Genomic DNA, 102,304 nt, shown 5'->3' on the forward strand with positions numbered 1-102,304 from the left:
GGACATCTAAATCAGTTTTTCTTGTATTTCATAGGAAAGGGACGATTTTTTTATCTTTAGAAATCCCAGAATTCTTTAGAGAAGGCATCAACCAATCAGCATCCAGATTTTTGGCACTGACTTCCTGAAATAATTTGCTTTGACTTTAAATTCAACCAAAAAAAAAAAAAAAAAAAAAAAAAAAAAAAACTAAAGGAATCAATAAATGTGTAGTTAATTCAGTCTGAATCTTTATTTTCTCCTGGGTTTGATGTTGATTTTCAAATGCTTCTTAAAAAATGTATTTTTTCAATAAAATCACCTTCAAAATCAAACGGATGTTTCCTTACCACACCTTTTACAGACCCCCCTCATGATCAGTATTTACAATGAATTATGGGAGTTTTGACCAGAAAGGATTGGGATTATTTGCTTAAAGAAAGTAGTTTGGTTTAGTTGTGAGTATCCATCATCAGATACTCCTCTGTCCATACTTGTAGTCCAAAATGTTTTGTAAATTCAGAATCAGAATCAGCTTTATTGGCTCATGCATCAAGGAATGTGACTCCACTTTGCTTTGCTCTCAATGTACAGGAATTAAACATTAATTACCACAAATAAATGAGTCAGTGAGTACTTTTAAAATCAGATTTAAATATGTGCATGCTCTTGTCAGGTGTTTTTCTAGTAGATACAAGTCAGTGCTCATTGGCACTACAGTTGGAAGATGTGCGAAGGATGCAAGAATGCTGACTAGACATGTTAATGGATTAAAAACATGCAAGGGTGTCGGCAAGATCCATGAATGGTCCTGCATAAAAAAGCCATGTTATCCATAAATATGTTTAAAAATATAAATCCTGTACAGATGAGCTGAAATGAAGCTGGAAAAAATGGTCTAAGACAGACTTTGTGCTCTCATGCTTTAAAAACAGTCAAACCAGAATGGGTCAGATTTTACCCACCAAGTCTTCAAATGTGTTGTCTAAACCAGTGGTTCTCAACCTTGGGGTCAGGACCCCCTTTGGAGTCGTGAGACACTGAGATGGGGTCGCCAGATGCCTTAAAAAATAAAAATAATTTTTAGAAAACTCTGTTGCCACTTTACACCAATTTTACCAAATGTTAACCCTTTTTCATCACTTTTTAACATCAATTTTTGCTGCCACTTAAAACCCATTTTTGTCCATTTTAAACTCTTTTCATTATTTTTTCTGCCTGTTTTTGCCACTTCTAAACCAATTTTTGCCACTTTCTGCCTATCATTGTCTCTGTTGACCCATTATTGCCACTATTAGCCCATTTTTTCAGGCCTTTTTGCCCATTTTAACCACAGTCAACCCATTTTTGCCTGTTTATGACAACTTTTCATCCCATTCCAACTAATTTCCACCAAGTTTCTGCACTTTAAAGCCATTTCAGCCACTTTTTAATTCCCCTTCACCATTTTTTTGTGCCCATTTTTGCCACTTTAACCTGTTTTTGTTTATTTTGCCACTTTTTTCCTAGTTTTTGCCACTTTTAACCCATTTATGTTCTTTAAAATAACAATTTTGCCACCTTTTCACTATTTTTGTTATGTTTTTAACATTTTTTTTTCATCTAAAAAAGGCTAAATGAACAAATAAAGATTTTTGTTTCTTTGATTTTCGGGTCAAATATAAAATATGGTTTTCACAGCTTAACTTCACGATGGATCATGGTTTTGTTGACCCCCATTGGCCCCCAGTTTGGCTGGGTCTCAGAAACCTCCCCCCTTTATCCCTCCTTATGGGCGACCTTGTCTGCACACGACTATTTTTGAATGTTCCTGGTTGTTCAACCATCTTCAGGTACAGTGGGGTCCCCAGTCTCTGGCACCTTTATTTTGGGGGTCGTGGGCTGAAAAGGTTGAGAACCCCTGCTTTAGAGATTGCTCTGCGTGTATTTTTTTCTTTTTTTTTTGTTATAAGTAGTTACTGTGCTCCAAAGAGGAAACCGCAGGCAGAAAGCACTATTACGCAGATTAGATTAGATGTAGTTACCCACTTTCGCCACAAGATGGAATATGCTATTGAGGGAGCCCTTTTGCCGTGACTTGTTTAGTATCAGCACACTGTTGCCCTGAGCTGTAGTAGGAGGCTGTGCAGAAGCTTGATCACAACAATGTGCTCTTCTGTTATATTTTCAGCTCATGAACCCTTCATTAAATTGCTAAAAGTCACACCGAGAGTCCTTCTTTAAATGTGCAACAAATATATATCCAATTAAGAGTCATCTTCCCTGCACTGAAAAAGCAGCAGGAAATTGATGTAATTCTGTGTATATCTCATTGAATAAACTATTTAATGTTGCACTTGAGATTAAAAACATAAATGTTAGCATGATAAATCACCTGGAAAGCAACATTTTCTACCTTCCATTGAATTATTAGAATATCCAACAATTAGCAAAGCTGATGCTATTTTTTTTTTTAATAAATCTAGTAATTTGCTGAGCATCGTCATTATAAACAAAGTTCTTTCCTTCTAAACATGAGCGTTACCCAATTGTAAATGGAGGAGAAATTGTACCATAAGAAGTGCAGAACATTTGTAAAAGGAATGAAAAACAGCTCTGAAAGGACTAAATATCACTTTATACTGAGATAAAACAGCTCTATACTGAGTAAACTAATGTTTGTATTACTCTGTAGTGAGTATAGTTGCTGTAGAGTTGTTTTTATTTTGTTCATTATGGAGCACATAATCATCATTTAGAGTTAAATAAAAGCACGTTTTAGAGTAAAAACAACTCTGAAAACATTACTCTGCAAGCAGAGTGAATTTGACTCCAAATAGACTGGGACCAAATGTGATATTTTTAGAGTAAAATTTTATTCAGTTTGAGTAGAATTTACTCAGGTAAATTCACTGTGGACTCACTTAAAGATGGGCTGTAAATTTTGAGCAATAGCCTAATAAAAGAGGCTAGGGCTTAACAGGTTAGAGCAGGGGTGTCAGACTCAATCACAGCAGGGGCCGGATTCTGGATTCAGGTCTAACCTGAGGACCTAACACCTTTTTAACCATAAACTGTCAACCTTGTTTCACCAGGAATAAAATATGAAAAAAAAAAACCTTAGCACTGATGATAAATGATTTTAAAATGAAAAAAAGTTAAGATAAGTTTAAATGCTCACAATCTGAGAAAAGTAAATTTATTAGTTTTAAAAGGTCAAAACATGAAATTAAAGTTGAAAAATAATGTTTTTTATATCAAATATATTAGAAAGACGTTAAAATCATGAGTTTAAAAGGTAAGAAATATGAAATAAAATTTGTAATCATGAAATTAAAAGTCAAAATCTGATTCAAAATGTGAAATTGTGAGTGTTACCACCTTCTTATAATCTAGGGGTAACTAAAGGGAGTAACATAGGTAGTTTTAAAGATGAAACAGGTGAAACTTGCTAGAAAAGCAAGAATTTCAAAGATTTATTTACAATGAAAGTAGGTCATAACAAACTTAAGCCTTAATTGACCAAGTGGTGAACAAAGGAAAAAGTTTGCTAACAAAGAATTGACTAATGAAAACCTCAAATGGAAGTATTGACTTCAGGGAACTCAAAGGCCAAATTAACAAACAAAAGCCCCAATCTATCTAGACAAGAACCAACCTAGACTATCTGTACCAGAATTAAAATACAATCCTAAACTCCCTAAGTGACCACAAAACAGGAGAAAACCAGAACCTAACAAAAATGGCAGAGATTGCCCTACCCTTCCTCTGTCTGAACCAAAATTGTTTGACTTAATCCAATACCAACAGAAGCAAGCTTACAACACTCAGGCAAACACACACATCATGGCTCAGGAGTGGAGGGAGAGAGACGGAGGCTCTGTCTTGGGTGTCTTTTGTAAACTCTCAGATGAGCCAGATCAGCCACAGCTGCTGCAGACTCCTGAGGTGTGGCAGACCTGCAACACAATCAGGGTGAGAGAGGGCCCAAACAAAAACAGAGGATTCACCTAGAAACATCTGACTCTGCCTTATCAGAGGCCGTGACAGTGAGTCTTAAAGTTTGGAGTCCAAAATATGAGGTAAAATATAAAATAATTAGTTCAAAAGGGCAAAATATCACTTCAAAAATAAAATATGAATCTTAAAGCTCAAAATATTATATGAGAAGTCAAAATTTTGAGTTGAAATCCTCAAAGTATGAAATAAAAAGTCAAAATCATAACTTTGAGTCCTAATTGTGAGATGCTACATTGAAAATGTGAAATTAAAACACAAATTAATTTCTTTTCCCACATTCATGACTTAACAAGGATATCTTAAACCATCTTAAATCATCAGGATACATTTATATTTTTATACTTGAGGAAATCTGCAGACCTCAGGCTGATGGGCCAGTTAGAACAGAAATATCAGATCATCCTGCGGGCCGGATTTAACTGCTCCACGGGCTGGATTTGGCCCTCGGGCCTTGAGTTTGACACCTGTGGTTTAAAGGAACTTTTTGAGGCCTGGGGGTTTAATTTGACTGTGAATTGTGTCCAGTAGATGGCGGACCTGCACTTTTCAATAACAAGCTGAATAGGCTGCTTCTATAGCTGAGGACTGGCTGTGCTCATCTTGTGAGTTATTACATCACCAAGAGGGACTCATATGGGTTTTTTAAATGAAGTTTGACTCTCTAAATAGTGTTGAAACCCTACTGAGACTACAGACTGATGATGCACTGAACAACAGTCTCTTTAGGTACAAGCACTTCTTGAACTGATTATAGCACTTACTATGGAGGAACTTACATCTTAGAAACTTGACAGGCTGAAAAAAAGCACAAACAGGACAAAGCAATAACCAAATGAAAGCACGTCTTCCCCCTAAACATTTAAACAAATTTCCAACCACATTCAAGAAAGGTTCAAAGCAAATTCCACCCCAAATTTCAGTCAATAAACTCCACCAAAATTCTGCTGGACATTTTTCAAAAAGGAAAAAAACAAATATCCTGAAAAATTAACTCAAATTTCCAATGCAATCAAAGGAAATGCCGAGGATATCCCCCCTCCCAAATTTAATCATATTCCCCCCAAAATTCAAATAATTTCCAGCAAATTCCCATGAAATACCTAAAAAGAAGCCCCCCCCCCCCAAAAAAAGAACAAACATATATACATATATATATTACCAAAATCTTCAAAACATGGAAGCTCCTGGCAATTATCTGAAAAATTCTAATAGCTGAATTGAATTATTTGTTGTAATGTCCTCTTATGTATCTGCAGGGTCCGAGGAGGATCTCTAGAGTCTTCATTTGAACACACTGGTCCATATAAGGATATGAACTACTTTTATAAAAAGTCACTTATGTGTAATATTTTTCAACGTCACTTGTTGTCATGGAAAAAAAAAAAACAAGAACAAAATCATATATAAATGTATTAATCCATTATTAATCCATGTATGACTTACTGATTGGTATGGATTTATCTTCTTTTGGGGTTTCCATAGAAACCAACTTACTTTAAACATTCTATAATGAATAAGCTTTTGCATGACATAAATACTGAAAAGCATTTGTGTCTCTGTAAGTGTGTATTACATTTATACATGTCTTTGAAAGTTTCAGCTAGTTGGCCTTGGCAGGAAAGTCTTCATAAATCCAGACTGATTAGATCATTCTAACATTAGAATTAGATTAATTGTGAGAAAAAAAATCAGCATAGCCCTTTAATGTTGCTCCTAATTCCTTCACCTGCCAACAACAGCAGTGGCTGGTGTCGGAGGTAAAAAATGAGGAAATGTCAGTGACACCTTGTAGAGTGGGGGAAGAGAGGAGGAGGAGGGAGAAGGAGGGGGGAGGAGACTGTCCCCCTCCCTCTCCTGCTCCCTCTGTCTCCTGCACACTCACACACTAACATTCAGTGTGCCAGCCATCAGCAGCGTCTGACGGCTCCTTCAGATGACTGGCTCCCTGTAACATGACACAATCCAGTCAGATTACACGGAGAAACAGTATGACTTCCGGCTACAGCCTTCAGAATAAAGGTAGTCCTCTGAAAAAATACACTAAAACACACACATCACCTGTAGATGGCACCGCTGCTACCAAGTGCTACACGAAAGCTTTAAACACAATCCCACTGGTTTTATAAAGTTTCACCCATAAGGGGTGTGTGTGTGTGTGTGTGTGTGTGTGTGTGTGTGAGAGAGAGAGAATTGCCTTTATAGCCTTTATTTCAAATAATGCTATGAGTAGACTTGGTGTCCAACTTACAGTGTTATTTTAGCTTGCCATAAAGTTACAGTTAGCAGGTGTTACAGCTTACAGTTATTATTATCGTGTAATATTACATTGCTTTGCTGAAATGGATGATTGATCATTGGTAGTGTGGCCATCTCTCCCAAGATGAAAGTGTCTGTGAGTAGTGAAAGAGCGTATCAATTTTTAACATGGTTACTCTCTCCCATGTAGGCTTTATTTTCTCCATTTCCAGGAGAAACTGAAGATCCTTCGGCTTGCTCAGATGAAAAAGGAACTCATCTTCCAGGGGGCTGAGCCACATTTATCCTGACTACAGCGCTGGGCTGGTTCAGAAGCGTCGCCAGTTCGACCACATCAAGAAGAAATTTCGTGAACTAGATATTAAATATTCTCTGCTGTATCCTGCAACACTGAGAGTTATAACGGATGGCAAACCAACTCTGCTCCACTGTCCTGATGATGCTGAGGCTTTTCTACGTGACAACTCTTCCTCTCCATAAATCCTCGGGTGATATCCTCTTTAAATGTTTCCTTTGTTCCTTATTTTCCCTCACGTAGCACCAAATCACACGTTCTGAAAATTTTCACAAGATATAATGTACATTTTTGCTTTGTTTTCATTGCTCTGATGCCGGTTGGTCTCGGTCCATGCTGTGTGTTACCATAGAGACTAACGTGTTTGCCATAAACTGTCACGTAAAGTGTCGTGTTGCAATGAACTGTCGTAAAACCCTGCTGCGGATTTAAAATGTGACTAAAGAGATATCTGTTTCTCTTGTATTTCTTTTGATGTAACGACAGTTCTAGACTAAGTTGTAAACTGTAATCTGAAAATACTGATTAGTAATCGTTATGTTAATGATGGCCTATAACTAATTGAATTTAATCTCCTCAGTTAAAACACATTCTGGTGTCAGACTTTTCCTTTCCTCTGGGGAATGTCAGATTTATTTTTCTCTCTCTATTCTCTGGGTTTTATGGTGGTATTCCCACTATTTCTTAATTTGGCAGACTGAGTAACTTTTTATGTTTACTTGTATAGGTGTGTGTGGGTGCAAAGCTCTCTTCCTTTAGCACGATCCACCCACCCCCAAAAACACAGCCCTCTCTATCACTTACCCCAGAAATACCCTGTTATATACCCACATATACAGGTCTGTTTCCTTATTAATGTCTCCTGACTTATGAACTCTGTGAAAGGCTTATATATTATCCATCTAAATATCAGGAGCCTACCATCTAAAATTGACCTGTTAAAGGCATGGGTCTCTTATAACAAGCCCAGTGTAATCACTCTGTCTGAGACATGGCTGCATGATAATATTTCTAATAATGAAATCAAACTTGATAATTATGTATTGCACAGAGCTGATAGAGGTACTCGAGGTGGTGGAGTAGCTACATATGTCTCATCCAATTTTTCCTCTGAACTTGTCACACCCACAGAGCACCCTTTGAACTTTGAATGTATCTATGTTAAATTAACTTTTCACAAAAATAAGCATCTAACCATTGGAAATATTTATAGACCTCCAAATTCTCCTTCAGAATCCACTGAATGTATATTGTCTACCATTAACTCTCTTGATCGCCCAGGAGAAATGATTATACTTGGTGACTTTAACAAAAACTGGCTTGATAGTGCAGCTGGCAAAGACAAAAACCTGTTCAGTAGCACAAATCTTACACAAATTATTACAGAACCAACTGGAGTGCATTTAACATCAGAGACTCTATTGGACTGGATTTTGGTCACACATCCTGACAGAATTGCAAAATCAGGGGTTTTACCTGACAGCCTAAGTGATCACTCAATCATTTTTTGTGTCTGGAAAATTAAAGTTCCATGTCTCCTCCCCAAGTTTATAAAAGTGAGGAGGCTCAAAAATTTCAATGTTGAAAACTTTATTGATGATGTCACTGCTATAAACTGGGATAGATTTCAGCTAATACCCACTGTTAATGATGACTACTTCTATACTGAGCTTAATGAAGTTATTAATAGACACGCTCCCTGGACAACAATGAGAGTTAAGGGTAGACATTTACCGTGGATAAATGCCGAACTCATTCGCGTATTCAAAGAAAGGGACGAGGCATGGGAAAAATACCGATCCACTAAGGATATTGCTGACCTGAACATATATAAACATTTGAGAAATATTTGCACAACTCAAACAAGAAACACAAAATCCAGGTATTAAAAAGATTTGTTAGCTGATGGTTTTAACAACCCCCAAAAATTCTGGAATATCATTAATACCATAATCAATAAATCTTCTAAAAGCTCAACTACACATATACGGGTAAATAAAGAAACTCTAAAGGATCCTAATTTGATAGTTGATGCCTTCAGTCAGCATTTCTCTGAGACTGTTAGCCCAACCCCTTTTCTCTCTCTCCATCACAATCCCACACTGAGCAACCCTGTCTGTGACACCTCCTTTTTCTTTACCCCCATCAGTCCAATTGATGTCCAGCAGGTCATAGATGGACTTAGCTCAAGCAGTGGTGTCAGCCCTGACGGCCTGGAGATTAAATTTCTGAAAAGTGCATCTCATGTTTGTGTTATCCATTGTCAGATTTGTTTAATCTTTCCTTAAGTACAGGTGAAGTGCCTCTAGGCTGGAAATGTGCCAGGGTCACACCCTTGCATAAGAGTGGCGATGCTTATGACATGAATAACTACAGGCCTATCTCAATAATTAACTGTGTAGCCAAAATATTTGAGAAATTAGTTTTTAATCAGCTTTCTCAGTATATCACTGATTTCAATATACTATCACCACATCAATCTGGTTTCAGGCCTAATTTCTCTACAACCACAGCTCTTTCAAAACTTACAGATGATATCATATCTGCCTCAGACAATAACAAACTCACCAGTGCTATATTCATAGACCTGACCAAGGCTTTTGACATGATCGATCACTATCTTCTATTGGACAAACTTCATAACATTGGACTATCTCGCAGTGCTCTCCTCTGGTTTAACTCCTATCTCCATCACAGACATCAGTGTGTCAGTCTTTCGGGCACTCAGTCTGACTTTTTATTGGTTGAAAAGGGCGTGCCACAAGGCTCCTCTCTTGGTCCATTACTCTTCTGTATTTTTATTAATGATTTGCCACAAATTTGTTCCAATTCTCAAATTCAACTATACGCCGACGACACAGTCACCTACACTTCCAGGACTGACATTTTTCAACTTCAGGCATCCCTACAAACCGACTTTGCTAATGTACAAAATTGATTCTACTCTAACAAACTACTGCTAAACAAGAGAAAGTCTTACAATATGATTTTTGGCACTAGATTCAAGATCTCAAACTCAGATCTATGGCCTATTGCTTATCTGGATGGTACACCACTGGAGGAGATAAACAAATATAAATATCTCGGAGTATGGCTTGACTCTCAGCTATCCTTTAAGTTTCACATTGAATTCGTCATCAAGAAAATAAACTGTATTTTAGGTCAACTTTATCACTCCATCAACTGTTTCACTCTCCAAACCAGGAAAAGGATCGTCTCTCAGCTTATTTTACCAGTAATGGACTACGCAAATGTAATTTATCAAAAAACGTCAGAAACTAATCTTCATTCTATCAATGCCATCTACAATAGCCTGTGCAGGTTTATCCTAAGATGTCCCTACAGAACCCATCATCGCTTAATGTACGACTCACTAAACTGGCCATCACCCAAATCTAGAAGGCATTTTCACTGGTGACTGTTTATTTTTAAATGTATTTACTTTAATTATCCTTCTTATCTTAAACAATATCTGACCCCATACAGATCACAGTATAGTCTCCGTCACACATACAACCCCTTTTTCTCTGTTCCTAGAATACATACAGAACTTGGACATTATGCCTTTCAATATAAAGCCCCCTCTGACTGGAATAATCTACCCGTTTCACTTAGATCAATTTCTTCTCTTCATATCTTTAAGAAATCTCTCTTTACTCATTTATAAACACACTGCTCCTGCTATTAGTTTTGCTGTGACTGGGAAATTATAGTTGGTGTTGTGCTAAAAATTACTTCAAAGGCATTTGCTAAAATTTTTGTGTGCTCTACTTAAAATGGGTCTGTGGCTCTCAACTTGTTGGATACAAATACTATACATATACCTGTGTCCTCTGGGGGGAGGGGGGGAGTGGTTAGGTTGGGAGAGCTTTTTGTATTATTTTGTGTATGTCTGTGTCATATTGTTTTTTCTTTTCAACATCTGTATTGTATTTGTTGTATAATGTTCTATAATGTCTGTGTTTTGATGTTTCTTCTAATGTTTTGTAATGTCTGTACTGTATGGGGTGTCTTGCAATGTTCTTGTCTTGTATGTATCCTTGTTTGGGACCCCCTTGAAAACGAGATGATCTATCTCAAGGGGCTATCCCATCAATAAATAAATTTACTATTTATTTTAATTTTTGAACCAAAATAATGTGCACATACATCCTCTGGTATGTCGTGGGCCTTCGCATATTGTATAAATAATCATGGTGGGCCGCCATGGCCAAAAATGCCAGGGCCATTTTTTGGTCCCAGTCCAGCCCTGGCCATCACCCCCTCTGCCCCCCTCTGATTCCACCAGTGCCTGAAAGCTTTTTAATCCAACATTTTGAGTTTCATATACAACAGAAGTCTGTGTTTAAACAAGCAGGCCAACATTTGTTTGTTTTTTATTAGAAAGAGAACTTAGTAGGAATTGAGCTTCTAAATGGTGAAAAAATTCAGCTCTGGGATGCTGTGGCATCACAAAAGCATCAATCAGTAAATGCCACTATCATCTGGAGTGCCAATCAGTGCATTAGTGTCTAAAAGAATTCATTTTTCCAGTCAAATCCATTTCAAACAGGGAGTAGAGATGCTCCCTTAACTCTAATCTGCATCAGGTTGGCTGTCACCAAGAACAGTGTCTGAGTGTCTGTCTCTTCGCTACAGTTTGAGTTAAAGGCCAGCAGAAAGGCTTCACTGCCCTCTAGTGGCTGAAAAATAGAACAGCCATGCAGCTCTATTTTCACTCAGTCTCACTCTGAAAACTGTGCATGAGGATGTCTGCTGTATGGAGCAGGTTAGAAAAGAAAGGAAGAGTGTGCAGAAGTAAGGAGAAACTAGTATTGGTAGCTCTGAGCTTTACCTCACTAGCTTGAATGTGATGCATTTCACAGATACGCCAGGTGCTGAGAGGCTGGAGGGCTGCTCACAGAGCTCGTCATCAGGGACGCTCTGAGATGTTCAGGTTGGAGCCTTCTGTGAAAAACATTTCTGGTGTCAGCAGTGGATCTCATGGCTCAAATCAAAGAAAAATAAGTGAGTAGGCTTTCTGTGATGATAAGATGAAGAGAGTTTGACTTACGAGGTCAGGTTGGAGCTTTTTGCTCTGAGGTTCAGGCTCAGAGCTTCAAGGTCTCTTTGTGCTTTTGGAGGGAGCAGAGTTTACAGCCTCTTTGGTTACTGTGGCCAGAGAAGACTCAGGACAGGTGCGCTGTTCTTCAGTCTTGAGCTTCTTGGCTGAAGTTTCAGCTTGTGGTGGAAGAGGCCGCTTTGTGCCCTGTGGTACCACCGAGGCTGATACAGATGGGCGGCTTGTTGCAGAAAATCAACTCTGCACAAAACAAGGAAAATGTTTTTGGTTGCAGTTTTACCAAGAGTCTTGTTGGTGCAATTCCACATCTGATGATAAAATCTTGTCTTTGAAAGAAAATGTGTGTAGAGATAGAATAGACTTGATGTCATTCTTGTAGTCAGCTCAGTGAAAAGATGCTCACCACTTTAATGACTGTAGGAGGGTCAATGACATAGAAGGCTTCATTTATTTGGAGTTTGACACCTGACCTTTGACACTAATGTCAAATTAAACAGGAAATACTTTGACACATGTTGTTACTTTTAGTAATGTTTTAAAGAGGACACATATTTTCAAAATAAAATCAAGAATTTCATGCTAAAATATTTTTGTGTTTTTCCATTAGTTGAACCACCTGACATTGAAAATGTACCCACACAAATATGACTGAAATAAATAATTGATCTTTACTTTAAAAGTCTCTGTAAACCATTTCACTCTGCCATGAGTGTCAGCTGGAGTTAAAAGGAGGATAAATTGTGTTAAAATCTGTTTTTATCACTTGATTTCAAAATAAAAGTCCCCTGATTACGGTTGTGCCACCCTGACATTTAAAAACTTGCAAATTCTGGCACAAAAGTTTTTCTGTGAGCTTACTAACTTTAAATTGATCAATTTTATTAACCCTTTGGGCGCCAGAGTTTTTTCAAGAAAATATTGAATTTTGATATCAAGATTTCAGAAGGCTGTAGCTTGAAAGCAGTTAGAGATAACGGCATACTGTAAATGAGAAAAATCTTCAGTATGACCCAAAGATTGTGATGGGAGTAAATTCACTCATCTAATTTGCATATTCTGACATCACCAGGTGGCCTCTACTGCCATTGGCTGTGCGTTTTCTCCCATGGCTTCTACACTATGCTTCTACCACGTCTACCGTCGATATTTGCAGTGTCTTGATGGTGTTGTGACAAGACGAGACGAGATTTTACACTTTTTTTTAAGATCATGGAAAAAAATATATGAGAACAACATTTGTCCCTTATAGCCTACTACATTATGCACTCATTGCCACAATAATAATAATAGTAATAATAATAATAATAATAATAATAATAATACAAGAATTTAGATTGTTTTGAAAGTGATTTTAAAACTATTTACAACAGACCAAAAAATAAAGAGCTGCATCAGTAAAATCAAGCTATTTGTCATCCTCTTTAAGGAGACCCATGTTTAAAACACTCAAAAGAAATATTTCTGTCAATAACACGTTCATTTTGTTTTTACAGTAATTTAGAGAAATAGCTTTAACCCTTGTGCCCTCCTCAAATTTACTACCCTCTGGACACCTTCGAGGCAAAAATGTACGTACAGAAAAATTGCAATTAAATCAGCATACATCAATATTTTTTTCTTTTTTGCATAAATCTCTTTAACAACTTCAGACCTGCTCAAAACTACCAAACATTCAATAATTTTCAAGATTTTAACCCTTTAAATGCGAGTTTGATTATTTGAATATTTCATTTTTTACTACAAAAATAAAAACAAAACAAAATAGAAAAAGTCAGTTATTTTCATATAATAAATAGTAGAAAGATGGGGCTTTGGTGCTGATAAGAGTCTTGGATGGGTCAAAGATCAGCAACAAAATTGATTTCATTGCATTAATATTTTTTACGTAATGTCAGAAATACCCTCTTTACACCCTCGAGGCAAAAATCCCCCCATTGACTTCCATTAAAACCAGGTTTTTTAATCTCACTGTCATTGCAGTATAAATCATGCATTCTCTAATGTCAGCATTTCAATGTGAAGAAATATAGTGAAATGTGACATTTTTAGCATATTCCACCAGATTCAACCATTTACTCATTGTAGGACCATGCACCAAATTCTTGTGTTTTTGCCAGTTATATTATGGAGAGTTTTTGTGTAAGTTTAAAAGGGTTAAAATTCTGAGAATAATTGAATATTTGGTAGTTTTCAGCAAGTCTGAAGTTGCTAAAGATATTGATGAAAAAAAGTAGATACAAATATTGATGTATGCTGATTTAATAGCAGTTTTTTGTACGTGTACATTTTTGCCTCGAAGGTGTCCAGAGGGTGCCTGAATGTTAAAGCTGGCACTACAAAATAAATACAAGTGCAATCAAATTAGTTTTGTTGCTAATCTTTGACCCATCCAAGACTCTCATCAGCACCAAAGCCCCTTCTTTCTACTATTAATTTTATGGAAAATAATTGACTTTTCTGTTTTTTGTAGTTAAAAAATAAAGTATTTCAAATAATCAAACCGGCATTTAAAGGGTTAAAATCTTGAAAATTATTGAATATTTGGTAGTTTGAGCAAGTCTGAAGTTATTAAAGAGATTTATGAAAAAAAAAGGAGAATTTTTTTTTTTTTTAATAATTTTTTCATTTGTTTTTAAGGACAGATAAAAAAACAATAAGCTCGTACACCACTTAAACAACATAAATCGACAAACTACAAGAAACATACAATAATAGACAAGAGACAGTGGAGGGGTACAGTTCATTAAAGAAAATTCAATCATATAACTTATTTTCAAACTATTTTCTAATAAAGTTCCAGGGTCCTTCACCTCCACAGTCAAACTCAGAGAGAGCTGAGGCTGCCCGTTCCATTGACAATAAATCCATGAATTCTTTGACCAACTGTCAATGTTAAAGCAATGTAATTTACCTTTTTTCCAATTCATCATAATAATTCGCTTCACTGACAAAAAGGCTAGTGTGATCATTCGTTGTGTAAGCATTGACTGTATGTCTCTTACTCTAGTGCCAAGAAGGCAGACTAATGGACAGTGTGGTATTTTTACTTTCAAAATTAAAATCAATCTTGAGATAACCTCATTCCAGAAACTCTTCACGGAGGGACAGCGCCACAAGAGGTGGATCAGTGTTCCTGCCTCGCCACAGCCATGCCAGCGCAAATGTGAAAGGGAATTATCGATTTCCTTTAATCTGGTTGGTGTGATATAAGACCTATGTAAAATTTAAATTTGAATAATTTTATATCTTACACATTTAGATAAGGCTGATGTGTTTTTAAGAATAGTCTCCTACTGTACAGAGGTCAGAGATATGCCCAAGTCTCTCTCCCATTGATGTTTGATGGAGGATAAGCTGTCCAGGGAGGCAGTGGAAAACAAACTACATAGATTAGAAATTAAAGAAAACTGGATTAAAGAATTGCCTATTTTAAAATTGTTTTTGGGTGAAACCATAAAGATGATAACAACACAGACTTGCTATGTTCAGAAAGGATATTTTTCTTGATCCATTTCCAGTTGGAAAAAAGTAGAAACAAATATTGTATTGATGTATGGTGATTTAAAAGCAGTTTTTTTTGTGTGTGTACATTTTTGCCTCAAAGGTGTTCAGGGGTACAAAATTCATTGAGAGAGTATGAATGACATTTAAGAGTAAAACATGTTGGATTTCAAAAATGTAACTAGAAAGAAAAAGTTCCTGTTAAAAAATCATGCCTCAAGCTGTAAAATTGACAAAATGATCACAAATAAAAAAAAAAAAAGGTTGAGAAAAATGGCCCAAAATGCCAGAGGAGGGTAAAAGGGTTAATTAGCTTTAACAATGTTGGACATGAAGCACAGTTGAGTGTGTGTGATAATGTGTGTGTGTGTTGGTGAGCGAGGGTGTGTCTCTGCTCTGTCTGCTGTCAGATAACAAACATGGCGTGTTTATCTGGAGCTAGAACTTCAGTTTTTGGAGCTAACAGTGACTCTACGGCGCTCAGACTGAGTTAGTTTTACTAAGTTTACCGCTGAAGGAAACAACGGCCCGTTGCTCTACTCATGTTAAACTTCTGATTGATGAACTGAGTTGGCAATGTTTCAGACAAATGTACTTGTATTTGTGCAGTTTAGACAAAACATTGCCAACATGTTTGTGCAAGTTAGACAGTTGGCAACTCTTGTCTTAATCTCACAACATTGAGTCCAGATTGCTCAAATACAGCGTCAGCGTATCTGTGATGGAAGGTTCTGGTCATTTCTGTGTTCTTTGACCGCTGACAATGATTCTTCCAAACAACAACGTTTCATGTTTGTCCAAATATGTTTGGTTTAAAATGAAACAGACAAAGAAAACTCCTGCTGACTGTCCAACCTGAAAACAAAGGGAGATTTATCTGGAACGTTCCACTACTAGACCTTCATCAGGACTGTTTGTCTGATGAAGGTGATGATTTGATCATGTGACATTGTGATAGGACAGCTGGAGAGAGAGAGAGAGAGAGAGAGAGAGAGAGAGAGAGAGAGAGAGAGAGAGATGCTCCAAACAGATCCAGACCCATGACTGGATCCTGGTCCTGAGTCCATTGAGGACTGTAGCCTCTGTAGTCTATGCTCATGGATGGATCTACCGAGGAGGGAATAAAAAAGACCCTTACCTCCCCAGCTGACAGCTTTGAATTCAAAGAAAAGTTGGGACACAGGGAATCTCTAATGTTTGACTACTGACTGCAGTATCAGATGAGTGCAGCCCTCCCCTCCCCCACTCTGAAGTTACTTTCGTTTTACATGCAGAAACATCTCAACGTGAGTCAGCAGTCATCAGGTCTTATCAGAAAAGTTCAGGACTAATGGAAACCAGACTCATCCAGATCAACAACAACAACACTTCTTCATGTGTGTGAGACGGTAGCTCGGTCTGACGGAGCTCTGGGGGACAGAGGAAGACCAGGTATGGATTTAGAGTCTGACTTTAGATTTCCTAAAGGGAGGTTAGTCCAAGCTGAGACAGAGGAGTTCTTTATTTATTTTAGTGATCAGAGAGAGAGCTAGGCTCCATTCACACTGACTCAGACACTAAAACTAACATTCTTTTATCAGACCATCAATACCAGGAAAAACTGCGTCATCTGAGTCCTAGCTCACATACCACGGGATAAAAACAGCATTTCCTCAGACACAAGGCCGTCCATAAGGGGGATAAAGGAGAGAGCTTTCTGCTGCCCTAAATAATCGGGGGCCATGGAGGCCAGCAGAATAATCTATGTACACAGCAGGAATCACATTTTCAATCAGTGATTGTATCGCTGTCTGCTTATCCGAGGTCGGGCCGTGGGGGCAGCAGCCTTAGCAGGCAAGCCCAGACTTCCCTCTCTCTGGCCACTTCATCCAGTTCTTCCCGGGGGATCCCAAGACCCCTCCACGGCCCCTCCCTGAGCAGCCACCTTATTGTGGTGGAGGGGTTTGTGTGTCCCGAAGTTCCTAGGAGCTAAGTTGTTGGGGGCTTTATGAGGCTGGTAGGGTCTTCCGAGGCAAACAGGTCCTAGGTGAGGGACCAGACAAAGTGCGGGTCAAAACTCATATGGCAGAACAACGTGATGGACACCAATCTGCCTCCCTGGACGTGGGTCACCGGGGCCCCCTCCTGAAGCTAGGCCTGGGAGTGGGGCTTGATGGCGAGCGCCTGGTGGCCGGACCAGGCACCCATGGGACCCAGCCGAGCACAGCCCAGAAGAGGCAACATGGGCCCCCCCCCTCCCATGTGCCCACCACCCATGGGAGGAGCCATAGAGGTTGGGTGCTTTGTGAGCTGCATGGCAGCCGAAGGCAGAGACCTTGGTGGTTCAATCCTCAGCCTCAGAAAGAAATAAATGATGAGAGAGAAAATGTTAAATCTGTGTACATGGATAAATACCTCAGTCAGTCCAGGCTTATTTATTCATATTCATTTATTTTCCTCCTAATATTAATATAGTCCATTAAATCACCAGAACTTTTACCACTGACATTTTAATACTTTATTTCAAGGAAATTGTCCTATTATTATACTGTAAAAATCAGTGAATAGCTATGTAGGCTAAAATATGACATGAGGGCTTTTATTTTGAAATGTTCACCTTTCCTTTTGGGTCACATGATTTTCGTTTTCTCAAGTATTTCATAAAGGCAAGAAAACAAAATAATAGATTTGAAAAAAAGATTTTTTTTTGTTATTTTTTCCCTGTTTAAGCCATTTACATGACTGAAACAAGAAAACAGCATGTTTTTACATTTTTTTACATTTTCTGTCAAACACGAAAAATCAGAATAACTGGAGTTTGAGGCCAATTTCTGAGTCTGGTTTCAAACAGGAAATAGAACTGGTGGAAAATACACTGACTGGATGAGTGCATTGAACTTAATGATTAAGAAAGTAATGTTAGACTTCATGGCTAGGACATAATGTGCACAAATGTCAGGATGCATGAAGCAGAAGAAACTGAGGCAGCTTGAGTAAAAATAGGTAAAAAGTGGCAAAAACAGGTGAAAAGAGGAAAAATGGGGTAAGATGGAAAAAAGCAATGTAAAAAAGGGTGTAAAGTGGCAAAACATTGCATAAATGGCCAAACAATTGGCAGAATGGACAAAAAGTTGCAAAAAGATGTTTTAGAAATGGGTAAGAAATTGCAAATTTTTGCACAAAGTGACAAAAATAGATGAAAAATGGCAAAACTGGTTTAAAAATGGCAAAATGATGTGGCAGTAATGGATGAAAAAAGTGTTGATATAATTCCAACATCAGAACCCAAAAAAAGCTTGACACACTTTTCAGCTCCAACATGATTAAACTGTTAGCCGGGATGCTAGCACCAATGCTACTGATCCAACACACATGAACTGATATCATCAATAAATCACAACTGGGGAGGAAACATTCTCTGGGTTTATCAGGGTCCATTCTCTGGGTTTATCAGGGTCCATTCTCTGGGTTTATCAGGGTCCATTCTCTGGGTTTATCAGGGTCCATTCTCTGGGTTTATCAGGGTCCATTCTCTGGGTTTATCAGGGTCTATTCTCTGGGTTTATCAGGGTCCATTCTCTGGGTTTATCAGGGGCTCAGTCTGAAAATAGACTCCTACTAATCCTGCATTGGATTGGATAGTGGCTATTCTAGGGAGGGGCTTAGCAAAGGGTCACTTATGATCCACTGCTGATCAAACAGGGTATTCTCCCTCAATCATCATCATCATCATCATCATCATCACTGTTTCATAGCAGCTTCACTATTGATCAACCTCTAACATCATCTTATTATCACTATATAAACATATTATCTATATGTAAACATATCTTGTTGTTTTTCAGTATCAGGATGGAGGAGCAGAGTCCAGACTCTCCTGAACCCAGCTGTGTGTCCATGAAGAGTGACCGGTCTAAAGGTGGCTTTATTAACTTCAAACAATCTGCAGATGGAAGGTAAGAAATGATGAAATAAACTGACAGTTATGTTGACATGTTATCAGTGAACTTAGAGGGTCTTATGAAAACCAGTGGATCCCAAATAATTCTTTTGTTCCTTGAAAAATGAATGATTTTAACTTGGTCTTATATAAGACAGTTTAATGATCCAGTGAGGGCTAGTTTCTATAAACAGGAACAGATCTTTGTCTGGACAGGTGTTCCACCTGAAGGTAAGCAGTTTTTGACCCAGAGTTGTTGAAATGTTTGAATGACAATTACAGTTTAATGACATAATGTAGTGGAGCAGCAATGAATGAGCAGTGTTAAAACGTACATTTAGTCTCAGACTCTTTGATCAGACACGGTAAAGTTTATCAGTACGTCAGTTATTTATTTAGTCCTCACATTCTGTCCTTCAGTAGAAGTCCAGATACTTGTGTGAAAAAGACTGGTAAAAGTAAAATCATATCAAATCAAGCTTTATTTATACAGCACATTTCATACACAGGGCAACACAGTGTGCTTCACAGTCAAAAACAAGTGATTGTATTGTCTTTGTATTTCAAATGAAGAACATGATATACAGATTCTAAGCAGAAATTGAAGCTCAACATGTCCACTGAAATCATCTACACAGATTTATATCACACAAAAATCACACAAACACACACACTGAAAACAGGCAATGAAATCTTTTCTTAATCAAAGTATCTTTATTAGTTTCACAAACTTAAGCGACATACAATCTGTCATACAATTGGATAGGTTTTTTGTACAGAACATAACCATGAACTCTCATCTCACTTTCCCTATTACACCATATCACCAGCCTAATGTCAAACTAAATAAGAAAAATTCATTCATTCATTAAAAAAAAAAAAAAAAAAAAAAATTGCAAATGAGCCAAAACCATCAACAACAACAATAATAATAATTATTTTAATTTTAAATATATATTTAAAAAAAAAAAAAAAAGGGGGGGGGGGGGGGGGCCTGTACATTTATACATTTTAAACACCTTGACCACCTGGTTAAGGACTGGCTGCCAGATCCTATGAAAGTTATCAGCACATCCTCTTGTAGTGTACCTCATTTTCTCTAAGGTCAGATGGTACATGAGGTCTCTGATCCAAGTGTTGAAGGTTGGAGGAAATCTATCTTTCCATTTCAGTAGTATGATTCTCCTTGCCAGGAGTGTAGAAAATGCTATTATTTTTTTATTATATGAATTGATTTTGAGGGCTTGCGGTACTGTTCCGAATATTGCTATTATAGCAAGAGGTTCTATGGAAAATCCCACAACATCAGAAAAAAAATTGAAAATATTTAGCCAAAAATCTTTCAATTTTGAACAGAGCCAAAACATGTGTGACAAGGTGGCTGGTGTTGTTCCACAGCGATCACAGTTAGGGTTAAAAACTGATGTAAATTTTGCCAGCCTCACTTTAGACCAGTGCAGTCTGTGAACAACCTTAAATTGTATAATTTTATGTTTCAGACAAATTGAAGATGATTGTATTCTTTCTATTACCGACTGCCACACGTCTTCAGGGAAATGTGCATTTAATTCTTCCTCCCATTGTCTCTTCAATTGGACCAGGGGTTCTTTATTATAAGAAATGAGAAGAGTATAGATTTTGCCAATAAACCCTTAAGTTCCAAAACAGATTCCAGAAGAGAGGTGGGTGGCAGAGATGGAAAATGACTTGAATGTGAAGATAAGAAACTACGGATTTGAAGATACTTAAAAAAATGGGAGTTAGGAATTTTATATTTTAACCTAAGCTGCTCAAATGAGGCAAAATTTTGGTCAAGATACAAGTCCTTTAACCTGGCCAAACCATTACTGGTCCTGGTACTAAAAGATCCATCTACAATGGAGGGCTTAAACATATTGTTCCTTGCTATAGGGGCATTTATCGATAAATCATGAAGGGAAGAGGTTCGTCTGAATTGTGCCCATATCTTCAAGGTGTGTTTTACCACTGGATTCATTGTGTATGTGATAATGGGTTCAGGTAGTGGAAATACAGAACAAAGCAAAGCGTGTAATGAGGCAGGTCCGCAAGACGAGGTCTCCAATTGTAACCATTTAGGCCCCTTATCATTTGCTGATTCAACCCAGAATAACATAAGTATGTTGGCGGCCCAATAATAATATTGAAAATTAGGCAGGGATAATCCTCCATGTTTTTGATGTCTCTGCAAGATACTTTTTTTAATTCGAGGGTTTTTCTTATTCCAAATGAATGAAGATATTAATTTATCTAAAACCACAAAAAAGGATTTTGTCAAGAATAGAGGTATACACTGAAATAGGTATAAAAATCTAGGTAGTACACTCATTTTAATGGTGTTGATTCTACCTCCTAATGACAATGGTAATAAGTTCCAGCGCTCGAAATCTTGTTTCACGGATTCAATGAGAGAGGGGAAATTCGCTTTATAGAGGTGTTTAAAATTATGTGATCCATACACCCAGGTATTTAAACTTATTCTTACTCAATTTAAAGGGCAATGAAGTATATGCGATTTGTCTAGCTACAGTGTTAATGGGCATTAGTTCACTTTTTTGTACATTAATTTTATAACCTGATATCTTGCCAAATGTATCCAACATATTGAGTGTTTGTGGCAGACTGTTTAACGGATCTGACAAATACAAAAGCATGTCGTCCGCATATAATGAAACTTTATGTTCCAAATTTTTCCTCTCTATACCTTTAATTGAAAAATCCTGACGCAAGGCAATTGCCAGTGGCTCAATTGCCAGGGCAAACAGGAGGGGGGATAAGGGACAGCCCTGTCTGGTCCCGCGACCTAAAGTAAAAAAGGCAGATAAGTTATGGTTTGTACGAACTGCTGCTAGAGGAAAAGAATAGAGAGTTTGGATCCATGATGTAAACTTTGTACCAAATCCAAATCTTTTCATTGTATAGAAGAGGTAGTCCCATTCCACCTGATCAAATGCTTTTCCAGCATCATGTCACAACAGGATTTCAGGAGTGTCGGGTGAAGTGGGATCATAAAGAATGTTCAGTAATCTGCGAATATTAAAGAAAGAGTGTTGATTCTTGATAAATCCTGACTGATCGTCAGATACTATATTAGGTAAGACTGTTTCTAGACGGCGGGCTAGCATTTTAGCAAGCAACTTCATGTCAACATTCAATAAAGATATAGGTCGATATGAACTGCATTCAAGGGGGTTTTTATCCTTCTTAGGAATTAAAGATATGACTGCTTGTCTCATTGTTTCGGGTAATGAACCAGAAACAAATGACTCCTCATAAACTGAAAGCAAGATGGGAGCGAGCTCAGTTGAGAATCTTTTAAAGAATTCACTCGGAAAGCCATCCGGCCCAGGGGACTTCCCGCATTGCATGGATCTTGTTGCATTGAAGAATTCCTCCTTAGAAAGTGGAGTTTCTAATTCTTTGGCAGCATTCTCATCAACCATAGTAATATTAAGGTTTCTAAAAAAAGAGTCAAACAATGATTCATCTTTCATAGATTCTGAGGTGTACAGCTTTGAATAAAATGCATGAAAACACTGATTGATCTCTACTGGGTCAGTAGTTTTAGCTCCCTTCTCCTTGTTTATTTCTATTATGGCTTGGCCTGCATTCCTTTGTCGCAACTGATGTGCTGGGATCTTTCCTGTCTTTTCCCCATGCTCAAATGTCTTATGTCTTGATTTATTTATAAGATTTTCCGCCTCTTTAGTGGACACAAGATTAAATTCAGTTTGAAGAATTAATCGCTTTTTGAATAGGTCAGGCAATGGAGAGTGGGCTAGTGTTCTATCCATTTTTAAGATATCTTGGGTTAGTTGTTGGCGGTGTTCATTATGGGCTTTTTTAATTTGGGCATTGTATGATATGATCTGTCCCCTAAGGTAAGCTTTCATTGATACCCAAATGGCTGCAGAGGACATTCCTGGTGTTTGGTTACGTGCTAAATATTCAGTCATTTCATTTGAAATAAATTTGACAAACTTTGTATCAGAGAGGAGTAGTGTATTGAAACGCCAGGGGCGATAATTAGAATATTTAGTTGGTATGCATAAAGTAGTCAATAATGGAGCATGGTCTGAAATTACTATTGCTTGATAATCACATTCTGTAACTATTGGAAGTAGTCTACTGTCTAGAAAAAAATAATCTATGCGAGAATATGTTTTGTGGACAGATGAGTAAAAGGAATAGCTCCTGCTTTTAGGATTTCTAAAACGCCAGGTTTCAACCATTCCATAAGTGTCAAGAAACATCTGAATTGTTCTTGCTGCCCTAGACGGAGCCACTGTTTTAGATGAGCTGCGGTCCAAAGAGGGTGACAACACACAATTTATATCTCCTCCTAGTTTGAGATAGTGTGTATCTATATTGGGTATATGTGCAAAAAAGTTTGTAAAAAATGTGCTGTCATCCCAGTTTGGGCCATACACATTTGCCAAAATAACAGGGGTGTAGTTCAGTCTACCAACAACTATAATATAGCGACCAGAGGAGTCTGCTTCAACATTTGTCATGGTAAATGGGACATTTTTGGAGATTAAAATTGCAGTTCCTCTAGACTTTGAATGAAAGTTCGAGTGATAAAATTGACCCGCCCACGCCCCTCTCAATTTAAAGTGTTCAAACGTACTTAACTGAGTTTCTTGAAGAAAAGCGATTCCTGCATTAAGATAGTTCAAATGTGAAAGTACTTTTCTACGCTTCACAATATGATTAAGAGACTTCACATTCCAACTTACAAAAGTGATCTGACAACCATATAATCTGTTACTATTTACATCTAAATATGGTTTAGCCATTATCCATCAAAAAGGTCATGACATGAGGAATACAGTGCATCACAGTGGAATTTATCAGTTTTACACATGTATAGAATAACCCCTTTGCCGATAAAGTGAAGTTTACGATTAAAGAAAAACAAAAGAAAACAAAATAAAGATCTGGTGTAACGATTTCCCAACCCCAGTCACCAAACAGAACACAGTGACAACTAAACCCCTTGCAAGAGAATCCACACATTAAGTGCTTGTGAGAGGACACACTAGTCTCCTAGCTTGCTCTGCTTTAATCAGAATGTAAAAGATCATAAGTGCAACTAAAATCCAAAAAATAAAAAAAATAATGAAATAAATATTCTGGCATCTATAGATTAATTGGCCAGCACTCCTATATTTCTTATACCTCTTACTTTTTGTTATAAAACGGACACATTTAAACTGAAGGCACGGCAAATAAGGTATTAGCTGTGGTATCACCTTTAAAACAAATCTAACTGTGCTCTTCTCCCCAGGAAAGCATGTAACTCAACTTAAATTATTTAAGATAACACATAGTGTGTTCATGTTACTATAATCTTGTTTACTCACCAAATGTAGGTCACGGAGAGAAAGGGAGATATAGAAACAGGTAAATAAAAGTCCAAAAATATGAACTGAACGTATATGAGGTGAGTCATGTGTCCATTTATGTCGAACCAAGGTAAGTGCTGTCTTCAGATGATGTTTGCTTTCACATAAGCCATGGCCTCCGCTGCATCCTGAAACTGTCTCTCAGTCCCATTGTGTGTAATTCAGAGCCGGGCAGGGTGAAGGATCCCGAAGCGGACGCCATCCCGTCCTCTAAGCAACTTTCTGACCTCGTTGAACGCTGATCTTGCGCGTGCAACACTTGGAGGATAGTCAGGGAATATGAGGATGGCAGATCCGTTGTATCGCAGTGCTCCAGCCTCTCTGGCCTGGCGTAGAATCTCCACGCAGTCTTGATGATAATGTAGTTTTGCAATTATGGCACGGGGCTTTCCATCCACTCTTTTTGGTTGTAGGGCCCGATGAGATCTGTCAACCAGCACATCTTTATCCATTTTCAGGGTCTCTTTGATTAGCTTGGCGACGGAGTTTGGGGAGCTGGAGCCAGGTTCTTCTGCCACATTAAGAATACGAATGTTTGACCTCCTCATTCTCCCCTCCATGTCCAAACACTTTTCTTCCAGGCTGCTCACGTCTTTTTGAAGTTTAAGAACAGTGTTCTGTAGAGATGTTACATCGTCGGAGCATGCCGAGAGACCCTGTTCCATATCGGACACGGCTGTTTTCATTTTATCCATGTCCGAACGTAGCACTGCGGTGTTGCTGGCAGTTTTCGATTTAACTGCCAGCAATTCTGATTTTATCTCTCAAAACTCCTCTGCACAGTACATTCTTCAGCTCTGTCTGGAATAACTCAGCAATTTCTGTTTTGAACGAGGACAATATCTCCGCTCTCATGTCCATCATATCATCATGTATCTCAGACACGTTGCTAGTGCTAGGTGAAGGGTCTGTCGTGTTAGCAGTGTTCCTGCCGGTGTATCTGTATTTTCGAAGGTTACTCGCCATTTTGAAGACAATTTGTCGCTTTCAAGGCTTAGTAATGTTGACCGTGATCTCTCTTCAACTTATAAGTGATGTCAGACGCCAGAAATAAGAAATTAAATAAACTTTGTTGCAGAGCTTGCTTCACACACGACCTACTCCATTGCTTGCTCGCTAGCGCCCCGGCAATGAAATCTGACCGTAAACTGATTCATAAGGTAAAGTTTTCAATCTGCTTTTAAAAGTATTTAATGTTGGAGCCCCTCTCAGGGCGTTCCATTTACAAGGGGCATAAAAACCGAAAGCAGCCTCCCTGCTTTGGAATTTATGATTTATAATAATTAATTAATTAATTAATTAATTATAATAAAAACTATAATTTGTTTCAGTCAAGAGGCCGCTACCTGTAGACCTGAGAGTTCTAACTGGTTGATAACTTATCAGCGTGTCTCTGATGTACTGAGGAGCAAGGCCATTCAGCGCTTTGTAAACAAGTATCAGAGTCTCAAAATCAATCCTACTTTGTACTGGAAGCCAGTGGAGGGATTTGAGGACAGGAGTGATGTGCTCAGACTTTTTCGTTCTGGTCAGGACTCTAGCAGCAGCATTCTGAATAAGCTGTAGTCGCTGAACAGAGGATTTTGAGAAGCCAGTAAATAAACTATTACAGTAGTCCAGTCTACTTGAAATGATTGCATGAACTATTTTTCTGCATCTGATGCTGACAGAAGGTCTCTAATCTTTTATATGTTCTTAAGATGATAAAATGCAGATTTTGTGGTTTGACTGATGTGGCTTTTGAAATTTAAATCACTGTCTAGTATTACTCCAAGGCTTTGTGTTTCATTCTTAGAGTTTAGAGAGACTGAACTGAGATGAGCAGCAACTTTTTGTCTTTGAGTTTTTGGACCAAAAGTGAGAAATTCTGTTTTGTCTCTGTTGAGCTGAAGAAAATTTTCTGCCATCCAAATGTGTAAGTCTTTTAGACACTGAGTAAGGGAGTTTATGGGACTAAGGTCGTCTGAGGATAGAGATATGTAAAGCTGTGAATCATCTGCATAGTTATGGTAGTTTATATTGTATTTCTGAATGACCAGTGGAAGCGGGAGCATGTAAAGATTAAATAACAGTGGTCCAAGAATGGAACCTTGGGGCACTCCACACTTAACACTCACTTTATTTGAATGGAAGTCTCCAACAGAGGCAAAGAACTGCCTGTTTTGGTGGTATGTTTTAAACCAGTTTAGGGCTGATCCAGACAGCCCCTCCCATTCTTTTAATCTGTTTAATAAAATGCTGTGGTCCACTGTTTCAAATGCTGCGGAGAGATCAGGAAGAACAATAACAGATAATCTGTTAGGATCTGTGCTTAAGGTCGTTTTCACACCTGATAGTCTGGGGGACTCGGTCCATTTTGGAACAGAAATTGCAGCACTGTTGCACTTTCCTTTGGTTTGGTTCGAATTCACACTGCTCTTGGCTCAAACGGACCAAACCGTCTGAACACCTACAACCTCTGTAGGAGGTTGGAGTAGGAGCACTGTCGTCACAAACAAAAGGCAACCAAAAGGACAGAAGGCATAGAAGAAGACAAACAGGAAATCCATCTCCTTCTGCCAGACTTTTCTTCCACATAAACAATGAAAAACACTGAATTAACACTGTCTTGGGATTTCTGCTCTTGCATTGGGCATCATGAGCAGGCAGCAAGGTGGTGAGCTGTCCAGCATGTCGTTGTTTACATGAGACGAATAAATCAGCAGAGTACGACGTGTTGCTATGGCTACACAGACGCCAACTGAGGTACCAACATGTATGTGAGTGTATTAAATCACATATAAATCCATATATCATTACGCTTTATGCCACTTCCTGCCTCTCGTTCACAAGTTGGTCCGTTTTGCTTTCACACCTCAAACGAACCGCACCAGGGTTCATTTGGAAGCGGACCGAGACCCCCTGTTTTCAAGCGGACCAGAGTCTGCTTGTTTGGTCCGCACCAGAGTTCGTTTGAGCTTTCACACCACTCTGAACCGGACTACCCAGGAATACGGACCAGAGTTTGTTTAAAGCACTGTTAGTTTTGTAGACTAAAACTTTGACTAAAAATGTCAGACAGCCTTTTTCCCATGACAAAAACTAGAGACTAACAAAAATAGATCTGTGCTGACTAAACTGAAATGACTAAAACTAGACTAAAATGTAATGTTGTTTTCGTCGGACATTCAAAATCCATGATACTTTTCCATTGTGGATAAATCTCTCAGAAAAACAACATAGCTGTATCTCTTCTACCTCTCAGCTGTAGAAAGCAGGGACCCAGGTTTGGCAGGGTGCAGAGAACACACCACCATAATTCAGTACCAGATTTAGACAAGAAAATAAACGCTTGGTCTAAAAGTAAAGACTAAAGTGTGAGGACTGTATGGACCAAAATTAGACTAAAATGTTTTGAGTTTCCGTCGACTAAAACTAGACTAAAACTAAAAAGGATAGAAATGACTAAAATGTGACCAAAACTAAAATGCATTTTATATAAAGACTAAAACTAAGACTACAATTAAAAACAGCTGCCAAATTGAACACTGGTTTAAAGTGGACCAAACAGCTCTGGTGTGAATGCGCCCTGAATGGATATCATTGAGAACTTAGAGTAGGACTGTCTCTGTGCTATGGAGGGATCTGAAACCTGACTATAAATGTCTAAAATATTGATAGTCGTCAAGTAACCAGTAAGCTGAGAGTAAATTGATTTTTCAAGTATTCTGCTGAGAAATGGTAAGTTGGAGATGGGTCTATAATTTGCAGTAACTGTTGCATGGAGATGACTTTTCTTTAGAGGAGGTGTGACCGTGGCAGTTTTGAGAGATAAGGGGAAAATGCCAGACTGAAGAGAGCAGTTGATATTTTGTTACCGGAGGAGCTAAACAGTTAAAAAAAAAAAAAAAAAAAAAAAAAAAAAAAACATTTTTAAAAAGTTTGGTGGGGATGGGATCTAAGCATTGGTGGAGGGTCTGACTGCTGAACAATGTTTTCTAACATTTGGAGATTCAGTGGGTCAAAGTGGGACATGGTGGCATAAATGATGTTGTTTCTGGGTAACTGGGGGTGAAGTGTATTTAATGTTCTTCAGGTACTGATATTTTTTCTAATGGTGATGATGTTGTTGTGAAAGAAAGAGGCAAACTGTTCACAGGTATCAGTGGAAATCATCTGTGCTGGGATTTGGCTGTGTGAGTTGATAAGTCTGTCAACAGTAGAAAAGAGTGCTTTATTATTGTTGATGTTTTCATTAATGATTTTAGAGAAATAAGACTGTCTAGCTAATTTGATTTCTGTATAAAGTGTATCCTAGTAAATGTTGTAGTGAATCTAAAGTTTGTTTTTCTCCACTCTAATAACCACTGTATTCCTCCATGGAGTTTGTTGGTTTTGAAGGATTTTGGTTTTAACAGATGCAATACAGGCGTCAATAATATTTTGTAATTTGTAGTCAAAATCCATCACAGGATCATCAGTTGATGAATCCAGGAGCACAGTAACCTTGCAAAGCAGATGGATACGCCCGTTTCCTTGTTTTTCACGAGTGAATCCATCTTGTTAAGTTCCCGTCTGAACCGTTGGACAGTGACAGGACCAATCAGCGATGAGGGGCAGTACTTTCAGGCACGGCAGAGTCGTTAAGTAAAAAAACAGCAGCAAGAGCTGGTGCAGGTATGGAGGAAGAGATTAGTGTGGATGCTGCTAAAGCACCAGATTTATCAGAACTTGATGACATGTCTTCATGAAAAGAAGAACAAAGATCAGCAGTGAGTTGTTTTCTTTTCAAAAATGACAAAAGTCGAGTACTAACATGTCTATAGTCGCCATGTTTCGCATTATTCCTCACTAGCTATGCACACGGAGCTCGCTAGCAGCTATGTCACATGTTTTGTTGCTCTGTTTGGCCCGTGGAGATGTGACAGACAGAACGTTCATCCAATCACACTCCAAGTTTTTTTTTTTCAAATCCTCTGCCTTTTCTCAAACGTTTCCTATTGAAGCTTTCCCAGATGGATGTGTGAAACAAATTCATCTGGCATGTCAGGTTAGGAGCACAGATGACTCATTTAAAATTTTCTCACATTTTTCAATTGTGTTGTCATCAATAAACCATTTTTGATTATTTCAACCGTATTTTGCCGTACAGGAGAGGCAGATACATCAAAGAAAATACAACAATGATCAGAAAAGGCAACATCTCTAACACAGGGTGTAGAAATAGTCAGGCCTTTAGATATAACTAGGTCCAGAGTGTGTCCCTTATTATGACTGGGCCCAGATACATGCTGTGAGAGGCCAAAAGCATCAGGCAAGCTCAGAACATTTTTGGCATCCTGGTCATTTTGATTGTCAACATGTGTAATGAAATCACCTGAAATAATAAAATAATCCTAGTCGTAGTGTTGGGGAGTGATGATTGAAGTCCATACTGGTACTAAATGGTCTAAATTCCTGAGTATTAGAGGGAAATGATGGGGTTTGTGAATTTGTAAAACAGTGTTGCAGTTAGAGTTATGGAACAGACTCACCAAACATCAGGTGCACTTTGCCTTACTGGAGATTAAAACCAGATCCATGTTCATGGCAAGCAGCCGTGATCCACAGAAATTTAGGTGTATTCCATCATGGTGGAAGAGGTAGGGAAGATTCAAGAAAGTTGTAAAATTATCCACAAATGAAATGCTGTGAGCGAGCAGCAGTATCCTATCAGCCATGTGTGGAGCTGGTGGACACGGCTGAACTTCACGTCCCTGAAGCTGAGACACGGCAGAGGACCAGAGATGAGTCTGCGGTCAGACTGGAGCGCACTGTCAATCAGATTAATAAAGTCAGCTTTAAGCTTCTCTGACTGTTTACTCCTGATGTCATTAATTCCCACATGAATGACGAAAGTCGGGTTCAGATTGATTTTGTTCCAGGAGCTGTGGAATTTCAGAGTCTAAATCCTGGACATGGGCGCCAGGAAAGCAGAAGGTTTTAGCCCCAGCAAGAGTCCCATAACCACATAATGGAAAAGCCAGGAACGAGCATGGATGGAGATCCTGGCTGTGTAGCCGGTGGTGGCGTGTCTCCTGGGCATGAGAGAGCCGCACGTAGCCCCTTGAAGGCTCGCTGGTGACAGTTCAAGCCTGCCGATCAGCAGCAGTATTCTGCTGTTGGTGAGCTGGTGTCTCAGGTGAGCTCTGCGGCGCAGGGATGGCTTCTTTCCTGGCAGCTGGCTGCCCCATTTCCTCTGAAAGGGCTCCTCTGGAGCTTCTTCTCATGACGGCCTCCTTCGTGATGGCGAGTCGGTTGCGCTGATGTTTTGGGCTTTGCTCCCAGGTGGAGCCATGGATCCTCCGGCAGGGCTGAGGCAGTCCCAGCCTCCGGAACACCAGCAATCGTGGAACCGAACCACGAAACAGTGAAGTCACCAACCACTTCTGGAGCAACTGGAACGGAGCAGCGAGAAAGGCAGGCTGTGTTACGTACCCATGACTGGAAGTACTCAGGACTGCTAGGTGCTTGGCCTGAATCGTGGCCACAGTGGAAAATTCCACAATGAGGTTAATTTTTTCCATAACCTCAGCTCTCAAAGATGCAATGCTCTTCTTCAGCTTTATGATGGTAAGAGCACACTCAGATGTATTATTTGCCATTTGGTCCCAGAAAGTATGGCTTACCAAAATAAATGGGTCCTGGTCTTTAGTAGTCCATAAAAGTGTCAGAGGTAAGTTAAATCTCCTTACTGAGGTGTAAAGCCCATAAAAACACCAAGAGATTAGGATTAAACAGTAAAAGCAGAGTTGTAGAGACAGATGCCAGCCAGCATCTGATTCAACTCCTTTATTCTAGTAAAAGTAAAAAGTTCATGCTCTGAAATGGGCTTAAAGGTGCAGTCTGTAAAATTAGGATCATTAGCAACAACAGATTCTAGATTGTAATGCTCACTTCTCTGGTGGTAACCATGGAAACCATTGGTGCAAAAAAGAAAGATGCTTTTCTTTAATATGCTCCCTTCTGTGGTACTGTAGACACATGCAAAATCTAAACTAAAAGTAGAAGAAAATAACTAGAAATTAAACCAAAAATCAAAAAAGGAGGCTAAAATAGGCAAATTGTTGCAAAAGGATGCAGCAGAAATGGCATGAAAGGCAAATATGTCCAAAAGTGGCCAATTTGAACAAAAGGGGACACAAATGGGTAAAATGAGTAAACAGATGTTCTAGAAATGGGCAAAAAAAGAGGACATATGGGAAAAAAGGGGCAAAACTGGTAAAAATGGCAAAATGTTGTCGTAATCATGGATCATATAAAGTGGTGATATAATCCAACATCAGAACCCAATAATAGCTTAACACACTTTCAGCCCCAACATTAGGAAACTGTTAGCCGGGATGCTAGCGCCAATACTACTGACCCAACACACATGAACTGATATCATCAATAAATCTCAACTGGGGAGGGTCCATTCTCTGGGTTTATCAGGGTCCATTCTCTGGGTTTATCAGGGCCCATTCTCTGGGTTTATCAGGGTCCATTCTCTGGGTTTATCAGGGTCCATTCCCTGGGTTTATCAGGGCCCATTTTCTGGGTTTATCAGGGTCCATTCTCTGGGTTTATCAGGGTCCATTCTCTGGGTTTATCAGGGCCCATTCTCTGGGTTTATCAGGGTCCATTCTCTGGGTTTATCAGGGTCCATTCTCTGGGTTTATCAGGGCCCATTTTCTGGGTTTATCAGGGTCCATTCTCTGGGTTTATCAGGGCCCATTCTCTGGGTTTATCAGGGTCCATTCTCTGGGTTTATCAGGGTCCATTCTCTGGGTTTATTAGGGGGGTCAATTCTCTGGGTTTATCAGGGTCCATTCTCTGGGTTTATCAGGGCCCATTCTCAGGGTTTATCAGGGCCCATTCTCTGGGTTTATCAGGGCCCATTCTCTGGGTTTATCAGGGCCCATTCTCTGGGTTTATCAGGGTCCATTCTCTGGGTTTATTAGGGGGGTCAATTCTCTGGGTTTATCAGGGTCCATTCTCTGGGTTTATCAGAGTCCATTCTCAGGGTTTATCAGGGCCCATTCTCTGGGTTTATCAGGGCCCATTCTCTGGGTTTATCAGGGTCCATTCTCTGGGTTTATCAGGGTCCATTCTCTGGGTTTATCAGGGTCCATTCTCTGGGTTTATTAGGGGGGTCAATTCTCTGGGTTTATCAGGGTCCATTCTCTGGGTTTATCAGGGTCCATTCTCTGGGTTTATTAGGGGGGTCAATTCTCTGGGTTTATCAGGGTCCATTCTCTGGGTTTATCAGAGTCCATTCTCAGGGTTTATCAGGGCCCATTCTCTGGGTTTATCAGGGCCCATTCTCTGGGTTTATCAGGGTCCATTCTCTGGGTTTATCAGGGTCCATTCTCTGGGTTTATCAGGGGTCCAGCCAGTTCTGTGGGAGGTCCAGCTCGTACACACATATGACCATGTTGGTACCGCCTGTGTCTACGACGGTGGGAGTTCTATCCACGATTAAAATGATCATAACTCAGAATGTATAAAAATGTAGAGTCTGTTCTCAGAAAACATACTTACTTAGCCTGTCCTCAACAAGCAGTCACAATGTTAGAGAGACAAAAAACTTTGACACAACTAAAAATGTATCAAAAATTCTTTAAAATGAAATAAAAAGCACTAGTAACACCACAACAAAAGTACTCAAAGTGGAATTTGAAAGTTTTTTTTCCATGAAATTCTGCCTATCAAAGTCATGTCCTCAACTCTAATATTTAGCACTAACTCTTTTATTAAATAAATCTAATATTTTCAGTACATCTGACTTATAAAATTAATTCCATATTTATCATCTCAAACCAAAAAATGTCAGGTGCAGCGACCGTCTGAAAAAATAAACAGATTACTGACACTGTCAGAAAACTTTTGTCCTGGAATTAGCAAGTTCTTAAATGTCAGCGTGGATCAACTGCAATCATGGGGCTATTTTAGACTGAAGTGATACAACAGATTATACTATAATTTATCATTGACTCCAGCTGACACTCATGGCAGAGGGAAATGGTTTGTAGATCCTTTTCAAGTAAAGATAAAATTATTTTTCAGTCACAGGTGGGCAGGTACACTTTCACTGTCAGGTGGTACAACCAAGGTAAAACAGCAACATTTTATTTTACCATAAAAATTCTTCATGTTACTTTAAAAAAAATGTGTTTAATAAAAATATAACGTGTCTGAGTGCTTAGCTATTTAAATAAAAATTAGTTGCATATGTCAGATGGTACAACCTCAATTAATGAAGTGTTATATGTCACTGACCCATAAACATATCATCACTATATAAACATATTATCTATAGTTAAACATATCTTGTTGTTTTTCAGTATCAGGATGGAGGAGCAGAGTCCAGACTCTCCTGAACCCAGCTGTGTGTCCATGAAGAGTGACCGGTCTAATGGTCACTCTAGTTCCTTCAAACGATCTGCAGATGGAAGGTAAGAAATGATGAAATAAACTGACAGTTACGTTGACATGTTATCAGGGATAAGGTAAGCAGTTTTTGACCCAGAGTTGTTGAAATGTTTGAATGACAATTACAGGTTAATGACGTAATGTAGTGGAGCAGCAATGAATGAGCAGTGTTAAAACGTACATTTAGTCTCAGACTCTTTCATCAGACACGGTAAAGTTTATCAGTACGTCAGTTATTTATTTAGTCCTCACATTCTGTCCTTCAGTAGAAGTCCAGATACTTGTGTGAAAAAGACTGGTAAAAGTACACGTACTGATTCAACTCCTTTATTCTAGTAAAAGTAAAAAGTGCATGCTCTGAAATGTGCTTAAAGGTGCAGTCTGTAAAGTTAGGGTCATTAACAACAGATCCTAGATTTTAATGCTCACTTGAGCGGTGCTCACTTGATGGTAACCATGGAAACCAGTGGTGCTAAAAAGATGTTAACCCTCTAGGCGCCAGAGTTTTTTCAAGAAAATATATAATTGTGACATCAAGATTTCATAAGGCTGTAGCTGTGGTTAGATATAAAGGCATACTGTAATGAGAAAAATCTTCAGTATGACCCAAAATTTGTGGTGGGTGTAAATTCACTCATCTAATTTGCATATTCTGACATCACCAAGCGGCCTTCACTGCCATTGCTTCTACCACACCGGTGCTTCTACCTCAACGGTATTTTTTTTATTCCCACTGCCTCCGTCAATATTCGTGTTTTGACCACCCCTGTAACCCTTACCATGTCTCCACCCTGGCCACACTGAGGAAAAGCATTGGCTTCAGTATGTGCTGCTTGTAGACTCTCAGGACGCACAGACGCGGAGCGGCTGCTCACAGACGCACGGCAGTTTTCGTCTCACCGGACAACTAAACGTTGTGTATTGACCACCCCTGAAACCCCACCATGTCCCCTCATCGGCATTCGCCGATTACTTCCACCCCGACCCCGGTGAGGAAGCATCAGCTTCAGTATGGGCTTCTTGTGGACTCTTATGACACACAGAGTTCGTGTGGCTCCGACGTCTCGGTCTCACTGGATGACTGAACGTCATCGTCACGGGGTGACTATTCCACTATTCCTCCCGAAATTGTGAGTATTCTCGCTAAAATTCACTTTCTTTTTCTCTTTTATGCACCGACTACAACAATTACTACCACTTCCTCGTCTCCTTGACCGGGGGTGTGTCTTTAGACCGCTTTAGACTCTCTCTCTCTTCTTCTTTGAAAGCAAAGACAGCCACATATGCTGCTGGGATTAAAGTTACTCATGTCCGCCATCTCCTGGTGTAAAGTAGTAACAACATTAGGCACCATATTTGCAGCTATAGCCCGTTTTATCCAGCAATATTGCCTGTCGCAATTTTGCGACTTTGGCGCTTAAAGGGTTAATCTGTTATTTGCTCCCTTCTGTGGTACTGTAGACACAAGCAAAATCTAAGTTTATAAAAACTAAAATAATTGTATATATTCAGCTGATAAAACATTAGATGGGGCTAAATATAAATATTATGTTCCTGTTTTATCACGTTTGTTCTGCTAAATGCTACTTGGTGAAATATTACACACTGTACCTGTAAGTAGAAAATCAAAAATGAATTTTACCATCAATGATACACAAAACAGCTTTAGATAATTCTGTAAAAAAGTTCCAGGCACACAGAATAGGATGGTTTCCATTTTTGTCAACAACCTGCACAGTTCTGGTACAGAGAGACAAAAATCACTGGACACAGTTTAGTTTAGCTGTCAGAAAAATGTAATCACAACTGAACTGAGCAGAGGTCCTGCATGAGGACCTGGATCATTTTAACAGCTTTGGGACTGTCAGAACTGGACTTAACATGTGTCTTTGAACAGAAACTGTATGGTTTTAAACACTTTAAATAAAAAAAAGCATCATTATGAGGGTCACATGACTGACATAAACAGTTTTTAAGATTTTTTTTTTTAATTTTGGACATGAAATTAAACATCTGTTTTAAAAAAGGCTAAAAAGCTTTTGATGTTAATAACAGTTTTTAAGGACAAAATCTGGAATCATCCAAAATCTAAATCAGGAGGTCAGACCAGGAAACATCTGGAAACTAGAATAGATCGAATTGGGATCTGTGTGTCTGTGGTTTAAGTCCTACAAGAGCAAAAAATAATTTTTAGAGAAACATTTTTATAGATTTAATCTCTTAATGTTGCTCTCAAAGTTCACTAGATTGATGTTATCAACTTTAAAATGTACAACTTTTTCTCCCTGGGGAGCACGCCCCCAGAACCTTCTAGAAAGGTCAGAGTGTCCATAATCAGAATGGTACCACCTCTGCCTCAGTCTGAACCAGGAAAAACCCTGTATGTTAATTCCATAAGGTATTTTAGTGCCTTTCATTTGGAAGGGGGTTGCATTGAGGGGGCAGGAACCAAAATGAAACATAAAAATCTGTGTTCTGGTTCATCCTGTTAGGTTCCAGACCTTTTGAGAGTGGAGCCAGGTTGGTCCCAGATTTTGGTTCTCATCACTACAGATCAGGATGATGGATCCCTTTTTCTCAAGTCAGACACACTCGGGTTTGAGGACTCAGAATCCTATCTCTACTTTTTGCAGATGATGTGGTTTTGTTGGTGTCCTCAGCCAGGGTCCTCTGTTAGACCGGTTCAAAGCCAAGTGTGAAATGGACAGGATGAGGGTCAGCCCCTCCAAGTTCTTCCAGGGGGTAGTTGTAGTTCTGTAAAGTAGCCTGAGGTTGACAACTAGAGGAGGGTCTCCATCTTTGAGTAGAGGGGCCACCACAGCAGACTGCCAAGACTTTGGAGACCTCCTTTGAGCCAATGGGGTTTAAGTCAGAGGTGTTACCGTGCGTTTACACCAGGCGCGAACGATTGCTTAATTCGCACGAATTACTCGCGCGAATAGAGGGAGTTTACTCGCTTGATATTTTTCTATTCGCGTGAATGACACGCGCGAATAAACTCGCCCTGTTCACGCGAACTCTCTGCCGAAAGACGCAAGGAGGGAGGGGCTTTCTTCTCCACATCAGTCAGTTGTCAATGGCGGAGCTGGACCACACGCAAGAGACAGCTGCTTTCTCTGCTGTGGAAACTCCATAACTGACGGACACTCGTCGTGGCTGGGTGCATCGGATCCCTGGGAGACCCACACAGCTCAGAGAAGTCCACCACCACCTTCTCCAGAAGCTTCGTCTGGATGACGGCAGCCTCTGATGCTATTGTCGGCCAGCCCGGTTAGCCCCTGATAGCTTGAATCGGTGCCGGGATATCACTCCAGGATACCAACTACAGACAATATCCCAACTGCAGATTCCTGTCCACCTGTCTCCAGTGAGTAATTATGCATGTTTTGTGGATTAGTTCATGTTTTAGTGTGAAATATTTTACAAAGTGTGACACATGAGATGGGAGTCATAGCTGCAGAGTAGTCTGTCTGTATGTCTGTGGTCATTACAGAACTCCACTGAAAGGTCACTGATTATGTCTGTTGTATGAGGACATACTGAAGTTACAGAACTTGTCTTTGATCCATATCTCATCACAGCTCGCCACACTATGTATACATACATATGTATATATATGTATACAGACACGTGTGTGCTGTTCTATGTATTTTTAAAGCACATAAACGCCCTAATGCAGTGATTTATAAATTAAAATCACATGTCAAGGGGTCGACAAGCTACCTTCATACACCTTTCTTTGTTCCATTCACTTTGTAAAGTTCATCTGTATGACATAAAACTCTGAAAACCTCTTGAGCTGCTTTCTGCTATTGTCTAGTCATTCAGGTGGAAATGACCATATGTAGTTTCATTAACCACATTAAAGTAAGCAGAGGCAGGAAATGATCTCACCCAGATGAATGGAAAAATAAAAGTGACTTGTTGATTTCACACACCACCATTACCAATTTACAGCAGAAGACATGAGGACATGCATGTGCAGTCATGTACACATGTAATATTATAATGATGTTACTTCATGATGACCTTCAGCTACAGTTTTTCTCTGCTACTCAGTTACATTAAATGTTTTTTTTTTTTATGTTATAGATATCCTGCCACTGATGACTCCTTCAGGACCATTGCTAGCAGCTTCTGGCTCAGTGTGCCCTCCATCTGCAAGATCATCCTGGATATAATCACTGCAATCTGAAAACCTCATGGCATCCTTCTCAGCAGGAGCAGTACCATGGCAATTCACCACGTAGTGCAAAAAGCATCACAACAGCTCTTTAAAGAGACAGCCACGGCAACAAACTTCCTGTACTGTTATATTTCATATAAACACCATAATAAAATTGTTTCAGTGCTTTGATACCTGTCCTATTATTATTATGAAATTATGAATGTTAATAGAATTATTCAGTAACTAGATAGCAGATACTAGTAGACTAAATAGTAACTAGTAACTAGATTTATTTCTTGTTTGAAAGATACATTTCCCTAGGCACCACACATAGGAAGTTATAATAATTGGCAGCCTATTCTTAACAGAGTAATGTGCACAGATCCAGAAATAGCTCATCTATAAAGGTCTTGATACCAATAACACACTTTATCTACTGGGAAAAAGGAGGTAGATCCTGGGCTTTAGAATGAGTAATTATTAACCTAATGACAGGTAGCTCTTTACTTCAGAGGAAAATATTTTAATCTAGGTTTAACAAGACAGCAACATGTATCAGGACAGCTGAATCTGTGAATGATTTTATGACTGAAATGTAGTATTTGTTCTTTTAATTACCTTGGCAAGAGGCTAAATATATACAATACAGCAATTTAAGATGGCTTCCAATTAAGACGTTTTTGACTGAAAGTTATCCCGGATTTACCAGCCAACCAAACATGAGCAATATTTAGACCTAAAATGATCATACAGTGCTGACACTGGCATGAGTGTTAATGTTAATCAAATATCTACTCCATGATAATAAGAGAAACATGAGATTGTTATCTTAAAAAGTCCAACTATGACTGTTATTAAAAGACAATTTAATTTATAAAAAGGACAAACATTTAACATTTAAACAAACTTAAATCAATTTCCAACAGAAACACAAAGGAGCTTGCTTGGAGGAGTTAAATGGAAGAGAGAGGGATCAGAAGGAGAGGAGACAGGAGATTAAAGTCTGGCTTATTCCCTGCATCTTTACCTCAGTTTGTAAAAACCAGAACTATTCTGTTGGTTCCAATTGTTATAGATTAAGCAGAACAGGGCTGTATTTATACATTAGTCTATGAATTTGAAGACAAATTTGTTCATCTGAAGCAGCAATCTCTGCAGGGAAGTAAGCAGACTTTTCATCCTCTCCACCTCCTGCTGCAGGTGGACAGGTCCTCAGGGCCTCCAGCAACATCCTCTCCACCTCCGTCAGCTGCTGTCTGGAGTCACTCGGGGTTCTCCTCCTTGGGGTCTGTGTAATGGAAACAACATATTTAGTGATACTATTGTAATTTATCAATAGAATACTACAAAGGAAATACACAGAAAAGGATCAGGTTGTGACATGAGAGGCAGCACTAGCTCTACCAAAGATAAACATACATGCATGAATTACATTATAAAATATCTGGTCTAAAGAAAGCTGTTATAGATTACTTCCCTCCTCCTTTAAAGTGCTCAGAATGATCAGTTTAATAACAAATCTATCATTTGTTGATTGATCTCCTCTTCTGCAAATACGTGTCCCTCTGTTTCTTCCATTTCCTTCATCATAACCCACCTGAATAAAACACACAACTGTCCAGAAGTGAGGGGAAAATTAGCATGCCTGACGATGTTATGCTAACTCTGGCTGTGCTAACTTCGTAATAGATGGCAGAAAACGAGTGATAGACGGATGTTTGTACAACTTACCAGACAATCCGACGTCCTCACTGACTTTCCTCCAAGCGATCTCCTTTTATTCCTGTGCCGGTGGAACAGGCACGTTGTGTGGTAGAGCTCTGGGCACACACAGAAACAGACAACCCCCGTCTCTGCTCCATTTTCGGGTTGAATGAGCTGCTTCCTCCGGGCCGGCCCTCCTTCGGAAACATCCGGTGAGGTCACCGGAGGATCCCCATGCTGATTGGCCATCGCGGCACAAAAATTTGCAAGAGTTCAATTTCTTGAACTCGAGTGTAGACGCGATGAAGCGAACTGACGGCGTGAGGTCGCCTCATTCGCGCAAAACACTTGCGCGTATTATGTGTCACGCGCCACATATTTGCGCGATTCCCGCTGCCCGAGGCGAACAGGCGTCAACTGGCGTCTGTACATTGACTTTACATGGGATTCATTCGCACGAATAAATTTACTCGCGCTTGGTGTGAACGTACGGTCAGGGGGTCAGTTATTGAGGATCTGATCTCTTTCAATAAGCCTACGTCCATACCAGAGTAAATGTGTGATTATCATTTAAAGCTCCTACATTTACCCTGTGCCATTTTGTTGAGCTCTCAAACTCTGTCATTAAATGTCCTTAAAGCTGATATTTTTTCTCCAGAGGTCAGCTGGAAACATCAGAGTTCTTCAATGATCAGTCCAAGCGGCATAAAACAGAGCTGGACTCCATATTTATGGTGTGTACATCATCATTTCCAGTGGAGCACATCTATCTAGATATCATGGTAAAGTGTTTTTCAGTCTGTCTGATCAAACACAGGCTGTCCTCTAAACATTCAGATTGTCTTTGTGTTCCAGCTGCTGGAGGAGAACATTATCACCTTTGTGAAGAAGGAACTGAAGAGATTTCAGAAGGCTCTGAGTCAGGAGAACCCAGAACGTCACAGTGAGGATGAGGAGGTGTTGGTTGGTGAAGATGAAGAGCAGAGGAGCAGCAGAGAGGCTTTTGTGAAGATCACAGAGAACTTCCTGAGGAGAATGAAGCAGTACGAGCTGGCTGACTGTCTGAGGAACAGTAAGTTTTTCAAAGTAAAAAGGAAACGTAGATTTAAGATGATGGAGAGATGAAGAGGAGGTTTACATTTCCACACTCTGCTTTAATATTCTGCACATACCCACTGAACATCTGATGAGATTTTTGGATGAAACTGATGGAGGAAGAAGAACTGCACAGCCTCTCTTTTAGATGACAGCTTTTTGCAGGATCAGCTCATTCACATCATTTGTTGCTTGTTCTTTCAGGAACTCCTGCTTCAGTTTGCCAACATAAACTCAAGTCTAACCTGAAGGAGAAGTTCCAGTGTGTGTTTGAGGCGATGGCTAAAGCAGGAAACCCAACCCTTCTGAATCAGATCTACACAGAGCTCTACATCACCGAGGGAGGGACTGGAGAGGTCAACCATGAACACGAGGTCAGACAGATGGAAACAACATCCAGGAAAGCACACAGAGCAGAAACAAGCATCAGACAAGAAGACATCTTTAAAGCTCCACCTGGAAGAGATGAACCAATCAGAAGAGTGATGACGAAGGGCGTGGCTGGCATTGGGAAAACAGTCTTAACCCAGAAGTTCAGTCTGGACTGGGCTGAAGGCAAAGCCAACCAGGACATCCAGTTCACATTTCCATTCACTTTCAGAGAGCTGAATGTGCTGAAAGAGAAAAAGTTCAGCTTGGTGGAGCTCCTTCATCACTTTTTTACTGAAACCAAAGAAGCGGGACTCTGCAGGTTTGAAGACTTCCAGGTGGTGTTCATCTTTGACGGACTGGACGAGTGTCGACTTCCTCTGGACTTCAACAAAACTAAAATCCTAACTGATGTCACAAAGTCCACCTCAGTGGATGTGCTGCTGACAAACCTCATCAGGGGGAACCTGCTTCCATCTGCTCGCCTCTGGATAACCACACGACCCGCAGCAGCCAATCAGATCCCTCCTGGGTGTGTTGACATGGTGACAGAGATCAGAGGGTTCACTGACCCTCAGAAGGAGGAGTACTTCAGGAAGAGATTCAGAGATGAGGAGCAGGCCAGCAGGATCATCTCCCACGTCAAGACATCCCGAAGCCTCCACATCATGTGCCACATCCCGGTCTTCTGCTGGATCACTGCTACAGTTCTGGAGGATCTGCTGAAGACCAGAGAGGGAGGAGAGCTGCCCAAGACCCTGACTGAGATGTTCATCTACTTCCTGGTGGTTCAGTCCAAAGTGAAGAGCATCAAGTATGATGGAGGAGCTGAGACTGATCCACATTGGAGTCCAGACAGCAGGAAGATGATGGAGTCTCTGGGAAAACTGGCTTTTGAGCAGCTGCAGAAAGGGAACCTGATCTTCTATGAACCAGACCTGACAGAGTGTGGCATCGATATGAGAGCAGCCTCGGTGTACTCAGGAGTGTTCACACAGGTCTTCAGAGAGGAGAGAGGACTGTACCAGGACACGGTGTTCTGCTTCATCCATCTGAGTGTTCAGGAGTTTCTGGCTGCTCTTCATGTCCATCAGACCTTCATCAACTCTGGAGTCAATCTGATGGAAGAAGAACAAACAGCATCCAGATCTACAATGACACAGCTCTACCAGAGTGCTGTGGACCAGGCCTTACTGAGCCCAAATGGACACCTGGACTTGTTCCTCCGCTTCCTCCTGGGTCTGTCACTGACCACCAATCAGAATCTCCTACGAGGTCTGCTGACACAAACAGGAAGTGACTCAGAGACCAGACAGGAAACAGTCCAGTACATCCAGACAAAGATCAATGAGGATCTGTCTGCAGAGAAGAGCATCAATCTGTTCCACTGTCTGAATGAACTGAATGATCGTTCTCTAGTGGAGCAGATCCAACAGTACCTGAGATCAGGACGTCTCTCCACAGATGAACTGTCTCCTGCTCAGTGGTCAGCTCTGGTCTTCATCTTACTGTCATCAGAAAAAGATCTGGACGTGTTTGACCTGAAGAAATACTCTGCTTCAGAGGAGGCTCTTCTGAGGCTGCTGCCAGTGGTCAAAGCCTCCAACAAAGCTCTGTAGGTGAACTCACAACTGCACTGATAAAAGTAGTCTGTATTTAGAAACATCAACTTATTTCTACCTCTGTTTCTGTTCTAGACTGAGTGTCTGTAACCTCTCAGAGAGAAGCTGTGGAGCTCTGTCCTCAGTCCTCAGCTCCTCCAGTCTCAGAGATCTGGACCTGAGTAACAACGACCTGCAGGATTCAGGAGTGATGCTGCTGTCTTCTGGACTGGAGAGTCCACACCTCAGACTGGACTCTCTCAGGTTAGTGCAACAACAATGACAACTGAGTCAAAGTCTCCCAACTAGAAAGGTGTAGGATGGGGCGTTGAAGACTTTACGTGCCAGGCCTGTATGTTGGTAAAGTAAAGCCAGATGTTAAACTGAGCCTTTTTTATGAGTCTCTGTTTTTCTCTGTGTCTGTAGTCTGTCTGGCTGTTTGGTCACAGAGGAAGGCTGTTCTTCTCTGGCCTCAGCTCTGAGCTCCTCCTGTCTGACAAAGCTAGACCTGAGCTACAATCATCCAGGAGAAGGAGGAGAGAAACTACTGTCTGCTCTACAGAAGGATCCACACTGCAGACTGGAGACACTGAGGTACAGACAGAAAGACACAGAGAGACGGACTGTTACTAGCTACTAAAGTTGGCTCTCAGCACTTCAGCTATACAAGGGCTTTATGCCTTTATTTTGATAGGATAGTGGATGGATACAGTAGGAAACTGGAGAGAGAGAGAGAGGAATATTGATTATTGATTTTTGAGTACAGGCCTATTGTATAAGAGAGGGATATGAATTTGGAGGAAAATCACTGACTGAAAATGAAGTGGCCCTCTTCTTCTTTGGTGATTTTTATGATGGTGATCAAACAGCTCTCAGATGTGCTACTGCCACCATCTGGTGATAGTCCTGCATAACAAGCAGAAAAACTAAAGGAAAATGAAGTCAGATGAAGAATGAAAGTGTTTGAATCTATCCTGACCCATCCCTGATGTCTAAACTGGCTCTGTTTCTTCCTCCAGGCTGGACCATGGTGGACGGCACAGACTGAAACCAGGTCTAAAGAAGTGTGAGTGTCTGGGTTTTTGATTAGTGAGAACACAATGATGAATTTGACTCCTGAATCAGGTAAGGATCTGAAACAACAATGATTGAGACTGTGTCTGAATCCATCTCAGTCTTTGGGTCTGAGAGTATGAATGTCCACGTTCACAATCACTGACATTCATCAAACAGAAACAGTTTTAGAGTTCTGAGTAGAGGAAACACTATGGCTCAGTCCCTCAGAGGCTGGATTAGACTTTTGCTGTGTCATTTTGATATACAGGGTCTTAACAGTTCCATCATACTGTTTTACAATCAACGGTGTCCAAGTCAGTGATAGAGCCCACAGGCTACCAGAGGAATATTTGAATAGATTTAATAACCTCCATCATGGACCATGTTTGCAGAATAGAGAAGGTCTGTGTGTCTGTCTGTGTGAGTGTGCTGGCACGCAGGGTCATCCTCATTATTCCAGCTGGCCAAAATGGCGGACAGCCTTCAAAGTTTTCCGTCATCATATAACATAAAACAGAAACAGGAAGTAGAATTTCAGGGCTGATAAACAGGATTCAGGGCTGAATATGAAATGTTAGTTTGACTCTGTCAGTAACCTTGTTTAGGAATGATCAGATGATAACCGTCAGCTGTGTTGTGTCTCGTTCTCTCCATCAGACGCCTGTGAGCTGGAAGTGGACACAAACACAGTGAACAGAAGACTCAAACTGTCTGACAACAACAAGACGGTGACATTAGTGGATGTGGATCAGCCATATCCTGATCATCCAGACAGATTTAACTGGGATCAGCTGCTGTGTCGAACTGGTCTGACTGGTCGCTGTTACTGGGAGGTTGAGTGGAGAGGAGGGGTTTGTGTATCAGTGAGTTATAGAGGAATCAGACGGAGAGGATACTGGACAGAATGTGTGTTTGGATGGAATGATCAGTCCTGGAGTCTTATCTGCTCTTATGGTGGTTACCGTGTCTTTCACAATAACATAGTAACAGACATCTCCTCCTCCTCCACTTCATCCTCTGGTAGAGTAGGGGTGTATCTGGACCATCCTGCTGGCTCTCTGTCCTTCTATGATGTCTTCTCTGACAGACTGATCCACCTCCACACCTTCAACACCACATTCACTGAACCGCTCTATCCTGGGTTTGGGTTTTGGTTAGATCCAGGTTCAGTGTCTCTGTGTTCTCTGTAGCTCAAACTCTGCTGTCTGAATCCAAAGCTTAGTCAGACTACACACTAGATGATTTATCAGCTCTGATTAACCTGATTGATTTGATTCAAAGCTTGTCAGTAATTCTTTTCACTAGTTGAACTTGCATTGGTGTATATGTCACTGTTGAACTGCTCAGCAGTCATTTTGATATGATCAAGTCCATTTTAGTCTTGTTTTAGCTTCCATACTTCTTGTTTGGTCTAACCAAGCCCACAGACACAAACAGCTGATCAGATACTCTGAGGTGGAAGAGCACGTAGCCTGTAGCCGAAGCTCACATTGTAAAATAGTGCCACACACAGCGGCTTTCTCTGTCAACAATAACACGCTTCAAAAATGTTTCATACAGCGTACAATTGAGCCAACATTGTTGTAGGAGTTTTTATTGTCATGCTTTCATTTGACATTGTTGACTTTTCTTTCATTTTGTGGGCGCCCTCCACAGGTGGTGAGGGCGCTGGCCTATTAGAATGAGCAGCTGACGCACAGCCAGGAAGATGGGTCACAGTGCAAACTGTCATTGAGCGCAGGCTTAGATAGCTGTGAATGATTTGTATTCAGAAACCCTATCAAATGAACTTTTGTTTTTCATTCATCTTTTTATTTTGGTCATAAACAAAAGCAACTTTGAAGCAGCTCTATCAGGATTGATTTTTGGAAGTCTGCTTGTGTGATGATGAAGCTGTGATGATGTTCCCGTTCTACCTGTGGTTAAAACATGAATACTGGAAAAGGTTAAAGGACAAACCTGATTTTAAAGTTTTACAATACAATTCATCAATGAGGAGCTGTGGACAGAATGCATTTTTAGTTTCTCCCACTTATTTTGGATCAGTAGAACCTTATAAGTTATAACATCAGCCTTGTCTTTGGACAGGAATTTCTTGGAAATGTTCCCATCCAAACTCCACATGCATTCCATATTTCAAAGAAGTAACATACATTTTCTATTAAAAAAAAAAAAAAAAAAAAAAAGTAAATATATTTTAAAGATTTTCTTTCCATAAAAAATACCCAAAATTTTCTTCAAGTAGTCCCAAAATGTTTCAGTGAAACTTGATCAAAATTCAATTTATTATAAATTCTGTGTAAATTTCTAAAAATGTTCAAGCAAATTCCAAAAAGATGTACAAATACGTCCCCCAAAATTCCATGAAAGTGACAGAAACATCCAGACAAAATCCCAGAAACTTGCATAAAAATTCTTTAAAATTCAAAGAACCCTCCCCCCATTAACCAAAAATTTAAAAATAAAAATGTCACAAAGTTCCACGAAATGGCCTCAAAATTTCTAAACAAATGTTCATAAATACGTAGAGAAAAAATATAAAGCAAATTTCCACAACCTTCCAAAAAAGACTCAAAAATATGCCAACATATTCCCAAAACCTTGGTGAACATTTTCAAACAAATTCCCAAAAATATGCAAACAGGAAATTTTGCCATCATCCTGCAAATGATTTCAACTTCAATATGCATTTGATTGATTATCCGACAAGTTCTAAGCTTAGAAATGATGGCTATGTTGTAGAAAAGCCAAAATGAAATGTCCTCATATGTGCATGCAGGGCCTTAGGAGGTTCAAACAACAACATGGCTAGAATAGCCCAGAATTCCTTTGGGCACTTCTGCACCATGAGTGAAGTTGCTGACTGAGTCCGAGAATATCCGCCTGTGGATGGATAGTCCACTGAATCCTGATGAAAGAGGACTTTCTGGTTCAGAGATCACCCTCTGGTTAGTGTCACTTGTAATCTCTTCAGTTGACACACCTTGAGTGGCAGAAATGTTGAAGATTCAAGTCTGTGCTAGAAATAAGAGAAACTGGAGTGGCTGAGCTACATGTAGATTCACTAAACTACTTCAACATGTTGTTTTGAGTTGGCTTTCAATTGAATTTTCAATTGTAGAAAAGTTTCCACAGTGTAGTTGAACTTGAAAAAGTCAAGCCAACATAAATGTCCAAGTAAAAGTGAGTCTAAGTCATTTTCAGCTGCTCAGTCAGCTCATTTCAACTAGTTTGGTTTTACAGTGTAGGTGATGAAGAGGCAGGAGGGTGAAGATGTTGCTTTTCCTGCAGGTCAGCTGCTCCATCAGAAGCGTCCTCTGTGAGAGACAAAAGGACAAATATGGATGTTAGACTCACAGCTTCATCAAATCACATGTCAATGTCAAAATAATAGAAGGGAGCAGACGCCAAATGGACATTTCCAATGAATAAATACAGTTTACACACATTTGAAAAACAATCATGTGTAGAAAAGACTTGGGAGTCGTTTTGAAGTTTGATGCCTGAAAGCAGCAGCAGACTCAGGATGTTTGAGGGCCAAGGACAAGAATCATAAATAGGACACCTGCAGGACTTTGTGGGGCACCGCTGCAGAAGTGTTGTCCAGTTTTGCCCACTTGGAGGCACCAAAGGGGGCAGTTTGTCAAACTTTCCTACTAGAAAGGCTCCAAAGAAGACACTTTGTCAAATTAGTCCACGTAGAGCAGGGGTGTCAGACTCAATCACAGCAGGGGCCAGATTCTGGATTCAGGTCTAACCTGAGGGCCTAACAGGGTCACCTTTAAACCAGAAACTGTCAACCTCATTTCACCAGGAATAAAATATGAAAAAACTGATGATAAATGATTTCGACTTTTAAAAAGTTAAAAAGATAATTCCAGCAGTGTCTGAAAGCTATAAAAACCTTTTTAATTCAACATTTTGAGTTTCATATACAACAGAAGTCTGTGTTCTTCTGGTGTCAGCAGTGGATCTCATGGCTCAAATCAAAGAAAAATAAGTGAGTAGGCTTTCTGTGATGATAAGATGAAGAGAGTTTGACTTACGAGGTCAGGTTGGAGCTTTTTGCTCTGAGGTTCAGGCTCAGAGCTTCAAGGTCTCTTTGTGCTTTTGGAGGGAGCAGAGTTTACAGCCTCTTTGGTTACTGTGGCCAGAGAAGACTCAGGACAGGTGCGCTGTTCTTCAGTCTGGAGCTTCTTGGCTGAAGTTTCAGCTTGTGGTGGAAGAGGCCGCTTTGTGCCCTGTGGTACCACCGAGGCTGATACAGATGGGCGGCTTGTTGCAGAAAATCAACTCTGCACAAAACAAGGAAAATGTTTTTGTTGCAGTTTTACCAAGAGTCTTGTTGGTGCAATTCCACATCTGATGACAAAATCTTGTCTTTGAAAGAAAATGTGTGTAGAGATAGAATAGACTTGATGTCATTCTTGTAGTCAGCTCAGTGAAAAGATGCTCACCACTTTAATGACTGTAGGAGGGTCAATGACATAGAAGGCTTCATTTATTTGGAGTTTGACACCTGACCTTTGACACTAATGTCAAATTAAACAGGAAATACTTTGACACATGTTGTTACTTTTAGTAATGTTTTAAAGAGGACATGTATATTTTCAAAATAAAATCAAGAATTTCATGCTAAAATATTTGTGTGTTTTTCCATTGGTTGAACCACCTGACATTGAAAATGTACCCACACAAATATGACTGAAATAAATAATTTATCTTTACTTTCAAAGTCTCTGTAAACCATTTCACTCTGCCATGAGTGTCAGCTGGAGTTAAAATGAGGATAAACTGTGTTAAAATCTGTTTTTATTACTTGATTTCAAAATAAAAGTCCCCTGATTACGGTTGTGCCACCCTGACATTTAAAAATGTGCAAATTCTGAGACAAACGGTTTTCTGTGAGCGTACTAACTTTAAATTGATCAATTTTATTAACCCTTTGGGCCCCAGAGTTTTTTCAAGAAAATATTGAATTTTGATATCAAGATTTCGGAAGGCTGTAGCTTGAAAGCGGTTAGAGATAACGACATACTGTAAATGAGAAAAGTCTTCAGTATGACCCAAAGATTGTGATGGGAGTAAATTCACTCATCTAATTTTCATATTCTGACATCATCAGGCGGCCTTTACTGCCATTGGCTGTGCGTTTTCTCCCATGGCTTCTACACTATGCTTCTACCACGTCTCTTCCTCCGCGGTGTTTTTGATTCCCAATCTCCGTCGATATTTGCAGTGTCTTGACGGTGTTGTGACGAGACGAGACGAGATTTTACACTTTTTTTAGATCATGGAAAAAAATATATGAGTGCAAGATTTGTCCCTTATAGCCTACTACATTATGCACTCATTGCCACAACAACAATAATAATAATGATGAATAATAATAATAATTATTATTATTATAATACAAGAATTTAGATTGTTTTCAAAGTAATTTTAAAACTATTTACAACAGACCAAAAAATAAAGAACTGCATCTGTAAAATCAAGCTATTTGTCATCCTCTTTAAGGACATCCATGTTTAAAACATTCAAAAGAAATATTTCTGTCAATAACTCGTTTGTTTTGTTTTAACAGTAATTTAGAGAAATAGCTTTAACCCTTGTGCCCTCCTCAAATTTACTACCCACTGGACACCTTCGAGGCAAAAATGTACGTACAGAAAAATTGCCATTAAATCAGCACACATCAATATTTGTATCTACTTTTTTTTTTCCATAAATCTCTTTAACAACTTCAGACTTGCTCAAAACTACCAAACATTCAAATATTTTCAAGATTTTAACCCTTTAAATGCCAGTTTGATTATTTGAAATATTTAATTTTTACTACAAAAAACAGAAAAAGTCAATTATTTTCCATAAAATGAATAGTAGAAAGATGGAGATTTGATGCTGTTCATTACATTGCAGTTCATCACAGAAAATTCAATCATATAACTTATTTTCAAAATATTTTCTAATGAAGTTCCAGGGTCCTTCACCTCCACAGTCAAACTCAGAGAGAGCTCAGGCTGCCCGTTCCATTGACAATAAATCCATGAATTTTTTTCACCAATCGTCAATGTTAAAGTTATTTAAATTATGTTTATTCCAATCATCATGATAATTCCTGATAGCAAAAAGTCATTGAATCAACATTGCAGTACTGTCAGGCTGAAGATTGCAATCAACATTGATGTCAGACATTGAAAAACACATTGAAAGCTATGATCAACATGGAAATAACGTTAAATTTTCAATTAATTCTGACAATGAATCAACCTCAATTCGACTATGATATGAGCAACATTGAAAGAAGGTAGAATTGCATCAACATTGATTCAACTATATATATATATATATATATATATATACATACAATGCATTATTCAGAGTGACACCATGAGTGAGGGGGCCAATGTTGCAGCCCACACTGTATGTGACTGTATCTGTGGTTGAGAATAAGTAATAGCTATTCATGCTCCCCATGCTGGTGCTTGTCAAAGTTATTGAAGTTGATTGGGAGCCATGCCTCATCACTGCTCACCACAAACTGAAAGTAGAAAAACACCCAGAAAACACAGACCTCCACCATTAGCCCTTCCTCCCAATAGCCAGGAGTCATTTAGAAACACTTCCGAAACCAGACAGTGATCTGAATCAACTGACTGTGCCTTTCATGGTGAGTCACAGCATCACCTTTGCCCCATGTGTATTCTAGGATGGAAGCATTGCCTGCTGGTACCAACAGATGCACTGACAGTCTCACCCATGGTTGTTTTTAAATTTTGAAATAGCCCCTCCCCTTAAAGAAGTAAACATACAAAGAGATCTCGCTGGTCTTCAATGGATTTCAAAAATGTAACTAGAAAGAAAAGTTCCTGTTAAAAAATCATGCCACGAGCTGTAAAATTGAGAAAAATGGCCAAAAATGCTAGAGGAGGGCAAAAGGGTTAATTAGCTTTAACAGTGTTGGACACGACGCACAGATGAGTGTGTGTGATAATGTGTGTGTGTTGGTGAGCGAGGGTGTGTCTCTGCTCTGTCTGCTGTCAGATAACAAACATGGCGTGTTTATCTGGAGCTAGAACTTCAGTTTTTGGAGCTAACAGTGACTCTACGGCGCTCAGACTGAGTTAGTTTTAATAAGTTTACCGCTGAAGGAAACAACGGCCCGTTGCTCTACTCATGTTAAACTTCTGATTGATGAACTGTGTTGGCAATGTTTCAGACAAATGTACTTGTATTTGTGCAATTTAGACAAAACATTGCCAACATGTTTGTGCAAGTTAGACAGTTGGCAACTGTTGTCTTAATCTCACAACATTTAGTTGAGTCCAGATTGCTCAAATACAGCGTCAGCGTATCTGTGATGGAAGGTTCTGGTCATTTCTGTGTTCTTTGACCGCTGACAATGATTCTTCCAAACAACAGCGTTTCATGTTTGTCCAAATATGTTTGGTTTAAAATGAAACAGACAAAGAAAATTCCTGCTGACTGTCCAACCTGAAAACAAAGGGAGATTTATCTGGAACGTTCCACTACTAGACCTTCATCAGGACTGTTTGTCTGATGAAGGTGATGATTTGATCATGTGACATTGTGATAGGACAGCTGGAGAGAGAGAGAGAGAGAGAGAGAGAGATGCTCCAAACAGATCCAGACCCATGACTGGATCCTGGTCCTGAGTCCATTGAGGACTGTAGCCTCTGTAGTCTATGCTCATGGATGGATCTACCGAGGAGGGAATAAAAAAGACCCTTACCTCCCCAGCTGACAGCTTTGAATTCAAAGAAAAGTTGGGACACAGGGAATCTCTAATGTTTGACTACCGACTGCAGTATCAGATGAGTGCAGCCCTCCCCTCCCCCACTCTGAAGTTACTTTCGTTTTCATGCAGAAACATCTCAACGTGAGTCAGCAGTCATCAGGTCTTATCAGAAAAGTTCAGGACTAATGGAAACCAGACTAATCCGGATCAACAACGACAACACTTCTCCATCTGTGTGGGATGGTAGCTCGGTCTGACGGAGCTCTGGGGGACAGAGGAAGACCAGGTATGGATTTAAAGTCTGACTTTAGTTTTCCTAAAGGGAGGTTAGTCCAAGCTGAGACAGAGGAGTTATTTATTTATTTTAGTGATCCAGAGAGAGAGCTAGGCTCCATTCACACTGACTCAGACACTAAAACTAACATTCTTTTATCAGACCATCAATACCAGGAAAAACTGCGTCATCTGAGTCCTAGCTCACATACCACGGGATAAAAACAGCATTTCCTCAGACACAAGGCCGCCCTTAAGGGGGATAAAGGAGAGAGCTTTCTGCTGCCCTGACTAATAGGGGGCCATGGAGGCCAGCAGAATAATCTATGTACACAGCAGGAATCACATTTTCAATCAGTGATTGTATTGTTGGGTGGAAAGGTTTAATTATTATTGTGTTTACTATATAAATAAATAGATAAATAAATAAATAAATAAATAAATTCCATCCATCCATCTATCTTCTTCTGCTTATCCGAGGTCGGGTCGTGGGGGGCAGCAGCCTTAGCAGGGAAGCCCAGACTTCCCTCTCCCTGGCCACTTCGTCCAGTTCTTCCCGGGGGATCCCAAGGCCCCTCCATGGCCCCTCCCTGAGCTGCCACCTTATTGGGGAGGAGGGGTTTGTGTGTCCCGAAGTTCCTGGGAGCTAAGTTGTTGGGGGCTTTATGAGGCTGGTAGGGTCTTCTGAGGCAAACAGGTCCTAGGTGAGGGACCAGACAAAGTGCGGGTCAAAACTCATATGGCAGAACAACGTGATGGACACCAATCTGCCTCGCTGGACATGGGTCACCAGGGCCCCCTCCTGAAGCTAGGCCTGGGAGTGGGGCTTGATGGCGAGCGCCTGGTGGCCAGACCAGGCACCCATGGGACCCGGCTGGGCACAGCCCAGAACAGACAACATGGGCCCCCCCTCCCATGTGCCCACCACCCGTGGGAGGAGCCATAGAGGTCGGGTGCTTTGTGAGCTGCATGGCAGCCGAAGGCAGAGACCTTGGTGGTTCAATCCTCAGCCTCAGAAATAAATAAATGATGAGAGAGAAAATGTTAAATCTGTGTACATGGATAAATACCTCAATCAGTCCAGGCTTATTTATTCATATTCATTTATTTTCCTCCTAATATTAATATAGTCCATTAAATCACCAGTACTTTTACCACTGACATTTTTAATACTTTGTTCCAAGTAAATTTCCTATTATTATACTGTAAAAATCAGTGAATAGCTATGTAGGCTAAAATATGACATGAGGGCTTTTATTTTGAAATGTTCACCTTTCCTTTTGGGTCACAGGATTTTCTTTTTCTCGAGTATTTCATAAAGGCAAGAAAATAATAGATTTAAAAAAAAAGACTTTTTTGTTATTTTTTCCCTGTTTAAGCCATTTACATGACTGAAACAAGAAAACAGCACGTTTTTACATTTTTTTACATTTTCTGTCAAACATGAAAAATCAGAATAACTGGAGTTTGAGGCCAATTTCTGAGTCTGGTTTCAAACAGGAAATAGAACTGCCAGAAAATACACTGACTGGATGAGTGCATTGAACTTAATGATTAAGAAAGTAATGTTAGACTTCATGGCTAGGACATAATGTGCACAAATGTCAGGATGAAGTAGAAGAAACTGAGGCAGCTTGAGTAAAAATAGGTAAAAAGTGGCAAAAACAGGTGAAAAGAGGAAAAATGGGGTAAGGTGGAAAAAAGCAATGTAAAAAAGGGTGTAAAGTGGCAAAACATTGCATAAATGGCCAAACAATTGGCAGAATGGACAAAAAGTTGCAAAAAATGTTTTAGAAATGGGTAAGAAATTGCAATTATTTGCACAAAGTGGCAAAAATGGTTGAAAAAATGGCAAATATGGTTTAAAAGTGGCAAAATGATGTGGAAAATATGGATGAAAAAAAGTGGTGATATAATTCAACATCAGAACCCAATAATAGCTTAACACACTTTTCAGCTCCTACATGATTAAACTGTTAGCTGAGATGCTAGCACCAATGCTACTGATCCAACACACATGAACTGATATCATCAATAAATCACAACTGGGGAGGAAACTTTCTCTGGGTTTATCAGGGTCCATTCTCTGGGTTTATCAGGGTCCATTCTCTGGGTTTATCAGGGTCCATTCTCTGGGTTTATCAGGGTCCATTCTCTGGGTTTATCAGGGTCCATTCTCTGGGTTTATCAGGGTCCATTCTCTGGGTTTATCAGGGTCCATCCTCTGGGTTTATCAGGGGCTCAGTCTGAAAATAGACTCCTACTAATCCTGCATTGGATTGGATAGTGACTATTCTAGGGAGGGGCCTAGCAAAGGGTCACTTATGATCTACTGCTGATCAAACAGGGTATTCTCCCTCAATCATCATCTTCTTCATCATCATCATCATCACTGTTTCATAGCAGCTTCACTATTGAATAACAGCTAACATCAACTTATTATCACTATAAAAAACACACAACCAAGGTAAAACAGCTACATTTTATTTTACCATAAAAATTCTTTATGTTACTTTAAAAAAATGTGTTTAATAAAAATATAACATGTGTCTGAGCACTTAGCTATTTAAATAAAAATTAGTTGCATATGTCAGATGGTACAACCTCAATTAATGAAGTGATATGTCACTGACCCATAAACATATCATCACTATATAAACATATTATCTATATGTAAACATATCTTGTTGTTTTTCAGTATCAGGATGGAGGAGCAGAGCTCAGACTCTCCTGAACCCAGCTGTGTGTCCATGAAGAGTGACCGGTCTAAAGGTGGCCTTATTGACTTCAAACAATCTCCAGATGGAAGGTAAGAAATGATGAAATAAACTGACAGTTATGTTGACATGTTATCAGTGAACTTAGAGGGTCTTATGAAAACCAGTGGATCCCAAATAATTCTTTTGTTCCTTGAAAAATGAATGATTTTAACTTGGTCTTATATAAGACAGTTTTATGAGCCAATGAGGGCTAGTTTCTATAAACAGGAACAGATCTTTGTCTGGACAGGTGTTCCACCTGAAGGTAAGCAGTTTTTGACCCAGAGTTGTTGAAATGTTTGAATGACAATTACAGTTTAATGACATAATGTAGTGGAGCAGCAATGAATGAGCAGTGTTAAAACGTACATTTAGTCTCAGACTCTTTCATCAGACACGGTAAAGTTTATCAGTACGTCAGTTATTTATTTAGTCCTCACATTCTGTCCTTCAGTAGAAGTCCAGATACTTGTGTGAAAAAGACTGGTAAAAGTAAAATCAAATCAAATCAAGCTTTATTTAAACAGCACATTTCATACACAGGGCAACACAGTGTGCTTCACAGTCAAAAACAAGTGATTGTATTGTCTTTGTATTTGAAATGAAGAACATGATATACAGATTCTAAGCAGAAATAAAAGCTCAACATGTCCACTGAAATCATCCACACAGATTTATATCACACAACAATCACACAAACACACACACTGAAAACAGGCAATGAAATCTAACCATAAACTGATTCATAAGGTAAAGTTTTCAATCTGCTTTTAAAAGTATTTAATGTTGGAGCCCCTCTCAGGGCGTTCCATTTACAAGGGGCATAAAAACTGAAAGCAGCCTCCCTGCTTTGGAATTTATAATTTATAATAATTAATTATAATAAACACTACAATTTTTTCGGTCAAGAGGCTGCTACCTGTAGACCTGAGCGTTCTAACTGGTTAATAACTTATCAGCATGTCTCTGATGTACTGAGGAGCAAGGCCATTCAGCACTTTGTAAACAAGTATCAGAGTCTCAAAATCAATCCTACTTTATACTGGAAGCCAGTGGAGGGATTTGAGGACAGGAGTGATGTGCTCAAACTTTTTCGTTCTGGTCAGGACTCTAGCAGCAGCATTCAGAATAAGCTGTAATCGCTGAACAGAGGATTTTGAGAAGCCAGTAAATAAACTATTACAGTAGTCCAGTCTACTTGAAATGATTGCATGAACTATTTTTTCTGCATTGGATGCTGACAGAAGGTCTCTAATCTTTTATATGTTCTTAAGATGATAAAATGCAGATTTTGTGATTTGATTGATGTGGCTTTTGAAATTTAAATCACTGTCTAGTATTACTCCAAGGCTTTGTGTTTCATTCTGAGAGTTTAGAGAGACTGAACTGAGATGAGCAGCAACTTTTTGTCTTTGAGTTTTTGGACCAAAAGTGAGGAATTCTGTTTTGTCTCTGTTGAGCTGAAGAAAATTTTCATACATCCAAATATTTAAGTCTTTTAGACACTGAGAAAGGGAGTTTATGGGACTAAGGTCGTCTGAGGATAGTGAAATGTAAAGCTGTGAATCATCTGCATAGTTATGGTAGTTTATATTGTATTTCTGAATGACCAGTGGAAGCGGGAGCATGTAAAGATTAAATAACAGTGGTCCAAGAATGGAACCTTGGGGCACTCCACACTTAACACTCACTTTATTTGAATGGAAGTCTCCAACAGAGACAAAGAACTGCCTGTTTTGGTGGTATGTTTTAAACCAGTTTAGGGCTGATCCAGACAGCCCCTCCCATTCTTTTAATCTGTTTAATAAAATGCTGTGGTCCACTGTTTCAAATGCTGCGGAGAGATCAGGAAGAACAATAACAGATAATCTGTTAGGATCTGTGTTTAAGGTCATTTTCACACCTGATAGTCTGGGGGACTCGGTCCATTTTGGAACAGAAATTGCAACATTGTTGCACTTTCCTTTGGTTTGGTTTGAATTCACACTGCTCTTGGCTCAAACGGACCAAACTGTCTGAACACCTACAACCTCTGCCCATTAGGAGCACTGTCGTCACAAACAAAAGGCGACCAGAAGGTGTAGAAGAAGACAAACAGGAAATCCATCTCCTTCTGCCGGACTTTTCTTCCACATAAACAATGAAAAACACTGAATTAACACTGTCTTGGGATTTCTGCTCTTGCATTGAGCATCATGAGCAGGCAGCAAGGTGGTGAGCTGTCCAGCATGTTGTTGTTTACATGAGACGAATAAATCCGCAGAGTACGACGTGTTGCTATGGCTACACAGACGCCAACTGAGGTACCAACATGTATGTGAGTGTATTAAATCACATATAAATCCATAGATCATTACGCTTTATGCCACTTCCTGCCTTTGGTTCACAAGTTGGTCCGCTTTGCTTTCACACCTCAAACAAACTGCACCAGGGTTTGTTTGGAAGCGGACCGAGACCCCCTGTTTTCAAGTGGACCAGAGTCTGCTTGTTTGGTCTGCACCAGAGTTCGTTTGAGCTTTCACACCTCTCTGAACCGGACTACCCAGGAAAACAGACCAGAGTTTTTTTAAAGCGCTGTTAGTTTTGTAGACTAAAACTTTGACTAAAAATGTCAGACAGCCTTTTTTTCCATGACAAAAACTAGAGACTAACAAAAATAGATCTGTGCTGACTAAACTGAAATGACTAAAACTAGACTAAAATGTAATGTTGTTTTCGTCGGACATTCAAAATCCATGATACTTTTCCATTGTGGATAAATCTGTCAAAAAAACAACGTAGCTGTATCTCTTCTACCTCTCAGCTGTAGAAAGCAGGGACCCAGGTTTGGCAGGGTGCAGAGAACACACCAACATAATTCAGTACCAGATTTAGACAAGAAAATAAATGCTTGGTCTAAAAGTAAAGACTAAAGTGTGAGGACTGTATGGACCAAAATTAGACTAAAATGTTTTGAGTTTCCATCGATGAAAACTAGACTAAAACTAAAAAGGATAGAAATGACTAAAATGTGACCAAAACTCAAATGCATTGTATGTAGAGACTAAAACTAAGACTACAATTAAAAACAGCTGCCAAATTGAACACTGGTTTAAAGTGGACCAAACAGCTCTGGTGTGAATGCACCCTGAATGGATATCATTGAGAACTTAGAGTCGGACTGTCTCTGTGCTATGGAGGGATCTGAAACCTGACTATAAATGTCTAAAATATTAATAGTGGTTAAGTAACCAGTAAGCTGAGAGTAAACTGATTTTTCAAGTATTTTGCTGAGAAATGGTAAGTTGGAGATGGGTCTAGAATTTGCAGTAACTGTTGCATGGAGATGACTTTTCTTTAGAGGAGGTGTGACCGTGGCAGTTTTGAGAGATAAGGGGAAAATGCCAGACTGAAGAGAGCAGTTGATATTTTGTTACACCAGAGGAGCTAAACAGTTAAAAAAAAAAAAAAAAAAAAACATTATTAAACAGTTTGGTGGGGATGGGATCTAAGCATTGGTGGAGGGTCTGACTGCTGAACAATGTTTTCTAACATTTGGAGATTCAGTGGGTCAAAGTGGGACATGGTGGCATTAATGATGTTGTTTCTGGGTAACTGGGGGTGAAGTGTATTTAATGTTCTTCAGGTACTGATATTTTTTCTAATGGTGATGATGTTGTTGTGAAAGAAAGAGGCAAACTGTTCACAGGTATCAGTGGAAATCATCTGTGCTGGGATTTGGCTGTGTGAGTTGATAAGTCTGTCAACAGTAGAAAAGAGTGCTTTATTATTGTTGATGTTTTCATTAATGATTTTAGAGAAATAAGACTGTCTAGCTAATTTGATTTCTGTATAAAGTGTATCCTAGTAAATGTTGTAGTGAATCTAAAGTTTGTTTTTCTCCACTTATGTTCGGATAGCTGACACTGTCTCTTAAGCTGTCTAACGACCACTGTATTCCTCCATGGAGTTTGTTGGTTTTGAAGGATTTTTTTTAACAGGTGCAATGCTGTCAATAATATTTTGTAATTTGTAGTTAAAATCCATCACAGGATCATCAGTTGATGAATCCAGGAGCACAGGTCACTCATTTAAAATGTTTTCAAATTTTTCAATTGTGTTGTCATCAATAAACCATTTTTGATTATTTCAACCGTATTTTGCCGTACAGGAGAGACAGATACATCAAAGAAAATACAACAATGATCAGAAAAGGCAACATCTCTAACACAGGGTGTAGAAATAGTCAGACCTTTAGATATAAAATAATAAAATAATAACCTTGCAAAGCAGACGGACACGCCTGTTTACTTGTTTTTCACCAGCGAATCCATCTTATTAAGCTCCCGTCTGAACTGTTTGGGCCCGGTTAGACAGCAACAGGACCAATCAGCGACGAGGGGCAGTACACTCGGCAGTGTCGTTTTGCAAACAAACAGCAACAAGAGCTGGTGCAGTTATGGAGGAAGAGATTAGCGTGGATGCTGCTAAAGCACCAGTTTTATCAGAACTTAATGACATGTCTTCATGAAAAGAAGAACAAAGATCAGCAGTGAGTTGTTTTCTTTTCAAAAATGACAAAAGTCGAGTACTGACATGTCTATAGTCGCCATGTTTCTTGTTAATCCTTGGTAGCAGTGCAAGCCGCTAGATAGCTGCTACATCAAGTGTTTTGTTGCTCTGTTTGGCCCGTGGAGATGTGACTGATAGAACGTTCATCCAATCACACTCCGAGTGTTCTTCAAATCCTCTGCCTTTTCTCAAACATTTCCTGTTGAAGCTTTCCCAGATGGATGTGTGAAACTCATCCATCTGGCGTGTCAGGTTAGTAAAATAATCCTAGTCTGTGGAAACACTCGACAGCAGATCAGAGAATTCATCCATAAAACCATGTTTAGATTTTGGTTGCCGATAGACAGTGACAATTACAATTTTGTTTACACAGTGTACTAAAACAGAAAGATATTCAAAAGAAATAAAGTTCCCAGGGCGAACTTCTTTGCAGCTGTATATGCTGGAGAATACAGCAGCTAACCCACCTCCTCTCTTACCAGCGTGAGTGCTGTGTATAAAATTAAAGTTCAGGGGTACGGTTTAAGTCAGCAAAGCCATGTCTATGTTGTGGGTCTGTATAAGGTCATTAACCAGAAATGACTTATTGGTCAGTGGTCTGACGTTTAGCAGCATCAATTTTAATGTTTGCTGTGAGGGGGGTTGTTGGGGAGTGATGATTGAAGTCCATACTGGTACTAAATGGTCTAAATTCCTGAGTGTCAGAGGGAAATGATGGGGTTTGTGAATTTGTGAAACAGTGTTGCAGTTAGAGTTATGGAACAGACTCACCAAACATCAGGTGCGCTTTGCCTTACTGGAGATTAAAACCAGATCCATGTTCATGGCAAGCAGCCGTGATCCACAGAAATTTAGGTGTATTCCATCATGGTGGAAGAGGTAGGGAAGATTCAAGAAAGTTGTAAAATTATCCACAAATGGAATGCTGTGAGCGAGCAGCAGTATCCTATCAGCCATGTGTGGAGCTGGTGGACACGGCTGAACTTCACGTCCCTGAAGCTGGGACACGGCAGCGGACCAGAGATGAGTCTGCGGTCAGACTGGAGCACACTGTCAATCAGATTAATAAAGTCAGTTTTAAACTTCTCTGACTGTTTACTCCTGATGTCATTAATTCCCACATGAATGACAAAAGTCAGAGCAGATGGATTTTGTTCCAGGAGCTGTGGAATGTCAGAGTCTAAATCCTGAACTCGGGACCAGGATGGCAGAAGGTTTTAGCCCCAGAAAGAGTCCCATCACCACATAATGGAAGAGCCAGCAACTAGCATGGATGGAGATCCTGGCTGTGTAGCCGGTGGTGGATGGCGTGTCTCCTGGGAACGAGAGTGCCGCGTGTAGCCCCTCCGAGGCTCGCTGGTGACAGTTCAAGCCTGCCGATCAGCAGCAGTATTCTGCTGTTGGTGAGCTGGTGTCTCAGGTGAGCTCTGCGGCGCAGGGATGGCTTCTTTCCCGGCAGCTGGCTGCCCCATTTCCTCTGAAAGGGCTCCTCTGGAGCTTCTTCTCATGACGGCCTCCTTCGTGATGGCGAGTCGGTTGTGCTGATGTTTTGGGCTTTGCTCCCAGGTGGAGCCATGGATCCTCCGGCAGGGCTGAGGCAGTCCCAGCCTCCGGAACATCAGCAATCGTGGAACCGAACCACGAAACAGTGAAGTCGCCAACCACTTCTGGAGCAACTGGAACAGAGCAGCGAGAAAGGCAGGCTGTGTTACGTACCCATGACTGGAAGTACTCAGGACTGCTAGGTGCTTGGCCTGAATCATGGCCACAGTGGAAAATTCCACAATGAGGTTAATTTTTTCCATAACCTCAGCTCTCAAAGATGCAATGCTCTTCTTCAGATTTATGATGGTAAGAGCACACTCAGATGTATTATTTGCCATTTGGCCCCAGAAAGTATGGCTTACCAAAATAAATGGGTCCTGGTCTTTAGTAGTCCATAAAAGTGTCAGAGGTAAGTTAAATCTCCTTACTGAGGTGTAAAGCCCATAAAAACACCAAGAGATGAGGATTAAACAGTAAAAGCAGTAAAAGCAGAGTTGTAGAGACAGATGCCAGCCAGCATCTGATTCAACTCCTTTATTCTAGTAAAAGTAAAAAGTGCATGCTCTGAAATGGGCTTAAAGGTGCAGTCTGTAAAATTAGGATCATTAGCAACAACAGAGTCTATATTGTACTGTTCACTTCTCTGGTGGTATCCATGGAAACCATTGGTGCAAAAAAAAAAAGATGCTTTTCTGTTATTTGCTCCCTTCTGTGGTACTGTAGACACATGCAAAATCTAAACTAAAAGTAGAAGAAAATAACTAGAAATTAAACCAAAAATCAAAAAATGAGGCTAAAATAGGCAAATTGTTTCAAAAGGATGCAGCAGAAATGGCATGAAAGGCAAATATGTCCAAAAGTGGCCAATTTGAACAAAAGGGGACACAAATGGGTAAAATGAGTAAACAGATGTTCTAGAAATGGGCAAAAAAAGAGGACATATGGGAAAAAAGGGGCAAAACTGGTTTAAAAATGGCAAAATGTTGTCGTAGTCATGGATTATATAAAGTGTTGATATAATCCAACATCAGAACCCAATAATAGCTTAACACATTTTCAGCCCCAACATTAGGAAACTGTTAGCCGGGATGCTAGCACCAATGCTACTGATCCAACACACATGAACTGATATCATCAATAAATCTCAACTGGGGAGGAAACATTCTCTGGGTTTATCAGGGTCCATTCTCTGGGTTTATCAGGGTCCATTTTCTGGGTTTATCAGGGTCCATTTTCTGGGTTTATCAGGGTCTATTCTCTGGGTTTATCAGGGTCCATTCTCTGGGTTTATCAGGGTCCATTTTCTGGGTTTATCAGGGTCTATTCTCTGGGTTTATCAGGGTCCATTCTCTGGGTTTATCAGGGGCCCATTCTCTGGGTTTATCAGGGTCCATTCTCTGGGTTTATCACGGTCCATTCTCTGGGTTTATCAGGGGCCCATTCTCTGGGTTTATCAGGGTCCATTCTCTGGGTTTATCAGGGTCCATTCTCTGGGTTTATCAGGGTCCATTCTCTGGGTTTATCAGGGTCCATTCTCTGGGTTTATCAGGGATCATCCCTGGGTTTATCAGGGTCCATTCTCTGGGTTTATCAGGGTCCATTCTCTGGGTTTATCAGGGTCCATTCCCTGGGTTTATCAGGGTCCATTCTCTGGGTTTATCAGGGTCCATTCCCTGGGTTTATCAGGGTCCATTCTCTGGGTTTATCAGGGTCCATTCTCTGGGTTAATCAGGGGTCCAGCCAGTTCTGTTGGAGGTCCTGCTCGTAGACACATATGACCACGTTGGTACCGCCTGTGTCACGTGGGCGTCATATGTAAGAGGAGCAGTCACATCTTACGATAAACTGAAGTCCACAACGGTGGGAGTTCTTTTCATGATTAAATGATCATAACTGAAAAATAAAAATGTTGAGTCTGTTCTCAGAAAACATGCTTATTTAGTCTGTCCTCAACAAGCAGTCACATTAGTTGCGTTTCCATGGACACTTCTAATCAGGTGAAACCCTCAACCTGATTAGAAATGCTGCATGTAAACACCTAAATCAACCCGATCAAGCCCCATGTGATTAAAAATCTAATCGGTTGCAGAGGGGTGGTCTACACCTTTTCACAACCCGATCAGAGGGAAAATTCTTCCATGTAAACACCTTCACCTGATTGATCTGACACATTCTTTCTGCGCATGCTCTTCATCTTGACGTAACTGTGTGGTGATGTATTGTCGGGAGCCGTTCTCACCAGCAGAAACGGGGCACTAGACTCAAATGCCGGAAGTGGAGAAGCCAAGACTCAGGGGATGTCGGCCTCAATGGGGGACGGAGAAATAACGGAGCAGCGGGACTATATACCACTGGAAACCACTAGCAACCATAAATCTCATGACCTGTGTGTCACAGGATTAATGGTTGCTATTGGTGACTGTTGACGTGGTGGCCGCTATTCCGATTAAAAATAGGAACATATAAACATCTGATTGGATAGATCACACACAATGTAAACGCTTGACCCAAAACATTTCATCGGGTGGACTTTTAACTTTTTTGTACATAAAGTTCTGCCTATCAAAGTCATGTCCTCAACTCTAATATTTAGCACTAGCTCTTTTATAAAATAACTCTAATATTTTCAGTACATCTGACTTATAAAATTAATTCCATATTTATCATCTCAAACCAAAAAATGTCAGGTGGAGCGTCAGTCTGAATAAATAAACAGATTACTGACACTGTTAAAAATGACATTTTAATTTGTTAAAATTCAAGTTAGAATACTTTGGCATCATTTTGTGTTTGAAATCTTTGAAATAAATACATTTGATTGAAATGTTTCTTTTTAAATCTAGTAAGGTCATCAAAAAGCTTTTGTCCTGGAAACTGCAAGTTCTTAAATGTCAGCGTGGATCAACCGTAATCATGGGACTAGTTTAGACTGAAGTGATAAAACAGATTATTCTATAATTTATCATTGATTTAACTCCAGCTGACACTCATGGCAGAGAGAAATGGTTTGTAGATCCTTTTCAAGTAAAGATAAAAATATTTTTTTAGTCACAGGTGGGCAGGTACACTTTCACTGTCAGGTGGTACAACCAAGGTAAAACAGCAACATTTTATTTTACCATAAAAATTCTTCATGTTACTTTATAAACATTTGTATAATAAAAATATAACATGTGTCTGAGTACTTAGCTATTTAAATAAAAATTAGTTGCAAATGTCAGATGGTGCAACCTCAATGAATGAAGAGTTATATGTCACTGACCCATAAACATATCATCACTATATAAACATATTATCTATATGTAAACATATCTTGTTGTTTTTCAGTATCAGGATGGAGGAGCAGAGTCCAGACTCTCCTGAACCCAGCTGTGTGTCCATGAAGAGTGACCAGTCTGCTCGTCGCTTTATTTTATTTAAACAATCTGCAGATGGAAGGTGAGAAATGATGAAATAAACTGACAGTTACGTTGACATGTTATCAGTGTGGTGAGTCCCAGGGGCCCACAGGCAGTGAACTTAGAGGGTCTTATGAAAACCAGTGGATCCCAAATAATTCTTTTGTTCCTTGAAAAATGAATGATTTTAACTTGGTCTTATATAAGACAGTGTTATGAGCCAATGAGGGCTAGTTTCTATAAACAGGAACAGATCTTTGTCTGGACAGGTGTTCCACCTGAAGGTAAGCAGTTTTTGACCCAGAGTTGTTGAAATGTTTGAATGACAATTACAGTTTAATGACATAATGTAGTGGAGCAGCAATGAATGAGCAGTGTTAAAACGTACATTTAGTCTCAGACTCTTTCATCAGACACGGTAAAGTTTATCAGTACGTCAGTTATTTATTTAGTCCTCACATTCTGTCCTTCAGTAGAAGTCCAGATACTTGTGTGAAAAAGACTGGTAAAAGTACACGTACTGATTCAACTCCTTTATTCTAGTAAAAGTAAAAAGTGCATGCTCTGAAATGTGCTTAAAGGTGCAGTCTGTAAAATTAGGATCATCAGCAACAACAGACTCTAGATTGCAATGCTCATTTCTCTGATGGTAACCATGGAAACCAGTGGTGCTAAAAAGATGTTTATCTGTAATTTGCTCCCTTCTGTGGTACTGTAGACACATGCAGAATCTAAGTTTATAAAAACTAAAATAATTGTATATATTCAGCTGATAAAACATTAGATGGGGCTAAATATAAATATTATGTTCCTGTTTTATCAGGTTTCCTTTGTGAAATGCTACTTGGTGAAATATTACACACTGTAGCTGTAAGTAGAAAATTAAAAAATAATTTTACCATCAATGACACACAATACATCTATAGATAATTCTGTTAAAAGTTCCAGCACACAATAGGACGGTTTTCCTCTTTTGTCAACAACCTGCACAGTTCTGGTACAGAGAGACAAAAATCCCTGGACACAGTTTAGTTTAGCTGCCAGAAAAATGTAATCACAACTGAACTGAGCAGAGGTCCTGCATGAGGACCTGGATCATTTTAACAGCTTTGAGACTGTCAGAACTGGACTTAACGTGTCTTTGAACAGAAACTGTATGGTTTTAAACACTTTAAATAAAAAACCAGCAACATTATGACGGTCACATGACCTACATGAACAGTTTTTTAAGATTTTTTAAAATTTTGGGCGTAAAATTCAACATTCGTTTAAAAAAAGTGTAAAAAGCTCAAATGCAGAAAAAGGGAGCAATGACTTGCCTGTTAACTTATCAGTAAACATCCATAGTCTAGATGGCAGTCAGAACTTAGAACCCGAGGCACTCTGATGTAGTAAAAATACTTTATTTCAGCAGGGATATCAACACGTTTCGACTCTTAATGAGTCTTCATCAGGAGAAAAATAGTCATTGACAAAATAGTAGTCAATGACTATTTTTGTTATTCATTCAGTGTGCTAACTTAATGATCTTGTTGTCATGTCTCTTTGAACCCATAGTTAATATATCTTGATTTTCTTGTGTCCTTTACGCACAAACACAGTCCTGTCAAAGTTATATTCATCATGAGCTATTAATAGTATTCCATGCTTCATGAAATTTGTCATTTATTTGTGTTTTTATTCTGTGGTGACCCCAGTCACATGACTATGTCATATGATGCCTCGGATTCTAAGTTCTGACTGCTATGTACACTATGGATGTTTACTGATAAGTTAACAGGCAAGTCATTGCTCCCTTTTTCTGCATGTGAGACTTTTTTTGTCCATTTCCTGAAGAGCACCTGATCCTGACTACACCGTGTTGGATACTTTGACCCCATGTAGCACTCACCCACCCCTCTTTTTTCTAAGTGTAAAAAGCTTTTTCATGATAATAACAGTTTTTAAGGACAAAAACTGGAATCATCCAAAATCTAAATCAGGAGGTTAGACCAGGAAACATCTGGAAACTAGAATGGGCAGATCAAATTGGAATCTGTGTGTCAAAAATAATTTATAGAGAAACATTTTTATAGATTTAGCCTCTTAATGTTGCTCTCAAAGTGCACTAGATTGATGTTATCAACTTTAAAATGTACAACTTTTTCTCCCTGGGGAGCACGCCCCCAGAACCTTCTAGAAAGGTCAGAGTGTCCATGATCAGAATGGTACCACCTCTGCCTCAGTCTGAACCAGGAAAAACCCTGTATGTTAATTCCATAAGGTATTTTAGTGCCTTTCATTTGGAAGGGGGTTGCATTGAGGTGGCAGGAACCAAAATGAAGCACCAGAATCTGTGTTCTGGTTCATCCTGTTAGGTTCCAGACCTTTTGAAAGTGGTGCCAGGTTGGTACCAGATTTTGGTTCTCATCCCTACAGATCAGGATGATGGATCCCTTTTTCTTAAGTCAGACACATTCTGGTTTGGGGGACTCAGAATCTACTTTTTGCAGATGATGTGGTTTTGTTGGTGTCCTCAGCCAGGGTCCTCTGTTAGACCGGTTCAAAGCCAAGTGTGACATGTTCAGGATGAGGGTCAGCACCTCCAAGTTCTTCCAGGGGGTAGTTGTAGTTCTGTAAAGTAGCCTGAGGTTGACAACTAGAGGAGGGTCTCCATCTTTGAGTAGAGGGGCCACCACAGCAGACTGCCAAGACTTTGGAGACCTCCTTTGAGCCAATGGGGTTTAAGTCAGAGGTGTTAGGGGGTCAGTTATTGAGGATCTGATCTCTTTCAATAAGCCTACGTCCATACCAGAGTAAATGTGTGATTATCATTTAAAGCTCCTACATTTACCCTGTGCCATTTTGTTGAGCTCTCAAACTCTGTCATTAAATGTCCTTAAAGCTGATATTTTTTCTCCAGAGGTCAGCTGGAAACATCAGAGTTCTTCAATGATCAGTCCAAGCAGCATCAAACAGAGCTGGACTCCATATTTATGGTATGTACATCATCATTTCCAGTGGAGCACGTCTATCTAGATATCATGGTAAAGTGTTTTTCAGTCTGTCTGATCAAACACAGGCTGTCCTCTAAACATTCAGATTGTCTTTGTGTTCCAGCTGCTGGAGGAGAACATTATCACCTTTGTGAAGAAGGAACTGAAGAGATTTCAGAAGGCTCTGAGTCAGGAGAACCCAGAACGTCACAGTGAGGATGAGGAGGTGTTGGTTGGTGAAGATGAAGAGCAGAGGAGCAGCAGAGAGGCTTTTGTGAAGATCACAGAGAACTTCCTGAGGAGAATGAAGCAGTACGAGCTGGCTGACTGTCTGAGGAACAGTAAGTTTTTCACAGTAAAAAGGAAACGTAGATTTAAGATGATGGAGAGATGAAGAGGAGGTTTACATTTCCACACTCTGCTTTAATATTCTGCACATACCCACTGAACATCTGATGAGATTTTTGGATGAAACTGATGGAGGAAGAAGAACTGCACAGCCTCTCTTTTAGATTACAGCTTTTTGCAGGATCAGCTCATTCATATTTGTTGCTTGTTCTTTCAGGAACTCCTGCTTCAGTTTGCCAACATAAACTCAAGTCTAACCTGAAGGAGAAGTTCCAGTGTGTGTTTGAGGGGATCACTAAAGCAGGAAACCCAACCCTTCTGAATCAGATCTACACAGAGCTCTACATCACCGAGGGAGGGACTGGAGAGGTCAACCATGAACACGAGGTCAGACAGATGGAAACAACATCCAGGAAAGCACACAGAGCAGAAACAAGCATCAGACAAGAAGACATCTTTAAAGCTCCACCTGGAAGAGATGAACCAATCAGAAGAGTGATGACGAAGGGCGTGGCTGGCATTGGGAAAACAGTCTTAACTCAGAAGTTCACTCTGGACTGGGCTGAAGGCAAAGCCAACCAGGACATCCAGTTCACATTTCCATTCACTTTCAGAGAGCTGAATGTGCTGAAAGAGAAAAAGTTCAGCTTGGTGGAGCTCCTTCATCACTTTTTTACTGAAACCAAAGAAGCAGGACTCTGCAGGTTTGAAGACTTCCAGGTGGTGTTCATCTTTGACGGACTGGACGAGTGTCAACTTCCTCTGGACTTCAACAAAACTAAAATCCTAACTGATGTCACAAAGTCCACCTCAGTGGATGTGCTGCTGACAAACCTCATCAGGGGGAACCTGCTTCCATCTGCTCGCCTCTGGATAACCACACGACCTGCAGCAGCCAATCAGATCCCTCCTGGGTGTGTTGACATGGTGACAGAGGTCAGAGGGTTCAGTGACCCTCAGAAGGAGGAGTACTTCAGGAAGAGATTCAGAGATGAGGAGCAGGCCAGCAGGATCATCTCCCACATCAAGACATCCCGAAGCCTCCACATCATGTGCCACATCCCGGTCTTCTGCTGGATCACTGCTACAGTTCTGGAGGATCTGCTGAAGACCAGAGAGGGAGGAGAGCTGCCCAAGACCCTGACTGAGATGTTCATCTACTTCCTGGTGGTTCAGTCCAAAGTAAAGAGCATCAAGTATGATGGAGGAGCTGAGACAGATCCACATTGGAGTCCAGACAGCAGGAAGATGATGGAGTCTCTGGGAAAACTGGCTTTTGAGCAGCTGCAGAAAGGGAACCTGATCTTCTATGAACCAGACCTGACAGAGTGTGGCATGGATATGAGAGCAGCCTCGGTGTACTCAGGAGTGTTCACACAGGTCTTCAGAGAGGAGAGAGGACTGTACCAGGACACGGTGTTCTGCTTCATCCATCTGAGTGTTCAGGAGTTTCTGGCTGCTCTTCATGTCCATCAGACCTTCATCAACTCTGGAGTCAATCTGATGGAAGAAGAACAAACAGCATCCAGATCTACAATGACACAGCTCTACCAGAGTGCTGTGGACCAGGCCTTACTGAGCCCAAATGGACACCTGAACTTGTTCCTCCGCTTCCTCCTGGGTCTGTCACTGACCACCAATCAGAATCTCCTACAAGGTCTGCTGACACAAACAGGAAGTGACTCAGAGACAGAATGGGAAACAGTCGAGTACATCCAGACAAAGATCAATGAGGATCTGTCTGCAGAGAAGAGCATCAATCTGTTCCACTGTCTGAATGAACTGAATGATCGTTCTCTAGTGAACCTAATCCAATGGCACCTGAGATCAGGAGGTCTCTCCAGAGGTTATCTGTCTCCTGCTGAGTGGTCAGCTCTGGTCTTCATCTTACTGTCATCAGAAAAAGATCTGGACGTGTTTGACCTGAAGAAATACCGTGCTTCAGAGGAGGCTCTTCTGAGGCTGCTGCCAGTGGTCAAAGCCTCCAACAAAGCTCTGTAGGTGAACTCACAACTGCACTGATAAAAGTAGTCTGTATTTAGAAACATCAACTTATTTCTACCTCTGTTTCTGTTCTAGACTGAGTGGCTGTAACCTCTCAGAGAGAAGCTGTGGAGCTCTGTCCTCAGTCCTCAGCTCCTCCAGTCTCAGAGATCTGGACCTGAGTAACAATGACCTGCAGGATTCAGGAATTGAGCAACTTTGTTGTGGACTTATGGATCCAGGGTCTAAGTTGGAGTCTCTCAGGTGAGCATGTCACAACTTCTGTCTAATTTGTTGAGTCTTTTGTGAGTTCTTGTTTGACTAACCTAAAGTCTTTTACAGGCTGAGTGGCTGTAACCTCTCAGAGAGAAGCTGTGGAGCTCTGTCCTCAGTCCTCAGCTCCTCCAGTCTCAGAGATCTGGACCTGAGTACCAACGACCTGCAGGATTCAGGAGTGACGCTGCTGTCTTCTGGACTGGAGAGTCCACACTGCAGACTGGACTCTCTCAGGTTAGTGCAACAACAATGACAACTGAGTCAAAGTCTCCCAACTAAGATAAGATAAGATCAACTTTATTGTCCCCGAGGGGAAATTTGTCATGGACATAAGTGCAGTGCTGCTCACAATCAGTACATTCAACACAAGAAAAGAAAACAAAAACAGACAGGCAGTAACAGACAGACAGTGGTCCACATTGACCCAGAATGAGAGAGAGTCACAGGTAGAATATTGTTTTGCACCTGCCCTGTAATATTGCACTGGCTTCACTGCAGTAAACAGTGTTCTAAATATATTGCACATTTCCCTGGTGCAAGATGGCAAAATGCCTGAAGAGAGCACAATTAAAAAAACAATGTCACTGTGGCATACCATGACACAATAAATAAATGTTACAATGAAATACCAATACGGCAGTAAAAAGCAGTGTCACAATAAAAATGAATGCTAGAGAAGACAACACTCATACTAGATCATTATGTTATTGCAGATTGTTTGTTGAGCAGAGAGGCTGAAGTAGTTTTACATCTGCTAGCTCTGGATAAAGAACGTGAGAAGAGTCCTTCAAAATTATTTGTGCCTGATTGATGACAATTTTATTCAAAGATAGTTTGGAGGGACGGGTAATTTTTCATACCAATCACTTTCATGGCACATTCAAACATTTTTTCAATCTTAGATTTACATTGAACAGACAGAGAGCCAAACCAGGCTGCCATCCCGTATCTGATCAGACTTCCATGACAGCATTATAGAAGGTCAACATCACACCAAACAATCTGAGTCTGTGAAGAAAATGCAGTCTTTGGGCCAGTTTGGCACACAAGAAATCAACATGAACACTCCACTTTAAAGAGTTATCCATCTGAATGCCTAAATACTTACACGAGTCCACCTGCTCAATTAGACTGTCACTGATTAAAACAGGGTCATGTGATCTAACAGCCCTGGAGTCAAATATCATCTCTTTAGTTTTGTTTGTGTTTAGAATGAGATGATGTTTCTCACACCAAGCCTGAAATTAGACAGCCTCATTGAGATAAACAGAAGGGCAATCATCAACACACAAAAGACTTAAGATAACTGTGTCATCAGAAAACTTTATGACAAAGTTATTTTGATGACTGCTTCTGCAGTCGTTAGTATAAAGTGTAAATAAGAGAGGAGAGCTCACAGCTCCTTGGGGTACCCCTGTACTACATTTTTAACAGTAGAGAGTGTACCGTTCACAATAACTTGTTGTGACCTTTTGGTCTAGAGGGAATAAAACCGTTTAATAACTACAGGGTTAACCTGTAGGTTGAGGAGCTTCTTAACAAGCAGATGAGGTCTTACAGTGTCAAAAGCTGAACTAAAGTCTGCAAATAAAACTCTGGCATAAGCCTTTGAGTTATCAAGATGTTTACTGATAAGATGAGACACGCTGAGAACCGCATCCTCAGTGCTATGACCCTTCCTATATGCAAACTGTAGAGGGTCAAGAAGAGGAGATATAACAGGTTTAATTATATCAACAATGACTCTCAAAACACTTCACAGCAATACAAGTTAATGCAACAGGTCTAAAATCCTTATTCTCTGTAGGACATGAACCTTTAGGAATGGGAATGATGGTAGACTTCTTCCCATGTGCAGGAGCAGTGTGGCTGTCAGGGGACAGTTCATTTGCGCTATCCAAGTCATTCTTAGTGACCTGGGGCCTCATTTATAAAACATTGCATAGGATCCATTCTAAAAGTGTACGTATAATCTGATTTATAAAACTGTGCGTGCGCACACTTCCAAGCACTTTTCCCTTTATAAATCACAGTCCACCTGGAAGATTACGCAGGTGGATTCATCTCACATCCTGCCCTCTACACACCCACATTTTACCATGAATGGTCAATGCAAAGTACCTCATGAATGTTTATGCATATAAATAAGCTGCTGATCAACAGCATTTTACGATCAGTCATGGCAGAGAAGACAAGGAAAAGGAATTTCACAGAGACCGAAATAGAGGTGCTTGTGGGTGAGGTGGAGGTCAGAAAAATGATTTTATTTGGTGGTGACAGTAGTGGCATCACTAATAAAAGAAAAACAAGTGAGTGGCAGCCCGTCGTCACCGCTGTAAATAGTGTGAGTGCCACAGAGCGATCTGCAGTCTGTTCCCTACGCTGCTGTGCATCAGGATGAATGAGTCATGTGTTGATCCAGGCCACCGTGCCACTAAGTTTGTCAAAACCATGTTTGAGGTACTAATAATTTGTACATTGTATGCATTTTTTTTCGGTTCATATAGACAAATTCATTTTCACCCAGAGCCCTTATAGCAACGTGAGTGCAGTCAATTATGCCGATTAGATTTGGGAAACAGGACATTGCTGCAAATTGCCTTTAATGTTGGCCTGTTCACCCACAGTGTAAGAAAACCTGATATATCGACTGGTCATGTTTATAATGCCATCCAAAACAGCTGGCATTTGTGTGCGGAGGGATGGCTGCAATATCCCAGACCTAAGAACAGAATTTAACTGTATTATATCAGACCCAAAAGGGGCTTTAGACAGAAAATGTCAAATTATATATTGTTAATCATATCAAACACATACCTGTCGGCTAATTCCCGCTGGAAGGAGCCGGTTGACAGAAACCCCAGAGTGTTCAGCACCTGTATACACCGGGATGGCACTGTTCCGGCGGGTGTTTCTGTCTAACACTGGGCCCAGTTCAGCCAAGAGATCCAAGAGCACTGCTCTAGGGAATCTAAAAACGCTTATTAGCCAGTCATCATCATGGGACAGGAAATCTTCGTGGTCCCTAAAGTCTCTCTATCCTGATCCTACCATTTGTGTGATCTTCCAGCAGTGCCAGCGCATCCATTGTGCGGCATTACGCACGAGTGTCACCACGCTATTTATATGCTTACTCAGCAATTAGACTGATTGTTACACACCTTGTCACAATTAATACTAATCAATCAGTGCTATCACCGCTGTGTATCATTTGAAGATGAAAGTATGATATATGAACATTGTGCATACAGTAGTAGGCCTAATGGCTCACTAAAGGACCACATCTATGACACTGCAGACTTGGGTGTTTATGATTACACGGGTCTATAAGTCTGATATGTGATGACATTAAATGTTTGAGATGAAACTGGCTTCAATTCACCACCTCACCATCTGTGCCGCATGTTTCCCCGTCTCCAAAATGTTCGTGCACAAGGATCAAAGTTGACATATCGGTGCGCACCTTCTCCCGCCAAGTTTATTTTTATAAATCACAACCTTTGCTTGGAAAGTGGCGTGCGCCACTTTAAAGCCCTGTTTTGTGTGTAAGCAAGCTTTATAAATGAGGCCCCAGCTGTTTATTCCCAGGGTTCATATTGATTATCTTTCTCATGGAGTCCCAAAGATTTTTATTGTCCATAGAGCTGCAGCTTTGTTCAATGGCAGCCCGATGCTTCTCTCTGGACTTGTATAGCCTCAATTTTTTTTTTTTTTTTTTTTTTTTGAGCAGCAGCCGCCCCCACCCGGTCATTGTTGTTGAAAGCATGTTTTTTCTTGTTAATGCGAGCTTTAACCTCCTTGGTAATATAAGGCTTATTGTTAGGGAAGTGGATTACCTCTTTTGTGGGGACAATGCTGTTGACATAAATTTAATGTACTCTGTAACAGTGTCAGTAGCCTCATTCAGCTCCAGGTTATGGAAAATGCTCCAGTCAGTGAAAAATATCCTCTTAGGACCTCCAAACTGTTCTCAGTCCACTGCAACAAAGACTTGCGCTGGGGCTTGCTAGATTTGTAACTAGAACTAGAAAGGTGTAGGAAGTCCAGAAACCTGTGGGACTCAATGAAAAAGATGAGGACCATGTCCCCTGCTAAGAGCAGTATTAATGTGTTCAATGAGGGAGAAAGGGCAAATGAGTGAAATGATTTTTACTGCAGGTTTGAAACTAGAGACTTCTCACAGGAACAAAAAGAAGCTTTGGACATTTTAGCTGCACTGAACTCTAGTGACTGTTGACCAGCATGTTGTGGAGAGACTTTTTTCACTCATCTGTCCTGATAAGGCACCAGGACCAGACAACATCTCTGGCCGTTTATGTAAATCCTGCAGTAAAGAATCTGCAGAGGCCTGGTGCCCCATCTAGCAGAAATCTCTGGACACACATTCTGTTCCTTCTGTGTAGAAGCGCTCTGTTATTATTCCTGTTCCTAAAAACCAAGCTGTAAAGAGAATCATGACTTTGGCCCAGCAGCTCTTACTTCAGTTGTAATGAAGTGTTTTGAGTAAATTGTGATGAATCTGGTGAAAGAGGAGGTCAGCTGGTTTTTAGATCCTTTTCAGTTTGCATACAGGAACAACGGAGGAACAGATAATGCCATCATAGCTGTGACACATTTCATTCATCAGTATTTAGAAGTTCCTGCCTCTTATACACCTCTTTTATTTGCTGATTTTAGGGTGGGGTTATTTATTGATACTCAGTGTCTTATGTTGAAGTGTTTTTCATTCTGGCTGCAGTGTGGGTGAAGAGCCAAAGACAAATGTCTCACTCTGTGGAACACTAAAGTTGATCTGATCTTAGGATGGGGTGTTGAAGACTCAAAGTACCATGAGCAGGCCTGGATTCTGGGACTGTAAGGCCTCAGTTCCAGCCTTTTTTATGAGTCTCTGTTTGTCTCTGTGTCTGTAGTCTGTCTGGCTGTTTGGTCACAGAGGAAGGCTGTTCTTCTCTGGCCTCAGCTCTGAGCTCCTCCTGTCTGACAAAGCTAGACCTGAGCTACAATCATCCAGGAGAAGGAGGAGAGAAACTACTGTCTGCTCTACAGAAGGATCCACACTGCAGACTGGAGACACTGAGGTACAGACAGAAAGACACAGAGAGACGGACTGTTACTAGGTACTAAAGTTGGCTCTCAGCACTTCAGCTATACAAGGGCTTTATGTCTTTATTTAGATAGGATCGTGGATGGATAAAGGAGGAACTGCCACCATCTGGTGATAGTCCTGCATAACAAGCAGACAAACTAAAGGAAAATGAAGTCAAATGAAGAATGAAAGTGTTTGAATCTATCCTGACCCATCCCTGATGTCTAAACTGGCTCTGTTTCTTCCTCCAGGCTGGACCATGGTGGACGGCACAGACTGAAACCTGGTCTAAAAAAGTGTGAGTGTCTGAGTTTTTGATCTGTGAGAACACAATGATGAATTTGACTCCTGAATCAGGTAAGGATCTGAAGCAACAATGATTGAGGCTGTGTCTGAATCCATCTCAGTCTTTGGGTCTGAGAGTATGAACGTCCACGTTCACAATCACTGACATTCTGTTCATCAAACAGAAACAGTTTTAGAGTTCTGAGGAGAGGAAACACTACGGCTCAGTCCCTCAGAGGCTGGATTAGACTTTTGCTGTGTGTCATTTTGACGGACAGGGTCTTAACAATTCCATCATACTGTTTTACAATCAATGGTGTCCAAGTCAGTGATAGAGCCCACAGGCTACCAGAGGAATATTTGAATAGATTTAATAACCTCCATCATGGACCATGTGTGCAGAATAGAAAAGGTGTGTGTGTGTGTCTGTCTGTGTGAGTGTGCTGGCACGCAGGGTCATCCTCATTATTCCAGTCAGCCAAAATGGCGGACAGCCTTCAAAGTTTTCTGTCATCCTATAAAAAATTCTGTCAGTGACGGAGAATTTTCAGCGTGACCTTTCACGTGACCTCTGCAGTCCCGATGTCCCATGTTCAATATTTAGGATCATAAATCCTGTTGTGTGTGGTGAACACCGAGGACAGCTGAGCAGACACGAACCGAAGGAGGAAGTAAAACGACAGTGCAGCCATGGCAACAATAGTAAACAGGAAGTATAAAGTTAGATGGACGTCAGAAATGGAGGAGCAACTTGTTGATTTGTGTCAACAACAGTGTTAATTTCATTGACTAAAACTCTGACTAAAAATGTTCGACAGCCTTTTTTCCATGAGAAAAACTAGACTAAGACTAACAAAAATAGATCTGTGATGACTAAAACTGACAAAAAAGTTTAGTTTTCATCAAGATGTCTAAAACTAGACTAAAATGTAATGAAATCCACTGAGGATAAATCTGTCAAAAACAATGCAGCTGTAGTTATTCTGTTTCTCAGCTGTAGAAAGCAGGGACCCAGGTTTGGCCGGGTGCATAGAATACACTACCTGGGTTTGGTACCAGATTTAGGCCAGAGAATAAATGCTTGGACTAAAAGTAAAGACTAAAATGTGAGGACTTTTTATGGACTAAAACTAGACTAAAACTAAAAAGGATAGAAATGACTAAAATGTGACTAAATGTGACTCAAACTAAAATGCATTTCATGTAAAGACTCAAACTAAGACTAAATTAAAAATAGCTGCCTAAATTGGACACAGGAGGTGAAATGAAACATGTGAATCTAAAGTCAAAGCCATAGAAATGTCTGAACTTTGAACTGTTTGGTGTCTGTCTGTGATTGTGGAGCTGCAGCTCACTGTGGTCTGTTCACATTCAAACAGAAACAGGAAGTAGAATTTCAGGGCTGATAAACAGGATTCAGGGCTGAATCTGAAATGTTAGTTTGACTCTGTCGGTAACCTTGTTTAGGAATGATCAGATGATAACCATCAGCTGTGTTGTGTCTCCTTCTCTCCATCAGACGCCTGTGAGCTGAAAGTGGACACAAACACAGTGGACAGAAGACTCAAACTGTCTGACAACAACAGGACGGTGACAGAAGTGGAGGAGGATCAGCGATATCCTGATCATCCAGACAGATTTGACTGTCGTCAGCTGCTGTGTCAGACTGGTCTGACTGGTCGCTGTTACTGGGAGACCGAGTGGAGAGAACTGGTTGATGTATCAGTGAGTTACAGAGGAATCAGATGGAAAGGAACCTTTGAAGAATGTGGGTTTGGACGGAATAATCAGTCCTGGAGTCTGAGCTGCTCTAAGCATGGTTACTGTGTCTTTCACAATGGCAGAGGAACAGGCATCTCCTCCTCCTCCTCTTCATCCTCTGGTAGAGTAGGGGTGTATCTGGACCATCCTGCTGGCTCTCTGTCCTTCTACAGAGTCTCCTCTGACAGACTGATCCACCTCCACACCTTCAACACCACATTCACTGAACCGCTCTATCCTGGGTTTGGGTTTGGTTTAGGTTCAGGTTCCTCAGTGTCTCTGTGTTCTCTGTAGCTCAAACTCTGCTGTCTGAATCCAAAGCTTAGTCAGACTACACACTAGATGATTTATCAGCTCTGATTAACCTGATTGATTTGATTCAAAGCTTGTCAGTAATTCTTTTCACTGGTTGAACTTGCATTGGTGTATATGTCACTGTTGAACTGCTCAGCAGTCATTTTGATATGATCAAGTCCATTTTAGTCTTGTTTTAGCTTCCATACTTCTTGTTTGGTCTAACCAAGCCCACAGACACAAACAGCTGATCAGATACTCTGAGGTGGAAGAGCACGTAGCCTGTAGCCAAAGCTCACATTGTAAAATAGTGCCACACACAGCGGCTTTCTCTGTGAACAAAAACACGCTTCAAAAATGTTTCATCCAGCGTACAATTGAGCCAACATTGTTGTAGGAGCCACATTTGAGTTTTTATTGTCATGCTTTCATTTGACACTGTTCATTTTTTTCTTTCATTTTGTGGGCGCCCTCCACAGGTGGTCTGTGGAGGACGCTGGCCTATTAGAATGAGCAGCTGACGCACAGCCAGGAAGATGGGTCACAGTGCAAACTGTTATTGAGTGCAGGCTTAGATAGCTGTGAATGATTTGTATTCAGAAACCCTATCAAATGAACTTTTGTTTTTCATTCATCTTTTTATTTTAGTCATAAATAAAAGCAACTTTGAAGCAGCTCTCTCAGGATTGATTTTTGGAAGTCTGCGTGTGTGATGATGAAGCTGTGATGATGTTCCCGTTCTACCTGTGGTAAAAACAATGAATACTGGAAAAGGTTCAAGGACAAACCTGATTTTAAAGTTTTACAATACAATTCATCAATGAGAAGCTGTGGACAGAATGCATTTTTAGTTTCTCCCTCTTATTTTGGATCAGTAGAACCTTAGAAGTTAAAACATCAGCCTTGTCTTTGGACAGGAATTTCTTGGAAATGTTCCCCTCCAAACTCCACATATATTCCATAATATTTCAAAGAAATAACATACATTTTCTGTAAAGAAAAAAAATATCAAATATATTTTAAAGAATTTTTCCATAAAAAATACCAACAGATTTCTTCAAGTAGTCCCAAAATGTTTCAGTGAAACTTGATCATAATTCAATTTATTATAAATTCTGTGTAAATTTCAAGCAAATTCCAAAAAAATGTACAAATACGTCCCCCAAAATTCCATGAAAGTGACAGAAACATCCAAACAAAATCCCAGAAACTTGCATAAAAATTCTTTAAAATTCAAGGGACCCCCCCCCCCCAGCCAAAAATTTAAAAGTAAAAATGTCACAAATTTCCATGAAATGGCCTCAAAATTTCCAAACAAATGTTCATAAATACCCAGAGAAAAAATATAAAGCAAATTTCCACAAACTTCCAAAAAAGACTCAAAAATATGCCAACATATCCCCAAAACCTTGGTGAAAATTTTCAAACAAATTCCCAAAAATATCCAAACAGGAAATTCTGCCATCATCCTGCAAATGATTTCAACTTCAATATGCATTTGATTTATGATCTGACAAATTCTAAGCTTAGAAATGATTGCTATGTTGTAGAAAAGCCAAAATGAAATGTCCTCATATGTGCATGCAGGGCCTTAGGAGGTTACAACAACAACAACATGGCTAGAATAGCTCAGAATTCCTTTGGGCACTTCTGCACCAGGAGTGAAATTGCTGACTGAGTCAGAGAATTCCCGCCTGTGGATGGATGGTCTACTGAATCCTGATAGAAAAGGACTCCCTGGTTCAGGGGTCACCCTCTGGTTAGTGTCACTTGTATTCTCTTTCGTTGGCACACCTTGAGTGGCAGAAATGTTGAAGATTCAAGTCTGTGCTAGAAATAAGGGAAGCTGTAGTGGCTGAGCTACATGTAGCTTCACTGAACTACTTCAACATGTTGTTGTGAGTTGGCTTTCAATTGAATTTTCAAGTGTTGAAAAGTTTCCACAGTGTAGTTGAACTTGAAAAAGTCAAGCTAACATAAATGTCCAAGTAAAAGTGAGTCTAAGTCATTTTCAGCTGCTCAGTCAGCTCATTTCAACTAGTTTGGTTTTACTTAGCTGAATCAGTGTCTATAACATCCATTCTATGTTCATATGAAGCCTGTCTCTATGAGAATATCTCTACTGTAACTGTAGATCCTCCACATGGCTCAGTGTGACACACAGGCCGTCACATTGATCTCACTGATTAAATAGTCATTATAAAATCACTATTAAAATGATTCTCCTGGAGGGATTTCATCAGTAGATCTTCTCTGAATCCTTTAGTGAGCACTAATCCCTCCCTGCTAGAGTCAGTGATGATTGATGTAAATGTAAACCCACAGCTCTCTGCTTCTCTACACTAACAATGACTCCAGTGATCTGTGTAAAGCTCGCTGTGCTGCATCATTGTTGAAGCTTCTGGTGACCTGAGCTCAGCCATGCTGGACCAGAAACAGTTCAACTTCACTGGTTTTGAGTCCAAATATGAACCTGCATGTAGCTCTGAATATGGACACTAGAGGGCAGTGTTTACCAGAAAAGAGGTTTAGAAATGAAGACGGTCATCTGTTAGAGCTCAAACAGGAGGATGTGATTATTCCTCTGCCTTCTTCTATGAGAGAACAATATGAAGACATGGCCTCAGATCACATTCACTAGTATATTCAGCTGACTTTATTAGATCATTATCAGGATTTACAGAGCAATAAGGATGACTGTGTTTAGTTCAAGGAGGAGGAAATGACCTTCTGTACTTTCAATCAGGTGTAGAGCCCAGTCAGAGCCTGAACATTTCTCTCTTTAGTTTGAGGATGTTCTGAAATCCTCATTATTTCACAGACTAGTCCCTCTTTAGTATGTGTTCTTATTAACATCCATGATTACTGTTTTCACCTGGTCAGGTGGGTAAAAATGAAATTCTGTAATTATATCAAGAACGTCATCACTGATGCATTTAGTGGACAGCATGTTTAAAACGCTGTCAAAGACACTTATTTAACTCCATCTGGTTATTAATACAACCATGAGGACAGAAACAGGCACCACAACTCTGATATTTAAGGAAATATAACTGAGAACAGTTTATTATTACATTTAACAGGATGGTTGTTTAAAAAATGAAGCAGTGTTTGCTAAATTAAAGATTGTTATTGATGGTTAGCCACAGGGAGAAATGTGTTTAACAGTTTCTACTGCATCAGCCATAATCATTTCTACAGCAGAGCCTCCAGAGAAAAGGCTGGTTGGACTTAGTTAGATTTTTTTGTATTTCTACTTATTTTATAATCAGTTTAACTTGAATGTTTGTTTTTTTTCATTTAGGCAAAGATTTAACACAAACTACAGAAAATGAAGATACTGTATTGTTCTCTGAAACTAACCAGCCTTAACAGAGGTTAAAAAAAATCCATTAATGAGTGCTATAAGAGTGTCTTATAATTTTATTCTAAAACAAACAGCTCTTAATTAAAACCATAAAAGAAATGAGTGGAGAAGTGATGCCCAGCTCTGTCCATCTCCACTGCTTACTTCTTGTTTTTATGGAATATATGATAAAAGATGTTAAATGCATTGGTGTTTATAGTTATTGACAGCAGTGTGCTGGGATTCTCTTTTTTCCAATGCTCTTGAATTCCTCACTGAACACAAGTGCGAGCGCTGTTCGTCTCCCTCTGCTGGAGAGTTAACGGCTGTCAAAAAGAAGGAGAAACACACAAAAACTCGACATTTTTTAAACTTTTTAGAGAGACAACAACACTGGAGATGTGCTGGTAAGCTTGGATTTTATTACATAGATATTTTATAGAGCTTTAAACAAAAAATAATGTGTTAATGTTTAATGTTAAACTAACTAGCTGGGTTAATCAAGCTAACGTTAACATTAACAGGCTGCTAACAATATGGCGGACCAACTGACAGATACAGTTGAGAACATTAGTTGACTTTAATGAATACAGAATCATCAGTGATTTTCTTTTCTGATTAATATGTCACTAATATGAATCTCCTCATGCTATTAATATTAATTATTTGAAATGCTTCAACAATTAATTGGTAATGAATCATTTTAATGAGATGATCTGCTTAAATCTTTGCTAACAGTCTCCACAGAGAGGATTTGCTGTTTTTCAGAAGTAAATTAATGAAATTTAACTGCTAGTCTCTTATTTCAGAACTCTGATGGTTTGATATGTTTCAGAATTATCTGTAAATGTGATCAAATTTGGCTTATTTGATAAAGACACTATAATGTGAGAATACATTACTGTGTTTGAATACATCAACGTTTCCTGTGCTTCCTTTCATGTTAATTTACTAAAACCTACAGTCTTCATCTACAGCCAGTGATCTACAACAAACGGAGGTAATTTGACATCTAATGTTGTTTGTTGTTTGTTTGTTTATTTTGATCATTTTCATAAAAATACAACGATGACTGCATTAAAATGTGAGTTTCTTTCTATCAGGTGCTCAAAGAGGAGAGCATACACAGTAGAGCCTGACTGATATTTCGGCGGGCCGATTATAGCGTTTCACAGATTAATCAACATCGACCAATATGTAGCCGATATATTAACTTTTTTTGTGGGAGTTGTCTCTGCTCCTGTCACTCTGTTTCTCCATGCTGAACTCGGCCTGAGTGCCTGTCCCCTCACCCTCAGACCAGAGTGCAGCAGCAGCTCACCCTCACTCAGTGTTGCCAACTTAACGACTTTGTTGCTGTATTCAGTGAGTTTTCAGACCCCAAAAAAAAAACAGCTAGCGACAAATCTAGCGACTCTTTCTGGTGTTACTGGAGAGTTTTGGAGACTTTGACGTGAAAGCACTTGTCGTTGCTCTTCTCACTGAGCAGCGCTGCTGCCGTGGGCCTCTCTCCGTCCCTAAGCACTCACAGGCAGCCTCGTCCGTCATATTTTGCTGCTTGCGTGTGTCGCGCGTGTCAGCTCCGGTTCCCACCGGAGCGGCTTTCACATAGGGCGCGAGTTTTCTGCGTGTCAGCCGCATCTCCCTGCTCTCAAAGCGCTGTCCTCAAAGCGACTTCATTTAGTGTACAGAGGAAGTGTGCTGGGAACTACTCAAAATAAAAGCATTCTGTAAAAGTTAATAGAATTTCTCTATAGAAATGCTAAACCAGGCTTTTACTTTGAAAAGCACAAACCAGAAAAGCATTCATACGATGTTTATCTTTGATGTGACATACTCCACCAGTGTGGAGACAGAAAGCTTCACTAATAGTAGATCTTTAGAGAACAACTTTATAAAGCAGGCACATTTAAGCTTGTGGCTTTCCTCAGGGTTATCAAGAAACACACTGTAAACATATACTATGTGGCAAACATGCACATAGTATATGTTTACAGTGTGTTTCTTGATAACTCTGAGGAAGTGTTTGCCACAACGATGTAAATATGGCTCTCCATTTATCATTTTCTTGTCTAATATTGTCCACAGCAACAATATAAGACTGTTATACAGCATTTTAATGTCATCTAAGTTGCATCTCTGTGAAATAAACAAAGATAAATGCAACTGGTTATTCACATGTCCACATTTGTGTTCATGAACACAATATATCCTGTGTATATCAATGTTCTCATTTCATGTATCAGCCAAAATATTGGTTATCGACCAATATATCGGATATCGGCTGATATATCAGATATCGTTTTTTTTTAGCCCTCAATATCGGTATCGGCATTGGCCCCAAAAATCCCATATCGGTCAGGCTCTAATAGAATGATCTTCCCCAAAGTTACATCAGTTTTCATTGTATTATTGTCCAAAAAATTGCCTTATTTTGAAATTGGGGCAGAGCTGGTGGACTACCTGCTCTGATGATGATCCATATGCAGTGTGAAAAATCATAGGCCTAGGATGAACGGTGTATTTTGGGAGAATTATTTTGTGGCAACCCATAAAACAGACATGAAAAATCAATGGTGTAAATGTTCACCTGGCAGAAGGGGGCATTGTGACAAAAAGATGATATTGATGCATGGTTGTATTCAGGACCACTGTGAATTTATCCTTGTGAAGTTTATACACACTCACCACACAGGCACACACACTCACATTCAATGAGTTAAAATGATTGTACAACATCTTCAGAAGTTCATTTGTTGTTGCACCGCTTAGCACTGATTATATCCTGAGCAGGGGTGGACTGGGGGGAGAAAGTGGCCCGGGAGTCATTGACAGTCTGGCTCATTAAATGCGTGGTATTGGGGAGCCAGCCAGCTGGCAGCACACGTTTCATGTAACTTGATGAAAAAAATCTATGCATCGATGTTTTGACTATAACTCATACAGTTATCAATAACCTGAAGAACCCAACCAAAACCCAACCAAAAATGGCATATTCTTATGTAGTGATTTTAATGTCTACAGATCACTGATTCAGTATTATAAGGACCTATCAATTTGCCAGGCTGTTGGACAATGGAATTACTCTGACTATCTATACCCTGAATTAACCACTAGAGGGCAACGTAATTACAACAAGAAGCCATTTAAAAGCCTTTTTATTTAAAAACAGATTAGCAAAGATAACTACAACTGCATAAAAACTTAACCCAGAGCATTTATGAAAATGAAATCTAAACTGAAAATAATAAACTGACATTTGAAAACTAAAAACTTGAAAGGTGAAGGACATTCACTTGATTCTCCTTACTCAAGCACCTTTCCTCAGCTTTTTTAGTCCTTACCAATAAACATGCTAATAAGTAGGTCAGTTAGTGCCAGTCTGTCTCCAACTATCTCCTCTTGATTGTGTGGTATAAAATTGAGGGATGTAAGGTGCATTAAAACTCAACAACATAACAGTATATAGAGTACTCGTCCATATGTTGCTTTTGAAGGCTGGGTTGAAGTGGTTTATGTTGACAATGGGGCAGGGGTAGAAAGTGACTCATTACATTTACTCAGATTACTGTAATTGAGTAGCTTTTTGTGTACTTGTACTTTTTGCATAGTTTTTAATATAACTATTACTTAATTATTTTTTGAGTGAAGTATTATACTTAATGATGTTTTAAAAAGCATCAAATACTGAGTTAAAAAAATAAACACCAAAAGCCAAAAGCAGGTCCAAGCTTTCAGTCAGCAACATGAAAATGACCATCTGACATGACAGTCAGTACATGCACATAGCAGAGAATGATTCTATATTTCCTCCCTAAACAGCTGCTGCATTGTACTTTAGGTTAGGTCAAACATTATATCAGATAACCTGGTTGGAGGTCCATATTTTCTTGTTTTTATTGCACATTAAGGACAGGTCAGATTTCACTGTGAAAGCCCCTTGGGTATCGAAGTAGTTACTGAGTACTCAGTGCTCAGAGTATATTTTAAATGACTTACTTTTTACTTTTACTTGAGTAGATTTATAGACCAGTACTTTTACTTCGACTTCAGTACATTTTAACCAAAATAACTGCACTTTTACTTGGGTACAATACTCTGGTACTTTTCCACCTCTGCAATGGGGCCACAGTCATCTCTGGAGTCCCATATGGAACATACAGTTCCTAGAAAAAGTATATGAACCCTTTGAGATTTCTTGGATTTCTGTATATATTGGTCATCAAATGTGTTCCGACCTTCATCTAATTCACAACAATAGACAAACACAGTCTGCTTAAACTAATACTGCACAAAAAATGATATGTTTTTATGTTTTTATTGAACAAAACATGTAAACATTCACAGTGCAGGGTGGAAAAACTATGTGAACCCCTAGGCTAATGACTTCTCCAAGAGCTAACTGGAGCCAGGAGTCAGCCAACCTGGAGTCCAATCAATGTGATGAGATTGGATGTGTTGGTTAAAGCTGCCCTGCCCTATAAAAAACACACACCAGTTTTGAGTTTGCAGTTCTCAAGAAGCACTGCCTGATGTGAACCATGCCTGGAAAAAAGAGCTCTCAGAAGACCTATGATCAAGAATTGTTGACTTGCATGAAGCTGGAAAGGGTTACAAAAGTATCTCTAAAAGCCTTGATGTTCATGTGTCCACGGTAAGACAGACTGTCTACAAATGGAGAAGGTTCAGCACTGTTGCTACTCTCTCTAGGCGTGGTCATCCTGTAAAGATGACTGCAAGAACACAGCGCAGAATGCTCAATGAGGTGAAGAAGAATCCTAGAGTGTCAGCTAAAGACTTACAGAAATCTCTGCCACATGCCAACATTTGTGTTGACAAATCTACAATAAGTAAAACATTAAACAAGAATGGAGTTCATGGGAGGACACCATGGAGGAAGCCACTGCTGTCCAAAAAACACATTACTGCACGTTTGAAGTTTACAAAAGAGCACCTGGATGTTCCACAGCACTACTGGCAAAATATTCTGTCCATAGATGAAACCAAAATTGAGTTGTCTGGAAGGAACACACAACGCTATGAGTGGAGAAATAAAGGCACAGCACACCAACATCAAAACCTCATCCCAACTGTGAATGGTGGAGGGGCCATCATGGTTTGGGTCTGCTTTGCTGCCTCAGGGCCTGGATGGATTGCTGTCATTGACGGAAAAATTAATTCCCAATTTTATCAAGACATTTTGCAGGAAAACTTAAGACCATCTGTCCACCAACTGAAGCTCAACAGAGGATGGGTGATGCAACAGGACAATGACCCAAAGCATAGAAGTAAATCAACAACAGAATGGCTTCAACAGAAGAAAATACGCCTTCTGGAGTGGCCCAGTCAGAGTCCTGACCTCAACATGATTGAGATGCTGTGGCATGACCTCAAGAGAGCGATGCACACCAGACATCCCAAGAATATTGCTGAACTGAAACAGTTTTGTAAAGAGGAATGGTCCAAAATTCCTCCTGACCATTGTGCAGGTCTGATCTACAGCTACAGGAAACGTTTGGTTGAGGTTATTGCTGCCAACGGAGGGTCAACCAATCATTAACCTAGGGGTTCACATACTTTTTCCACCCTGCACTGTGAATGTTTACATGTTTTGTTCAATAAAAGCATAAAAACATATCATTTCTTGTGCGGTATTAGTTTAAGCAGACTGTGTTTGTCTATTGTGAATTAGATGAAGATCAGAGCACATTTGAAGACCAATTTATGCAGAAATCCAAAAAATCTCAAAGGGTTCACATACTTTTTCTAGCGACTGTATATGCTGGTCTATCTGGATGAGAGTCAAAAATATGGTATACACATTATTAAAAATATCAGCAAAATATAAAGATGGCAGTATTAAGGTCTAGTGCACGAGTTAGTGCATATGGCTGAAAAAGCAAACAAGCCAAACAAGCATCATGGGGGGGCGCTGCTCGTGTAGCGACCGTTAGGAGGGTGAATGTCTGTGTGCCTTTCGTTGTGATTCTACATCCTTCTCGTCTGTTTGATCGTGTTTTGTCTTGATCTGGGTGGCATATGTTGTGTCACTAGCTTGTCCCCTGTCTTGGACATTTGTGTATTCACCCGTTGAGGGATAACTGAGAATGGAGCTGTTTTTCGCACTCATCTGGTGGACTACAATCGCCATTTCACTGGGCTTCAATGACTTCTGTCATCACCTGCACCCCGATCTCACCTCCAGACTTTGATATACAAAGGACATGTTGCTGCAGTACAACACTCCCGCTCCTCTCTCGGATTCGCTTGTCCAACACCTGGAAAATAACTCTATATATAGACACAATGAAAGTTTTAAGAGAAAAAACACGGAAGCGAGGGCGGGGTTCGCCTGAGGCTGCGGCGCCAAAAACTGAACCGCCTCCCGCTCCCAACAATGATTTTGGCCAACGTGCAGTCCCTCCGTAACAAAACAGATGAGCTTCAGGCCAACGTGCTCCATCTCCACCAGTACAGGAACGCTTGTGTGCTGGCTCTGACTGAAACCTGGCTCTCTAACAATGATCCTGACTCAGACCTGCTCCTTGACGGCTTCGGGATTCCCTTCCGCACGGATAGAGACAGTGATGTCACGGGGAAGTCCCATGGAGGCGGGGTCTGTCTCTATATCAACCGGAGGTGGTGCAACAATATCACCATCAGAGAGAGAGCATGCACCCCCGACATTGAACTGCTGTCCGTGTCAGTCCGCCCATTTTATCTCCCAAGAGAGTTCCCCCAAATTTTTATCACCGTGGTCTACATCCACCCTAAAGCAAACACCAAAAATGCAGCACACGTGATCAGACAATCCACAGAGAGACTACAGTCACTGTGCCCAGATGCTCCTGTTTTTATTCGTAGGGATTTTAATCAATGTAAATTGAGATCAACTCTGACTCATTTTTATCAGTATGTCACCTGCCCAACTCGTTTTAATAAGACACTTGATCTCTGCTATGGGTCCATCAGAGATGCTTTTAGATCATCCACACTGCCTCCCTTAGGATCCTCAGACCACAACACCATACTGCTAGAGCCTGTCTATAAGACAGTGTTAAAAAGGGAAGCTGCACAATTTAAAACTGTTAAAGTGTGGTCTCCAGACGCTGTCCAGTGCTTGCAGGGGTGCCTGGACTGCACTGACTGGTCTGTGTTTATTCAGCCAGATGGACCCCAGAGCTCTTCAGGTGGTACAGATATACATGAACTTACCTCTACTGTGTGTAGTTGCATAACTTTTTGCGAAGAGTCTTGTATTCCCACACGGCAGGCTAAAGTCTACCCAAACAATAAGCCATGGATAAACAAAGCTTTAAAGCAAATGATAAAGAGGAAACATGATTTGTTCAAAAAGGGCAGTGTTGAGGAGATCAGAGAGGCAAAAAGACTAGTCAGAGCAGAAATTAAGAAAGCTAAACTCAACTATAAAGACAAAATTGAACAGAAGTTCAACAGTAAGGATTTAAAAAGTGTCTGGAATGGCATGTCAACCATGACAGGCACTCAAAAGTTAAAGAGTAGTAAGGTAAGATTAGATGGTTTTAATTCAGACAAGGAGTTAGCAGATAATTTTAATCGTTTTTATCTCAGGTTTGACACAGATGATTTTAGAGAAAAAGTAGATCAGATCAGGTTTGAAACAGCCTCTACCACACAGCCTGTTTTTAATCTTGATTTTAATGTTGAAGACATAAGGATTTTATTCAGCAAAACCAAGACCAACAAAAGCCCAGGCCCTGATAACATCTCTGGTCACCTCCTCAGACACTGTTCAGATCAACTGTCCTTTATTTTCCATCATATATTTAAGAGCTCCCTAGAGCAGCAGACAGTTCCTGAACTCTGGAAAAGGTCAACAGTTGTGCCTGTGGCTAAGGTAAAAACCCCATAAGTCTACCAGCGACTACAGACCTATAGCCCTAACCTCACTGGTTATGAAGGTTTTTGAAAAAATAATCAAATGAGAGCTGGTGGAGGCTGTGGAAGACGTTCTAGACCCTTTACAATTTGCATACAGGAGCAAAAGAGGGGTGGATGATGCGGTTTTAACTCTTCTTAACTTTGTTTTAAAACACCTTGAAGGCCCGGCCACCCATGCACATTTGTTGTTTTTAGATTTTACCTCTGCTTTTAACACAATTCAGCCCCATATTTTAGCCTCTAAATTACTATCAAATTTTAACCTGTGTCCTAGTATTGTTGGCTGGATTTTAGATTTTTTAACAGACAGATCCCAGAGCGTCAGAGTGAACAGTGCTCTGTCTGACGTCCTCCTGTCCTCCACTGGTTCTCCACAGGGCTGTGTCCTCTCACCCATTCTATACATCCTGTACACTGATGACTGCAGAAGTTTACACCCAGAAAGACATATCCTGAAGTTTGCGGATGACACAGTCATAGTGAGTCTGCTACAGGGGGAGGACACAGCTCCTGGCCCAGTGGTGGATGACTTTATTCAATGGTGTGATGATTCATTTTTAAACCTGAACGTGGCAAACACCAAGGACATGTGCATAGATTTTAGAAAGAACTCCAGCCCACCACTTTTAACAGTGATCAAGGGGGAGATTGTGGAGCATGTCACCAGTTTTAAATACCTTGGTGTGGCTGTCGACAATAAGCTGTCTTTTAACGAAAACACAGACACTGTTTACAAAAAAATCACAGCAGCGACTGCACTTCCTCCGGATGCTCAACCAGTTTGGTGTGTGCAGCAAACTAATATCAATGTTTTATCATGCAATGGTTGAATCCGTTTTGACATTTGCCCTTATCTCCTGGTTTGGCAGCCTCTCACTGGGGGACAAAAAGAGGCTAGAACATGTCATTAAAGTTGCAAGTAAAATTATTGGTATCACATTACCTGACCTGTCCACAACCTTTTCTAGGAGGGTAAACTCTAAGGCTCAGGACATCACACAGTGCCCTGATCATCCTCTCCATACTGAATTTGAGCTCCTACCCTCTGGCTGGAGATTCAGGCTACCTAAGGCTAAATCCAACAGGATGAAGAATTCATTTATTAGTCAAGCCATTATGCAACTGAATTTAAATTTTGAAAGTGAATTGTCATAATGCATTCTATTGAGTGATCAATGTATTAATAGCTCTGTCCTCAGCTGTCCCTTAAGGTATGGGTGTACTAACCCATTTTAGTGTTGTACCTAACTTTTGTGATTGTGTTTTCTATGTTTTATGTTTTTTACCTGCCTGCACAGCAAATTTCCCTTAGGGGACAATAAAGTGGAAAGTTGAAAGTTGAAAGTTGAAGTCATGGTCATTAAGCTCACCATAATCATACTGGTGCTTTGTAAGGGTTCCTGCTCTGGCTGTCATCATCATTTCTGCTGTGAGGTCTCTCCCTACCCACCACATCTGGATCATCTTCAGTCTAAGTAAGAGTTTGGTGTTGTTAATCATGCTAGTTCATCAGTGCAACAACACTATCAGTAAACATTAATAGGTTAGTTTAATATCAGTATGAGATGAAGTAAGGATATAACACTTTATTAAGCCTGGCACATACACACCAGAGCAGCACAAATTATCTTTTTGATTTTCTATTATTATTATCATTATTATTATGATTATTTTATTATTTGTTTGTCATCATCATCCCATATATTAACTTGCTAACAGTCTGAACCAAGATAAATAAGAGAGTTCGGTAAAATGTGGTAACAAACTATATCTTGTTGTGCCTTAGTGACTTGAATTTTTACTTGAACAGGATTACCACACATTGTAGTTTTTCCTCATTAAAGACAGGCCAATACACACTGGTAAATTTAAAAAAGACAGTAACATTATCTATAGGCATGTTTACAAATACAGGAAACACTGACTAGTACTAATTCTGGACTCTGCTAAAGCCTTTATTAGGCTACCTATCACTGCCTCATTAAGGTCATTAAAATCAAACTAGAGTTAGCCAAATGAGCATTTTCACGTAAAGCATCACCAAGTCCAGACCATAACTTACCATTACATCGCTGGTTCTTTAACTGGGCTCTGGAGACCGCTTTGTAACCTGCTCTGCCGTCTCAGACTCTGGGTCAGACTCATCATTGCTGGACTGCCCGTGTCCACAACACTGTGGGCCATAGTACCGCTTTCCTTTTAACCCCCTTTCTTTTTTTTTTTCTCCTTCTTGTCAGTCCACCTCTGGTCCTGAATGCTGTCAGCACCCTTTTTCTGTGTGATTAAGTTCTGTTACACTAGTCTTATTTTATTAAAAAAAAAAAAAACAATTCAAAATGCATTCATTGTATTTGTCAAATTTAATAGATTGTTACATTGTTAAAATGGAATTTTTATTTGGTAAACAGTGCTTATGACTTGTAAGGACTCGAAAAATTCAAACCTATGATTTCGGACTTGACTCGACTTGTCTTGACTTTACGTGAGACTTGACTTTGACTTGGGATTAAAGACTTGAGACTTACTTGAGACTTGCAAAACAATGACTTTCTCCCACCTCTGATGTTTAGATTTTAACTTTAGTTGGATTTTTGTGGAGAGTATCAAAACTATATATTTCTGGAACCTTTACTGTATAAGCAATTAGAAAAATAATGTTTACATTTGCCCTGATACCTATATGGCTGCTAAATGTATTCCACTAGAGAAAATACAAAAGCTCTTTTTTCAAAAATGATTCAAAAGATCACACGTTCCTGCTTTAGTTCATGTCTTTATAGAATAAAACTTTGAGTATCAGAGTCAGAGGGCAGAATCATTTAATAAAAGAAGAGGAAGCAATTCATCATAGAATAAAAACAGGTTGATTCTTGTTCAGTTAAAAGAAAAAGATTTTAGAGACATTCCCACAGTGACTGGAGGATACGACGTGGTTAAACCAGTTTGTAAAGGCACACCTGTATGCTGTTTTTGAGTTCATTGACATGAGTCAGAACAACTCAGCAGGTGTGTTAGGTTTCACCCGTACGACACTGTCAGCTTTTTCCTTGCAAGAAATTCCATAAGAGCGGGCATACCCCGAAGATCCAGTGGGATTTTCTATAAGGTAAAAAATCTTTTTTTTTTATTTTAGATAATATTTTCCATGTCGATGTAAGGTAAAAATGACTGATTAAAGTTTCTTTTACTCTTTATAAAATGGTAGACGACACAGAGAGAATCAAATGTTAAAATGCTGATAAATCTCAGACTTCAGTTACAATGATTTTACAATCAATCGCTGTTTTTGTCTCTTATTTTTTATGCTTATCATGAACATAGGACCTAACTCTTTTTGACTATGAAGTGAACTTAAATATTCAGTTAAGATTTAGAGATTTGGGTGTGAAGACAGAGATTTGACAAGTTGTACGTCTTAATAGAGCAACTGAAAAAGGATTGGCCTGACTGGCTCACAGTGGGCTGAGAAAAGCTAACTCACTATTCTCTTCCAGTCTCATTCACCTGCATCTCTCTTGTCTTTATTTTTCACAGACTCTGGACCAGATGTTAGGGACGGCAAAGGTCACTAGTAGGAGTGACTGCAACGACTCAAACGCCCAAGAAGAGGAAACAGACTCAAAATATCACAGATCAGACTCTGATAGAGGAGGCTGTCTTTATCCAAAAATGCTGCATCAACATCAATGGAGTCAAAGTCACATGAAAATTCAACTACATCTGGATTTTTGGATGCATTTTCTACATTACTGAGTTTCAGTCACTTTGCAGTAAAAGAAGATGATTCTCTAAAACCTCAACGTCCGAGGTAAGCTGATATCAGTTGGTGTTTTACACGTTTTCATGTCTGTAGATGAATTTATTTCATCATATTTTTTTTTTTTCTGTAAATTATATTTTGTAACACCCGATAACTGAAAAAAATAAAACACATGACATCTCCCTTCTCACCCCTGCAAAAAAATGGATTCTTCCACTTAAAGTAGCACGTGCGATTGTTGAAAAATTGGATTTTGGTCAGACATGAGGTCATCGACCAATTAATCAACCAATCGACTTGAGGCTGTCAACCCTAGAGAACTGTCAGCAAAAATAGGTTTAAATTGGCTAAAAATAGCATGAGCAGTGGTAAAAAAAAGGTTACCAGAAAAAATAAAAGGTACCAAATTGGGAAAAAAATAAAAAAGGTCTAACAGGCAAAAATGGGACAAAAGTCCAAAAAATGACTGGAAAATAAGTGATTTAAAGTGTTTTCAAAGTGGGAAAATTGATAAACAGAGGCAAAAAATAGTTGGAAAGTTGCAAAAATTGCTTGAAAAATGGCAGAACATGTGGTAAAAAGTAGTTACAATTGGAAAAAATGGGTAAATAGAGGCAATAGAAGGCAGAGAAGGGCAAAGAATGGGTTAAATAGGCAAAATGATTAGCATGAAAAGTGGTGACAAGAGGTTAACAAAAAGATAGGCTGAAGAGGTAAAAAAAAAAGGGGGGGGTAAAAATAAAATAACAAACCAGCAGAAAAAGTCTTAAATATTGAAAAAATGGATTAACAGAGGCAACAGAAGTCTGAAAGTGGCGACAATAGTTTAGGAGGAGCAAAACAAGCAAAAACATGCAGTGAAGTTCAAAGAGTGGCTAAATGGCTAAATCCAGGGTCCCCAGTCTCTGGCACTTTAATTTCACTTTTTTTGTTTGTTTGTTTTTTTCAGTAAAATGACAAAGCAGGACTTTTTATTTAAGATTGACAGTGGATAGTAAAACAAATAGAATCAAAGTTAAATATCCCTGTCTCTGATGATTCATGCAGCCATGGCCTCGGTCTTGCGACACATCGCGAGAATGCTAACCAGGTGAGCATAAAGTCACATAGGTCTAAAAGTAACTGAAGTTAGCTCAGCTTGCTAAGAGCTCTACTAAAGGCCTTTGATTCGTTACTATAAACCCTAAAGACCTATAAACCCTACAGACACCAACATGGTAAGAGGTCTAATCTGAGACTTACAGTCTACTTATGATGATGGCACACTAGCTCTGTTGATTTGTTTCTGTTTTTTTGACTTTTCCTAACACTCAGCTAGCATGTTAGCATGTAAAGGCCGATAGCTGCCATTGATAGCCGTAAAAACCTCATGGATCTATTTTAGTATCGTTCACTGATAAAGAGAGCTGGTTCTTCTTGTGCTGTCGTTAATGAGGGCAGCGTTTGTCATGCATTATAAACTGGATTGTTGTTTTGTTTGTCGGCTCGTCTAACGGACATTTTAGATCCTGAGATGGCGGACGGTGATGTTTACAAAGCAGACAGCATGTCGTTTGTTGTCAAATGGCCAAAGCTGAATAGACTTCATAAATCTATTTATAACCTACTAGAGTGAGCTGGTTCGTCTTGTTGAGCTACTTTTAATGAAGGCAGTGTGTTTGTTGATCATGGTGAACTGGATTAGAGATGTATTTGTTGGCTGAACGGACATTTGGATTGTGACGTGATGAAGGAGATTGACTCATTATCTAACATTTATTGTGGGGATGCACAGACACCAGTGTTGGGTATTAATATCATTATAAAACTTTACAGGTACTATATTCTGTATCAGTCTAAAGCTGATGTTAGCCTCTGATTATGTGAGTATGTAGTCAAAGTTGTCTGCAGTTTGATATTTAAACATTAACGAGGATGACTGAAGTAGAATGAAAACTATTCACTCATCCCTAATTTACTGACATCAAACAAACTTTTTTAGTTTCAGATAGGTTTTAAGATTTCTGTTGCTGTCTTCCTCTGCTTCTAAAACTACCATTATGAAGTTAAACTGGGGTTTAATATTATTTCATAAATGGTTATTGCATAGTACAGAGTTTAAAGGGGAACAAGACATAAAATATTGATGCTGAAATACAGATATTTATATATTTTTATGTTGTATTTCATGTATTAAATGTTCCTTCTGTTTCATACTCAGGTTCAACCCATCCAACCTGACGTGTTGTCTACTCCAGTGAGTAAATGTTTATTCCTCTTCCTCCTTTGAGACCTTCATTGACTCTTCAGCTGGTCTGTCCTCTCACTGCAGTTTCACCGACACACACCCAAACATGCAAACACACACACACTGCACAACAACATGCGTAACAAACAATCAGGATACACACCCATTAAATGACTGTAACAGTATTATTTCAGAGTAAAAGACTGGTCCAGTACTCTTATTAATCAGGACTTCCTCCTCAGGTCCAGTGTGAAACAGACCCCTCTGGACTGAGTTGGAGTTTGGGTGTATGGAGACAAAACGTTTCTAATAACTCATGTGAGTCTAAAGACAAAGGGCCAGATCTACTACGATCCCAACTTGCGTGTACTGATATGCGTGCGTTTTGCGTTTGGGGTTGGACCGCAGTTTGCAGGTGATTTACTAAGAGTGAATGCGCAAATGACAAGAGGTGCAAACGTGTTGGAGACACGCCTATTTAAATGAGGGTTTAGCGTGTGTCATGGTTTGCAGCATGAGAGACAAACATGCAAAATGAAATTCGACCTTACATAATTAAAGGAGTTGATGGATAAGCCAATAAACTCTTAAGCCCAGTTCAGACCAAAGATTCACCATCTGAGGAGACTGTTCTAGAACGAGTCGCAGCAGTCTGAACTGAGTGTTGCAGCTCGAATGAAGCCCTCTGAGGCAAATCAGCCTGTTGAGTCGCAGAGAGCAGGTTTAAGAACGCAGCAAGCCAATTCCATCAGATATTTGTGTAATTAGTTTTAAAAACATGTCTTTTCTCATCGATCCTCCTGATGATCACTTGTTATCACCACACAGCACGACAGCTAAATTTCACGGCACATATAGACTCAAAAATGCTTTTTTAGATCAGCCTTGCTATAACAAAGATATCCTCTGAGAATAATCAATGTTCTACTGACATATTCAGCTCCTACAGCCTTGAATTTCTCATGGATTATCCAGTAAAGTGCAGCGCTTCCTACTTATAAGCGCAGCCAAATAAAGTGAAGGAGAACCTTTTCTAAACAATGTTTCTATTTCAGTTTATCACATCTATCTGCTTCTTGGAAATATTAGGCAAACTTCAATTTTTGTAACGATTTAACATGAAGACTTCAGGCTACCAAACTCCGGCCAAACAGCTGATGGAGGATGGAGGCAGTATTCAGGTTGAGATTTAAGGGTGAAAACTAGAAATGTCTCCCATTCTCCAGCTGCGTTTTTATGCAGGAAGTGCTGCGCTTCATGTGATAAACCATGAGAAATCCAAGGCTGTAGAAGCCTGATTTGTTCACAAAAAAATAAAAGCTTTCAGCAGATATCTTCATTATGACGTGTAAGTTAGAAAAGCATTTTTGTGTTTATGTGTGCCGTTAAACTGCGCTGCCGTGTTGGAAACCTCTGCCTAAACGCTTGTCTTCTTCTGCAGCACATCAGGCTTTAATGTTCAGCTGACAGGCCAAAGTTTCTGTGTAAAAACAAACAAAAAAAAGGATAAATGTGATCATTTCCATGAAGCAAATAATGTGATAATAAATAAATGAAAGGTTAATAGATTATATTAATTGAAAAGGCCCTCTTTCCAGCTGTGCACAGACAGGACACACTGCACTTTATAAGAAAGGCAGGAGAAATTAAAGGCTGTCTGCGCTAAATCTGTCCATGGAAAAAATATTTTTCTCAGGGGACATTTTCGTTATAACAAGACTGATGTAGCAAAGCATTTTAGTATTCATATGTGCCGTGAAACTGCACAGCTGCTCGATGTTGATGACAAGGAGGAGTTATTACTCTCATGCACTCGCATGTGAAATCGAGGCATGATCATGATGACAAAAACAGTTAATGTGCAGTACTTTCCCTCTTTAGGAGACAGATTTATTGTACCATAACTTAGGTAAATCTCTTTAAAGTGAGTGACGTGAGAGTCGTTGCCATGGAAATAATGCATCGTTTCACTCAGTTGCAGCACTGTGAACTGGGAGGTGTTGAGAACATCGCAGAGTGGAACGTTGCAAACAGTTGCAAGTTTCAACTCGTCTGATCGCGAATCTTTGGTCTGAACTGGCCATTAAATAAGCTACAGCAAAGAAGCCCTTGGGGCGAAGAAAAAGAGTTTTCCCTGTTGGATTATGGGTCCTGAGTTTGGGTGAGGTTGTCTTGTTTTTGTATTTTTTACCTGGTATACCAGTAACCAGCAGTAGATCGCATATTTTTTGGTTTTTGGGGTTTTTTGCTGTGTGGATTTATTGTGGTTTTTTTTTTCTGAGACTGGTGGATTATAGACTTTTGCCTTTGCATTTATGTGAGTCATAGACATTTAAAAAAGGCTTAAAGCCACTTAAAAGTGCTTGGATAAGGACTAGATTGCTGTTTTCGTTAAATTTGGACTTTTAGTTTTTAATGAAATTTTATAGACTAAGATAAAATCTTTAATTTTGTTGTGACCTACTTTTCATTTGAGGTCATGCACGACGTGCGCTTATGTTCTGGGGAGGGGTTAATTAAATGAGAAGCGCTTTAAACTCATTACGTTCTATTGAGAGATTTATTGATTGTATTTGTTCAGAATTGTTGTTTATTGCATTTTGATATATTCTTTACTTTAAAAGGTTTTCTATTTTCCTTAAAAATTCCTCCTTGTTTGTGTTTAACGCCAGCTTGAGAAAAGTTAAGTGTTACAACTTTTACACAGAACATCAGAAAAATAAGATTGGGAGATCCCAGCTGTAATAGTTACCGTGAGCTGGAATGACCCAGATGCAAAAAAAGTAAACTTGTAAGGAGTTGTGTCATTGCACTGTCCTCGTGGCTGGCTCCAAATCCACTCTGAGGTCCTCCAACAGCTCCAGACTGGATAGGTGATATGTTTTAATGACTGTTTCCTCATTAATTCAAAAAATGCTCACACGAGGGTGAAAAATGCATTCTCTGCATCTTCTTTCATCGTTTCCATGTCTCCTTCTTGCCACACTAACCGCAGCCATGTGTGCGCAATTACGCATACAAACAGTTTGCACCTCCCTCTGAGACGTGTTAAATATAGACGCAGTTTCTATGAGCAAAATTGCTTTCAGGTTTGATAAATTGCTTTATGTGCGCTAAAAAAATATATTTACATTTTCTCCTCCCAGCACACACACAATTACATGTAAATGCCCCATACTGCATATTCATTGCGGCGAACGTACTAACTGCATGCAGCTGCGCTATTTTGCACCTTTTAAAGACGGAACTCTTAGCGCGCACTGTTAGTAAATCAGTTTATACATTTTTTGCACGCATTTTTATACATGCAAACCTTTAGTAGAACCGGCCCTTAAACGTGAATATTCAGTGTTTTAAAATTGGAGTAAGCAATGCTCATTTAAGGAAACTCTGCATGATCACACATGTTCATCTTGTTGGACAGATATTTGTATCTCTTGTATGTATATTGAAATAAAAACCTCACTAGATATATGCAGTTTGAGTAAGTTGAGTTTATAAACTCACCAGGAGGCCGCCATGTTTTGGTCCTCACTGGTACTGTGAAGTCACAGTGCCACAGGTCTCCTCAGCGGTCCTCTGCAGTAACCTGTTTCAGACTGGCAGCCAGTGTCAGGGCTGCAGCTCAGACATGCTGCATGTCTCACACACAGAGAATTTTAAAATTTGAGGTCTCTTGTATTATTTATTTGCACCACGAGCAGTTATCTGTCCATCTAGACAGGAAAATGATCAATAGAGAGCCATATTTATCTTCTTGTAGCAAATATTTACATCAACATGGGTAGAAAATGTTTGCAATCTGTTTCTTGATGAACCAGATTAAGGCCACGAGCTATAAGTGTGTCTGTTCAATCAAGTTTTTCCTCTGACTTCTACAATTTATGAAGCTTTATGTTTCCACGCAGTTCAAAATGTTTCAGGTAAAAATAAACAGTCAAAACACTTCAAATTTGCACTTTTCAAAGTAAAAGCCAAGTTTAGCATTTCTTTGGAGAAACTCCCTTGGGTTGTGCTTTTATTTTGAAAAGCTACCAGCTATACACTGAATCCAGTCAATTGTAGGACGTTTATTGGGGTAAAACTTAGAAGGAATGACAGAGTTTTGACAGCAGAGAGATAAAAGTAACACGCAGCAAACTCGTGTCTGCTATTAAAGCTGTTAAGCAGCAACAGCTGCAAGCAGCAAAATATACTACCAGTCTGAAAAACCGGCTACTGCATAGAAAGGGCAAGGGGCATGATGTCTAAGTGAGGTCACAGTACCAAAACACAGCGGTCTCCTGGTGAGCTGAGTGCACCAGCGGCTCATACTCCTAGGTGTTCAGTTATGCCAGACTTGAAAGCTGGAATTTACTCCAAATTCCAACAATTTTGACCAGAAGAATTACCCACATTTTTGTGAGTTAATCTGTATTTTTAAATCCACATTTGTGCATCAACCAAACAGAACAATCCAAAATCTTACCTCAGGGGAATTCATGTGTTTTAATGTTGCAGGCATCACTGATGTTTGTGGGACGTCTGTGATTGGTTGACAGGTGTCACCTAATTGATGTGATAGGTGCATGATGGGTTACTTGCGGTGTCAGATGATCTGATCCAGGATCAGTTAAGTGTTGTCTAGGGATTACAGAGGATTAACGTCAAAATAAGAGACAGACAAGTTTCAATCAAAATCAAATGTGGATTTTTACAAATTTTAATGAAAGAGAATGTGAACTGTCTTTGGATTTAGACTCCATCATGATGACTCTGTTTACTTGAAGCAGCAGTGAGGCAAACAGCAGGGATCCCCCTTATGGAGTCTAGGCACTGATGCTGGTGTTGATGAGGGATGTAGGATCAGAGGAGGAGGAGATTTCTTAGAGCTGGTCTGGGACACCAGTGAGGTGGCTTGAAGAGGAGACTGAGCTATGCAGGATGGGATGAGCAGGAGATCTGTGAGGACCTGGACTAGATGCTCTTTTTTCTGTCTTCCTCTGCTTCTAAGACCTAACATTATACATTTAAAATGGACTTTAATATTATTTTATAAAGGGTTATTGCATAATGCAGAGTTTATAGAGGAAAAAAGTGTTCATTCCGTTTCATTCTCAGGTTCAACCCATCCAACCTGACGTGCTGTCTGCTCCAGTGAGTAAATGTTTATTCCTCTTCCTCCTTTGGACCTTCATTGGCTCTTCAGCTGGTCTGTCCTCTCACTGCAGTTTCATCGACACACACCCAAAAATACAAACACACATACTGCTAAACAACATGCATAATAAACAACTCTAACACTGGAGTCAGGATATACACACTCTAAATGTCTTTAAATGACTGTAATAGTATTATTCCAGAGTAAAAGACTGGTCCAGTACTCTCATTAATCATGACTTCCTCCTCAGGTCCAGTGTGAAACAGACCCCTCTGGACTGAATGGAGTTTGGGTGTATGGAGACAAAACCTTTCCAATTACTCATGTGAGTCTAAACATGTGAAAGAAAAACCTCTGAGAGGTGAATTAGCCAGTTTAGAGGGAAAGCCTGGTCTGTTTAAGCTGAAGTCAGAATTTTCCATCCCTGAAAGCTGGCTCCTTTTAACCAGGTTATATCACCATGACAACGTCACCTAAAGCATAAATTAAAGGGAGTTTATCTCTAAGCATGTCATGAAAAGTTCATCGATGAAAACAGCAGGTTTTCTGTGTTCTTTTGAAATGAATGGTTCTCTGTATCTTTCTCTGTGTTGAATGTTGGTGTTTGTGTCCTGTTATACTGAAATATGAAACACTAAAAAAGAAGAGATTGAATAAGGATGATGTGTCGTAGGGGAAGAGGCGGGGCAGTGGAGTGACCAGGAAAAGACAGTAAAGCGGGCGTGCCTATTGGGACAGAGAGTTTATGAAGTAAGGAGCTGTTGTGTTAAATAAGTAAGAAAGACTGAAATAATAAACCAGTGAGCTTTTTACGAATAAACCCATTAAGGAGGGTCCTGGCTGGTCTCCCTGACGCGGATGCTGGTGCGTGCAGAGGAAGTGGACAAAAGAAACTTTCCCATATGGACTGAGCTTCTCATTGTTCTGGAAGAGACTGAACTGTTTGGCTCTAGCCAGTGCTGAGTTTTTATTCTTGAATATGATGTTAGCCTAGAGAAGGATGATTATCTTCTGTAGTCCACAGGTAACATTCAGCTTGGATGAATGTGCAGTAGGGGGTGGTCAGTGGTGATTTAAACAGGTCACAGAGGGTCATCTGTGCCATGTTTCTTTGCTAGCTGCTTCAGAAACAGTTTCAGAGCAACAGCGGGCAATTTCCACTTTAATTGGACCACCAGTATTTCCCCTATATCAGGGGTAATCATTTAAAGTTCAAAGAAGCCCAGTCAGAGAAAATATATTAAACCAAATGTCTGGAACGTCATAATGTCTAACCTGAGTTGGTGTGATATGTGGATCTGGGTGCGATTTCAGGGACTTGTTGCGCTGATAAAATATGAAAATTTTCTTTGTCTATAGCTCACCCATTTCTCTGTCTGTAAATCTCTCCTTTAGAGCTGTTCCGTTTTAATATTTTGGAATTCCATTTTTTAATCTTTCCACTGATTTTACCATAAAAAAGAGTGCCCTGTTTATGTAAATAAATAAAATGTTCACCAATTAAATAGAAATAACCTTAAATTTATTGAAAAAGGGCCACAGTTGGCCCATGAGCCACAGATTTGATAACCCTGACATAAAATAACTATGAACAGTGTAACAGTCAGATATTTCCAACATAAGACACATCCATGTGTATAATCACATCCTAACTGATGTTTAAAGTTTAAATGTTCAAAGTAAATCTGTTACCTAAACTTTTCTTTACCCTCACAGTCTGTAACAGTCCATGCAGTTTGATGCTGCGTTGTGTTTTACTACTGACTGTAACGGTTCTCTCCTCGTCTCTCTCCATCCTCACTGTCTGTCTGTCTGATTCATATCAGACTGCGTTAATGCAGACACGTATTGCCTCGTTAGGCAACCAAAGGGAACTACAGTATCTACAGGAGGAATTATTAAGCTAATTGATGCTCAAATGGAACATCATTCAGACTGCGGGACTTCGAGTCCATCCAACTTGAGTTTGAACCCCTCAAGGGGGGAGTAGATGAGAGGTGTGTCTGTGCCTCACGCAGAGTCTCTCCGTGACTCTCAGGTGTGGTGAGGTAAAATTACTCGGATGAGTTTTCTTGGAGGTTCAACAGTAGGTCGTCCCGTACTACCCCGCGTTGAGCTAATGTTTGCTGGTGTTTCGTGCAGCTGCTTTGACATGCTGTTATTGTTTAGGAGGGGGCAGGGTGAGTGTTTGTTATGTGACAAGTTGGGCCTCGGAACATATTCCTCAGATACGTTCCTCTTATATAAAAACACAGCATTTCAGTCAGATTCATTCAAATTTTCGCAATGTTCATGTTAAATAATAGATTCCATTTTTATTGGCCAATTCCACGATTCTGTCCGCAATTCCGCTAATGTGGAAATCATAGGGCCCTAGACTCCTTGTCTCAGCTCGCTCGTCTACTTTTGTCAACTCCCTTTGTCTTTCTAATGATTGAAGGTCCGGGTCCAGGTCCGTATCGGATGGTGCCTGGGTCCAGACCCGGACCGAGGCCCGCCATTTGGTGACCCATGCCCTATATGCATCCAGCAGTGGCAAGCCTGCTGGAATTTAACCGCCGCTGCTGCATTTAAATGCAGCGTCCCGTTCTGAGTCAATACAGGACGCCATTTGTTCCTTATTTTCTTCCATCACGTCCTACTCTGCCACTGATTGACTAATATGTGTTGCATTTGTCGGTTGGATTGGTCAGCTAAAACATAGAGCCAATCAGAGGTCGAGTAAGGCAGGTCTTCTCTTCGCAAAAGAAAGC

At 39.9% G+C, this 102,304-nt stretch overlaps 2 protein-coding genes and 1 long non-coding RNA gene across 4 annotated transcripts; all 3 read left to right on the forward strand.

Annotated features, from left to right (window-relative positions):
* Positions 1-16,372: 16,372 nt before the first annotated feature.
* On the forward strand, positions 16,373-48,710 carry LOC121520101 (NACHT, LRR and PYD domains-containing protein 12-like). The gene is made up of 10 exons (XM_041803377.1): positions 16,373-16,523; positions 18,917-19,027; positions 33,782-33,892; positions 40,400-40,475; positions 40,597-40,813; positions 41,041-42,820; positions 42,903-43,070; positions 43,233-43,400; positions 43,826-43,872; positions 44,520-48,710. The coding sequence occupies exons 2-10, from the start codon at positions 18,924-18,926 to the stop codon at positions 45,050-45,052; spliced, it is 3,204 nt and encodes a 1,067-aa protein (XP_041659311.1). The 5' UTR covers positions 16,373-16,523; positions 18,917-18,923; the 3' UTR covers positions 45,053-48,710.
* Positions 48,711-51,755: 3,045 nt separating this feature from the next.
* On the forward strand, positions 51,756-77,830 carry LOC121520096 (NACHT, LRR and PYD domains-containing protein 12-like). 2 transcript variants are annotated; one of them, XM_041803365.1, is made up of 11 exons: positions 51,756-51,907; positions 54,593-54,703; positions 64,077-64,187; positions 67,050-67,125; positions 67,247-67,463; positions 67,688-69,467; positions 69,550-69,717; positions 69,796-69,963; positions 74,640-74,807; positions 75,067-75,113; positions 76,620-77,830. In XM_041803365.1, exons 2-11 carry the CDS (start codon positions 54,600-54,602, stop codon positions 77,153-77,155), a joined length of 3,375 nt encoding a protein of 1,124 aa, XP_041659299.1. In that variant the 5' UTR covers positions 51,756-51,907; positions 54,593-54,599; the 3' UTR covers positions 77,156-77,830. The 2 variants fall into 2 exon arrangements, with proteins under 2 accessions (XP_041659299.1, XP_041659301.1); XM_041803367.1 differs by lacking the exon at positions 54,593-54,703 and having other exon boundaries at positions 51,762-51,907.
* A 14,301-nt stretch (positions 77,831-92,131) lies between these two features.
* On the forward strand, positions 92,132-94,680 carry LOC121520120. The gene is made up of 3 exons (XR_005992765.1): positions 92,132-92,232; positions 94,385-94,420; positions 94,654-94,680. It is a non-coding gene; the product is annotated as an uncharacterized LOC121520120 (long non-coding RNA).
* Positions 94,681-102,304: the final 7,624 nt, after the last annotated feature.

The sequence above is a fragment of the Cheilinus undulatus genome, linkage group 13 (assembly GCF_018320785.1).
Source record: "Cheilinus undulatus linkage group 13, ASM1832078v1, whole genome shotgun sequence".
Classification (NCBI taxonomy): Eukaryota; Metazoa; Chordata; class Actinopteri; order Labriformes; family Labridae; genus Cheilinus; species Cheilinus undulatus.

Bases quoted from the DNA above. Each gene is read 5' to 3' on its own strand.
- LOC121520101 (XM_041803377.1), top strand. From the start codon at position 18,924: ATGGAGGAGCAGAGTCCAGACTCTCCTGAACCCAGCTGTGTGTCCATG. The intron at 33,893-40,399 runs GTAAGAAATGAT...TTTTTTCTCCAG, and splicing joins AAACGATCTGCAGATGGAAG to AGGTCAGCTGGAAACATCAG. The intron at 43,071-43,232 runs GTTAGTGCAACA...CTGTGTCTGTAG, and splicing joins CTCAGACTGGACTCTCTCAG to TCTGTCTGGCTGTTTGGTCA.
- LOC121520096 (XM_041803365.1), top strand. From the start codon at position 54,600: ATGGAGGAGCAGAGCTCAGACTCTCCTGAACCCAGCTGTGTGTCCATG. The intron at 69,718-69,795 runs GTGAGCATGTCA...AGTCTTTTACAG, and splicing joins TCTAAGTTGGAGTCTCTCAG to GCTGAGTGGCTGTAACCTCT. The intron at 74,808-75,066 runs GTACAGACAGAA...TTCTTCCTCCAG, and splicing joins TGCAGACTGGAGACACTGAG to GCTGGACCATGGTGGACGGC.